Source organism: Silurus aristotelis, assembly GCF_946808225.1.
Source record: "Silurus aristotelis genome assembly, chromosome: 24".
Classification (NCBI taxonomy): domain Eukaryota; kingdom Metazoa; phylum Chordata; class Actinopteri; order Siluriformes; family Siluridae; genus Silurus; species Silurus aristotelis.
The window spans coordinates 4902241-5046419 of record NC_139597.1 but is presented as its reverse complement, the minus strand read 5'-3'; the positions used below and the strand labels follow the sequence as shown (position 1 = coordinate 5046419).

At 38.4% G+C, this 144179-nt stretch overlaps 7 protein-coding genes and 1 long non-coding RNA gene across 37 annotated transcripts in view; 1 reads left to right on the top strand and 7 right to left on the bottom strand.

Annotated features, from left to right (window-relative positions):
- gys2 (glycogen synthase 2) overlaps positions 1-17544 on the bottom strand; it is a 23147-nt gene extending 5603 nt beyond the window's left edge. Inside the window, exons 1-10 of the mRNA XM_083528948.1 lie at positions 17274-17544; positions 15619-15800; positions 14317-14508; positions 13665-13850; positions 11559-11703; positions 10832-10949; positions 6599-6719; positions 6337-6443; positions 2120-2179; positions 388-466 (exon numbers count right to left, since the gene is read on the bottom strand). Of these exons, the coding sequence (XP_083385074.1) occupies positions 388-466; positions 2120-2179; positions 6337-6443; positions 6599-6719; positions 10832-10949; positions 11559-11703; positions 13665-13850; positions 14317-14508; positions 15619-15800; positions 17274-17394 (1311 nt within the window). The 5' untranslated portion in view covers positions 17395-17544. The remainder of the gene's footprint in view (positions 1-387; positions 467-2119; positions 2180-6336; positions 6444-6598; positions 6720-10831; positions 10950-11558; positions 11704-13664; positions 13851-14316; positions 14509-15618; positions 15801-17273) is intronic.
- A 4710-nt stretch (positions 17545-22254) lies between these two features.
- On the bottom strand, positions 22255-30730 carry ldhba (lactate dehydrogenase Ba). The gene is made up of 8 exons (XM_083528033.1): positions 30357-30730; positions 27220-27351; positions 27003-27120; positions 26300-26473; positions 25372-25545; positions 25098-25215; positions 23395-23518; positions 22255-22715 (listed from the first exon to the last, which is right to left on the bottom strand). The coding sequence occupies exons 2-8, from the start codon at positions 27346-27348 to the stop codon at positions 22548-22550; spliced, it is 1005 nt and encodes a 334-aa protein (XP_083384159.1). The 5' UTR covers positions 27349-27351; positions 30357-30730; the 3' UTR covers positions 22255-22547.
- A 7857-nt stretch (positions 30731-38587) lies between these two features.
- Positions 38588-40443, bottom strand: slc25a3a (solute carrier family 25 member 3a; the record flags this gene model as incomplete). Its single annotated transcript, XM_083528899.1, is given in 10 exon segments — positions 38588-38712; positions 38891-39001; positions 39290-39419; positions 39421-39451; positions 39535-39686; positions 39692-39706; positions 39798-39905; positions 39908-39982; positions 40054-40103; positions 40434-40443. Coding segments are annotated over 10 exon segments (807 nt in total).
- Positions 40444-41847: 1404 nt separating this feature from the next.
- On the bottom strand, positions 41848-54282 carry tmpoa (thymopoietin a). Of its 3 annotated transcripts, none has more exons than XM_083527995.1 (13): positions 53891-54282; positions 50135-50252; positions 49629-49781; positions 49027-49154; positions 46864-46968; positions 46594-46644; positions 46385-46513; positions 46217-46297; positions 45305-45376; positions 44875-45084; positions 43993-44106; positions 43671-43774; positions 41848-43567 (listed from the first exon to the last, which is right to left on the bottom strand). In XM_083527995.1, exons 1-13 carry the CDS (start codon positions 54119-54121, stop codon positions 43192-43194), a joined length of 1872 nt encoding a protein of 623 aa, XP_083384121.1. In that variant the 5' UTR covers positions 54122-54282; the 3' UTR covers positions 41848-43191. The 3 variants fall into 3 exon arrangements, with proteins under 3 accessions (XP_083384121.1, XP_083384122.1, XP_083384123.1); XM_083527996.1 differs by having other exon boundaries at positions 46864-46965; positions 53891-54281; XM_083527997.1 differs by lacking the exon at positions 43993-44106.
- Positions 54283-55736: 1454 nt separating this feature from the next.
- Positions 55737-64062, bottom strand: strap (serine/threonine kinase receptor associated protein). Its single transcript, XM_083528034.1, has 10 exons — positions 63844-64062; positions 63439-63565; positions 61933-62068; positions 60908-60989; positions 60121-60193; positions 59522-59621; positions 59215-59352; positions 57995-58131; positions 57500-57649; positions 55737-56497 (listed from the first exon to the last, which is right to left on the bottom strand). Exons 2-10 carry the CDS (start codon positions 63548-63550, stop codon positions 56436-56438), a joined length of 990 nt encoding a protein of 329 aa, XP_083384160.1. The 5' UTR covers positions 63551-63565; positions 63844-64062; the 3' UTR covers positions 55737-56435.
- A 2819-nt stretch (positions 64063-66881) lies between these two features.
- etnk1 (ethanolamine kinase 1) lies at positions 66882-96678 on the top strand. Its single transcript, XM_083528027.1, has 8 exons — positions 66882-67244; positions 77139-77398; positions 78929-79069; positions 85324-85466; positions 88691-88774; positions 89915-90084; positions 94014-94087; positions 94183-96678. Exons 1-8 carry the CDS (start codon positions 67098-67100, stop codon positions 94253-94255), a joined length of 1092 nt encoding a protein of 363 aa, XP_083384153.1. The 5' UTR covers positions 66882-67097; the 3' UTR covers positions 94256-96678.
- LOC310718932 lies at positions 90247-94068 on the bottom strand. Its single transcript, XR_014531315.1, has 2 exons — positions 93918-94068; positions 90247-92298 (listed from the first exon to the last, which is right to left on the bottom strand). It is a non-coding gene; the product is annotated as an uncharacterized lncRNA (long non-coding RNA).
- A 44809-nt stretch (positions 96679-141487) lies between the features above and the next one.
- sox5 (SRY-box transcription factor 5) overlaps positions 141488-144179 on the bottom strand; it is a 244954-nt gene continuing 242262 nt past the window's right edge. For all 28 annotated transcript variants that reach the window (XM_083527975.1, XM_083527961.1, XM_083527977.1 and 25 more), the window contains one exon: positions 141488-144179. This exon is cut by the window's right edge and continues 636 nt beyond it. The gene's annotated coding sequence lies outside the window, so the exon portion shown is untranslated.

Sequence of the window (144179 nt, the reverse complement as noted above, 5' to 3'; positions counted from 1 at the left end):
GATAGATAGATAGATAGATAGATAGATAGATAGATAGATAGATAGATAGATAGATAGATAGATAGATAGATAGATAGATAGATAGATAGATAGATAGATAGATTTTCATACGGTTTACACATAACATACTTTACATATAAATCCAACAATATCTTTGTCTGTCTACATCGTATTGCTACTAAATGCATAAAAACTGATAACATGCTTGTTTAGCTCAATGATTCCACATTTTCTATCTGCTGATTTTGAAAAAGCAAGTATGCTTTGGATATGTGAAAAAACCTGTTATAAATTTGAAACCTGTGTGTTATTTGCGAGAAGAATTTCAGTGGGCTAATCATTGAAATATTAAGTTATTAAAGGAGGATGGAGTAAGTTGGGTCTGACCTGCGTTGCGTAAATGGCCCTTTTCATGATCGTGAAGTCATCTTTGTCTAAGATCTTGCTCATGTCTGGGATCTCACCCCTGAAAACACACAGACCCTGTGATTAACACACATACACACACACACACACACACACACACACACACACACAAACACACACACACTCCAGCGAGGTCACATAGCCTCGGGATGTGAGGGACTGACCCAGTGACATCACACTTTGCCACTGTAAATATCTTCACAATTAACGAATCATCACCCTTGAGTTAACACATCTCTGCAACGTCAACACGGTAAACCACGAGGTCAAAAAGTCACCATTCACTATTCTGGGTTTTTTTTCAAACAAACTAAACAATTTCATATTTTTTTTTTTTTCTGTTCCATTTTGCTGTTGAATGTTTCTCAGGGTTAGTAGTGAATTAGTATATATATGTTTCGGTGACAAGGTGAGGGAGGTGAGATTGAGATGGTTTGGACATGTGCAGAGGAGGGACATGGGGTATATCGGTAGGAGAATGCTGAGGATGGAGCCACCAGGAAGGAGGAAAAGAGGCAAAGAAGGAGGTTTATGGATGTGGTGAGGGAAGACATGCAGGTAGTTGGGTTGAAAGAGGCAGATGTAGAGGACAGGGGGGTATAGAGACGGATGATCCGCTGTGGCGCCCCCTAATGGGAGCAGCCAAAAGAAGAAGAAGAAAAAGAAGAAGAAGAAGCAGAAGAACAGTGAATAAGTATATACAAAAAAAAACCTAGACATTGCAAAAGAATATAATATTTTTTATATTTAATTAATAATTTCATTTTCAGATTATTTTAGTTGTAAAACATCACCAATGGCATTTTTTTATATCAGGCAGAATTAATCATCTGATTTCCTCTTTGGTCACTGGAAAAAAACTTATATTCACTTATATAAACTTATATTTCAAAATATTTCAAAAACTTATATTTCAAATGTATACGTCATATGTAAATTTGTTTGCGTTATCCCACAAAACTTCTTTCATTGTACTTCAAACAGGAGCGTAGGCTCACTAGAGGTTTCTTCAATTAGAACATTTAAAGGATGTTAGACTCATAAATCATATATATCATAAAACAAAATATAGAAAAGAGCGAGCAGCTTGTGAGTCTGCCATTTTTTTTTTCAGAAAATATGACTATTTAGGAAAAAGAGTGAACATCAATGGAGCATGATTTTTGCAGTGCATTGTGGGATGTTTTAAGTAGTAAATATTTCAGCACATTGAAAGGATTTCGGGATTTGAGACGCATAAAATGGGTCATCTTTCTGATCGACATCCTGACTACTGACATCAAGAGCTGATTGAGATGCACCGATAGGCTTTTTGGATGAAAACTGGATGATGCAACATCATGCTAAACACATACGATTATCATGGGATGTTCCAAATCATTTACAGGGGTGTATGTGTTCAAATGATGAATTATGAATTATGATGTTAATGTTAATGTTTCAAGCATGAGAGTCGCACTTGAAAAACCTCAAAAATCCTTTAATTCTAATTTAGCTTGGAAATTTGAAAGTGAGATGGGATAGATATCGTATTTGTTACTGAAGCATTCACTGATTATGATTGTGTGTTTACACTTTACCTGTGCGTAAGTTGCTTTTAACTTACAGATTTGCAAATAAAAAATAGTTGAAACACAATTGCAGCATGGATCAGTTGAGTCTTTTACTTTCAGGTCTTTCACTAACAGCTTACCTTAACAAGGCCTCATACATACGCTTGCCGAACTTCTCCTTCACTGTCTGTGCGGTGTCCCTGTAGGAGACAAGACATTTGTGACACCTCAGAATAAATGTATCTCAAATCATCTTCCCAAATTTATCTCATTGGAATTTTATTATATCAGTAAATGAATTACAATTCAAATCGAATATGTGTGATTTGATCATTATAAAACCAACAAAGCATGATTTAAAAAAAATTATTAAAAAGATAATGTTGTTTTCATATTGTTAGAAGCCAGAACAAAATACCACAGTGTTAAAGGAAAGTGATAATTCACCAGCAAATTACAGGTTTATATAAATATGAAAATTAATGCTTTCCTCTTAATATGGTAAAGTTTCTAAACTAACAGCTTGTTTACATGAAGCTCGTATTCTGCAAATTTTTACTCTTTTTTTAAGATATGCAGATTAGGTAAGGAGATGTTTTATGTGACATAAATGAAAGGAGTCTAAAGCTGTCTAAAGTTTTTACAACAGGTTCATGATGAGTAGTTTACAAGTTGGGGTTTTTCGTTTTCAGAAGTATGTTTGAGTATTTTAGCTCCTATAGCTTAAATAATAAGCTAAACAAGATAATTTAATGCATTTATAAATAGATAAAACGCGTATAGTCCTTAAATAAATAACACATTTTAATTGTTGCTATCGTATAAGATGAACAAAACTATTCAGGACATGTTACAGTATATTAGGAAAGTATCTTCTTCTTCTTCTTTTGGCTGCTCCCATTAGGGGTCGCCACAGCGGATCATCCGTCTCCATACCACCCTGTCCTCTACATCTGCCTCTTTTACACCAACTACCTGCATGTCTTCCCTCACCACATCCATGAACCTCCTCCTTGGACTTCCTCTTTTCCTCCTACCTGGTGGCTCCATCCTCAGCATTCTCCTACCAATATAATTCATGTCCCTCCTCTGCACATGTCCAAACCATCTCAATCTCGCCTCCCTCACCTTGTCACCAAAACATCCTACATGCGCTGTCCCTCTTATAAACTCATTTCTAATCTTATCCATCCTCGTCACTCCCAACAAAAACCTTAACATCTTCAGCTCTGCTACCTCCAGCTCCACCTCCTGTCTTTTACTCAATGCCACTGTCTCTAATCCATACAACATCGCAGGTCTCACCACAGTCCTATAAACTTTCCCTTTAATTTTTGCAGATACCCTACTATCACAAATCACTCCTGTCACTCTTCTCCACCCACTCCACCCTGCCTGCACTCTTTTCTTCACTTCTCTAACACACTCTCCATTACTTTGCACTGTTGACCCCAGGTACCTGAATTCCTCCACCTTCTCCAGCTCTTCTCCCTGCAACCGCACCACTCCACTTCCCTCCCTCTCATTCACACACATGTACTCTGCCTTACTCCTACTCCAGTTTCATTCCCCTTCTCTCCAGCGCATATCTCCACCTCTCCAGGTTTTTCTAAACCTGCTCCCTACTCTCACAACAAATCACAATATCATCCGCAAACATCATAGTCCAGGGAGAGTCCTGTCTGACCTCGTCCGTCAACCTGTCCATCACCACTGCAAACAGGAAAGGGCTCAGGGCCGATCCTTGATGCAGTCCAAACTTCACCCTGAACCAGTCTGTCGTACCTACTGCACACTTCACTGCCGTCACACTGTCCTCATACATGTCCTGCACCACCCTCACATACTTCTCTGAGACACCTGACTTCCTCATACAATACCACAACTCCTCTCTTGGAACCCTGTCGTACGCCTTCTCTAAATCCACAAATACACAATGCAATTCCTTCTGTCCTTCTCTATACTTCTCCATCAACATTCTCAAAGCAAATAAGGCATCTGTGGTGCTCTTCCTCGGCATGAAACCATACTGTTGCTCACAGATGGTCACCTCTTCTCTCAGCCTGGCTTCCACTACTCTTTCCCATAACTTCATGGTGTGACTGATCAACTTAATTCCCCTGTAGTTACTGCAGGTCTGCACATCTCCTTTATGCTTAAAGATCCGTACCAGCACACTTCTCCATTCCTTAGGCATCTTCTCACCTTCCAAAATCCTGTTAAACAATCTGGTCAAAAACTCCACTGCCATCTCTCCTAAACATCTCCACGCTTCTACCGGTATGTCATCTGGTCCAACCAACTTTCCACTCTTCATCCTCTTAATCGCTGCTCTTACTTCCTCCTTACTAATCCTATCTACATCCTGCTTCACCAACTCCACATCATCCAACCTTCTCTCTCTCTGATTTTCCTCATTCATCAGCTGCTCAAAATACTCCCTCCACCTTCTCAACACACTCTCCTCACTAGTCAACACATTTCCCTCTCCATCTAAAATCCTGAATTTATCTTAAATCCTGAGTTTATCTTAAATCCTCTACTGCTCTAACTTGCAGTACATCCTTCCCAGCTCGGTCCCTCTGCCTGGCCAATCGGTATAAATCCTTTTCTCCTTCCTTAGTGTCCAACCTCTCATACAGCTCCTCATATGCATTTTTCTTGGCTTTCGCCACATCCCTCTTAACCTGCTGCCGCATCTCCTTGTACTCCTGCCTACTTTTCTCATTACTCTGTCTATCCCACTTCTGTTTTGCCAACCTCTTTCCCCTAATGCTCTCCTGCACTTCCTCATTCCACCACCACGTCTCCTTGTCTTGCTTTCTATATCCAGATGTCACACCAAGTACTTTTCTAGCTGCCTCCCTCAACACTCCTGCAGTAGTTGCCCAATCATCCAACACCTCCTTAACAACACTGAGCCTCTGTCTGACCTCTTCCCTGAACCTCACACTACACTCTTCCTCCTTCAGTTTCCACCATCTTATTCTTCTTTCAGTCCTCACTCTCCTCCTCTTCTTCTTCTCCTCCAAAACCATCCTACAGACCACCATCCGATGCTGTCTAGCTACACTGTCCCCTGCCAACACCTTACAGTCTCCAATCTCCTTCAAGTTGCATCTCCTGCATAGCACATAGTCCACCTGTGTGCACCTTCCTCCACTCTTATACGTCACCCTATGATCCTCCTTCTTCTTAAAATAAGTGTTCACCACTGCCATTTTCATCCTTTTAGCAAAATCTACCATCATCTGCCCTTCCACATTCCTCTCCTTAAAACCATACCTACCCATCACCTCCTCATCACCTCTGTTCCCTTCACCTACATGCCCATTAAAGTCTGCCCCAATCACCAATCGTTCTTTCCTAGGTACACCATCTACCACTTCATCTAATTCAATCCAGAATCTTTCCTTCTCCCCCATCTCACAGCCAACTTGTGGAGCATAGGCACTGATGACATTTATCATCATCCCTTCAACTTCCACCTTCACGATCATCACCCTATCAGAAACTCTCTTCACCTCCACTACACTCTTACTGTACTCTTCCTTCAGAATCACCCTACACCATTTCTCTTCCCATCCACACCATGATAAAACAGTTTAAACCCATCTCCAATGTTCCTGGCCTTACTCCCTTTCCACTTGGTCTCCTGAACACACAGCATATCTACCTTTCTCCTCTCCATCATATCAGCTATCTCTCTCCCTTTACCCGTCATAGTACCAACATTTAAAGTACCAACCCGAACCTCCACTCTCCTGCACTGCTCCTTTCCCTGCCGTCTCTGTAGATGTCTTCCTCCTCTCCTTCTCCTCCTACGGCCAACAGTAGCCCAATTTCCACCGGTACCCTGTTGGCTAACGATACCTGTGGCGGTCGTTGTTAACCCGGGCCTCGACCGATCCGGTATCAAATTCTCATTTGTGATCCGCATATTTGATTTGGCACATGTTTTACGCTAGATGCCCTTCCTAACGCAACCCTCCCCATTTACCTGGGCTTGGGACCGGCACTAAGAGTGCACTGGCTTGTGCATTCATAATGGCTGGGTTCAAATTTAGTATATTAGGAAACTATAATATGTCAAAATAAAGCTTCATCACATCACCCTTGATTCTTTTTCCACACAATGACAAGACATGAGTCTATTTGATAAGTGATAAAAAACGTCTCATCTATTCCTGTTAAAGCAATGTGTATATTATTTGAGTATTTGAATTAAAAAATCCCACAGCACATTAATCCAGGATTATTTAATATCCAAGACTGGAAAAAACAAGCATGAGACGTAAATCCTCTTGGATATTCGGACACCTTGTACAGATCGCGTGAGCCACATGTGATGACGCACCACAGCTGCTTGCGCACGGCTTGCCCTTTCAGACTTTCCACGTTAAAGTTATTAGTCTTTGCTGGCATGATGAAGAAGACCACCACCGTTACATCACTCTTGTGGACCTGACACACAAGGTGGACATAAAATAGAAATTCACAAATCAAACATAAAATGATTCTTCTTCTTTTCATAAACCATTTTTAGTACAATTTTGAGTAACGCATGACTGCTATCTAAAGCTTTATAAACATACACTGAAACAAAAAACACAAAGTACCCGAAGCAGGTAATTTAATCTGGACAACGCCTCCAAGAAGATATCAGCTCCTTTGTTGGAAAACTCGTACCGGCCTGCGATGAAGAAGAAAAGCGCTTTCTCCAGATTGAAATCCAGATGTCTGCATATGAGAATAGATCATTTCAGATTTATCTCTTTAATGTCAGGACCAGCCAAATTCTAAAAATCCCCCTATTTTAATCCTTAATTTTCTTTTTTGATAATATAAATTAAAAAAATATTAAACAGATGTGTAACATTTCATACAGCATCAAAACATGATTGAAAGTCTAAAATATTTATTGACATTAATAACAAATATTTATATTTTATATATATATATATATATATATATATATATATATATATATATATATATATATATATATATATATATATATATATATATATCTATATCTATATATATATATATATATATATATATATATATATATATATATATATATATATATATATATATATATACATATATATATACATATATATATATAAAATATATTTATTTATTTATTTATTTATTTATTTCTTATTTATTCATTTTTCCATCCATCCATCCATCTTCTCCCGCTTATCCGATGCCGGGTCGCGGGGGCAGCAGTCTAAGCAAAGATGCCCAGACTTCCCTCTCCCTAGACACTTCTTCCAGCTCTTCCGGGGGGACACCAAGGCGTTCCCAGGCCAGCCAAGAGACATAGTCTCTCCAGCGTGTCCTAGGTCTTCCCCGGGGTCTCCTCCCAGTGGGACGCGCCTGGAACACCTTCCCAGGAAGGCGTCCAGGAGGCATCCGGAACAGATGCCCGAGCCACCTCAGCTGACCCCTCTCGATGTGGAGGAGCAGCGGATCTACTCTGAGCTCCTCCCGAGTGACTAAGCTTCTCACCCTATCTCTAAGGGATCGCCCAGCCACCCTGCGGAGGAAGCACATTTCGGCCGCCTGTATCCGGGATCTTGTCCTTTCGGTCATGACCCAGAGCTCATGACCATAGGTGAGAGTAGGAACGTAGATTGACCGGTAAATCGAAAGTTTCGCCTTGCGGCTCAGCTCCTTCTTCACCACGACAGACCGGTACATCGACCGCATTACTGCAGAAGCTGCACCGATCCGTCTGTCAATCTCCCGTTCCACCCTTCCCTCACTCGTGAACAAAACCCCAAGATACTTAAACTCCTCCACTTGCGGCAGGAACTCCCCACCAACCTGAAGTGGGCAAGCCACCCTTTTCCGACTGAGGACCATGGCCTCGGATTTGGAGGTGCTGATTCTCATCCCAGCCGCTTCACACTCGGCTGCAAACCGTCCCAGTGCATGCTGAAGGTCCTGGTCTGATGAAGCCAACACTACAACATCATCTGCAAAGAGCAAAGACGAAATCGTGTCGTCACCAAACCGGACACCCTCCGACCCCTGGCTGCGCCTAGAAATTCTGTCCATAAAAATTATGAACAGAACCGGTGACAAAGGGCAGCCCTGCCGGAGTCCAACATGCACCGGGAACAAGTCTGACTTACTGCCGGCAATGCGAACCAAGCTCCTGCTTCGGTCATACAGGGACCGGACAGCCCTTAGTAAAGGGCCCCCGACCCCATACTCCCGGATGTCCACAAAGCACATGTGGACTGGTTGGGCAAACTCCCATGAACCCTCCAGCACCCTGTAGAGGGTATAGAGCTGGTCCAGTGTTCCACGGCCTGGACGAAAACCACATTGTTCCTCCTGAATCCGAGGTTCTACTATCGGCCGTATTCTCCTCTCCAGTACCCTGGCATAGACTTTCCCAGGTAGGCTGAGAAGTGTGATCCCCCTATAGTTGGAACACACCCTCCGGTTCCCCTTCTTAAAAAGAGGGACCACCACCCCGGTCTGCCATTCCAGAGGCACTGTCCCCGACCGCCACGCGATGCTGCAGAGGCGTGTCAGCCAAGACAGCCCCACAACATCCAGAGACTTGAGGTACTCAGGGCGGATCTCATCCACCCCCGGTGCCCTGCCACCGAGGAGTTTCTTTACTACCTCGGTGACTTCAGCTTGGGTGATGGACGAGTCCGCCTCTGAGCCCTCAGCCTCTGCTTCCTCAATGGAAGACGTGACGGCGGGATTGAGGAGATCCTCGAAGTATTCCTTCCACCGTCCAACGACATCCCCAGTTGAGGTCAACAGCTCCCCACCTCTACTGTAAACAGCATTGGTGGGGCACTGCTTTCCCCTCCTGAGGCGCCGGACGGTTTGCCAGAATCTCTTCTAGGCCAGCCGATAGTCCTTCTCCATGGCCTCACCGAACTCCTCCCAGGCCCGAGTTTTTGCCTCGATAACCACCCGGGCTGCAGTTCGCTTGGCCTGCCGGTACCCGTCAGCTGCCTCAGGAGTCCCACAAGCCAACCAGGCCAGGTAGGACTCCTTCTTCAGCTTGACGGCATCCCTTACTTCCGGTTTCCACCACCGGGTTCGGGGATTGCCGCCTCGACAGGCACCGGAGACCTTACTGCCACAGCTCCGAGCGGCCGCTTCGACAATGGAGGTGGAGAACATGGTCCACTCGGACTCAATATCTCCGGCCTCCCTCGGGATCTGGTCAAAGCTCCGCCGGAGGTGGGAGTTGAAGATCTCTCTGACAGGAGGCTCGGCCAAACGTTCCCAGCAGACCCTCACAGTACGCTTGGGTCTGCCGAGTCTGTCCAGCTTCCTCCCCCGCCATCGGATCCAACTCACCACCAGGTGGTGATCAGTTGACAGCTCCGCCCCTCTCTTTACCCGAGTGTCCAAGACATACGGCCGCAGGTCAGATGAAACGACCACAAAGTCGATCATCGACCTACGGCCTAGGGTGTCCTGGTGCCACGTGTACTGATGGACACCCTTATGTTTGAACATGGTGTTCGTTATGGACAAACTGTAACTAGCACAGAAGTCCAATAACTGAACACCGCTCGGGTTCAGATCAGGGGGGCCGTTCCTCCCAATCACGCCCCTCCAGGTGTCACTGTCGCTGCCCATGTGTGCATTGAAGTCTCCTAGTAGAACGACGGAGTCCCCAGTCGGAGCACTGTCCAGCACCCCTCCCAGAGACCCCAAGAAGGCCGGGTACTCTATACTGCCGTTTGGCCCGTAGGCACACACGACAGTGAGAGACCTATCCCCGACCCGTAGGCGCAGGGAAACGACCCTCTCGTTCACCGGGGTAAACTCCAACACATGGCGGCTGAGCTGGGGGGCTATAAGCAAACCCACACCAGCCCGACGCCTTTCACCATGGGCAGCTCCAGAGTTGTAAAGAGTCCATCCTCTCTCGAGGAGTGTGGTTCCAGAGCCCAGGCCGTGCGTAGAGGTGATCCCGACTATCTCTAGTCGGAACCTCTCAACCTCACGCACAATCTCAGGCTCCTTCCCCGCCAGCGAGGTGACATTCCACGTCCCTAGAGCTAGCTTCCGTGTCCAGGGATCGGGTTGTCGAGGCCTCCACCTTCGACTGCTGCCCGATCCTCTTAGCACCGGCCCCTTATGGTCCCTCCTGCAGGTGGTGAGCCCACTGGAAGGCGGCCCCACGTCGCTCCTTCGGGCTGAGCCCGGCCGGACCCTGTGGGGGAAGGCCCGGCCACCAGGCGCTCGCATACGAGCCCCAACCCCGGGCCTGGCTCCAGGGTGGGGCCCCGGCTGCGCCATACTGGGCGACGTCACGGTCCCTGATGTAGTATCTCTCATAAGGGGTTTTGAACCGCTCTTAGTCTGACCCGTCGCCCAGGACCTGTTTGCCTTGGGAGACCCTACCAGGGGCATATAGCCCCGGACAACATAGCTCCTAGGGTCATTCGAGTACTCCACCACGTTAAGGTGGCAGTTCAAGGAGAGTTTTTATTCATTTTTATTAATGTCAATATTGAATTAATGTCAATATTTTTTACTTGTTTCATTATTTTTTATTAATGTCAATAAATAATATATATATAATTTTTTTGGCTCTAACAGAAGAACTTATCTAAGACAGAGAACAAAAGAGAACGCATCAAGGTGGAAGCTAAATGGTTTGAGGTTACTTAGGAGCAGGGAAGGTTGGAGACTTATTCTAAACCAGCATGGCTGCCATCCTATACTTTAACTGAATGCAAATCTGTCCTCACTGCGGCTAATGGGAACCGACTTCACCAAAGCACACGTCAAAGCAAAACATCCCTAAACAGTAGTAGCAGATAATTTTCATAAGTTCAAAAAGATCTTACCCATAGAAGTGTCCTCTCACAAACTCCTGAATCTTCAGTTTGTTCAGTGAATGCAGGTTCTGAAACTCATGCATGGCTGAAAACTTTTTGATGTTCAGTCCGTTTGGTGTAATCACATCTGCAGAGACAACAAACCTGACAATCACATCAACCCAGAAGCTTTCAATAATTTATTCATCTGATAACAGTAACAGCTCATTTACAGGTGCTTATCCACATAAACGTGCAATCGCTGATATGGTGTTTGTTTACAAAAGGAGTGTTTAGTTTTAGACATCTTCAGGACAGTAAAGTTTTATGCTTTGTTGTATAAAACATGAATGAGTACAGAAACCAGATGTTCCACAACATAAAATGTTAAAAAAAGAATGGGTAAAAAAAAAAAAAAAGTATGATGTCTCATTGTTGAAATTAAATGAAAATTGTAACTGTTGGAGAATAGCTCTGGTAAAAAAGGAATAAAACATGTGGCATGCAGTTATAGGAAAATTCATTCAAATTCATGGTGGTAACTCACGTGTGAGAAAGAGAAAGAAACAACAAAAAATGAAGTCTGCACAGACATTACACGTTTTTTACTTTTTTTTTTTGCACTTAAATGTATTATATGGTTTTAATAACTTAATGCTGTTCGATCGTGAACATTCAGTAATGTCACCAAAGTTCTATTTCTGATATAGCTCCATTTCTTGGTCTCAGTATTAGAAAATAGTAATTAGGGACCCACCGGGTTTCCTGTGAAGCATGTGGTCGGCCTCCACCGCTGTGATCTGGGAGACGGTGGTGAAAACGTGTGAGCAGTGCACTGCAGCTCGCTCCAGACAGTAGCGGTGGTAGATCTGCCTGTCTCCTGCCTCCCGGTCTATATCAAACTGACACACACTAACAAAGTTTCTTAACAAGATTCTGTTACAGAAAAATATTTATCCACATTTTTGTGGATAAATATGTTAACATTTAAAATGTTAACATTTTCTCTCTCTATGTTAAAAAAATCCATAGTCAAATAAACATCTCGATACTTTATTAAATAAAAATGGTTGAATCTGTGTATATGGTATATCCCTGTGAATCAGCTCTTGCTATGGAACCATAATCGATTAATCGTCTACTTCTGAATGCTGATTATTACATTCTCCAGCTAACAGAGAGAATGTGATTTTTAGGTTTTGATGGTAACATTCCAGGAACATATTCTATGTTAGAAACGTTAGTAAGATCCTACAACGAAAATTTTTTCCAAACAGTGTTATTATCACAAAATGTTCTTAGAACATCTAGGAAACATGACAGGTCTTGAAAAATACTGTTTCTAGACTTGCAACATTCATTTAACCAGTGGTAGCACTAATACTAACAAATATGGTTAATATTTTAAATTCTGTTGTCTCTATGATGACAGGTTTAGTGAGTAGGTCTGTGTCCTAATCATTTTTTGATGACAGATTCTCCAGCTTGTAGTCCCCATGATGAACCTTATTAATCCGCATGGTTCTTAAAGAAGCAAACTAAAAAGGCCCTTTTCAAAAAGGATATAAAATGGGCCTTTTTAGTTTGCTTCTTTGAGAACCATGCAGATAAATGAGGTTCCTCATGGGGACTACAAGCTGGAGAATCTGTTTCCCAATCATAAACACACTGTCAATTAGCCTTCAGCCAAATTGCATGGCCTTTAGCATCTGATGACCTTATACAGCCCAATTATCACTACACATAGAGAACATCTTCGCTTTTTACTGTGGAATAATAAGCGTTTAACTGAGCAGGTTTCACTACTGTTTGAGAGAGACAGACGAATAAATGTCAGAGTTTCTGCATGATCGATTTAGTTTTTTTTTTAATTGTGACGGCTTTGATATGTCCTGATATTCTTAAAGTGCATAATATAAACTTTATATTTATTGTGGACAGTCTGGTAATCACTGTAAAAGTTAACAAGTGAAACGCATGCTCAACAATTAATCGAAATAAAAATGACACAGAAAGTGGACAGAAATAATTATTTAGATTTCGCAGTCAGACTTCATAACGTCTAAGCTAACATAAAACAGGCGCACACAATCAGGTAGCACACCAACGACCAGACATGAACAGACCAGACGACAGGACAGAAACAGAAAAACATGTACACACTGATTGGAAATTGCTACATCAAGAAATTGATGGCGGTATTCAAGCCAATGTCCAAGCTATATACGATACCAGTTTTTATTTGAATGATTTCTGTAGTTATGCATTTACAGATTTCTGGAAAAATGTGTAAATTATTAAAATGAGTTTATTATTAATCACCCAGTATCTATTTTTAGTTTTTATTTGTGCTTCTGGTTTTACAGCTGTACATAATATAAAATCCTAAATCCTCCATCAATCCTCAGCCATTGCAACGCTTCACCTCCTCACACACTAATTTCTCCTGATTTTGTAGTGTACCATTAATTTTGTCATAGCTACTATCTACTTTGAATACCTAGTCTTAGCTTATAGGAATAAAATTTTAATATATTGTATGTAAATGAGTTTTACAGAATGCTCATTAAGTCAACTGCATAATCGTATAAAATCACTGTAACACATCATTGGTTATACAATTTAGGGCCTATTTATTAACATATCTCTATATGCATACATTTATTGATCAAAAGGAATAGGAATATTTAATAGGAATATTTTTTTCCAACTAACTAGATTCTCATGAGCACCACATTTTTTGGATAAACTGTTCTCTATCAAATGATTAACAAATACATTTCTTTATTTCAAGGAAAAAAAGAACATGCTCCTGACACCAGAAGAAAGTTTCTATTTATTTTGTGTGAAAAGGTGTTCTGACCTTATCCAGGTTGTTGTAGAAGTCTACATTTCCAGCACACAGGTAGCGACCCAGAAGAGTAGCGTGTGTCGTGAACATGGTGGCCATGGGAATCTTACGGGAGCGACTGAGTACCAGACCGGCTCCTGACTGCCACTCGTGGAAGTGAGCGATTACCCGGAGTTTGTCCACAAGTCGATCTGTTAGCTGCAGACAAAGTTAGAGACAAATATTAGGGTTTACACCTATAGCTGTTGTGTACACATTTAAAACCATGTTAAATTAGTATTCATAGATGATTTATAACGCAACATAGTTGAATACTTTTTATTAGAGCAGCACTGGCAGATCACAGGTTCATATAATTACAATAATTAGATCACATGATCATTTTTATGGTAACAAACTATAGTAAGCATATAGTTAGTATTTCACTGCATGATGTACAGGTGCATGGTTGTGTATGTGTAAAACAAAGTGAATGTGTTGATATGGTGAAATAAAGAGGTGCTTATTTTACATTTATGGAAGGAGTCTACAGTTTTAGTACTTTGTAATAATAGCTGCAACTTAAGGGGTGTATATTCTTGCTTCCCTACCAGTGTTACCAGGATAGAATCCGGATTCCACTAGAGCCCTGACTAAAAGTTGGTGGTTTGTAATATGTTTTCACCTCTTTGAAAAACCAGGTCACAAGAGAACCGAAGATGAGCGAGTCATTGGCTTCTCGGTCGTGGTATGGCAGCCCGATGCCAGAAGTGTCCCACAAGTCTCCCTTCCAGCGGTCCAGGTTCCAGGCAGCAGCTCCAATATCAAAAAGGATCACATAGGGGCTGCCTTCTATAAGCCACCGGCCAAAGTGCACCTACACAAGCACACACACACACACACACACACACACACACACACACACACACACACACACACACACACACACACACACACGTCAAGGGTAAGTTATCTATTTCTTTATCAAACTGTTGAGGGGTTAGTTTACATATACACATGATATACAGAAGAGGGTAATGATTCTAAGATTTGTATGTGTCTCTCTCTCTTTCCCTCTCTTTCTCTGTATCTATCTCTCTCTCCCTAGTGAGTGATCTGAATTCACTGTGTGGTCTCTCGGCGCTATCTGTGTGTAAATCGCACATTTCCCACTATAGTACAGTCGAAGCCAGTCGACCTTCACTCTTTTCGTTTGCAAAACAGTTATGTTTTATGCCAGAAGATGGCGCCAAAAGACCCGGAGAGAGACCCAGAGACAGAGGGAATGTAGAATTTACTGTATAATTTGACTTCCCAGTTAATTTGTTGTTAATAAAAAAATAGGCTTTTACATTTACTGAAATGACCAGATACTAAAATAAAATTATTGCATACTAACGTGAACTGATCGGATGTTGTCCTGAAAAGATCAGATGCAAAAATATAAAAATAGGATGCTGAACTGTAGATGCAACAGAAGTGACTGGATGCTAAACTTACCTGATCGTGTACTTAAATTATTGCATTCCAAACTGAAATGAGCGGCTGGTAGCTCAGGGGTTAAGAAGTTGGACTACAGATCAGAAGTTTGTAAATTTTAAAATCTTTGCACTACCAAGCAGCCACTACTGGGCCCTTAAAGCAAAGACCCTTCACCCTCAACTTCTCAGTTGTATAAAATTGGGATAGCTATAAGTCACTCTGGATGAGAGCATTTGTCAAATGCAGTAAATGTAAATAAGTAGACGATTTACCACATAAAAATATATATACCACATAAAAAATACTTACTAATAGCAACAATACTTGAGTATTGGGTACTTAAGTAGTAATTAAGTATTGGCCACCTCTGTATATACTGCATGTGATAGCTTAAGGACCCACTTGTTTGCCACTGCAAATGAGTTCACTTTTATTACACTAGGCCGTTTCTTTAGCCTTCCAAAGTACCCAAAGCCCCCCAACTCGGAAAAGTAGAGTGATCTACCTGACAGCCATTGTTGGTGATGGACTCCATGGCTTCCTTCACAGCAGTGTTTTGAGGTTCACACTTCTCCACCTGTGTTTTGAAATTGTGTTCATAGTAAGGGCCGATCATGAAGAAATTCTCACCCCATTCGTCCGCTGTGATCTTAGATTTGGTCTGGATGACGGTGTAAATTCCTCCCACTGGAGAAGAGAAACAGAAAAGAGTATGGAGCATACAGAATAAATCTGTGTTAAGGCAAAATCTTTCCAAAAGGTTTTGTTTTAAAAATATAGGGGCAGGTATAGGCTGCCTGAGGGGCAGGGAGAAAAATTAATAGAACGTCACTAATTGGACACCAAGTAGGACACCTATTTATGTCAATCAATTTACAGATAGCACCTACCCCTAGGGCTCTGCATCTCACATAGAGTGCATTTTATTCCATTATCTATTTTAAAGGTACCCTATAGGGCACCTTATTACATTATCTACAGTACGGGAACTCTAAAGGGCCTTTATCACATTATCTACTCTAGGGCACTTGAGAGTGCACTTTATCCCATTAACTACTGTAGGGGCCTCCTAGAGAGCATTTTATCAGATTATTATATTATATTGTAGCGCTACCCTTGTCATTACTTTATTTAATGCATCACTACTTGAGGCAGCCTAGAGGCCACTTTATCTCTTTACCTACTGTAGGGGCACACCGGAGGGCATTTTATCACATGATCTACTTAAGGAGCAGCCTAAACTATATTATAAAACATGTCTACTTAAGGGACACCCTAAAATACATTTGTTCACATTATCTACCATAAGAGCACCATAGAGGCACTTTATTACATTTTCTACTGTAGGGGCACCTTAGAGGGCACATTATCACATTACCTATTTCAGAGGCACCATAGAGGAAACTGCATCACATTAACAAACATTTAGGAACTTACCCAATAATCTTCTGTAAGGGCTCTCTAGAGGATATGTTATCATGTCATGTACCTTAGGGGCACCCTAGAGGGCACTTTATCTACTGTAGGGACACTCTAGAGGTCACTTTGTTACATTTTCTATTGTAGGGGAATCCTACATTTACTTATGTAATATATTTAATATATTGATATCATATTTAAATGATATTAAGTATAATAATTACAATATAATTAGCATATAATATTATTTATGTTATACATCTGAACTTGCTGATTAAAAAAAGCATGTTGGCCTGTTCCAACTCACCATTGCTACACATTTCCTTCAAATTTAATCAATAAAATACTCATACTTTTGCATTCATGTATGAATCTGTTTAGCATCTTATGTTCAAAATATTCCTTTCCAGAAGTCGTCTATTTCATTTAAACAAAAAAACATCTTAGTTTTTAGTTCAGCCCTGTTAGCCAACTCATTCACTTGTTTAGCAGGAAGTTGCACCATTCAAAATGGCGAAAAAGAAAAGAATGTTTTCTTATTTCCTTTTATTTTCTATATCACGAAAATAAAATTAATTATTAAAACTGATTAGATATGGCTTGCGTATGTGGAAAAACTAAATGCAGGAAAGAAATTAGACAGTTGCCTAGAATGAGGTATCCTGAATGGAAAATTGTTTCATATTAATATTATTTTTTAAGTCTAAAAGTTTAGATTTAAATTTTTACAGTGGATTTCACCTTTGTTGGTTACTTCCCAGGCGATCTCAAAGAGCAGCAGGTCCTCCACAGGTAACTCCTCTTCATCCCACAGAGGAAGGCCGCTCAGTGAGCTCATGGACAAAGACCTGGTCAGGGGCATGATGGAAAGAAATCCAGATGTTGTTTTAAGTGAAATCTGGAAGGAAGACTCAAGTGAAGCTGCTCAGAGAGCTGGAGCTTCGTCACTGCTCTCAATTCTAGAGAGTCACAGAGGAGTTTGGACTGAATTGCATTTTTGTTTTAACTCTCTTAAACAAACACTGATGCACTTTGGGCTCGAGGTCACCGACATCACGCTGAGAGCCGATATGGCACACTGGCAAAACCAGTTTTCCTTTTTTTGTACGTTGTTAGTGTAATACAATATGTATTTCAGTATAATAAAATAATTAGGATATTATAAAGGGGAATAAAACAGCTTCAGTGTGCACAGAGGGAAACGTTAAACACAAATTTATAAACATATACACAAACAAATAATAAATAGTATTAATATAATATGTAAATAAATGCTTAAAAGCACTTCAATGTTTGCTGTTTATAACATGATTGCATATTACATTGCAGTGTTTCTTTTCTCAACACAAGAGGGCGTCCTGAGGCTCGCTGAGGCGTAAATCTTTTTACAAAATGATAAAATGTAAGCAAATGGCGCCCTCTAGTGAAACATCACCTTGGATTATAAATTCTGTCGTCTTAAAAAACATGATGTGCCTCTACCAGGAGGTTAAAGGCCTCAGTGGTATAGTCACATGTCCTGCATGCACAAACCTAAGCATGATAAAGCAGCTTGATATTATTTTGCTTGTATTATTTTGGCACTGGCTTGACCTAAGATCCTTCACACATCTCTAAAACCCTGCTAGATATTACAGAAAGATAAATTAATCTAATTCTGAAACCCACGTTGGGTGGTAATTTTGTGTTTACCACTGAGTTGTCAATAACATTTGACTGCGTATTTGTATTGAAAACTATAAATCCTGCCTGCAGACAGCAGTAGAGTGTAATAGCACCATTTTATCCTGGTTTCAGCCTATTTCTCAGAAAAAAGACAGAGCGTGTCAGACGGGGCGCAAAAAGCTTTCCATTTATTCATTATTGTCTGTTCTGTGTTTCGTACTTTCTGCCCATGGTGATGGCGAGAAATCGGATCAATTTAAATAATCACCCTGCTTTCTGACATGACTGTGGGTAAATAAATAAGAATAACATTTCCAAGAAAACAAAAAATAGTCTAAACAGGAGAGAGAGCTGGTGTGCTGAGGTTAAAAAAATTCTCTCTCTCTCTCTCTCTCTCTCTCTCTCTCTCTCGCTCTCTCTTTCTCTCACACTCTCTCTCTCTGTGTCAAAGATGTCACTGCATGCTTATATATTGCAGGAACCTCTCACATAGACTCGTTTCTCTCAGCAGAGACGAGGATCTGCACAGGAATCGGCTTTATCAACCGACATCATGAAACTACAGGTTCTGCTCATCTTCACATCAGTCCTGGTGGCTCATTCTGCATCCTCACATGTCAGTATTCCAGGTAAAAGACTTCTGCAATGGATGGAATTGAAACACTTTATTTTAAGGGACATATAATTATAGTTGGAACTAATGATCAGGTGGGACATCGAGGTGATTTTAGTAGGGTTTTCAGACTTGAGGGGTCTGTTTGTAGACAGTCAGAAAGTTTGCATGAATGAATTTCTTAGTATTTATTGAACAACGTTGTTTTTTGTTTTTGTGTGAGGGCATTTTTATAATAGTAGTGTATAATTGGTCTATCATTTACTATATAGATTTACATTAACATTTATTTTTAATACATTTATTTACATATTTACAGTTGATTACAGCTCTGTTTTTACTGATATCTTCATCTGTCACTTCAAATTATGTCAAATTTTTTCAAACCATAACTCATTAAAAATTAAACTGGATTTAACAAGAGAGAAATAACAGAAATCAGAAACAGAAAACCAGCAAGTCAATATTTATTATTTTGTGTTTTTTAAAATACTCCTCTGCAAGAGATTTATAATGTTCATATCTAATATATGTATTCTTCTTTTTGGGCAATAAAGAGAGCACAAACAATAACAATATTCGTGATTCAAAATTTTTTTTACATGCATTTTATTTAGATTATCTTAAATTCAGGTTTGTTTTTATTTAGTTTTTTTTCTACAATCTAACAAGACAGTCTAACAGTATATAACACAGTATTCAAAGGGACACTATATTGGAAGTTATGCTCTCATGCTGTTTTTTTTGGGATCCTCAATGACCTGCCCATCATCTGAGAAACACTCGTGGGTTTTAACATGTTATATTACACAAACTTGTAGAGTTCATTCTGGCTTCATAACTTCATGCAAGTATTTCTTAATGTTCATCTTTTGCAATATTAACAACAACCAAAAGACTTGAATTGAACATTATTGCAATTATCTTTAAAATAGAAATGTTTTCATCAGAGCTCTCAGACTTTGGGACCGCAATCTAAAAGTTTGGTTATTTAAGGTAATAAGATGTGAATTTAGATGCTTCGTTGTGAGATATAATTATATATATTTTTTTAAACAGAGACGAAAAAATCAACTAGTGTGAAACTTAAACAGGCTGTACCTTATAAAGTGTTCAAGTGTAAAAGTATTTCAATCAATCCAGCTATTAAATTTTTTAATTAGTCTAAATGGCATCTAATTTGCAGTGTCAGTTACCGAGTCAAGTTACTGCAACACACTTACTAATTTTTAGACTGAAAATGAAGAAAAGCAATAGCAATCAAAAAGAAAAAGAAAAGAAAAGAATGTAACAGTATATAACACTGTATTCAAATGGGCACTGTACTGGAAGTTATGCTCCCATGCTGTTTAAAAAAAAATGAGTAATAAATCTATTTAAATTATACTGTAAATTGGGCTTTTTATGCAAACGACTAAACAAATGAATCATGGAAATTCACATTTTATTCTTTTATGATCAGCAACATATCAGACCTGCAGGTTCTACATGAAAATTCTAAATGAAAAAAATCCTTTTATGCAGTAGATTCTTACTGTGTCATTGTAGAAAAAAACGAAATGTAAATGAACCTGAATTTAAAATGTACGAAGAGAATCTTTAAAAAAATAATATTCAGGAGTCTGCATATAAAATAAATAAAATAAATTCCAAATTCCTTCAACTGAAGAGTCTGTGATGTTTCTGATATTTAGTTCAGTTTACTATTTACTGTTCTTTTAATAGCAGAAGTAATAAAATAGTTCAAATTTATTATCATCGCTGCTTTGTGGTGTTTGTCATTATTTATTCTTTACACTAAACATAGTTTGTTGTTCCCAGTGTGCAGTGTTAGAATTCATTTAACAAGATTTTAATCACCAGCCAATCATGAAGCAGGTCGAAATCTCAGTTAAAAGTTTATGACACAGGAAACCTAAGTAAAGACGTGATTTACTTAAGACTTATAACTGGTTTGAGTATTTCAGATAAAATGCTGAGATTATTCACACATGTTTACACAGGATGCTGCGAAAAACAAAAACATGTTTATATATGGGAATTTGTTAACACTGGTATTTACTTGTTAATATTTTGGTAGATTTTTAATTCTGCATCATTCTGCATAAACTCTAGACTATTGAGTATGAAGATCTCAGCAGATCAGCAGAAAAATGCTAGCTGGCTTGTGTGGTACCGAATACCACATGACGCATCACACTTTTATCCCCATTCTCATGTTTATTGTGAACATTAACAGAACTTCTTGATCTGCTGTTACATGATTTTTGGCATCATCAGAGAGGCTTTTTTCTTATTTACCTAAAATCTTTATCTATCGACCAATGCAATTATTTACAAGTAAAAAAAAACGAAAGCCTGGGGCAAATCTATATAATGTATATAAACCGAAATGTAAAAATAAACTTAAAAACATTTCTTGAAATGCATATTACACCGAGTTAATACCCGATTATACGAGCCAGACTATAGATTATGAGACAGAAACGGATTTATTTGATTTATTTTCCCCACTTGTGATAAAGTATCATTTCAAATACTTGAAATTTTGTAGGTTTTTTTTTTTTAATAAGTTTTTGTGTTAAAAAAAAGTAATATTCAGATAAATATATTACTAAAAATAATAAATAAATGACTTACTATTTCAGTGCTTAACGATATGGATGTTCATATATAATTTAATACTACATTATTTACAATGAAATTTTTTTTATTACTTTATAGATATTAGAATTTTTAATAGAAATTATTTTAGAATTCATTACAGGATTATATGTTTCTTAAGATATTTAAATGTTCTTAGAATTTTTATATTTAGATTTTTTATTTTACTTTTTTGTGTTGTACAGATATTTAGATGACTGACTAAAAGCAAAGAATGTATTTTTATCAATTGAATATAAATCCTCTAAGCAGTTTGTGTGTGTGTGTATCTATTGTAGATTTTGAAGCGCTTAGTGAACCGGATCGGGAAGGTCCGGACGAGCGCAGCACCTCGGAAGATGACAGGATTTGCTTCTTGTTAAAGGAGAAGGATTCGGAAAGTCACATTTCCTGCAAGCATCGTTTAACCCGCAGTAAATTCAACTACAACCCGTTCGGTCTGCGCTTTGGGAAAAGAGACGGACGCTTAAAAACAAACAGATTAGCAACGAGAAAGATGCTCCCGGTCCTGTTTTTTGTGAGAGAACTGGAGGAAGAATCATAAACACAAAATACACACAGGAATCTGCAAAAAGTCAATTTTGATAAAGCTGGATTAACTGAAGGTTTTGTTGTTCGGGACATTTGAGTCTGTTCCAATTAGAAGATGGTGTGTACCGTGTTATTGTGTGCAATTTATTTTTAATTTAATTTTAATAAAATTAAATATATTCATACTATATTATTCATAAGAGTTTGTTTCATTTTCAGCAAAGTAAAAAAAGACATTCATAAGCAAGATTTTAATCAATGATTTATTGAATTTTTTTTAATCATTTTAAACACACGGGTGTCTGGCGCCTGTTGACAAAAACTACAAAACTCCTTTGTTTGCACTACTCGTGTGAAAGTGATTTTACATTTTATTCACAATGCAGTAGAAAATGATGGATTGTGATGGAGGTTGAGCTTTTATAACTAAAGTGAACAAAAATGACCAACACAAGATTAATCCACATCCAACACAAGAAGTAGAACATGTGTGTGGGTGTTAAGTGGAGGGGTTAGAAGTGTGTGGCCACCAAATGACGACTTCACAGGTCCTTCAGGTCTTTCTGGATCTTCCACAGAGTTTCGGCGCTCTTTCGGAGTTGCCCCACCTCACCTTCAGTAAGGGTCATGTTGATCACGCTAGTCACGCCGCTGGAGTTCAGGACACAAGGCAGGCTGAGATACACCTCGTCATTGATCCCGTACATGCCCTACAAAAAAAAATAAAAAATCCAGCAAAAATTTCAGGAAACCTACAGCTAAAGATTTTAATAATCCAAAATCCAGAAGTGTTGATAAACAAGTCTACTGAAAACTAAACTATAAAAGAAACCTTTTCTTCATAACCTTTTCTAAAAATATTTTAAACAAAAACAAATAAATGAACAGTAGTTCTTAGTTTGAACACTAGGTGGCTCAACTATGGCTAACAATATATATATAACAAGGCCAATCGAATGCATAAAGTATATTTACTGCACAAACAAGATTTGTTTAGAAACAGGAACCCAAGAGATTAGTTATGAAGGTGTAATCCTTCATCATGTACAAGATAATTTCAATTTCAGAAATATGACTTAATGACAATGAATTGTTACGAAAAATATTTCCATTCTCATGTTTCTCTTTCCTTATGACACAGGGGACACACTGAACTGTTCACTTGATACAGTCTATCAGTCATCCTGTGACTCCCTCACAGTCTCTCTCATGCCATCCACCCGCCAGTCTTCTGTCTTACTACCGGTCTGAAAAAATGGATGCCATCCACCAGTCTCTCTGCTTCATGCTGCCCATTTGTCCGTCTCTCCTGTCTATGTTGTCATTCCATTTCACTCTGTGCATTTCTCCTTACATCCCTCCCTCTATTTGTGCGTGTTTGCTTGTCACCTTGATCATGGTGGAGACGGGATGAACTCTGCTCAGGTTCTTCACCAGGCTCTCAGTCAGATCGGCGACACTCATTCCAATGGCCCAGTTAGTGTAACCCTTCAGCTTAATCACCTCGTAGGCACTGTGGCAAAACACACACGTTTAATCACCTGTTTAATATAAAACACTTCACATACAACCACTGCTGTCCTTATTGCACTGCGCCACCATCTTTCATTATTTATCCTGGATAATAGAATAGTGCTTCTTGATGCTCAGCTAAATTAGAGAAAAAAAGTTAGACACTTGTTTCTGTAAAAAGTTTTATCTTGTGTCTATTACTCCATCTACTGATATTTACTGATTTAATAAGAAATGATTCAGTCTAAAAATCTAACTGAAATTCAGGACTTGCGTTTAAAAAAATAAATAAAAAAGGGCAAGTTTGAATCCGCTATAACTGCGATTTGGTCACACTCACAATAGTGCTTCTCCGCATCTACATCTTTATTCTTCAATCAAACATTTATGAATTAGATTAACCAGGAATTAAGCTCAAAGTATTTACATATTTAAAGGATGAAAATACGGCATAATAAATTTAACCTAATAAATAAATCGAATCACAAATCAAAACAGGTTTTCTTGCAGCAACACAGATTAAAAACCAGCCCTAATAATGTACTATAAGTAAAAAAAAATAAATAAATAAATAAAAAAAAGGGTTTTTTTTGCACGCACGCACGCACACACACGTAAAAGTATAAATTGCTTCTGTAAATGCGACAGTCTGATGTGGACTTTGAATCTGACATGGAAAGGAGGCTGAATTTGTTTTTGGGGCACATGTGCTAATTGCATATTATTGCCAGCTGGGACAGAGTGTATTTGCTCTAGAGAAATCAAATCAGACCCCGATCTCCTGTTTACCAACAAAAACAAAGTCCAAGGAGGTTCAAAGCAAAATGCGAGGCTATGACAGTGTGCGCGAGCGTGTCTGCACGCGGTGGAGGACCAGCTGGCATCCTGACCGAGTTTATCTTACTGTGCAGCAAAGTGTTACTTGCTTTTCTGACTTAAGCATGTAAACACATAAGGCAGTCTATGACGTCTCGCAACCGTCAGGTCGAACGTAGCACCAAAGTGCAAGGGTCGATGGCTCAGGGTCAGAGTTTTAAATCACTCAGTTTGGGCTGCCTACGTGTTCTACTGCAGAGAATTATATCATGCTTGGCATAAGACAGACGGAAAAATTCAATATATTCTTGGCATTTTGTGTCCCCTATGTATGTTGTGAAATATCAAAATTTTGCTTTATTAATCCACACTGTATTTAGATTCAGTATTAGTGTAATATTAAATCATTCTATTAAGAATAACATACTGAGCTGAGTCAAAGAATGAGATTTACTTTTATACATTGCAAGCTACAAGTTACAAAACTAGCTACACTAATGCTGTCAATAAAACATTTTGCATATAAAATCAGATTTTTTTTAATAATCGTGAATGAATGGCTGGGAATTGGCTGTAGTATTTGCATGAAAATGCTTTCCTAGATCAGACAAAACCAGCGTTTCTGTCTGTACAAATCAAACTAATAAAACTGATTTATACACTGAAAACAAAATGCACATGAAAAAAATCAAAGCAATAACACTAAAGTGTTTTTACAGTTGTGTTCACAGACATTAACATCTCTATATGTATTTAAATCCTACCTGTCCACCACCATCTTGTGAACATCCTTCCAGTTCTCATGGTCCTGATCAGTCCCGATGGCCGGGTTGAGCTTCTGCAGGTTCACCCCGGCAACATTTGCGCCGCTCCAGACAGGCACTGAGGAACACAGGAACCAGGAAGGTCTTGCATTTTAATCTGATATTTGTTGCTTATGTTTATAAATAGCTTTCCCTTTTTTACATGTGTGTTTAGGATACATAAACTAAAATACAATCTCCTCCAGCGTCTACTTTCTCCCTCTCAGAAGCTCACCGCTGGAGTCTCCATGCTCTCCAAGGATGTAGCCATTGAAGCTGGTTGCATGGATGCCCAGTTTCTCGGCCATGATGTAGCGGAATCGGGCAGAGTCCAGGTTGGTGCCGCTGCCGATGACACGGTGCTTAGGAAGACCGCTGAGCTTCCATGTCACGTAGGTCATGATGTCCACTGGGGTAAAAAAATAAAAATAAAAAAAATTTAAGTTTTAAACCAGAGATGCCCAAACTAGGGCGCAGGGGCCAAAGTTAGCAAGTGGTGACCATTAATATGAAAACATTAAACAAGTAGAAAAGAAGAAAAAAAAAAAGAAAGAAAATGGCAGACAGATTTCTAACAACACATTTCTTTGTTTGTTTTATATTGAAGCTGCAAAAATTTTTAATAAATTAAACGAAATGTGAACGAATGACTTATTGTGTATGCTCTGTACTGTGCAGGTACAGCAAGCTTTGAAATTTATAAACAGCTAATTATGGAGAGATCGAGGCAGTAGCACACAAATAAAAATGGCTGCTGTTTTAAAAGATTTTCATTTCATTTTCAACCAAGTTTGATTTTTGATCCTTGATATTAAAAAAAAAAAAAAAAAAAAAAAAAAAAAAGTATAGGCACCGCTGCTTCGAACAAAGTGCTAAATTTTTCGTCCTGAAATATCAGCACATTTTATTTTTCTTTAAATTAGAAAAAGAAAACAAACATTATAATTGAATGATGAAACAGTTCTAATGAACGGAGCTGACAGCACTGACTCCCAAAATATTAAACACATATCAATAGCGTTCAATAAATTTGACCAGATTTTTTAATAACTGTGTAAATGTATCATTTTATACAAAACATTTTAGTTTTCATAGAAAGTGTCAATAGTTATGATGTTAATCAACACGTGTGAAAGGAAAACCATGCCGAAGCTCAGTCTCACCTGGGTTGGAGACGACGACGAGGGTGCAGTTGGGACTGTATTTGATGATCTGAGGGATAATGTGCTTGAAGATGTTGACGTTCCTCTGCACCAGGTTGAGGCGGCTTTCGCCCTCCTGTTGACGAACGCCGGCCGTCACAACCACGATGCGCGAGTTTGCAGTCACTGCGTAGTCTGTCGATCAACCACATGCATAGAAGTGCAGTTATAAAGCAGCGAATATCATGTAAACCCTCATCCTCCAATCACTAATTAGAATTATTAGTAATAGGAAAAGCCAAACAAATAAGAAAATAAAATGTTAAAAGTAAAAAAAAAAGAAAAATGTTCATATTAGTTATCTTTATAAGCCAAATAAATGATCATCCTACGTATAACAAAGAATAACTGGATTGATGAATCGGATTAAGTAGAAAAGACTGGATGTACAAAAGAAAGTAAGAAGGATGGAAAGACATACTGAAGTAAGGAAAAAAAATAATCAAATCAAGTATCCAAGGAGTCTCCACAGAGGTCTTAAGTAATGACATGATTCAGTTTCAGTCATCATTCAGTTCCTAATAATCTGAATCTTTTACTGAGTGATTCAGTAAAGTCCAATATTTCTATCAGACTTTTTTCTTTTTATAAATAATACAAAAGTTTGTGAACCACAATAGTTTTGGAAAAAATTATTTAACAGGCCAGATGCTTCACATCTCACCCTTATCCGCAGTTATCTTGTGGGTCTTGAGGAACAGGCTACCATGCTGCAGGTCCATCATCTCTCCTTTCAGCTTGTCCTCAATCACATCAACCAGGGCCAACTCATCACACAAGTCCTAGCAAAACAGAAAAAGGAATCAGATCAAAATGCAGCATCCTGCGACCAACCACTGGAACTGCATGTGTGTGTGATTGGGTTTGTGTGGGTCTCTCACCTTCAGCAGGATGCTAACAGCACAGGCCATACCCACTTGCCCCACTCCCACCACAGTCACCTTGTTGGTGGGTGGTTGAGCAGGACCACTGCTCACAGAGGTGATGAGCTTCTCCAGGACTGAGGCCATGATCTGCACACACAGTTACAGCATTTAATAAAATACAGTCTCAGAAGCACTACTGTTCTGATGAATGCCTGAATGAAAAACTCATTAACCCTTTGTATCCTTCATTCACATTGTGTCACATGCAGTTTTTTTCTCATGGGTTTGGTCTAACCAGTGTTTCATGTTATGTTGCATGAGTCATGACAGTGTCTATTATCCGAGAACAGCAGGACATATTCCTGCGTTTTAGTCCTTCTCAGCTGTAACTGTATCCCGATGCAGAACACAGTTTGGAATGATTCTGAATCAGGTTCAATTGTGTTAAAGTTCAGGTAAATGGTTGACTTCAGAACATGTGAGCCAAGCGTGCAAGAGTACATGCTGCTTATTCTCATTGCCCTTCTAGCCCCCTGAGTGACTGATATGAGCTAAATGACGCCACCCAAAAAAAAAAAAAGGTCAAAGCGCTCACAGTTGAGAGAACACAGTATAGGATCAAAATATAGTATTACATTAAAAAAATAATCAGTTTTCTAAAATCCAAAAGGTTTAATACCTTTGGAAAAGATTGTGTCATATGGTCCAAAAAGCACAGCTGAGTGCAAATGTTTGTGCACTATCAGGACAAAATCAAAACGTGTACATAAGACGCTTGCAAACCTATTACTCAATTACTTTGCATACTACACTATAGCACAAATTATCGTAATTAGTAAATCTTTCCTAGGCTCTTTGGAAACAACAAATAATTTCCTTTTTTTTTTTTTTTTTTATAAAAATGTCTGCAACAGCCAGGGTTAATTTTCTTGTTTCCTCTTTCTTCAGTTTTGAAGACTCTGTGCTTTGGTTTAGAAAAACATAGCAACCAAAATAAATAAAAGAAAAGAAAAAAAAAAGCAAACAGATTTTGGTTTTAAACACTGCATGTGTCCTTAGTGCATCAGGTTACATTTACCCCCCCCCCCCTTTTACTAACTCTTCTCATCCCAAATTCTTTTCACACGACTTTTGCTGAGATTTTGTTAAAGAACACACCCTTTTATGCCTTTAACACACATTGAAGCCTCATAATTGGACCACAATTTAAAGCTGTATGAACTTTTCTGGGTGAAAGGCACAAGAGGTAAAATAAGCTGTACAGGAACCCAGTCTGCATTTACAAAGGAACAGTTTAAAAGCTTTTCATTTATTTTGCCTGCAGTCATTAATCGTCTGATGCCAGGGAACAAGTGCAATCTGTAAACACAAACCAGTAAAAGTGGGTGAAAGGACAACAAACAGTACTGGTATTCTTTCTTGATCAAATAGACCTATTATTTATATACACACAAATATAAATAGTGTTTGTGTAATATAACATACATACACACACACACACACACACACACTTTTACCCCTGTCTGGTCAAACCTCATCACAATCATTGAGACGAGTGCATTTCTTAATGCTAGATGTAAAACTTTTCAACTTGTCTCTCAGATTATAAGAACAAGTGTATAATATCCGACAACATACAGGATTTTACTGCTTTTCAAAAAAATAAAAAATACAAATACAAATATAGTGTTTTGTATACAGAACAAGTTGGCTGTATTTGATTGTAAATTTAGCAATTCTTAAGTTTGTTAGAAGCAGTAAAAAACGTATTAGCTGGTTACTAGCATTGTTAATTTTAATTAAGTGGTATTTTTTAGCAAACAATAGCAGATTAATAGCTCGCTGCTAACACGAGAGGCTCATTATCAGTTCGTTATATTGGTTAAAGCACCTGTAATCTGTTAGCTGCTAGTGTTTTTCTTTACCTCGATCGAAGCAGTAACAATTAGCAAAAGTAATTTGTTCGCTGAACAGTAATTAGCCTTAAAGATTAGCTTGTTAGCAATCTTTATCAATAGTAATGTGTTAGCTAGCATCAGTATGGTCTAAAGGCAGCAGTGATTTGTTAGCTTATTAATAGCTTTGTTTAGTTTGCTAACTTGTTTACTGTTAGCAACCTGTTAGCATTAGTAATTTGTTAGCTCATTACTATCGTTAGCGTTTTTTTTACTAGCTTAATTGAAACGGCAATTTGTTCTCATTAGCAGTAGTTTGTTATTAACACTTAAACGGTTTTGTTCTTCATTTGGCTCAATATGGAGATGTTTGTCAGGTTTATTTATTTATGTCAAACAAAATTTCTTAAGAAAATGGCTGACAATAATCAGTGGCTGCAATACTATAAATCCAATAACTATACATATTATAAACGGAAGTTTAATCAGACAATTAACCCGCAATTAAACCAATTAAAACCACTTCAGCTGCATGAACCCTACTTACACAATTAACCCCATTCACACCATGATCTCCATTCAGACCATTAATCACATTTATAACCATTCACACCATTAATCCCAAAAGCCCTATAAACTTTACTCACGCCATTAAAACATTTAACACTATTCACACACAATTTAAGAGTTTAACTGATGCCATGGCGGATTAGTTTCCCGGATGTAGCAGCCTTCAATAACTCTAAACACACAAACGCATAGATATAAACCGGTTTTCCCCCAAACCAGGTTTCAGATCCGAATTCATACTTTTATTCTTTCAATGTAGAACGTGACCTTAAAGTGTCCTTGAACTGGATCTGCACAGGTTTCCAAAACAATTCACTTCCACAAGTGCGCAGATTAATTCAGCTCAAGGTCAACATTATGTCATGTATCCTTACTTTTACACACACACACACACACACACATTCATTGAAACGGCCTCCATTTCTACACTACTTTCTTGCATCATGGAAATTTCCTACACCGAAAAAAGACAATCAAAAGCAAAACTAATCGAAAATTATGCACACAAAAAAAAATGCATGCACAAAAAAATTTAGAGAAGGAAATCAAACACAAGAAAAACCAAAAACATGAAACAATTAAACATTTTTTTTACTGAACTTGTAATGAGCCCACGTGCACGCGCATCGTGTACCAAACTATCACTATTAGACCTACACAACGGAAACAGCGCAACAGAATACCTACATCAGAGTGAGACAGAGGGACAATGTGCAATATCCTCGGAGACGCAGGAAGCAGTTTCCTTGTCCAAGTTTATCTGATGACAGGCGGTGATGTGCTGAAAGGGCGCGCGCACTCTCGGTAGTCAGCTTCCGCGAGACAGAGGGAGGAGGAGGAGAAAGTGGAGGAGGAGGTGGAGATGATGATCGCGAGCGCACGCTGTGCTACGTAAATTGCGCCAGTGCGTGAAAAGCGCGTGCGATGCGCGAATGGAGACGGAGTAAAGACAATGTGGAATGCGGCGAACCCAGTGCTGTGACTCTACCAACCTTGACTTTGACTTCTTTTTTTTTTTCTTTTTTTTTTTTCTCTCTCTTTTTTTTTAATCCCTCCCTGTTTTTTTTTAAACCCGGAAACAAACTGAAGAAAAAAAAAAGAGAACGAATTTCACATGCTTTTGTTATTTAATTAATTAATTGATTAACTAATTACACAAGTCACTGTGTTGCTTGATCTTCTTCATTGCATTGATGAAGGAAATCCTAACACTTCAAAATACAAACATCACTTACAAATTGTCTGTTTTCAAACTTTGTGCTAACAGTTTTAAGAAGAACCGCATAACTTTTGGCCATATAATGTTTGTTTATATTCTCATGCATATTGCACATTATGTAACTCGTAGTAAAATATGGTAATGATGATTAGCGTCTGTTCTGATATTTTGAAGCCGTGACCATTATTAGTAAAGTACCAGGTACTTAACTATAATAGTGTAGAGAAATCTGAATTATGTGTCACAAAAGGATTTTTCTTAAATTATATGATGATAGTCATATAAAAAGAAAGAAATTCACCACAATTAAAAACCCTAGTGTCCTGCATAGAGCTCAGAACATGCCTGTCCTGTCCTGTCCTCCTTAGCTAGAGTTTATTATATCAGCAAAATGAGGACCACACATACACACAAACAAACAAACAAACAATATATATATATATATATATATATATATATATATATATATATATATATATATATATATATATAAACCCATTTGTTGTCGAGAATAACTTTATTTCGGCTTCTCTCGTTAGGGGTCGCCACAGCGGATCCTCCGCATGTTAGATTTGGCACATGTTTTTACGCTGGATGCCCTTCCTAACGCAACCCTCCCCATTTATCCGCGCTTGGGACCGGCACTAAGAGTGGCTGGGGTTGGTTCCCTGACTACTGCCCAAGATGAAAGGAGAAAGAAACCTTGAGCAAAACAGACAGAATGTAACCCATACTTATCTGAGTGACACTGAATAGTGTAATTAAAGTCATTAGTCTTTATTAGTCCTCTCTAGTGAACCCATAGTGTAGTCTAGTGTACTCATAAAATCTTGCAGACTAGAAGAGGTTTTCTTCTTGGATTATGCCATGCTATATATTTGGCTCCATGTATTTTGCCCTCAATCCCACAATATGATGCTACCACCACCATGTTTCACAGTGAAAAAAATGTTGTTTTTGGCAAAGTTTTGCCACATTTGTGACATTTTGGTCTCCTCATATCAGAAAACCTTAGTTTACATGTTTCTGAATCTCTGTCTTCTGTTACTGAGTTGTTAGGGTTTACCCGTCCAAGTAAGCAGTGCACTATAATGTACCTAAAACACAAATTAACAAAGGGGTATTCAGTTCTCTGTACTTTTCACGTCTTTATTAAACAAACACCAGTCTGAACATGCATACCGAGGAATAAGTCCCAGCATTGTATGTTAAGAAATGGTACGAAACTCTGTTTGTTTTAGAACTTAACACTCTAATAATGCTATATATAACGACTATCCTTTCGAAGGTCACATCTAATGTGTAATGTAAAGCTTGTGGTTTTGGTTTTAAATCAAATGTAAATGACCTCCAACAATCATATCAGCTCAGTAAAACAGAAATAGAGTAAACAGAGAGAGATTTCTAAACTTTGTAACAGAAATATAAACAGGACAGCTGAGGAGAGGATAAAATCCTGTTTAAAACAAATCCAGGACACTCTGAAAATGAGCTGCGATGTTCTGAGGATTTGAGACGACCATAAGAAAATCCATCCAGGTGTCAATCTGCTGTTCTGGGTAGTGAAAAAAGAGCAATATTGTTTATTCAGTTAAACAGTTAAGTGAGTTCCTGTGTTTGTATAACACAAGCAGGTCATGAACAAGCTCAGCACACAGTTTCAACACACCACACAATGACATACATGCTCATAGCATCCAAGAGCTTTTTACTGATCCCCAGCTCCCACAAATGGAAGAACTTGCCACGTTACTTATGTCTGCCACTCCCAGACACAACCAGGGAGGAGGCATGACTCCACCTACTGCGTCCTCCAATGAGATCCAAGAGCAGGGATCCTAGAAGTGAATCAGACCAATGGAAGTTGGAGTAATGAAGGAATTCCAGTTTAGAGAGTAGTAGAAAATCTTAGAAGAGCTCTCTGATTCCAAAAGGTTTGATGCAGTCAGTAAAATGATCTAGTGATGTATTAAATGAAATGTTTTAAATGTTAAAAATGAATTTGGTAATATTCTGCAGTTAGACAACAATCCAAACCATAAAGCAAAATTTTACAAACACAGGACATGTATGGCATAAGCCTTAGTGTTACTAGGATTTTTACTCATGACCTTCTGAGCAGATGTCTAACATCTTAACCACTAAGCTACCATTTCCTACTACCAGGAACTCATGCCGTACATAATACATAATACATTTTCACTAATTTAATAACTGAAATGATCATAATTTTGTACTGAGTGTGATAACTTTTGCATGTGAATAAATCCTTTGTTACTACTACACTGGATGGTGTGTGGAAATGTAGGCTTGGAATAACACACTCTTCACAAGAACAATTTGACCTCTGCAGTTCAGTTTTTACATTCCAACCAATCAGTGACCTCGATTATGCAGGTCCAGCTGAATGCTGGCTTATCAGAGGCCTGTGTAAAATAAGCTTCTTTGTCCTGCCTGAGCGGGCCTGGATCAGTGTGCGAGCCACAATTCAGGACAAAAGGACACAAGCAAGGCTCTGAGCCAACATTGTTATCATTACTCAGTGTATTCTTGTACACTGAGATCCTGTGACTGAAAAACACCACATACACAAATGTGATTTTATTACTAGTGCTAAATAATCAGAAAGATTAATGTATTCGTGTAATATGCTTTCTACTACTGACAGAGACCGAGCAAATGTATTTTTTGTTGGAAATGAACATCTGTCACTAGACTGTAGTAGACTAGAAGGCTTTAAAATGAGAATAATAACGATGTGTTATTAGTCCACATGTTGAGGTGAATATTGAGAGTTGCATCACTTACAGTAAGTCATTTACAGTAAGAAAGCTGCAAAGAGCACATTACCTACAGTATCTCACAAAAGTGACTACCCCTCACATTTTAGCAACCATTTCAGTACATCATTTAATGGACAATACTATAAAAATGAAACGTAGATAAATTTTAGTCAATGTGCAGCTTGTATAGCGGTATAGATTTATAAAAAATAACTCAATGTACAGAAATTATTGTATTCCATCTGGGACGACGGCCATGTAAACCGACTTGTTGCAGTGTGTCGCGTATGGTCTGAGTCCTGACAAATGGACATTCTGCTTCTGCAATCTATAAAGTAATGCTGCAGCACTCATGTCTGTTTTTTAAAGCCAACTTCTGCACCTGACGCACAGCACGAGGACTCAACTTCTTTGATGGACCCTTGCGAGGCCTGTTCCGAGTGGAACCCATCTTGGAAAACCTCTGTATGACCCTGGCCACTTTACTGTAACTTTCAGGGTGTTACCGATCCTCTTACAGCCTCAGCCATTTTTGTGGAAAGCAACAATTCTAATTCTCAAATCCTCAGAAAGTCTTTACTATGACGTGCCATGTTAAACAGGAAGTGGTCAGAATGAGAGAATTGTACTCAAAGCACCAAATTTTAACTGCTCTACTACAAGATACACAAAATTGTATGGTCCTAGATGTATGGTCCATGATGAAGAGAACATGTGGCTTTGCATGATTAAATGATGTACAGCTTTTACTTAGGATGTACTCACTTTGGTTGCCAGTTATTCAAACAATAATGCCTGTATGTTGAGTTATTTTCAGAGGACAGTAAATCTGTACTGCTATACAAGTTGCACGTTGACTTCTCTAAAATACATTCAAGTTTCATTTCTATAGTATTGTCTCTCAAAAAGATGTACGGGAATGCTTGCTGAAATGTGAGGGGTGTACTCACTTTCATGAGACACTGTACAATTTTGAAAGAATGCAAGAATGCCACATATGATTGGTTTGTAGTCACATTCCAGTACAATAGACAAAGCGTTGTCGTTGCCCCCCGAACAATGCATCCATAATGCTGTTTTTCTTGCAGTGGAATTAAATGAAAATATGATTAGTGTGAACAGTGAGTTGTGTGTGTGTATGACTGTGTGTGAATCAGGCAGCATTTATCGGAGGTTATTTTACCATTTTACCATACATTTCTGGTTTGTTAATTATAAGGTAGAGTAAGATTTTAGAAAATTAAACATGACAAGGAATCACTTTGGAGTTGAATGATTTGGTGCTTGTTAATGATTTGCTCAAAAAGGAAGAACAGGATTTCAGTCAGTGGAACATTCCCATTAGCGTTGTATCAATATAAAACTTTTTATGCTTATTACAGGATCGTTTTCAAGTTAAAATGTGCACGTGGTTCAACAGAAGGCTTGGAATTTGTGAAATGAATAACAAGCTAATTTTTTTAGACTTTTTTAGACTTTAGTAAAATTCGTATGTTCCACAAGTTGATTTTTTTTTTCCAGGTTAAAAGAGTCACCTGCCTCCATTGTCATTACCAAATTCTATTTTTATTGTCAGTGGGAGAAAAACACAGGATTTAAAATGACATGCAAGTCTGATCCTGTTAGAGGTATTTTACACAAACAGAGATATTTAAAGGCTTTCTCACCCTGTGACATTTCTCCCTCCTTCAGGTTTTATTCTTGCTTAACACACTGGTCAAGGAACCTGGTAATTCAGACCTGTGAGCTGAATTAAGTGCACTTGAGTAGGAAATTCAACAAACTATCCATTGAGATCAGAATATTACTGTAATAATGTACATTTATTTTTATTTCAGAGACTGACCAAATCTACTTTTAATTGCAAATTATCATCTGTTACTAGATGGTATTGTCTCTTTTTATTTGTATAACACATGCATCCTCAACTGCAATGAATGGACATTCGGTCTTTCTTCCTTGCCACTGGCTTGTTTATCAGGTATCAACTTTAAATGATTATTTTAAATAACAAATGATATTAAAAGCACTATATAAATAAGACTGAATTGAATAACAAGGACAATCCTTGGGAGTCAAATGGTAAAAATGATTTAATATTGTTCATTAGAAGAGTGTGATTTTAGAAAACTCCAAAAACAAATCAGTGATCTAGTTGAATAGTCATGATCATTTTGACACACTGGACCTTCACTGGCAATCGTATTATTGTTGTTATTATTACAGTCCCATATTTTATTAAAATATCATTTTCTTACAGAAACAACTTTATTAAAATGTATTGTTAATTTATTGTTAATATTTTAAGATTTGGGCCTCAATTTAGGCCTAACATTCTTGGATGTGAAGGCTGTAATGAGGGTGTTGAGAAGTGGAAAGCAGGCGTCGTATAGTTTACACAGAGAGAGAGTTTATAGCTGGGGAAAGTGACGCAGTGACAATTCGAAAACATGCAACACAAATCAAAACACGGGGCATAACGAGGAATAAAGACACGTTATCTTTCACCCCATTACTTTCTCTTTTTCGGCGATAACTTTTCTGGAAAAACGTCACAGGAACAGCTTTGCTGCACATCCTTTAACCTTCAGGACTGAAGAGAGTGCTAACAAATTCCATTTCTCCGAATCGCCCTGAAAACCCTGAAACCAAATGGATTATAGATAACAGTCGGCTGTAACTGCGTGTAACCCATATTGCACATTCCTCCTCCATTAGTGCCTGGGGATTGTTCGAACTCAGGAACATGCGTGAGCACTCACACCCAGCTGGCCAAAAGCACCACACACTCTCGCTCTTACGTGCAGCAGGTGACCTGGTAGCTCGGAGTCTGTGATGAGCTCCATTTGTGTTCGGCGAGACGCCAGCATCAGGGTCAGCAGAGCTCGTACTCAGAACTGATGAGGGAAAGAAAACAGGATAGAGGGAATAAAGAGCACTCTGACACACACACATCAGATCCCATTTTCAAGTTTGTTCTACACTATGGAACAAAATGGTGATTCAAATAACTGGAAATAGTTTCCCGATAACCCTGGATGTGTCATTTTGTCAAAATTGTGATATGAGGACAGAAAATATTTTGCACCTGCATTTTTATTTATTTAACAATCGTTTTTTTTGTCTTGTATCAATTCACTAAACTGAAGCACTGCTAATAAATACTATTTAGTGTGCAACATTTTGTTTTACAGGTAATGGACAGTGGGGAGAAATGCTGTGGTATGATAAATGTCACTACATGTGAATATATTAACTAAAGGAAATAATCACATTCTTACCAGTATTTTTTGTGTTGGAAAAATCAGATTTTGTTAGAATTGATTATTAAACATTCAATCTTTTTTTTTTTTTTTTTTTTAAAGCCCTACTCCAAGCCCAGGACTAGTTGAGATTGAGTAGCAACTGGGTTTTAGTCAAAATTGAGAAAAAAAAAAACATTTAGCCAAGAATGTTGAAGAACAAGGCTTTACTTTAAATGCATTGGAATTGTGAAATTGGTGAAATTGAAAGTGAAAATGTCAGGGTTGCACATAATTTTGGCCATTTACATTTTCAACCCAAATGGGGTGAAAGTTGGACTTAGAGTTTTTGAGCTGAAAAAAAAAATAAATCTTTATTAATACTTCTAATCATGGATTAAAAAAATTAGCATTGTTTACAAAAAATTATAGAAATTCAATGAATAAATTTTTTTTAGATATTGAGAATTTTTGGTTCGAATAATTTTCAAGTAAAAGTAGAAAAAAACATATAATGTGGATTAATGCGACTTCACTCTGGTAATCTATTAGGAAACAAGCTTTTCCAGGGTATCTGACATGACAGGTTTATAAAGTGGGTGAGGCTTAAAATTGTGCAGCCAGGTATAATTTTCTTGAGTGCAAAAGTTTGTGCACCCTTAATAAAACAAAATACAAATAATGTAGTAGTAGTATAATAAAGCAACTGATTAAATCAAGACATTTAGTGTGTTCTGATGGGATTTTAGAAACCTTAGAAGTCTTTCTAATTGTGATAGATTCTCTAATTTTTGCTTAATTATTAACTTCATCATAAATATCAGACATCATACACTGCTTTTATCAGATCAGATCAGAAGACCAAGAGTTACATAGCAAAACAATTTCCAACTAATAAAAGAAATACAAGGGTGAGTGAAAGAAAACCATAGAACTTTTGTAAATAAGGTTTACCAGAGCAGTAAAATGGGCTATTGAGAACAACAGACCATAAACGGTCAGTTGTCGTTTTGAAAGAATACAATATTTGTTGTTAATATAAAACAAAACAATCACCAGCTTTTTTAAACATTCATCAGCTTTCTCAAACATTCATCAGCTTTCTCAAACATTCATCAGCTTTCATGCAACATTTACTTTCGGCCCTCGGCCTCAATAAACTTGAATCTTTCGCCCTTTATAGGAAAAAGTTTGGGCACTTCTGCTCGAGAGGGGGCATAGACTTTTGCACTCAAGCCCATTTTTCATAATTCATAGGCAAGATTCACTGAGAGTTGGTTGTTAACTACATGTTTCAACATGACAGGTGAGTTCAGACTGAACTTCACAGTCTTACTGTAATGAAACTTTACTAATATAGTAGGTCTTTAACTGTTTCTTTGGCTTATTTTCGTTTTAAGTTCTATTTAATCCAAAATATTAAGAAGAAAATCTCCAGTTAACAATTTTTTTGTTTCATTTACTTATCTGAGTTCACTTGTGCAGTATATATCTTGCTCTGGCACAGCTCAGTCTACTCTAATGGCACTAAAATGATAACAAACCGGACCACGAGGCATCTTGTGGAGTTGCGTTTTGAATATTATTAATAACTTTATTGGATTAATGTTACTCTCTTTCTATTCACGGTGACATTACACCCTTAAGGTGTATATGTATAAGCGTTTTTTTTCTCTATTGACCTGCCAAACTCATCTTCCTCTTCAGAGACTCGGGCATCTCCGGGTGATAAATAAACCACTGCAGGGCAGTTAGTGTGCCGATCATGACTATGCGAGCAAACAGCCCCTTCCACACACCTGCAGGACACAGAGTCAATGTTTAATATTTAGATTTGTTTTTTGCCACAGATCACAAGTCCTAATGCTTTTTCAGAGGTCTTATCATTAGAAGTTTAAGGGTGCCACCTGGTGGTGAATGACAGGAACTGAATCCTAAGAGAATCTCCAGGAAATGTGTGTGTAAAGAAAGACTTACCCTTAGGCCCCAGTCTCTTAAGCACCTGTACAGCTGAGCTTCCTTTCTCATTGTTCAGCAAGGACACCGCTGATTCGGGGGGGTGAGAAACCACAGCACAGAACACACAAGCTAAATAATGAGAGAAGAAGAAATGGTGATCAGATGACATCTCAAAACATCACACGATAATTGTAGCACTCCTCTAATTCGTTCTTCAACCATCCTTTTCATTCCTTAATCAATTCTTCTTATTATTATAATAATTATATGAACATAATGAAAGCTCCAAGCACTCAAATCTCCTGACCTTGGGCCAAGCAGCAATCATTTATGTTTAATTTAATACCTGACATTTATTCAGTAAAGACATACACACACATCCCCAAAGAACTCCAGTCCCCGCGAGGCCTCACTCACCGATGTACCCGACAATGAAGTAGACGAGGAGCTGTTTGGGTTTGGAGCAAGAGCTGCAAGGTTTGGGAATCACATACTTGTAGAGCGTCTCCTCAGTACGCTCGAAACACGTGAAACTTTGTAAAACCTTAAGAAATATATTTTACAGAAATGTCAATTTCTCTGTATTTCATTAGCTATATGAAAGATCTTCTCCAGCTCATCTGCTCATGCATTATTGCATCTAATCCTCACGCAGTACTCACGCCCATAGCCCCTCCTCTGCATGCACTTTCAGGATGCACTCCCTCAGGGTTCTGGTGTAACCCGGCTGTGTCTGGATGAGTACCTTACATGCCTCCAAAGGGGCCAGAGCAAAATCAGCAAAGAACTCAGCACTGGCAGATGCAGCCAAGTACTCCAGAGGTAAGCGTTCTCCTGTGGTTCCAGAGAGAAACAGTCTTGTCCAACATCACTGACGACACAAAACCCACCACCACCAAAATCTGCAGGTTTGAATGATACTCGCCTCTTCCAGCAAGTCATTATAAAGTGCTTTGAAGAGCTCATAGAAGCCGAACTTGCAATGACCTTGCATGGAGTAGCCAATAATCGTAGGAGCCCAGCCCAGCCTCGCCCCAGACCCTGGAGCACATCTTCTCTCAGGGTGACGGAAAAGGTGTTAAAGACGGGCTTGTATTTCCCAGGGTTTACCTGAAAGACACAATTAATAACACGTTCCTATGAATTTTGCTGACATTTTGGATCAGAATGAAAATACCCACCTGGATGCGACTTTTGACCAGGTCGAGAAGCACGACTGCCACGTCGAAATCTTAGAAAAGAAAACCAGGAGCGGAAAAAATCGAGCAATAACATGAAATAATTGTCTTCAACGTAATGATTTCTCCAAAGAATAGCTCCAAAAATAAGCAAAATGGCACAAATAGATGTTGTTTAGTATTTATTATTTAAGTTTCGACAGTTTTTACAACAGTAATTTAACATTTACTAGTTGGTCTAGCAGCTATAAACCGTAACTATAAACTGCACTAGTGTCAGAGTAGCTGTTACTATAGAAACCACAACTTCTGGACTGCACCACTCTCCAAGTACTTCTTACTACAGAAACTATGACTTAGAAACTGTACAAGTGTAAGAGTACCTGTTACCATAGAAACCACAAATCCTATTAGAGACTGCACTAATCAGAATAGCTGTTACTATTAAAACCATGACCTCTATTAGAAAATGCACTACTCTTACAATAGCTGTTGCTATAGAAACCATGACTTCTAAATAGAAACTGTATTAGTATCAGAATAGCTGTTACTATAGAAACTGTGCTAATCAGAGTAGCTGTTACTGTAGAAATTACTTGTGCCTGAGTGGCTGTTACTATAGATACTGTGCTAATCAGAGCAACTGTTACTATAGAAACCACAACTTCTATATAGAGACTGCACTAATCAGAATAGCCGTTACTATTAAAACCGTAACTGCTTATAAAACTGCACTGGTCAGAGAAACTGTTACTGTACTGTAGAAACTACTTGTGCCTGAGTAGCTTTTACTATAGAAACTGTGCTAATCAGAGCAACTGTTACTATAGTAACTGCACTAGTGTCAGAGTAGCTGTTCTAGTAAGTGAATCCGAAAATCATCTGACCACTCAGGATCCAGAAATCAGTGATAAAAGACATGCCAAATACATATAAATCTTTATTTAAACTTTCCCCCCTAAATTATATGCATTTATCCTCCATTTAGCTCCTAATGAAAAATCTTTTCATAATTTCTGATTGGCTGAAAAGAATTCCAACAATCAAATCTGTGCATGTTTGGCCTTCCCAAAGTATTCAGAAGATTTAAATATTTATGTGAACTTTGATGAATTACACTTCATATAAATATTTAAATCTTCTGAATACTTTGGGAAGGGCAAGCAAACAAAGATTTGATTGGCTTCTTTTCAGCCAATCAGAAATCAAGAAACGATTAGCCTGTTAATAGCTAATTACAAGCCATTGTAGAAAAAATTCTGTCGTTTTTTTTTTTTTTTTTACAATTTGACTTTTCTTCCATTATGTGAGGGGGAACCTCTGATTGTGTGTAGTACCTAGTGTCAGAGTAAATGAGAAAACTAATCTGAAATTCACTGCACATTTACTTTGTACGTCAAGTTAATTTCTATTGCGCTTTTCACAACGGACATTGTCAGATTTTACATCAGAATTGAATTTTAGTAAAAATTTGTGCGAAAAAATTTAAGATTCAACATTTAAGAAACAATGGAAAAAAAATTATTTTGTAAAAAAATAAAACCCCGGAACAAATATTATTCCTTAACAATATAAAATAAAATTTTAAGGGAAATACCCTGTAAACGATTAAACACTAAAATTATTTAAAAAATACAATAATTAAAAAAATGTTTTGAGCGTTTATATTACTGATTAGTGTGTAGTAAGAAGATTAGTTGTCTATCTGGCTATCGAACAGTCCCCAGTCCTGAGAATCAAAAGACCTGAACAACTGTGTGTGTGAATAAAATAAACGGCGTTCACGCAACAGAAACATTTGATATGAAGATAATTTTTTATTTCATTTCTACAAATCACACAATGCCGTCTATAGTATAAAAAAAATTCCCCACAGTTCCTGAATCAGAACCAGTCTCAATCTCAGTCGTGATTCACGCTCTGCTCTCCCAAATAAACATATCAATAAATATGATAAGGAGGAGTAAATATACTAATAAATGCGAGGAAACAATGAAGGCGAAACAAAACGCTGAGCTTTCGTCATGTCTGGTGGTTTTTGTGATAGAATATAATCCAATTTTTAATAAAGTTCTTAATAAAATGCATATTATTATTAAACCACATTTTTTTTTTAAGGATACATTGATTATAAATGTCAAAGTGGAAAAAAAGAGAGAATTTTTTGTGCTGTTTAGAATTTCTAAGGGTTCATACAAATATTATGCATATAATCAAAAGTGAGTGGCGACATACATCATCGTCCACATTATTAGAAAACACACCTGATCAGGTGTCAAACAGGCTGGTTAATGTTCAGATTAAACCAAACATGAAAGAAAATAAACCAAAAACAAGAATGATGAGTGGCATTTTAGAAAATCTGGGATTTTCACGTCTCAAATTTTTACATAACAGTGTGAAAATTATGAGAGGAGAGTCAGACAGGTCCGAACTGACAGGATAAGCAGAAAAGCATCTCAACATGACGCGATCTTGCCGACTATGCGCTTCACTGCTGTGACATACATGACATGAAAACGTGGCCGGCGACATCTTATTGAATTGCAAAAATAATTTATAAACATAAGACTCAAAACAATAATACCATGTGTAATTATGAGTTAGTGAAGAGACGAGTTCAGGTTTAGGAATGCACTAGGGACGGTACTAAAGTTTTTCAGAACAAGTATGAGCAAAGTGTTTAATCGGTACTTGAAGACACCAGAATGAGTATCCTAGTTAGCATCAACCAATCAGGAGTGCTACGGAATATGTTACTCAGCTCTGTTAACCTCTGCGTGGATTAAATACAGGTGTGCGTGTGTTCGTGCACTGCTACGCTCGTTCTTTATAACCTCAGCAAGGCGATTTTAATCAAAGCGCATCCCGAGTTCAGTTTAAGGCTATCATGTGACCTAATAAACACGGAAATCAGATTCATTATGACATTCGTACAACATGAAAATACATAGAGACGTTACTCCTTTGGCTTGTCCTTGATTCTAGCGTTCATTCAGAAGCTTCTTACAAACCTAGCACCACAAAGAGCCCCTCGAAAACACTCGATGGTTTATAGATGGTTCTGTGTACATGGGTGAGTTAGAAAAACGATGTACAGGAAAGAGAGAAGTCTTTAAACACCGGTGGTCTATATGCATGTTATTTCCTGGCCTTCCCGACAACGCCGCTGTCGCCCGGCTGCCCAAACGGATTTAACTGGTTGCTCTCCATGGTCTGGTAGACAAACAATAGAAAGCCGGAGACAGCTGCGAGGAGCATCAGCTGCACCCATACAGGCAGTCTACGCCTCCCTTTGGTCTGGACACTCAGGGGCGCTGTGGGTTTGGGGACGGACAGAGGGACGGCGCTGACACGGGGGACAGCGCTAACTGCTCTGACATGAGGGACGGATCGGGTCTCTGTGAAAGACGAAGAGGTGTATCTGTGTTCGGTGAGACGGGGACGCAGGCCTTCCTGCAAGGTGTCCCTGTAGGGTCGACCTGCTGCTCCTTTAATCGGTCTCCGACAAGTGGCGCTGAGAGATGACAGAAAAAAAGCAAATACTTAATTAATATTTTAATATTTTTAATAATATTACAAAAAAAATTATTCGACCGAGATGGTTCTAGAGTACTTACCTGATTCCTGTTGGCGTGTTGAGGACCTCGTTAGGGAACAATTCCTTCAGGACGTCCTTCTCTGCTGTTTTTGGGGTCTGCTCAATAGCTGATAACTTCTCAATCTGCAAACACAGAACATGTGATGAAATAACACAGTAAAAAAAAAAATATATATATAAATGCTTTTATAATGTGTTTTGTGCTGTTTTGACAAGACCACACCAACCAATAGGTGAATAAAAAAAGATTACAAGAAGCACCAGTGAGGAACAAAGTGAAAGTGTAACAACCCTTTTCACACGTGCAACACCCGTTTCTGATCATCCTCCACTACTATTACCCAATCTCCTGGTGTCTGATCTCTGAGGCTGCCATCCTGCCCCCTAATTGGGGTAACTGGACAGAAGAACCCATCAATTCTGTTATGCACTGCTGCAGAACCACCAGATTGCTCCTAATGCAGTGAAGCAGAAACAGTCAGAGACCTTCAACATCAGCATCACTGATTCAATTTTACAGTAACACCTGACAAATTGGATCCAAAACATAAAACCTAATCTTGATTTTAATCTGGATACTTAATCCTAATTGAATCCTGATCCTAATAAAGTCCTCAGTTCAAACACTTATTCTGAAACCTTTAATCCTATTCTGGAAAATGTTTAAATTTGAATGCAAATCCTAAAATCTAATTTTGTCTGGAAATCTTAATCTTGAAACCAAACCTCCTTCTTCTAATATTGAAACCTAAATTTAAAGACTCAAACTCTAATCTAAATCTTGAAAATTAATCAGCTTTAATCTTGAAACCCAATTATAGAATTTAAACTGTATTTTAGATCATAATCTGATAATCCGATTTTAAATCTCAATCTTAATTTTAAAAATAATTTTACAAGAAAGCCCAATCTTACTTTCCAAATCTAATAATCTTGAGCCCAACTTTGAAGACTAATCTTAGAAAATATTCTTTAATCTCAGAACCTAAACCTTAATCATAAAATGTAATCATTAAAAAATTAACTAAAACAAAAGAAAAACCAAGTCTGGCAAGTGTTGTTTTATTAACTATACTAGTGGGAAATCAAACGCAAATCTGGTCATATTCGATCCTTCAACCTTTTATTTTATTTCTTACTTCCTATTGTGCATGCTTAAAAAACTGGCACCCTCCACCACCGTGTCCAAACAAAACCACAACCATATCACAGCAGCTTCAAACCTTTAGATCGGACGAGCTCTCAGTGATGGGAAGATCATGAGTCAGACGTCGAGGTGAATCCCTTAGGTTGAGAGAACAGGGGGAATCTTTGCTTCGAGAAGGTGAAAGACGGCACATCATGTGGATCAGATCACTGGATGGATGAGCTGAAGCTAAACAAGGTGAACTTGGCTGCTTTGTGCGACTGTGCGGCGAGACGTATTTACGCTCCTTGACACAAGGATGATTCAAGAAAATAAATACAAGTAAAGAAGGACTCCCCCAATCTTATAATCCCGTGTCTCAGAATCTCAGCATATACTATAGAATCAGGTACAAACCTCAGAAACTCATGTGGACCAACCTGATGTACAGATACATTACAGAGAGCCTGTGAGCTTTGAGAAAGCTCCAATAAAACTCAAAAGAAGAAGAAGCATGAAGAAATCACCTCGAGGAGAGCGGTATTAAGGAGTATTTCCTCACCGGATGCTTTGGGTAAAGCAGAAGCTCTTGCACTAAACTTCAGAGGAACAAAATACAAGATATTTACTCCTATATGTACATTATAATATTACAAAAGACGACTAGGCTACATATCACCAGTTATAGCTGTTGAATTCTGGATTTTGACAGGTCAGAAGAAGATGGTGAAAGGTTCACTATAACAGCAGCAAGGTGAAGTTTTCTTAAAGTAAGGCGACATTTATTTTAATGTTTGAAGAAGAAAGCTTTCTAACAGTCAGAGGCGAAGTGTAAATCTTTAAGACAAGGAGTTTTCACTTTGTGGTTAAGAGTTGCACAATTACCTTGAAAAAAAACTGATTCACAATGAAATCCAAATGGCTTCCACTTAATCATAACCAGTAATATTCATTTATCATTATTAAACAAAATTTACTTTTATAGATAGATAGATAGATAGATAGATAGATACTACTATATAGTAATCCCTTGTCTATCCCGGATAATTGAAAAACTGCAAAAATGCTACTTTATGTATACAGTACAGTACCGTATTAACATTTCTCTCATATATTATTATATTTGTATTTATAAATTTCATTATTTCAACATAAAACTCCATAAAAACAATTCCTAAATGCATTTCCGCAATAAACCGGGGACTAGAGTAATTTTATTTTTGTGTTTTATAGCTGCTTTAGTGCAAGTGATAAGATGAACCATCTTGTTTTAAAGGTGACCGTTTTTTAGTAGTGCTTATGAGTGCCTTTCCACATATACAATTGCAGTGCTGAAGAATAAATTAACCATTAAATTCACTGTGGTAAAGGAGTAAAATATGTAAGATAATAGGGAAAATAATATAAAGAGTCATTGATAGAATTCTATCAGAAAGCACCTTTTTGTCTCGCTGCCAGGAAGGTGATTGTTTATGATGCGGTTCCACTGATTTCACAGGAAGGCAAGGCTTTTTAAAAAACTGAGGAATAGTTTATAAAACAGTAAGCTTTAGAATGCTCTCGTCGGTGTTAGGGGAAATATATATTAAAAGAACCTTAAACAGCACCTTGGCAGAGGGAAAAGCTTTGTCGTGATCATCCAAAGAGGTGTGGGCCGAAGCCATACACAGTTCAGGAGACTCTGGGAATACTGGCAGCTTGTCAGCGAGCAGCGGCTCTGGGTCTATAGGTAACGCCTTTAGTAAAAGAAAACAGTTTGTGATTGTAAGAGGGTTAAGTCTAACCAGAGGCGTCCCGATCTCTTTCATTTACATACCGATAATTTTTCTCTCTCTCGAGGAACTGGAAGCGTCTCGGATATCGAAACCTTCACAGGAGTGCGAAAAAGAAAGGTAAAAGTTAAAGAATAAATGTGTACAATGCAGACGTGAAAAGTCTACGGCTTGGATAAATTGTGGTCCAGGATATAAAGTCCCAGGAAAAGGTGCACAAGAACAAACAGAAAATCTGAGAGCCCAACGTGAGTCAATAAAAAAAAAGCCAAGAAATAAAGCAGAGGTGAAGAAAAACCAAGATGTGATGTTACAGGGTCAGGAACAGCATGATCCAGATGGCGACAAGACCTCCTCGACTTTCTCTCTACATTCACCACCTGAAAGTCTTCTTCCTCAGACTCATCGTCTTCTTCCTTCTACACACACAGGGAACGTTCTCCGAGGTCATTTTCTTCTCAGTTCACTTTTTACATTTTTTTTTTTTTAATATTTCTTACAATTTATTTTGATGATTTTGGCTCACAGCTAATGAAAATTCAGTATTTTAGATTAGAATATTGTGAAAAAAGTTCAATATTGGAGACTCGTGGTGTCACACACTAATCAGCTAATCAAATCCAAGACACCTGCAAAGGTTTCCTGAGCCTTTAAATGGTGTCTCAGTCTGGTTCAGGCTACACAATCATGGGAAAGACTGCTGACTTGACAGAAGACGATCATTGACACCCTGCACATGGAGGGTAAGACACAAAAGGTCATTGCTAAAGAAGCTGACTGTTCACAGAGTACTGCACATCAATGGAAAGTTCAATGGAAGGAAGAAATGTGGAAGAAAAATGTGAAACAAAGCCCATTCAAGAAGAGTGGACTGCAGCTGGAGTCAGTGCTTCAAAAGCCACCACACACAGACTGGGATACAACTGACTCATTACTTGCGTCAAGCCACTCCTGAACCAGAGACAACGTCAGGTGTCTGACCTGCACAAAAGACAAAAAGGACTGGACTGGACTGTTGCTCAGTGGGCCAAAGTCGTCTTTTTAGATGAAAGGAAAGAAAATTTAGCAGTTCATTTCGAAATCAAGGTTCCAGAGTCTGGAGGAAGAGAGGAGAAGCACAGAATCCAAGTTGCTTAAGGTCCAGTGTAAATTGTCCAGTTTGCACAATCAGTGCAGTGGTGGTTTGGGGAGTCATGTCATCTGCTGGTGTTGGTCTACTGTGTTTTATCAAGTCCAGGGTCAGCACAGACGTCTACCAGGAAGTTTTAGAGAACTTCATGCTTCCCTCTGCTTACCAGCTTTATGGAGATGCTGATTTTATTTTCCAGGAGGATTTGGCACCTGCCCACACTGCCAAAAGCACTAAAAGTTTGTTAAACCTTTACCTGAACCCCATAGAGAATCTATGTGGTATTGTCAAGAGAAAAATGTGAAACAAGAGACCAAAAAATGCAAATGAGCTTGAAGGTCACTGTCAAAGAAACCTGGGCTTCCATACCACCTCAGCAGTGCCACATACTGATCACCTCCATGCCGAGGCAGTAATTAAAGCTAAAGGAGCCTCTACCAAGTATTGAGTACAGTAAATAGACATACTTTCCAGAAGGCCAGCAATTCACTAAAATGTTTTTTTGATTGGTATTATGAAGTATTCCAGTTTTGAGGAGTGAATTGGTGGGTTTTTGTTAAATGTGAGCCAAAATCATCAAAATTAAAGAAAAATAAACACTGGAAATATATCAATCTGTGTATGATGAATGTACTTAATCAACTTTTTAATGATATTCTAATTTATTGAGATGCACCTGTATTAATAAAAAGAAAAATCATATATTCAATTAAAATATTAATATACCCATTAGATAATAAACAAAGGAAAAATAAATAAAGCATGTTGTAAAAAACTATATATACACTCATTGTGTATATATACACAGTATACACACAAAATCAACGAAAAAACAAGACAAGAGACAAAGCCCAAAATATTCCATCAATTTCTTTTTCTCTTGAGACAATTTAAAATCTTTTATATGAATTTGGTTATCAGTATTGATTATGTTTATATATAACTTTATATACGATGGTAAAAAGACAACACACCCAGCACACCCAGCACACCCAGCACACCCAGCACACCCAGCACACTTTAATGAGGTGTGCAGTGTTGCTTAGCCAAAGCTATCAAAATCCAGCCAAAACCTTTGTTCAGATGTTAGGTGTTCTGCATGTTTGATCTCCGTTGTGTACGATAAACTTCAGTCCAAATACACATGCAAATTTTGTGCTCAGAATGATAGAATAATTAAATAGATGCAATAATTAATGGCATGACATGCGAATCAGAAACACTGAAAGTAAAATACTGCATCCCCCCCCCTCCCTGTGTTTTATAATAGGATAAAAGCCGGATTAGGGTTTCATATTTTGCTTTGTTTGTCGTTTGGGTGCGCAGTATTTTTGCTTCTCTTCCTCACCTTGTTTTGGCTGCTTCGAGTTCTGGTGGTTACTGGAGTTTTTCCTCGACTCCTCAAAGGCCTTTCCACCACAGGTACAGGCTCCAGTTCCAGTTCCAGCTCTGGTTCCTGAACTGTTGCTGAAGTTTCTGCTCAACAAATCACCAAAATAATTTTAGTCAGCATGGATAAGAAATCATAGACAGTATAATTGCCTATTATCTCCATGCATGCAAAAGAGGGCAAATAGCAAGTGTGTGCATGTGAACATTTACAATGTAAAATAATTAAAAAGGTAATTTAGAGTGTCAAACATACACTAAATACTGTACTTAGGTCTGTACCTAAAAAATAAAAATGAATCAGTGTAAATTAAACTAAATGACAGTCTCCAGTCATGAAGTGTTTTATATAAAACTCCATGACAACGGTGTTCTTTCATGGTTGTAACTTCTAAAAATCTTGTTTTGTATTTAATTTTTATTTAAAACATGTAGACACACAAAGCAAACACCTGCCCCTCTATCCTGAGTGCATTTTGGTGTGAACAAGTTCTCCCTGTTTGTGGTAAAGAACAGGCTGCTGACAACAAATAAAGCACAGTTTGAAATGAGGGAGTTTACCTTCATCTTTGTCACTGTACTGATCAGAGTCTACGTTCCCATTACGGCTGTTGTGGGTCGAAACGGTTTCTGCGACGGAGATGACCGTGGTCTGAGGAGGACCCTGGTCCAGTAACTTCTGTAACTTCTTCTCGTACACTTTACGAGTGGATGCTAGAAATAATATTTTTTTTATAAAATTTAAAAAACCCATATAGATATTGTTGATTAAAATGAATGGTTTGTGTTAATAATTCTAATACAATATTGTTTCTATAGCAACTGCCCAGTCACATTTTAAAATCTCTCTGCAATTATCAAAACGGTGAAGTTTTCTTAAAGAGCCGTTTAACATTTATGAGTTAACACAAACTACGTTTTCAAAAATCTTTTAAAGAGAGGAATTGACCCCACTTCCTTTTAACTGCTCAAGGTGCAACAATAGGTTAATAATAAAGTGCAAAATGTAAACCTAACAACAACAATTTTCTTGATGATGATGCTCTATCTGGACCGAATCATCTCACCTACGATGGGTCCGGCATTGACTCCGTACTTCAGCAGCTGGTCCTTCAGATCCTCATTGGTCAGTTCGGTCACATCGATCTCCTCAGGACGAACTCTGTCTGTTTTCTTTGTGGCTTTCTACAGGAAAAGAAAGTGACAGGTTTTTTTAGAGAAAGAACAATGAGAATAATTTTTTTTGGAATAAACTGCAGAAACTCTTGCTTTGATTGGTTAAATCGATTGTGAGCTAACTGCTACATCGTCTGTAACTGAGAGACTTAAAGTTAGTAAACACCTCAATACATCACAGAGTTATTGGACCTATACTTCAGCTATGGAGAAGATTCATAACAATAGATGGGGAAAGAAAATTGAAAAAATTAATTAATAAACAAAAATAGGCACTTATCTCCGTTAGAGAGCAAATTTGGTTTCCTAGCAAAAAAAAAAAAAAAAATAAAAAAATAAATAAAAAAAAACCCTGTGCTTTATTTCTGACTATTTCAAAGCATTGACATCAAAAAGAACTTCTATAAAAGAGAAACCTCACCAGATAAAATAATTTTTCATACGTTTGTGCGGGAGCGAGCTGGTATGATAGAAACGATAGTGTTATTATATACGCGTGAGGTTTGTAAGATCGTAGTAGTATCGTGCCCCCTAACTCTCGATTGATGGCAGTATCTCCAGTGCCTTTGAGGGAGAAACAGGGCACAGCTAGATGTAGACAACACAGTGCACAAACGTTACAGTTTTAGAGCAGAAAAATCCCAGAAACTTGCTACAACTCAGATGTAACCGCTAGCTAAAAGGTTCAGTGACACTATTTTGAAAAACTATTCTAATCCACTAAAAACAAAGTAAATATTAGCTCTTTTTCCCCCTCAACGCAATCTCTCTCTTCTTTTACACACAGTCTGGGAGAGAGATAGTTCAGAGGAATTTGCAGGATGACAAAAGTCCCATTCTCATTCTACCTTAACATTTATCAGTCTTAAAAATCAGGGCATAGGATTTTCAAAAGTAAATAAAACACATGTTCTGACCCAAACAAAGTAAATTCCTCAGTAATAGAGTCATGTGCTCCAAGTTTCTCTGGAGCGCCGCCATGTCTCACTCTGCTTAAACAAAAGCATGTGATGGAAATGAAGTGGAATAGAAAGACAGTAAGGGAGTTTGAGGAGGAAGAGGAAATGGAGATGAACGAGTGTGTACGCATGCGTGTTTACATACACTCTTCAGGACTCTTCAGAGCAAAAGTTGTGAGGCCAAAGCGTGGTGATCAGAAGTGACGTGCATTTGAAAACAGCTTTTACAAACGCAATGCTGTGAAGGGGAAGGAAAACAGATGGGAGGGAAAATATTCTTTCCTCAATCCCCTCACCACACCCTCAAACTCAAGTGTGCTTGTGTGTTAGAGCCTAAACTGTAGTATGTAAAACATTATTTGATATATATATATATATATATATATATATATATATATATATATATATATATATATATATATATATATAGAAATTCCTACTATTATCATCTCGCTGTATTTTCCTTTAACAACTGAATCCATTCTTTTACTCTAATAGTCTTTCTTGATACTAAATCAGGTGGCAGAAATACCTTTGCCATACACATTAAGCTACTAAAAGAAAACCAGTTCAGAGGTCTGGCCTCGCTATGACCTTGAATTTGTTAGGATCAAGGTTTTGATGATGATGATAAAGAAATTCTACAAACAAATATTTGAGATATCAGCAAGAATAAATGCCAGAGTGTAGAAATCAAACGAATGATATTCAACCGTAGAATTTTTGAGATTTTATTTTCTACGGGAGAAACGACACACACACACACACACACACACACACACACACACACACACACACACACACACACACACACACACACACACACACACACACACACACACACACACACCTGGCAGCACTGAACCAGAAAATTCCTCCTTACAGGCAACTATTTCCTCAATAAAGAACCCAAATCCAGAAAAAAACAGCAGTGCTGAAGTTCCTGAAAACAGAGCAGGATAGAAGTTCCTTTGGAATGATGAAGTTCTAATCGTCAGAATAAAAATAAAAAATAAAAAAAGCAACAGATAAAAATAAAGAGGGATCTAGTCCTGGGATCTAGTCCCAGAAATAAAGTGTGTGTGTGTGTGTGTGTGTGTGTGTGTGTGCGCGCGCGTGTGAATGTATTATTTACAGCACCTCCATTCAACCTGTAATAAAAAATAAGTGCTATTAACACACCCTTAATAATGCTCATAATTACGAAGCCCCAAGATAACGTTACAACTGTTTCGAAAGAGTATAAGAAACAGGAACAGAAACTGAAATAGAAAAGAGCTACTGCATGTTGGCAAAAAGAAAAAAAAAAGATTCATATCAGATCATTTCGTTTATAAAACAAACGATTCCAGCACGTCCAGATGTGTTTTATCCCTCTGTGGTTAACACACAATTCCCATACGACTTAATCTTCTCCCTTAACTTTTTATCCACTTCTAGCTACATTATGTAATTTACATTATAGCAGCTATAACCATCCTTTCTATCTATTGAAGTGAAAGACAGAATGCCATACAAATGAGTAACTGCTTTGTTATATTTTGGAGAAATGGAAAACGGATATGATGCTTTTTACCTTAAACTTTTTTTATTAGGTGTTTCTCACATGCATGTAATATATATTTTTGTGGTATATAACCAAATCAGTAGATTTAAAGAAGTAATATGTGATAAGAACCAGCACACTTGTAGAAGTAACATATCTTGTTCTTAAGGTCTGAGTTGTCCAGAGTGTCAAAGAAATGAAATGGCCATAATCATGTTACTATTAAAAAAAAAAAAAAAAAAAAAATGATGGACTCTACCCTAGGCTTTCAAAGATAATAGTGCCAGACGAGGAGATGATTGGAAAACAAGATGGGCCTAGACAGAAGAAGGAAAATAAAAAAATGAACGTGTATTGATTGTCTTTTGGGGGGCTTCCGTAAAAATGCCTGGATTTACCATTGGATTGAATACATTAGGAAGTATCTATCTTTATTTCTGCTGAAAAAAAATCATCTTCGTGTGGTGTCAACATCATCTTTGACACCACAAACCAGGATCCTGAACTGTTTCGTTTAATTGCCCTTTTTTTCCTTTGTTATTGAATTTGTTACTATTAATAATTTAATTTACTTTAGAAACACCAGCATATAAAAAAAAGAGCAGTTGTAAATGAAGTTTCTTACTAAGGTCAAAAAAACTAATCGAGATCTTCAGGTCAATCAACAACGCCATGGTTATTGTTGTATAATTTTTTTTTTTTTACATTTGTTTTCACTACAGTACCGAGGCGGTACATTATCGCGTTGAGAATATCGTATCGAACTGAGTCGGGATCGATAATCATGACAACCCCAGGATCATAGACGCGGGAAAGCGAAGTTCATATCACAGCATGGCGGCGTGTTTTCCTCCTGAAAGTTCTACCAAAGCAAATAATTTTGATATCCAGGTTGTCTGCAGTCACATTTAGATATATCAAATAAAAAGTTTAATGCAGGTTAAAAACTTTCATTTGTCCGTCATGTCCATATTTACTGCTGCTCTACAGAGTCAGCCATATTAGAGACACTTGGATAAAAATGAAAAACGTTTTCCCTCCTGTCAGATTATTGAATACTTTTTGGTGTGAAAAAAACCAAAAAAATAAATATATGCATTAATGCATCATTTTGTTGAGGGGAAATAAGAGGTGACCCTCACCCTGCCGGAGCGAGCTGTAATGGAGGCGGCGGGGACTGGAGGCTCTTCGTCGCTGGAGAAAGCCTCCCCGGAGCCGCTCTTCTTGTTCTGTGAAGTCAGGTTTTTCAGATACAGCTCCACATACACTCCTTTCCGCTGGTCTCCGTTCGGTAACGCCACGTTGTTGGCCACGAGTACGCTTTTCAGCTTGTCTTTAGTCAGAACAGACGGATCGCTAAGGAATTCCGCCATGACCGCTGCTGCTACTGCTGCTTCTTCTCGCTCTCTCCTTCACTCAGTAGCGCTGTTCCTCACACGCGCGTGCACGCGCTCGTCTCCACCATTACCCGTTATAGCCCAGTCCCATGTTCAGCGTCTCGAGAGAGCCAGGCTCAGAGCTCCGATTCGATTGGTCAGCCGGAATGAGAAAGAACGCTCCTGATTGGTCAAGAGCTGTCACGCGCTTAACAGTAAGGGCCAATGTGATAGTGTAACAGGTCAACGGGACAAACATCAGGCGGTGATTTCTTACAAATTCTATATACATTTTGATTGGATAAAATAAATAATAAACACCACTACTACTAGACACATAGACAAAGACCGAAAGTCAGACATACAGACAGATAAATAGGCTAAAGATAAACAGACAAAAATAGAGATGGATAGACATAGATAAATTGATAAAGATAAACAGACAGACAGATAAATTAATAGATAAATAAAAATAAACAGACAGACAGACATAGAGACAGATCGATAAACAGACAAAAATAGAGATGGACAGACAGACAGATAAAGATAAACAGACAAAAATAGAGATGGACAGACAGACAAACAGAGATAGATACATTGATAGATAAACAGACAAAAATAGAGATGGACAGACAGATAAACAGACAAAAATTGAGATGGATAGACAGATAGATAAAGATAAACAGACAAAAATAGAGATAGACAGACAGACAGACAGCTAGATAAAGAGACAGCAATAGAGATGGACAGACAAACATATATTCAGTAAATAATTAATAAACTAAATAAACAAGTTAATCAAATAGATAGATAGATAGATATAAAGCGATAGATAAATTGATAGAGACAGAAAAAAAAGTTCCATGTTCGACAACAGATTTTGATGGAATTTTCAGCGAGACTTACATTTAACCAAACAGAAGATCAAATTGATTTTTAAAGTGCTGTAAAAAAAAAAAAAAAAAAAAAAAAAAACGCTTCAGAAATAATTTTAATTACTGCATTAATAACAATTGCCTATAATGTGTATAGTCTTTGCTTTCATGGATTGACCCTTTAGTGAGACATTTATTTTTACACTCAGATAGGTAGATCATAAACATGGATAAAAACTTATGCTTATTACAAAATGTAAAAGGAATCAAAGGAACTGCTGACACAAATAACTGCTGGTCATGAAAACAAGTTTTTCAGTTCTTACCGGAATCAAATTCTTGGCTCTGATTGGTTGAAAGAGCAGCAGGTTGAAGTTACTATACTAATAGATACTGTTATACATATTTCTATTAATGTATTAAAGCTGATACATTTCTTATGGAAGAAGTCTGAGCTATGGGTATAACTAAGTTTCCAGGAAAAAAAAAGGTTTACTCTTTTTGCGCTTACTCTGTAACGTGACAAACTTCAAAAGGCGAGAGGGAAAAAAAAAAAAAAAAAAAAAAAAGAAAGATAGATGAGCATTTATAGCTGCTATAATGTAATGACTGCTTGGGTGTAAAAGCAAAAAAAGTGTCATGATATTTATTTCAGGATCATCACAACTACATAGCTGATTGGTGCACTGTATCTTTAATAAGAAATGAAATAAAAAAGTGCTAACAAACACTTTAACTAGTATTTCATTAACGTTTTTATTGACCACGCATTAAAGCTGGCATGTTGCAAAAAACAAAAAAACAGAAAAAAAACACAGCTAAGAACTTAAGTATTTTTTGTTTCAGTTTTACATTACATTTCAGAAAAACACCCCAAAACTGACATCCTCGACGGGTGAATATTAATACACCAAGACACCATTGTGAATTACGTTTGACGTTAACACTTGTTTATCAGGATCACCTTCACTGAGAGCAATAAACTGAATAAGAATCACTGTGGATCCCTTTTTTGTTTTAAAAGCACAAATCTTACACGTTCAGGAAAGGAAAAAAAAAAAACTAAACAAAACAAAACGATAGAAGGATGAAAGTAAAGTAAGCACGATGGCGATGGTGGAGCTGGATGGTGTTGAACAGCATCAGAGAGAAAGCAGGCAGCTGGGAGTCGGAACGTGAGCACTCCCATCTCTACTACTGCCTCCTGGTGCTTGGTCTGGGGCGTGTGGCGTAACATGCTGCAGGATTCCCCTCATCCCGCTCCCCGTGTAACACTCAGCTCCACGGTCTTGGTATTTCTCTTTTATTTTATTTTACTGGGTGATGGAGATTGAGGTGGCACAGCACTCTGCAGGGGATCTGATCTGGGGCCCGTCTGGGACCTCTCCTTTTCTCCTTGCCGCTTGCTCGCTCGCGCGCTCGTCCTGGTCCACACCTCAAGCCTTGATCTCAGCTGGAGGGCAGTACAGAGTGTCCGAGTTTTCTGAAGAGAGCTCTTCTGTTGGACGAGAGATCAAAGATCAGATATTAAAGCTGGGCGATACAACCAAAAACATCACACCACGATTTCCAAGTGCAAAGTCAGTTAAGCAACCAAATTGCCAGCAAATACACATCTGCATTTAAAAATAACCATTATAAATAATTATTGCACTGATTATAATAAAAGAAAGAGATAGAGAGAGAAAAAAAAAAAAAAAAAAAAAAAAAAAAAAAAAGCTAAATATCGACTGGCGCCACCATGTGGCTGCATGTAGAGTTGAAATTTGGCAATTAAAAAAAGAAAGAAAAAAAAGAAAAAATCTAAATCACAGCAAGATGATGGTGCTCTTTTTTTTCAAAGCGACATTGTTTCCTCTGAACAGACTGTTGATCAGAGATTTGCCTTTGAAGGTCTTAGGCCTTTAACTGGAAAGCATCAAGTGGGGGGAAATAAACGCCTGCTGAGATTCCTTTTTGCTTCAGTTTCAGGAAAAAACAGACTGAAGGAGCACAATCTGTCGAATACTGTACAGGGTATGGGATACGGAAGCGTAAAGCACATCATGTTTAGGGTGTGTGTGTGTGCAGGTGCATTGTTACAGTACAAGATCCACTCCTGACTGCATCACTTCTCACTTCTTCCTTTTTTCTTTAGTTTTGGAGATGCTTTTGGCAGGACATGATTATTTAAATCAAGAAAAATCTGCCATGGTGATTTTAGAACAAAAATGTCCAAATTCATGTGCAGGACCCACTAAGCAAGACGCCGCTTGGTAGAGTATCCATACACTGTGTCTACTACAGCGTATTCAGCATGTTACACTACAGAAAAACCTTCAACAATGGTACATTTGAAATAGAAACCCTTTGTGCTTCGCCAGTTAGCTAACAATCTGTTATAACTAGCGAGGTAGCATCTAAGACGTGCACACTATATGAAGACGTTTGATGCGGTTGTCAGCGTTAGACAGGACTGAAAGGGATTATAGTGCACAGGTGACGTGAGACGAGGACTCACCGGGCAGCACACACTTCCACAGTCCGTATGTTTTCCCTACGGCGGTCTGCCACAGGCGCAGCGTCCCGTCCTCAGAGCCGCTGGCGTACAGCTCTCCGTCAGGACTGAAGCGCACACAGTGCACAGGCCCAAAGTGACCCTTATACGACTCTGTGAAGAAGAGATTAAAGCTTAACCGACAGTGGATTTCTAGCTGAACTTTCAATAAAATACATGAAAGTAAAAGAATGTATTTAAAGAAAAAGAAAAAAAAGGAGGAAAATACACGTCATCCCCACACTCCGTTTTATCTGTTCTGCATATGCAAATCCGGCAATGACGTCACAATTCTCAAAACAATCATTATTACAGTCTGTTATGTAGAGTTTTCAACATTTATTTTAATACCGATTTGTTAATAATTGAATACAATTAATTTAGTTGACAATAACAGTTTTATTATATTATATAATATTTATATAAATGTTTTTAAGTGATATTTCTTTAAGTTCCTACCCATTTCCTCATTAGTGGTGTAGTCATATTTGTAGAGCTTGAAGTCATCTCCTCCTGCGACAAAGAAGTCTTTGTCAGGATGCAGCGAGGCCGAGTGAATGGAGGCCGGAGCGTCCACGCTCTTGATCAGGTCCAGGCTAAGAGCATAAGAGACATCGTTGACGACTAGTTGAATAAAATATATATATAATATTTATAAAAATGTGAAGTGATATACTGAACGTGAAATACTGAAAATTCATGCAAACTCTGGGAAAAACCAGAGGTGGAATTAGACAATCTTATATTCCTCTGTTTTTTCCACACAACTCATCATGCTGTAAATTCATAGGTGGCTTCTTGAACAAAAGTCTCTCAATCTTATCATCAACTGGCTTGCAGCATGACGTTGTTCGACTCCACGTTCGGATTGGTCAGCAGTTTATATATGAACACTTGTTTTATTTTTCTCGTTTCTACAGTATCCGATCGTTCAGGGACATGCTGAATATTTCTGTGAGTTATAAAAAAAAGAATCTCCAATATCAGAAGTATGTTGGACATCTTCAGGTCACAGGAATTCGTTTCTATTTTTAACTTCGTGTTTTCTTTCATAGGGGGGAAAAAAAGGAAGACTAGCAAAAAGATGACTTTATAGCTGCTATAATGTGAGAAAACAAACTGATGGCATAAGATTAAAAATACAAAATCGCTGGATAATATGAAATATACAGCTTCAAATATACAGATTTTTTTTTCTCATCAAAGCGGTGTAAATGAGCTATGCTGCTGCAGAGCAGATCCAATCAGTAGAAATGATTCCACAGTTCGATCTGACTGCCACGACAGACACGTCACTTGCTAATGCGAACACAAGATTAGCTTTTTTAGTCTGGGGAAAAAAAAAGCAAAACAAAATAAAAATAGCTATTTTAATTAGTTTTTACGAACTTTTAAGTATTCTGGCTTTTGACTACAAATGAAACGGATGAATTGATTTTTCTACTTAAAAAAAAAAAAAACAAAAAAAAAAACGGTGAAACAACCAATATACACAAAAAATACAATATTAGCATTATTGATGGCTCAAGGTACACGTGTGCGCACACAACCCCCCCCCCCCCACACACACACACACACCTAGCTTCCATGGAAACTCGTGACTGACGAGTTTGCGAGCATGCGCTTTATTATGGCCTCTCGTCCAGTGCATATTGGGAGCGGGAGAGAGATGTATTTACGTTTGTGCGTTGTAAAAGGCGATGGTCCTTCCGTAGGTGATGACGAGGACCTCGCCGTCGGGGACGTACTCCATGCTGCCGACAGATGCCTCGAACGGCAGCGTCTTTACCACCTCTCCCGTGTTTCTGTCCCAGAGCCTGTATAGTAAGATAGAAGCAAATATTGACTCTCCGGGTGAGAAGGAGGAGGAATCGCTACTTTATGTACTACACACATACAAAAGTGAGTCAGATGACTCAAGCACTGCACTGTGTGTGTGTGTGTGTGTATTATATATGTGTAAATGCACAATGTACAGGATGTTACCGTATGGTTTTATCCTCCGATGCAGACAAGATCTGCTGGTCGTTGTTACACCACAGTGCTTTCCTAATGGCTGAGGTGTGACCCGAGATCTCTTGTGGCTCTACAGAACAAACACAGTGATCATGTTCACTACACACACTGCTTATAAACACAAATACGGTTTAAGGGGGGTTTTACACCACACTTTCAGCATGCAAAGATACTTTGGAGAACCTGTTGCAAATATATATGGGCCACTATATACACGCGATGACATCACACTTCAATGCTATAATTGGCGTTTCTTCTTAATTTGGGATTTACAGGCCACGACATCTCGCTATCCATTGCGCGATAAAAATTGGCAGTTCGAACAGAAAAGTGGTCTCGAATCAATTCAATACACTGCATGTTATTTTTCGGAAAAGTATCCATCAAAAAGTACTCGATATAGATGAAAATAATAGAAATATTAAAGAAAATAAATACATAAATAAAATAAAAAAACCACACCTAATCAAATGTATTAAATAAATCTATTATATATATATTTTGTATATAATTTATATTACTATTTATCAATTTATTGTCTGTCTGAAAACTGCTTATGGGTGTCGTACCTGCTTCAGGTTTGCTGAGGTCATAAATACGCAGCACTTTATCATTTCCTCCGGTCAAAAGGCAGCTACTGTCCTGTTTTTAAATAATACATGTGAACAGAAAAGAAAAAAAAAAAAAAACGAGTTATATAGAATTACAGCACTTATGTTATATACACCATAAAACGCTCATGCTGTTATAGTTAACTACAGTCAATCGATCAGAAAACCAAAATAAGTTCTCTTATTGGAAAGCATTTATTTTTCATCTAAAATTTCTCACTGTTATATATAAATTGCTTGATTTGGTAGAGCTACTATGGGTAATATTCTTAAAAAAATAAAAATACAGCAAATAAATGAATGCAATTAAACATTTTGCACACCCTGTCAACATAATGCAGACAATAAATCTATGATTATTATTTCTTTATCCTTTTCTGTAATAACAGCTCTGAGAGCATTGCAGCTTTACATTCATTCATTAACGTCATTTTAACACCATCATGTAGTCTAAACGCTGTCGAAATAAAAATGCTGTACACAGGACGTGCGTGTATAGGAAATTAACCCATATCGCTGTATTATCTGCACCTTATATAATGTGTGTTCCTTTGGGCCAGATGTTTCTTTATCACCCCCCCATCAACAAACCCTCCCCCCATTAAGGGCTATATACACACACACACACACACACACACACACACACACACACACACACACACACACACACACACACACACACACACACACACACACACGCCATTTTGCACAGATAACAACAAAATGTAAGAAAAGATGTTCTTACCTGCGTGAAGTTTACAGATTTGACGATGTGCTTGTGGGCCAGGGTGAGGACCTCGTCTCCGGTCACTGCGTCCCACACCTTTCTGCAAAACGATAACAAAATCACTGTTATAGAACACATATATACGCTAACGATGCGTTTAACTTCCTGTTCGTCGAAAATATGCCTCGTTTATTCATCTGGGAACATTTCGGCATTACTAACTTTTGATTAACAGTGTGTTTACCTTCACTAGAAGATGATTAACTGGTATGAAGCTCACCTTGTTTCACTCATCAGATCTACAGGAGTTACTTCACTATTGTATACATTGTGTACATACTGTGATACGTGTCCAGAGTTTATCAGAGACTACAAGTACCAGTGTGGTAAAGACCCCTATATCATTTATATTAAAGGGGGAATATTTTATACACATTTAATCCTTTGTATTTAATAACTTTAATGGTAAATTACTTCTCAATCCTGTTTCTCCCCCCAAACTTTACCTTGATTGTTCATGTCCAAATGACCTTTTATAAAAGTTTTGTGGGCGTCACTATATGCAAATGAGCTTTTACACGAGATCGGCATAAAGCATGCAAATCAGAAGAAAATCAGTGTTTCTGCTGAAATGCTCAAAAAGATCAGGGTAATAAATTACCCACAATTCTGTTCCTCTTATAGTGCTGCGGTGGAAATTCAACTGTCGCGTCCTCCCTTACTAGTAATGCAGCAGCGCTTTAGTGTTTCATCTGTTCAAACTGACCGACTTCTATACTTTTAGGCTTACATTGCTGACTAGCAGGGAAGGTACACATACACATAGCTGAACTGTTTTTTAGACGTTTTTTTTACAAAGTCTACGCAGGGTTTCTAATTTGTACTGGCGCTAGAAAAAAAAAGAATCTTGAGCAAAGTGAAGAAAACGTTTGCATTTTTTTTTCGTCTATTAAATGTAACTGCAGCTGCATTAGATTTATCGAAGGAAGTGTCTCACGCAAAAAAATTAAACAAAAAGTGTACAAATGCTTAGTTTTCCTTACGCAGAGAAATCGGCAGCAGCGGTAGCCGCCTTCGTGGCTTCTTTGTTTAAGGTGGCGCCCCAAACAGCACCTTTGTGACCCAGGAACGTCCCGATCCAGTCCCCTGTGTCTCCCTGGCGCAACATTGGTTTACCATCTGCTCATTTAAAAAAAAAAAAAAAAAAAAAAAAGACAAAAGGATGTTACATCAGGATACAGACATGGGTACAGCAGCACACTCACAGCTGCATCATTATGATTTATACAAATGTATGTACAGGGGTCAGGGTTATAAGTACTCATTTTCTAGACATCTTGCAAGTTTGCAGTTCTCCAACAGCTAGATTTTAGGTTAACGGCAAAACTGTTCTAAACATGAATTTCTCCGACCAAAGAAACCAAGTTGGTCGTCAGCCATTTTAATTTCGCTACAGCAATAATCTCAGTCCAAATTTTTGTTTGGTGCAAAAAGATTTGCCGTAGAAAAAAAAGAGAGACAAAAATTATCTTATAAAAAATTCTTCTTCATCATAAATGTAAATTCTGGTCTGGGGTCTACAGCAGAATTGGTAACTCTGCGTGTTCGTTATGAACATCCATCTTCGTGAATGTTATTTGGTGGTCATAGATTATGAGTATTCTGATCGTCAGGGAAATCTGGTTGAGCAGATTCTGAGGCAGAGATTCATCACACTGAGGGAACGAAGCCAAACTGACAGACGTCGTAGGTCAAGATGGAAACCACAAGATGACACGTTATGAATCTGATCATGATTTTTGTGTTTTTACGCAAATGCCATGAGGTTCTTTTTTAAAGGGTTTCTTTCATTGTCTTTCCAGCTTTATATACACTTTCATTACAACACAGTTAAAAAATTTATTCACCCTGATAAGGGCCCTGAATCAGAGAAGGGCTGAACAGTGGAGCATCATGGTGCTGCTGCTAAACCTCCTACCCTCCGTATCTTCCAATCCGTAACCCAAAGCCTAACAATTGAGCTTAAACTGCCCCAGGTTTTTGTCCTGACTTGAGCCTACCCAAACCTGGGCTTGAACCCCTAACCGTCTGACCAGTAACCACTTCTCCAGGTTTTCCAGAAGGCAGGGATCAGCATCCCTGGATCAGAGAGAGGGGCTTTCTTACAGGCTGAAAGAAACAGCGTGGAAGTGCTGGAGCGTGATCCTCCAACCTTACGACCCGTAACCCAGAGTGCAGCACACCTGGATCAGAGAAGGTTGAGGGCGTAACAGCCCAATAGCAGAAGCTTGGCAATGTTGGTGCTTAAACGTCTGACTGTAACCCAGAGTCTTAACCAGTGAGCTATAATTATCCCAGGTTTTCATCAGGGGTTAGAGCGCCCCCTGGATCAGAAAGAGCTAAAGAAACCAACAGTGGCAGCCTGGCATTGCTGGAGCTTCACCTTCCAAACAATCTATAAAAATAAAACCAGTATAACTGTCTCCTGTAAAACCAGTGATGGTTGATCCTTTCACATTAAGGAGGATTGGGAGCTCAGTCAGACCCACCTTTACAAGCACTGATGAGGAAATAACCGTAAGGAGTGATCCCACTGAAGGCCAGATCCACAACAGGCCTGGTGTGACCGGAGCATGTGAGAGGAGTCTGCCTCATAGCCATTTCTCCAAAGCAGACCTTAAAAAAAAAGAACCCGGAAATGAGAGGAAGAAGAAGAAATAGTTAGATAGCTGAAAAACATAGAGACCTGGGCCTGAAAAAGATGCGCCTGTTCTATAATATCAGGAATATTTTTTAAAAACAAACATCTCAAATGTGTCCAAATCATTCACAAAACATCTGTATACATGTACACGTGCATATTTTCTTCTTTTGAAGAAGATTGACACACGAAATCAGAGCTTCGATAGCTAACCAGCGACGCTAGCGAGGCACTTAGCTTAGCATCAAGTCACCTGTACACGCGGACAGACAAAGCGGCACTGCGGTGTCTTTTCTCCGGGCAGTTACAGAGCGCTGAAAGGGTTGGACCCCGAGACGCGGAGAGCTTCGCGAAGAGCCGCGCACCCAGAAGTGCCGTGCCACCGGCTGCAGCTCCACCGGAACAGCGCCGCTTGTTTCCACGGGGAAATATTTTTTGCTAATGCTAACGCCAATGCTAATACGGTCACTAGGGGGCGCCGTGGGCTCATTTGAATATTCATTAAGGCGTCGTGTGAGTATTTGCATATCACAATTTTTTTTCTTTATATTTCATATATCTTTTTTAATGTGTTCAATTATCATGTATTCATTTTAGTATTAAATCTTTTCACAATAATTACAGTCTCATAATTTTCTTATTACAGTAGAAAGCAACAAAATGAAACGGGAAAATCTTTGAATGGGCGGAACAAAAAAGGTTTTGGACAGTGATTGGTTGTCGGTACAGATTAATTGTGATTGGTCATTTCAAACAATAAGGCTCCGTGATTAGTTGGTGAGCTGAGTGATTCTGGTTTATCGTATAAAGTTTAATGTTCGCTCAGAATCGCGTCAAATGTGCGTATTTGGTTATCTTCATCAACACAGCCTTAAAACTCAATAAAAAATACATCGTTTAGCGCCACCAAAAGGTTGCTTAGAGAAATTATAGGTTGAATTCCAATCCGCCGCGTTTTCCCTGTAAATGTGCACTTCTACATAACGCACATAGCGAGTTCTGCACCCTACATAGTGATCTTAGTGAGTAACAGGAAGTCGAATTGGATAGAGCCACAGACCAGAACACGGAGGAGGCACCTAACATAAGAACATGGTTCATAAAATAATGTCCGGGTTGAAAACAAAACCCTGGAAGAATGGTGCCTTCAGTGTACGTTAAATACGTACAAAACCTATAACTTGGTAACGTGTTTATATTTATCTTTACATTTTTTTTCACGGATGTCATGTCTAAAAGTAAAAAAAATATATATTTTTTGTGTGTGTAAATGTATAATAATAAAGTTAACAAATGAATGGGGATGGGGATGAATTTTAGTGTAACATGCTGCACCAAACAAAAGAATAAATAAATACCTCATTTATTACAAAGATTTTTGTTTGTGTCAGTAATAGTAGTCCCCCAGAGAGAGAAAAAAAACCCAGCAAATCTATTTATTTGTATATTTAAAAAAACGTCGACGTTTTTCATCGAAGTGAAAAATAGCATTACTAAGTTTCTAAAACAGTGTTTGTGATCACGCAGGAAAGTCTGTCCCAAAACACATAGATTTACATAAAATGAATATCTATCTATCTATCTATCTATCTATCTATCTATCTATCTATCTATCTATCTATCTATCTATCTATCTATCCATCCATCCATCCATCCATCCATCCATCCATCCATCCATCCATCCATCCATCCATCCATCCATCTATCTAAATGGAAAGTTGAATAGAGGGAATAATGTAGAGAGCCACCATGCACAGATGTATCCAGAACATTGGCTACAACTGTCGCATTTCTTGTGTCAAGCCACCCTTGAACCAAAGACAATGCCAGAGGCGTCTTACCTAAACTAAGGATAAATAGGACTGGACTGCTGAAAAGTCCTCTTTTCAGATGAAAATACATTTTATTTTTCATTTGGAAATCAATGTCCCAGAGTCTGGAAAAAGAGGCACATAATCCAAGTTGCTTGAGGTCCAGTGTAAAGTTTGCACAGTCAGTGGTGGTTTGGGGAGTCATGTCATCTGAGAGTGTTGGTCCACCGTGTTTTATCAGGTCCAAGGTCAGCACAACCGTCTACCAGGAAGTTTTAGAGAACTTCATGCGTCCATCTGCTGACCAGCTTTATGGAGACGCTGATTACATTTTCCAGCAGGACTTGGCTGCTCACACTGGCAAAAGTACTAATACCTGGTTTAAGGACCATGGTATCCCTGTGCTTGATTGGAACTCGCCCAACCTAAACCCCATTAAGAATCTATTGGGGTATTGTTAGAAGGAAGATGCCAGACACCAGACCCAGCGAAAGAGCTGAAGACACGCTATCAGAGCATCCTGGGCTTTAATAACAGCAGTGGCACAGACTGATTGCCTCCATGCCACGCCACATTGCTGCATTAATTCATGCAAAGGGAGCCTCGAGCATGTATTGAGTGCTGTACATGTTCATACTTTTTAGTAGTCCAACATTTCTGTGTAAATAATTTTTTACATTTGTTTTAAATAATATTCAAATTTCCTGAGATAATGAATTCGGGGTTTTTGTTAGCTGTAAGCCATAATCATCCAAATAAAAATAAAGATACACTTAAAATATATCAGTCTGTGTGTAATGAATCAATGAAAACAATGTGAGTTTCACTTTCTGAATTGAATTACTAAAATAAATCAACTTTTTGATGATATTCAAATTTATTGAATAATTCTATCTACTATACTCATATATAAGTATAAGATTTATTATATACAAATCCTATACCATACTTTATCGATTTAATAAACCAATATTGTTTGTTCGTCTTTCTTTTTTTTTTTTATAAATACTAGCTCATAGTAAAAACACAATCATCATATCAACACAGTAGACATTCCCAAAACAATCATAAAACACATCCCTGTTATTTTATTCATTTCTTTATAAATATTTATTGTCAATGTTAATGTTACAGATACATTTACAATGGAAAGCATTTGACCATGCTGCATTAATAACTGCATTAATCTTGGCACATAGAACAGTAATGATTCATTCATTACTCAGCACTTGGTCATGGTGGAAGTATCACGTGCAGATGTACTGATAGTAAATTATAAAATGTAGGAAATGTGTTTTTTTTTTTCTTTGAGATTTGAGAGTCTTAGTATCGGATATTGGTATCGATTGGTACTGTATCGCCGTATCGGTTTATCGGCCAAGACTGAATGAATAAGTGGATTGAGAGAGGGTTCTGCCCATGCTTTACCAATTGAACTGATGTAACGATGATGAGTCACACATGGCCCAGCATGCACTGCGCGGTTCTTCTTCTATAGGGGCGGAGGGGAGTGGAAGAGAAGGCGTAGCCCGAGCTGCTTTACCACCAGCACATTGACCAGCTTTATAAATTCCGCTCCCGGGGAACGACGCAGTTCATTTTTGCGCAACCCGTTGCAGCAGAGCTTTAGCGATTTTCCAAGAGCGCGTTTTTTCTCTCTCTCTTCTTCTCCTTCTCCCGACTCCATTCCAAGCCCATGGCGAACTACATCCACGTCCCCGATGGTGCGCCAGTCGTGCAAAAACTGGACGTGACCGTGGACGAGAACGACTACAGACCAGTAGCTCTGCAGCTCATTAAGGCGCTCAGACCTCACTGGAAACCGTCCGAGGTCAAAATGAAGGTAATGATCTGCTCGATTGGGTTCTCCCGCCCGTCTTTCATGCACTCTCTATTCTCTTAATAACGCATAAGGAGCAATAAACCCCCTATGAATGCCCCCAATCCCCCCTCCCCATCCCCCGAGCGCGCACTGTAGAAGCTGCGTCACTGCGCCAATGCGCGCTCCCCGACTTTCAAGAAATTCAGGATATTTCAGGATATACGGGATATATGAGCTAAATTTTCGGTGTGTCATATTGTAGCAAGCTCCAGGAAGCTGGCTGAGTGATGATTGGAGGGATGTGTGTGGGTGGGGGAGCTACAGAGTGAGGTTTGTCTGCCTTCACGTGTCATCCGATAAAAAAAAAAAAGAAGAAAGAAATCCGTTTGAATTCCCGACATTTAATTCTAAGGTGTATTTCTACTCTTATAAATTATTAATCGCCCCCGAAAGAATGTTAGAATGATCTCAGGACCTTCAGCCTTCATCACACGCACGCAGTTGAAGCTCGATGATGCGGATTTCCTTAAGCGGATCGAACATTCGGTGGTGCGACTGCGACCGACTTCCGCGAATTCCGAATAAAACCATTCAAATCAATTGAAACAAAACGCGACACTTTAAGAAACACCTGACCCGCAGGTTCATGTTCTTCACATGTTGCCGATTGCGTCTTTTTTTAAAAAAATGGATACATTTGCAGGAAATGTGCATTTTCAAAAATGCGCAATAAAACGTGTAAATGTAGAAATTGTGATATCTAGAGCTCTGACCACAATGGTTGCTCCCCAGTTTGGTTGTCTATACTGATCAGAAGGTTGTAAGTTTGAATCAGACACTCAGCTGCCACTCTTGGACTGAGTATAAACCATAGTCCTCACCCCAGTGGATAAAAGTGACTAAAATATAAAAATATATATTATTTTGATAATGTTCTTCAGTCATTTTGGTGACATCCCACACTCAATAATCGACATTTTGCAAAATACCCGTGACGGTGATCAGCGATTGAGCGCTGAACATGATTGCGATCAGTTACTAGACGTTGGGAGGAATGGTGGTCTGTGATTGGACGTTGAGAGCGATCAGCGATCACTTTGTTGGAAACGATGGCGATCCATGATTGAATGTTGCGAACGTTTGTAAACACTGATTGTTCTCTGGTGATCAGTGACTGGATTTTAAGATCAGTGATTGGTTGTTGGAAATAATGGTGAGCTGGTGATTTGTGATTGGACATTGAGAACGATGGTGTTCAGCGATCATGTGTTTGACATAATGGTGATGCGCGATTGGACATTGCGAACGATCGCGATGAGTCATTGAACATTGGTTTTACACAGGAGATGAATTAAGTGAACCTGTTCTTTCATCTCTTACAACCAGCAGCAGTTACATAAGCCGGGAAACGTTGCTAATGTCATTTACTTATGTAAAGACAGCAAAAGATTCCTAAATGTCAATAAATCTAGCTACAAAGTTTGTCATTGTCTCTCTATGACCCCTATGCACATAGCACTTAAATACTTGTTAGGTATAAAGGTTTAAACGTTAACAAACGCGGGTGCTAAACAGACTTTATGTGTCCAATGATTAACTTTCATGCACAGTTGTTTCTCCATATGTCCAATTTTAGCGCACAAAACATCTGGTATGACCATTTTTTTGGTATGTTTTTATTTAAAGAATTAATAGATATGTCAATATTTCCACCAACACAAACGTTGTGATGTACGTGTGTGACATTCCGCTCAAAAAGTTGGAGCTGCTTTGGCGGTATGACGACAGACGGCAGGCCGGTTTCTCTTCAAAAAGTGCTAAATCACAGGACCTAATCATCACCTCTCCACTGGTAGGACAAACAGGTTGGATGGTACATTAATGTATATAGATTACAAAAAAAAATTATGTCTGTCATTTTTATTTTTAGCCATGTCACATTGGACTCGGAAGAGGACAAGAATGTGGAGTCGCGTGCTAAAATCACGTGACGCTGCTTTGAAAAGCTACATGGGTTAATGTAAGACCTAAGGCTAATGTTTTAGATGGCACAGATGTCTCTGTTTCTGACATTAATAACAATCAGAATCAGTAACTGGATGTTAAGAACAATTTTGCTCAGTCACTGGACACTAAGAATGATTGTGGTCAGTGATTGGTTCCTGGGAATAAAAGTGAACTGTGACTGGACTCAAGAAAAAAAAAAATTGATCAGTCAATGGAAAGTTAAGAACAATCACTATCTATCTATCTATCTATCTATCTATCTATCTATCTATCTATCTATCTATCTATCTATCTATCTATCTATCTATCTATCTATCTATCTATCTAATGTAGACTTCATTATACTGCATATAATTTTCAGGAAAGTACTACAGTAGATATAGAAGCAACATGAAATGCACAGAAAACATAAGATATTTGCTTAAATAATTCAGAAATATAAACATACATGTAATAAAACATCTGTTATATAAGTTTTACTATATCAATTATATTCTACTATTTTTAAGTTTATTGTCTTATTTTTGTGCTTTTTGTTCTGAAAAATAAAACATGAAAATCCCAGAAATACAAATTATATATCATATAATGATTATATAATATATTATATATATATATTTTTAAAAGAATTTCAAAGCAACCCAAAATGAGCATAAATAATTTTTATATATTTGCTTGAACATACTAAAAAGCAAACAATAAAAGAAAAACATATCATGACAATGTTTAGGAAAAACAGGCACTTAATGCAGCCAGAATGAAGAGATGGAGAGATTATACATATATGTATTTATTGGAATTAGTTTATTTTTGTGTGGTTACTTGTTTTCGGTCGAATAATGTCACATGAACACAGCTGAATTACTTCTCTTTTTTTTTGGTCTGCATGGTGATGAGCTGGTACTTTAATTCCCACAACTTTGGTCCAACCTTTTTTAATTCCCTATTTCTTTGTCGCTTTGGTAAAATGTGTTAACCATGACGGAGACGTTCACGTGATGCTTATTTCCCTGTTATTTGGAAGACAAACGCGGGTCAGGTCGAGGCGAGAGCGTTAAGTTGCGTTTTGTGTGTGTGTGTGTGTGTTTGTTAAAAGACAGGGAAACTTAAACCAGTCGCTTGAGTTCAGGTTGTGCTGTTCAGCGCCTGAACTTTTTACGGCTCAGGTTCCTGCTGGTTTTATTGTCCTGGCTTCTCAAGCACTATGGAGACCAGACACTTCTCACTGCTTTTTAGTTAAACAGGTTCAACTCTAGGTTTCGCCCTGGTTTTTTTCCTTTCGTATGGAATATGCTCCAGGTTCTCAGATCTATGACTTGAAATGACACTGAGTGCATGTTTAAAGCTTTACCTGCTCGTCACACAACCACAGAAAGGTGTTTATATTCAGCAAGAACATATAAAAAGTACTAAATAAATAAATAAATCGGGCCCACACTCAATCCTTTTCCGTAATAAAGCAGTGTTTTGTTCTCAAACACCAGGGAACGTCCTGCTTCCCTGTGGAAGTTAAGAAGGCGGCGTCATCAAACTTCCGTGTGTCCAATGTGCACAGGGGGCGTAGCGCACGCATGTCAGGTTGTTTTAGTCTTTATTTCCTTCTATGCACACCGCTCTGTCAGCACATGCCAAACCATGGTACGAAAATAAAATTCCTGTCGTTCCACTTCGGCATCGCAGGATCTCCTGATAGTGCACATGATTAGGGATGGGAATTTTCCAGATTCAGTTTAGAAAAGCAGACAATGAGGATCAGTGTGTATGACTAAATGACTAAAAGAACACGCCTCTTTTATTTTTAGTTGATGTGAATTTAGGAGAAAATACACAAGCGAGGGTGGAGAGACATCACAAGCGACACAAATAGATAATTAGGTAACTTTTATCTCCTTGTTAATGCCGGTGCTGTTATACAGAACTACTTGTACAGTGTTGCTTTTTTGTCAGCAAGGTCAAGTTGTAAGGGAAACAAAATGCTCACAGACACACACACACACACACACGCACACACACGCACATGTGTCAGTCAGCTTGGTTTGGTAGTGTGAAACCGCAGCGCAGTTCAAACCAAACTATGCATAATAACTATACACACACAAACTAATAAACTACATTTCTTTTTTTAAAACCCTAACGCTCAATCACATATACTCAGATGCCAAAACTCAAAACATCAGTTTATGACAACTAAACAGTGACTGAATATATATATATATATATATATATATATATATATATATATATATATATATATATATATATATATATATATATATATCTCACATTATAACAATTTCTTTTTTTTTTTTCTTTTTTTGACCTTCAGCACTTCACTTCCTGGAACACATTCAAATATTTCTTCCTGCAACGAAATTACATCGTTAGAGATTAACCCAAAAAAAAAAAAAAAAAATTAGTTCATGAATCTGGCGGTTATTAAAGAAAACGGAATGTGTGCATGTTGGTTACTTTTAGACGGCGAAAAAAGAGAAAAAGGAGAAGTGGTTGTGGTGAGACCGAAAGTAGCAGTGCAGAATCAGTGAAACGTTAAAATACTAATAGTTAAATTATTACAATCCAATCTAACTTTTATTATTATTGGAAGTTCACTGATCACGTGACGCCTGTGTACAATTTACTGGAACGGAAATAAAGGTTGCAGTACCAGCTGTAAATACAGCTTTTATATTTCTTTTTATTTGAAACAAACTCCTGATATGTAATTCCAGTTGTTTAATCGTGAACAGGGAATAATCCGAATCATTTGATTAGTTCCAGTAGATAAACGAAGTGCTAATGTTACATTATTCCTCCAATGTTAAGCTAACATTGTGGAACTAGCACAAATGCTACACGACATCTGTTATAGCTAGGTTTTTTTTTTTTTTTTTTAAAGCCACGTTAAAGCTGTTAATTTCTTAAATAATTTACATAAATGTGAATGTTTGACTACTAAAATATGTGACTTAACAAAATAATATTCAGCTTCTAAAAACAACATTTATTTGATTTATTAAAAAACTAAACAAAAACTAGTTGTGGTGACCCTGACCAGGTGGGTACTAAGGATGTGTCAGTGAACCAAATTAGCAAATGTTAGCATGGTGTGTGAATATTTTTTAATATAATGAACCATGGACATGCGATAATCGTTTCAGAACACGTTAATAATTCATTACCGACATTGTTACAGCTGGCTTTATTATGCATTGTGTATCGCTAGCATAATGTATTATAAGCAATTTTTATATAGCGTTGCATCAAAAGTAGGGCTGTAGCTATTGATTATTTTAGTAATCAAGTATTTTAATGATCGTTCCTGCGTTTAATCAAGTAATCGGATAAGAAACTTTTTTCTTTATTAAAGAGCAATACGAAATATCCAAGGGATAAAAAAACTGGTCTTTTCAAATGAACAAGTAATTAGTTTCTTTTTTTTTTATGTAAATTTTATAGCTGAAATTTCTATATCTATAAAAACTAAACCCATTTAGTGCATTTAAATGGCATTTTTAAGAAGTAAACGCACTGTACGGTGTTTTTTTAATGTTTTAGTTTGAAATTATCGCAAACTTTGTCGTTTTATTTGGCCGGAAACCTGTGGAAGCACGTTCCTACCACAAAAAAAAAAAAGGTTTGTCCAGTTCTGACTTCCAATGTTTTCTTGACTTTATTTATCGTAAACATCCGACATTTCTGGTGCTTCCACCGGTAACCATGTTGTCGGACTGAAGTTTGAAGCTGTTGGTGTATAAACGAGGCTCCTCTGCTTCATGTCTTGTTCCGTCTCCTCCAGAGCTGATTGTTAGACAGAGTTCTCTTCAGGGATCAGAAGCTCAGTTTGATACCATGCGATTCTATTGATTGTAGCCCATTTCATTTTCAATGTGTAAGAGGGGGTGAAGCTGCCAGATTGGCTAAAAAAAAGTCAGAATTCTGAGAAAAAAGTCAAAATTAGGCAAACTTTTTTCTTCTATATGATTCGAATTTGCAGAGATTATTTTTTTGTATTCGAATTACTCGAGACAATGCTCAACAACTGCTGAACTGCTGGTGGTATTGGTGTTTTAAGAGGTTATAAATAACACGATTTCTTAAAAATTTAAGAAATGCATTATAAGCACTTCTTTAAACTGTAATGCATTTTCTCTTATAATGTATATAATGGTTCATTTATGATTTATAACTATATATAAGTAAATATAAATGTTTTTGCGCTAGCCTGCATTGTAACTAATACCTAGTTGGTTCATTTTAATAGATAAAGTGAATAGCTAGTGAACTCTAATGCTCTAACAGATTCACACATTCATGTTAGCGTTAATGATTGTGGTCTTTCTTCGAATTTCTCTTTTTCTCACTTTTTTTTTTCTCGCTTAAACACATGGAAGTAAAAACTGACTGTATGCGACCTTTTTGTTGTGTCTTTGCAGTGTCCTTGACCTAAAGCACACATTTCTAGTCTCCAAAACGCCAAAAAAAAAACCCACACTTGTGCTGCACGATTCGGGGAAAATGTCATGTTGCGATTATTGGGGTCAATATTACAATATGCGATTGCAATATAATAAATAGTATCATGAGTCCATGGGGTTGATTGGTTATCAAGAAAATTGCACACAGATTAGTGATAATGCTGAAAAGTGTATTTGTAAAACTGTAAAGGTTTTCAAAAAGAATCATTTTAACATTTGCATTAATCTTTTCTCAAAGGTACAGCTGAATTTAATAATAACATACATTTTTATCATAAATAAAATATTTCAAACATTTTATCGAAACATACAAAGAATGCCCTGCCGCTGCGCATTTCAGTTCCACTGGTTTTCTGCTGAGGTTTAAGATACAGTTTAAGTTTACATACTTGAATTCAGGCAATTTTGCAATCATTAATAAATGTGTTTAAACTTTTTTTAATGGAATGTTGCCCAGGGTTCCAAACAGCCATGTTTACACAGGATGTAACAGACACCCGGAAAGAGAGAGAGATATTGGGCAGAGCTGACGATGTGTGTGGGAATGCGGAGGATGCCAGGTGAAGGCACGCTGAGTTTGGCGTAGAGGAAAGATGTGTGTTACCGCGAGTGGGTGTGTCTCGTCATGAGTTCGAGGAAAAGGAAAACGCAAAATAGAAATGAAAAGTAAAAGAAAGCTCTGTTTCTTTCTTCCAACCAAAGTTGGCAAATAAGCAACTTTAATTAAGCAAATCTTGCACAGTTTCTCTCTCTGCTCAGTGTTGGTGATCTTAAAGCTAAAATATCGCCATATAAAGGAGGTAGCTATTTTTTGGCTAACAGTTCAGTGTTCGAAAAAACCGGGAAGTCACGTGACCAGACCCCACACGTGCACTGCCTAAACGGAGACTATCTGGTTATTTTTTTGTTTTGTCAGGAAAATCTGCAAACACTTTTCAGAAAGTATTTGTTTTAACACATGCACTTAATTATTTCAATAAATCGCAACATTTGCCGTCATATAATCGCACAAGCTGACAAGCGATTGCGATACGATTAATCGTGCAGAACTAAAACAAACTAATAAAATGAACCCCCCCAAAAATAACCCAAAACACTTCTCATATCTGTATTCTGCATGTATCAACTCAAGCCAAGTGGCATTTTTTTGTCATTTCAACCATATACAGTACAGTACACAGTGAAACGAAACGACGTTTCTACAGGGCCAAGGGACTACACAAACAATATAAATTAATACAAGATAACACAAAAGTAACTCGAACAAACAGCCCTATAAACCAGACATTACATAAAGTGCACATCTGCAAACGTGTGCAAACAACACATTAACACATTGACAATGCACCGATGACCGGTACGTGCCACTACAAAAAAAAAAGCAAAAAACTAAACAAAACAATAATAAAACTATGTTGAAAATGCAACAAAATAAAAATAAAGTAATCTTTGGACAATTAAGTCAGAGCAATAGAGATTAAATTATTACATTATATCATGATACATTTTTTCATTTCCTAAGTAAAATTTTTAGAACAGAAGTGTAAAAGCCCAGGGGTGAATATACTTTTTTTTTTTTTGGCAACATGGAAGAAGGAATTAAAAAAAAAGAAAAATAATTTGCTTGCATGTTGTTTCATGTTGGGGGATTATTTGTAGCTCACGCTTTCTCTTTGCTGCAGAAACAGCAGCTGTATGAGGGCTGTATATTAGCGGTTAGAAATCAAAGGTGCTCAACTAGTGTAGTAGGCATTTTTTATTTCTGGGCTGTTTTATGACACTAATAACTTTGAAACTAGAGATCTGTGCAGGAGGGGAAAGAGGTTTCTGCACAGGCTCCATGGAAATGGCTGTAAAATGTTTCGTATTAGCACGCTAATGGAATTAAAAGGATGTCTGTTTGAATAAAAAAACAAAGACATAGATATAAAAAATTGCTTCTTGTATTTCAGTCCCTGACTCATGTTGATTTTGTCCACTAATTTGTATTTAGCCTTCTGACAAAAATATGTAATAGTTATAGAAATAGATTGCTAGTTTAAATCTAGAATTAGCTGACAGAAAACTACAGCTGAACTCTATTAGTTACAAAAAAAATTGTTTTAGTCTTTAAAAGTTCTAAAAAATAAAAACAAAATAGATTGTTAAAGGAAATGCACAAATATCATTTGCTAAATTGTTTCAGTGAGATGTGTTTGACTAATGCCAATTCATGGCTAATATTATACAACTCTCAAAAATGTTCCAAGTGGATTAATATTTTATAGCATAATAACAACACTGCATTGTAAAAAGTGATTAATGTTACCAAACACATAATCTGTAACATCATATGTTTCTACATCTGCAAAGTTAGCATACACACGTGTGTGTATATATATATATATATATATATATATATATATATATATATATATATATATATATATATATATATATATATATATATATATATACATACACACCACCTCCCCCCTCCCACTGTCAGTTTTGCCATATTGGTTCTTGGCTACAGTTTTATCTTCAAGATCGGCGACATAAACTGTTGTTCTGTTTCTAGCAAAACTTGATTGATTTTAAAAACAATTATTATTGAAATATGGCTAAACGACATTTTTCTTAACATTAGACAGAATTCCGATTCTGTATTTAGTTCAATTAATACCACATGAAATCATTTTTTTTCTTTTGAAAAATGAAACAAGTAAGAAACAGAATTAGTTGCTGATAATTATGGTACTCAGGAACTTGTTAGCATATTATTATCATCCAGGTCTTTGTCAAATATAGAAAAAAAAACTGTAAGCTTTTGGGCACTTAAAAGAATTAAGATATGACATGACATGGGAGGAGTTGTTATACAGTAAGACCGTACATGAGCATGTTGGAAAAGAAAATGGTGCCTGCAGCGATTTGGGTGGAGAAGCATATTTGTGGTGTTAGGTATGATCACAGATTGTGACAGAATTTCAGAAAGGTGCATTCTGGATTTTCAGGCTAACACAGATTTGGAAATTTACTATTAGCGTATTCTTAAAAATACATAACAGGGTAAAAAAATATCATCAAAATTATACTCCCGGCTGTTTCTTGTTTACACTATAAAAAGCTAATTTTTAAATTGAATGTGCACAGTGTAGACTTTATAGTTTGTAATGAATAAAAACTATTTAAGGTGTTATGATCTCTTATTAAAAGTATACTAAAATACTTTACTTTATCGTTATATAATTTGATACTAATATACACACAATGGCCAGATGTTTGTCGTTATGCATTACATGATCTTTTTTGCCTCATTCCTCTTATATGTACATGCTGAAACAGGGAATACGCATAGAGGATTGACAGTAAAAACAAACCCCACCGAAAACTAAATGCTTGCTTTAGTGTCACATGAATCATCATTTTATTCTTCTCCCTGTTTTTGCAGAGTTTTACAGATGGCATCACCAACAAACTGATTGGCTGCTACGTGGGTGGGGCGCTGCAGGACGTAGTGTTGGTGCGCATCTACGGCAACAAAACGGAGCTTTTTGTAGACCGTGACAACGAAGTGAAAAGCTTTCGCGTGCTGCAGGCGCACCGCTGTGCCCCTCGTCTCTACTGCACCTTCAACAATGGCCTCTGCTATGAGTTCCTTCAGGGCGTGGCTCTGGAACCTGAGCATATCCGCAACCCCACTATTTTCAGGTGAGGATCCATGGATGACTTGCGACAGTTTTGCATGTTTGCCACTCAGTTTTTCGGCCTGGCACAAGCCCTGACCTTGTTTCCTCTCTGCGATAAAGCTGTGGCCTTTGTAACATGATTCTTCTGCCTCGTGACCTTGCCAAGCCCCTCCAGCCTTCCCGTTCTAGGCCTCATACACACGAGGAAATGCCTTATGTCTTGCCAAAGTTGTCTGTGGCATCATTCCATCTCATGTCTATTAACAGCCTGCCCTTAAAAAAATCTTGCACACGTTAGCTGTACATGTGTAACGTCCACCATGGTAGCACGCACATGCAAGAAACATGGTTGTGTGCCTACTCCCACAGCCAATCACAGCCAATCAGATGGAAATGTTTAGAATTGCGAATTAAAAAATATCAATTTTTTAATTCGCAGTAAAAAAAAAATAATAATAATAATTTTTTATATATATATATATATATATATATATATATATATATATATATATATATATATATATATATATATATGATATCTCAATTATAGCTTGTATAATGTGAAAAAAAGTAATTCTTATTCGAAACAGTCTGTCAGGATGAGCATGCAGAAGTTTTGAAAATTGGTTTCTACTAACGTTGAATGGCAGAACAAATAAAAAAATTAAAAATGAAGCATGGAAAAAGTTGGTCTGGGTAAATCATGCTTTACTATCCTGCTTTACCTCCTGCTTGCATGTATCTCCAAATGGGACCGTTCTCCGATATTGTGTAGCTTGTTGGCAAGGATTAGCTGTGATGAGCACTATAGACTATTTATGAATAGGGCTTAAATTTCCTCTCAGAAAAGACCTGTCAGGTTAGCTATTGTTAGCTAGATTGCCACCCATAGTCGAGTCAAGTCATGTCAAGTCGGATTTATTGTCATTTCAACCATATACAGTACTGTACACAGTACACATTCCCATCAGGGCCAAGCTGCTCCATACGACAACCTGAATAAACAGAAAGTAACTAAGCAAATCTGGGGCACGACAGAAAATACACGTGACATTTAGTGCAAAGAACAATGTGAGACAGTGAGACAGTGAACACAGTGACATTGCAGTCTGTATAATAATAAATACTGTACATGTAATCACAGTTACTGTTTGTGTTCATTTGTGTGTGTATTTGTGTTTTTTTGTGGCAGTACATTCATTTTAATGGCATTTTGATGGCATTGGCAGTCCAATCATTTTGATTTGAGTAGTAGGTGGTAGTAAAAGTATATTTATTCAATTAAGTTCGCACTAAATATGACAAACGTTAATATAAACTACAAATCCTCTCAGAAATTCTGTCATTCTGGTAAACTTAATAGCTTATTCGCTGATGGTAAAACTAACAAACATTTTTAATGTCAAATGCAAATCCTCTCAGAAATCCTCTCAGGTTAACTAATAAACTTGATGAACGAGTAGCCTTTAGTTATAAATACCACTCAATATCCTGTTTGATTATGTAATTAGCTGGAAAAAAAAATTATGTGCTTTTTTTATTTAATTTTTAGGCTCATTGCAAGGCAGATGGCAAAATACCATGCCATCCACGCACACAACGGCTGGGTTCCCCAGTCTGATCTTTGGCATAAGATGGGCAAGTACTTCTCTCTCGCCCCCACCTACTTCGAGGATCCAGAAAAGAACCAGAGGTGAGCCTTTAGATGATGTCACGAGTGAAAAATATATGTCCATGCGCACACAGGAATGGCTTTAAATTTATAGGTATTTAAGTCAACAACACTGATCGACAAGACAGCTACAGGAAGGAATCTTGTCATGCTTCATACTTACGGGTAAACATGAGGAAGAAGAAAATAAAGTGCTTTTATCAGATGTCTGACAAGAATGCTTGCAGATTGAATTCCAACAGATAGTTTTGATCTGTTACATATCATTAAAGGTGAACGTTTACCTTTAAATTTTGTTTGGTAATTACGCATTGTACTGTATGTCGTGTGAAAGGTTTTAATTCCTCACAGCTGCATCAAAGGATTCTAATTATCATGTATGCACTTTTTATCCATTTACAGTTGTGTTTCAGAACATGGAGAAACAAGATTGTTCCTGTCATTACTTATTTTATACCATGGTGTGTCCGAATAGACGTTTGATTAGTTTAAACTACACAAGTAGAAGTTTAAGATACACAGGTTTTGTACAGCATTCGAAATTAAAGCATTACATTACATTCTATAACCGTAGAGTTACAGTTGCACAGAGAGTGAGAGGTATTTCTGAACATTTTCTAATTACCCTGCTGAGCTAAACAAGGTATTTTTACACAGTGTCAACTTTTAACGTTTAATTTCTATAGTGAATATGGTAATTGTGACAACTTGTAGAAATATAACAAACCAAAAACAAACCAAAAAAAACACAAGCTGTTACACAGCTTCATTATGAGTAAAAATTCAACTGGTCGAAAGGTTTTACAAAATATATGTTAAAGCTTTAGCCCTGACACTGGAGACTCAGTCTTTAAATGTTACATTTGTTTACAAAAAAAAAAATGACCATATTAACAATGAATTTTTTCATTTTTTTTTTTTCGATTTTTACAATTATTTCTATGTTACATGTAACGTAAAGTTGCTCCTATATAAACAATAATGAATTATTCACTTTCATAACATATTATGATAATATCTAGAATCATTTTGAGAAAGTTAGAGTTCACTGCAGAAAGCTGTAAATAAATATAGAGATGCAGGTCTTATTTGTTTAGCTGGTAATCGTTAATAATCTTGACAGCTACACATAACACCCTGATGTGACTAATAACCACTAGGTAAACACTAGACCATAACTGGATATGCCTGCCTTATTCTTGGATGCCTGTAGGATATTAAATAAGTCATTATGATGGTTTAATCATGACGTGGATTAGAAGGTGTGTATAGCATTTCTTAGTCACAGTAAAACAGTTTCTAGTAAAAAGCTGAGTAGGTAAAAACCTTTAGGGCTTATTAAAAACACATCAACAAGCTGATAGTTGTGATTTACTGATTAATAAGAAACAGTAGTTATTGAATTAGGTCAGTTATGATGTCTGGTTAATTGGATAACATTTTAAGGTGTTAATAAGCTGCAGTGTCAGTAATGATAGACTTATTACCATATCCAGTTAGCAGATTTATCCTGACATTCTTTGTGTATAGTTTTAAGTGGTGTACTGGAGTTTTAATCCACTTACGGTAGTCCAAAGTGTCAAATATATGGCTATAATTGTATTTCTACTCAGATTTAAACCTGAAGTGGATGTGGCCTAAAACAGAAGAATTTATTTATTTATTTTACTGAACAGCTTCACATTTTAACATTGGAATACTGTACTATAAGCTATCGCAAAAAAAAAAAAAAAAAAAGCATACATTTGAACACTAGTAAAGTGTGAAAATGTATGTAGTATCTAGTGCTTTTACAATTTTCCAAAATAGTAAAAAGATTTTACCTAAAATGTAGTTAAAATCTTATGTGAAGTTAGTTGTGTAAATAATAACTGATGACTATTTAAAAAATTACATTTGTGTGAAAAAGTTATGCAAAAACGAATTAATTATAATAGAGGCTGTCAAGCTAAAAGGGGACTATTACATGATCAGACTTCCACCTGTTCATGCAAACTGAATTTTGATCCACGTAAGCAAATGTGACGTGACTGTAATCACATGGGACCAGCCTGGTTTTCATTTGTATAAGGACTTCATTTGTATGCAAATGATATCAGGCTATGTCTTGATGCTGATAAAGTGGTTTTGTCATTGCCTGGATGAAAATGTAATCCAAATCTATTCTAGGTGAATTCAAGGTCAACTACAAGTATACATTGTTAGGCAGCTTTAAAGTTTTTGAGGATTTATAACCTTTAAATTTTGGAGAGAAATCGAATTTTCTAAATGATGAAGCTGTGGCGCTGCTCAGACTAACACTATAGACTCATACAATAAAAAGCTAGCTAGCTAATTGTATGCATTTCATGTGATTAAGTAATAAATAACTTAACTTTAAGATTAGAATAGCTAGTTAGTTAATTTTATGGTGCATATCTTAGCTGAACTTTATATGTTTGTTAAAGCAAAAACAAGCTAACTATGAAGGCTAGCATGACTGGTTTAGTTTTATGATACTTAGCTATTTGAAAAGATGTAAAAGCTTGATCGTCCATAGTAAACAAATAATTTTCGACAAACAAGCCGGGGTTTTGAAATAATATTGTCTCCTGATTTAGTGATTTATTTCTTCTATCATGGCACATTGTTTTATACCACACTGACTGTTCATTAACATATTATTTTTAGAGTAACAGCTCATGCACGCACAGGGAATGTGCTTAGTAAAAATTATAATAAAAAGGATTTTGTTTGTTTGTTTAAATAAAAAAACTTTAAACTATATAAAAGTGTGCGGAAATTCATATGATGTGCAATATTACAGGAAGTAAAAAAATAAAACCCCAAATCTAAAGATTTTATTTACATCCAATTTTTAATTATGAACATTTAATTCTTTTTTGCTGTGGGTAGATGCCTTTATAATTTCAGCACTAACACGTGTTCACTCATGCATAATCAGATTATTAAACATGACTTTTTCAAGATTCTTGAATTGTTTACCGCATCATTATGAAAAAGGTTTGCGTTTTATTAGGTTTTTGTAAAGTGAGCTATTATGATTTTTATTATGATATTCTGACTTCATTGTTTTCTTTTTAGGTATTTAAACTATTTTAAACGCTCTTCACATTCATGCAAATTTCAGGAGGCTTGTTTTAAGGCTCTGTGTAAAGAAATCCATGTGACCTGCACATCTCCAGATCCAAACTCGCATGATTCGTATCGCAAAAGCATTTCATATGTAATGAGATCAGATCAAGGCCTGGGTGAGATGATGATAAAGACATTTAGACATGTCACGCTATGGGTTTCTGTAATTACGTGATGTTTGTGGAGGAGTTGTTTATCAAATCCTCTTAGATCCTGTCTAGTTTAGTCAAGTTTATTTCTATAGCGCCTGATGAGCAGCCTTGGCGACTGTGGCAAGGAAAAACTCCCTTAGATGTTATGAGGAAGAAACCTTGAGAGGAAACAGACTCAAAAGGGGAACCCATCCTCATTTGGGTGACATCAAGAGTTTGATTATGGTCTTTAAACAATACAGAACACTGGAGAGTGAGAACTAACATGAGCATTGGAATGTAGGATTATGAGTAATGTTCTTTCTACAGTCTTACACAGTCCTGTACCTAAGATACAGTGTGGATTGTGTATCAGAGGAAAATATTTGTCCAATTTTGTAAGGAATTAGATTTGGAAAAGTAACTGGACTTTTGTTTCAAATTTATATTTATTACATATATATATATATATATATATATATATATATATATATATATATATATATATATATATATATATATACAGTGAGGAAAATAAGTATTTGAACACCCTGCTATTTTGCAAGTTCTCCCACTTAGAAATCATGGAGGGGTTTGAAATTGTCATCGTAGGTGCATGTCCACTGTGAGAGACATAATCTAAAAAAAAATCCAGAAATCACAATGTATGATTTTTTAACTATTTATTTGTATTATACAGCTGCAAATAAGTATTTGAACACCTGAGAAAGTCAATGTTAATATTTGGTACAGGAGCCTTTGTTTGCAATTACAGAGGTCAAACGTTTCCTGTAGCTTTTCACCAGGTTTGCACACACTGCAGGAGGGATTTTGGCCCACTCCTCCACACAGATCTTCTCTAGATCAGTCAGGTTTCTGGCCTGTCGCTGAGAAACACGGAGTTTGAGCTCCCTCGAAAAGATTCTCTATTGGGTTTAGGTCTGGAGACTGGCTAGGCCATGCCAGAACCTTGATATGCTTCTTACAGAGCCACTCCTTGGTTATCCTGGCTGTGTGCTTCGGGTCATTGTCATGTTGGAAGACCCAGCCTCGACCCATCTTCAATGCTCTAACTGAGGGAAGGAGGTTGTTCCCCAAAATCTCGCAATAAATGGCCCTGGTCATCCTTTCCTTAATACAGTGCAGTCGCCCTGTCCCATGTGCAGAAAAACACCCCCAAAGCATGATGCTACCACCCCCATGCTTCACAGTAGGGATGGTGTTCTTGGGATGGTACTCATCATTCTTCTTCCTCCAAACACGTTTAGTGGAATTATGACCCAAAAGTTCTATTTTGGTCTTATCTGACCACATGACTTTCTCCCATGACTCCTCTGGATCATCCAAATGGTCATTGGCAAACTTAAGACTTGCCTGGACATGTGCTGGTTTAAGCAGGGGAACCTTCCGTGCCATGCATGATTTTAAACTATGACGTCTTAGTGTATTACCAACAGTAACCTTGGAAACGGTGGTCCCAGCTCTTTTCAGGTCATTGACCAGCTCCTCCCATGTAGTTCTGAGCTGATTTCTCACCTTCCTTAGGACCATTGAGACCCCACGAGGTAAGATCTTGCATGGAGCCCCAGTCCGAGGGAGATTGACAGTCATGTTTAGCTTCTTCCATTTTCTAATGATTGCTCCAACAGTGGACCTTTTTTCACCAAGCTGCTTGGCAATTTCCCCGTAGCCCTTTCCAGCCTTGTGGAGGTGTACAATTTTGTCTCTAGTGTCTTTGGACAGCTCTTTGGTCTTGGCCATGTTAGTAGTTGGGTTCTTACTGATTGTATGGGGTGGACAGGTGTCTTTATGCAGCTAACGACCTCAAACTGGTGCATCTAATTTAGGATAATAAATGTAGTGAAGGTGGACATTTTAAAGGCAGACTAACAAGTCTATGAGGGTCAGAATTCTAGCTGATAGGCAGGTGTTCAAATACTTATTTGCAGCTGTATCATACAAATAAATAGTTTAAAAATCATACATTGTGATTTCTGGATTTTTTTTATTTTTATTATGTCTCTCACAGTGGACATGCACCTACGATGACCATTTTAGACCCCTCCATGATTTGTAAGTGGGAGAACTTGCAAAATAGCAGGGTGTTCAAATACTTATTTTCCTCACTGTATGTATATATATATATATATATATATATATATATATATATATATATATATATATATATATATATATATGTTTACACTCACTTCTGGTATATAGTTTTTAGTTTGTATAGTTTTTACAGTTTTCTTGTACAGTACTGTATAATCAAGTATACAGTAGGTTTACTGGTCGGCGCTATATTAGGTTTTGTGTCTTGTGTCGTCTGTCTGCACTGTCTGTCTGCACTGTTTGCACCAGGTTGCACTCGATGCACTTTATGTAACTTGTGTTGTAGCTCTATGTTGTTTTGTTTGTTGTTGTTTAGTGTAGCACCAGGGTTCTGGAGAAACGTTGTCTCGTTTTTACTGTGTACTGTGTACCACTGTGTATAGTAGAAATGACAATAAAAGCCACTTGACTTGACTTGATATATAAGACAGTGTCAGTGCTGTGACTTATTAATCTCCTGCCTGTCTTCACGTGATATGAAGTCCTTTGGCGCTCAGCCTACTGCGTATTTGCACTGAGCTTACATTTCCGATCTCCAGGTCGTTTGCATGAGTATAAAAAGCAAGTCAGTGGGACGATAAGTGTAGCATGAGCACAACCTCGCCCCGCTGCTGTCTCACAGTGTTCTTATTACCTCATTACAAAGCACCACAATCTCAGTGATTCATTTTAAACGTGTTTTACATCTGATAATTTGCTTGTGCTGTCAGTGTGTGAATCTTAACCTCGTCACAAGCGATACAGTACCTAGCGATGGCGAATAAACATTTCGACTCGTCGTATGACGCGTTTTTGTTGTACCACACCCCCACTGTAATTCCGGCTTTCAGACTTTCATTAACTAATAAAAGAAAAGCGTGTCATTCTTGAGTAACTATTGACTTGTGTGTGCAGGTTGAGAAGCCAGGTGCCTGATGCGATGTGTTTGAGTGAGGAGCTGCTGTGGCTCCAGCAGAACCTCTCCAAGCTCAACTCGCCTGTTGTTCTCTGTCACAACGACCTGCTGTGTAATAACATCATCTACCAACAGAAAGGAGGTGAGCACCTTTACCTCACCGTGATTTCACTAATAAACCTACTGGCTTCCCCACAACACAATGTCCTGCCTGAGGTAGGCCCGGTTTTTACACTTTTCTGCACTTAAAAAAGAGAGAAAATTAATAGAAAGAGAATAAGAAAGGGAGAAAGAAAGAAAGCAAGCAAGCAAAGCCCCCCTTCAAGGCTTTCCTCGAGCTATTTCAAATTATGAACCATAGAAGAAAGTTTTTTTTTCCTCTATTGTGTGTGATTTATACAGCAAAAAAAAACTGTATGCTCGTGGAAATTAATGTATGCTTATTGGGTATTTAATTCCCCATGTTGTGTGATGCTGTGAATGCTTTTGTGTTCCCTATGAATAACCGAAAGAGAGTGCAAGTAGCGTGTTGTGGCTCGACGTGAAAGTCGCTCAGTGGCTGGCATGCGCTTCAAACGTGCATAGCTGCAACATTTGCGAGTGTTTTGTACGGAAGCTCCCGACAACAAAGGGCCCAAAAAAAAAAAAAAAAAAGCCACTTCCTTCAGCTAAAATTAACCACATGGTGTTAACACTGTAAAGCTTAATTCTCTCTTGTAGTACTTTTTAAAAACCTGCATAGAGACAGACAGAATTTCAGTCTCCCTTCACCTTTTGTGCTATTTCTTATTCAGAATAAGTACCACTGGGTCCACCTGTGCAGAAAAAACGTACCGTTTGTATGAAAAAATAAAGCCTAGGCACTCAAAGCCGAGGTCTGATTGGTGCTCTTGGTGGCGTGGCCAGGTGGGCGGGGTTTCAAAAGGGGGAAGTTCCTCGGTGAATCGAATCATTTTTTTTTAAAGAAAAGAGAAAGAAAGCAGGAAGGGGGAGGGACGCAGAGGCCGCTCTGCAGTGAAGCTGTGTGTGTTCTGTGACAGATGTGAGTTTGCCCCAAATCTCTTCATCTGCTACACAGGCCTATAGCCACTGACTGGAGCTGTTCTGTGTGTCCGGCTAGGATGCCAACGGGCCCGGTAACCACCTCACGTGTCTCTTTTTGTAGACCAACACTTCTGTCTACTCTTAAATCAGAACCTTGTTTGTTTTTTTTTTATTGAAAACAACACACACAATACATATACACATAGACTATAAGTATAGGAAAGCAAGGTATCATTTAGATTGCTTGCACACATGCACACACACACAAACCTTATGCACACTTTACACACTTCTTATTCTAGTTTAGAGAAACATAACTCTGTGTGTGTACTGTCATGGAGGAGGAGTAAGGCTCAGTGTTCTGAAACGTCTTCGGTCGCCTGACAGTCGCTTCTCCGAGCCACTAGAGGGCGACACTATTCCTGTTCTCCTCTTATCAATTCTTTATATCTTTGTTTATTTCTACTCTTAAAGCATGATGTACGGACATGAAGGGGGAAAAGGTCTCCCGATTTTCATGCTAACCCGTCCTCTTTTTTTGTTGTTATTGCCGCTCCGAAACATTCCAAACAAGGGTGAAAAAATTATCCAAAGGATTGTACTTTAATGTGATACTCAGACTCTGGTGCTGTGACTCACTGTACTAAACCCCCCCTAATTATTATTATTATTATTATTATTATTATTATTATTATTTAAAATCTAATCCAATAATTAGATTTTCCTCTGTGACTAATAATTGATGTAGCTTGGCCACATTATGCCTTTTCATTCCTGTATATATTCTTAATATAAAATAATATCTGACACAATCCACACAAATACGATCTGGATTGTTTTAAGAATCTATACATGAAATAAGATAAATAATGTATATATTTAGGCCAAGCAACATCATTAACTATGTGTCCTCAAATCCAAATTTCAGGACAGAAAATTGGAAATCTTTTCACAATTCACTGCCTGTGCCATCATGTTGTTTTTACATCAGGTATGTTTATGTCCTCATTTGGAGGCTGCCCGAGTTTAATGTCGGAGGACATGTTTTTTTATTAAGTTATTAGTACAGCGGATTGCAGTGTCACTCAAGTAGATCTCCAAGAGAAAGAAATACATTTTGTTATAACCAGAGACGGCACTGATCCATTCACCAGGCCCGGTATCTGTCCAGAAATCAATGTTTGATTGGATAGTTGGGGGGTGGGAAGAATTTAAGTCAATCCTGGAACAAATTGAAAACTAGTTTTATTTAAAAAATAAATACAAAATTATATATATATAATTTAATTCTAATACATTTTTATTTATTTATATAATTTTTTTTTATAAACCTGAAATGGATATAAAGTGTTTTAATAGAGTTTTAGAAAGAGAAATAGTTGATTGTGTTTTTTTTAATTAATGTTATATTATGATTCATATTTAGATAATATTTTTCAGTTGGAAACAAATCCAAAAATCTTAGTAGTTTTTGAAGAAAGCAAACATCGGGGATGAATCTAACTTTCAGCTGATATTGGAAAAGATAGTGGTGGTAGTGGTATCATGCCATCTCTGATTTCTTTTAAAAAAAAAAAAAAAAATTATGATTTTTATTTTATATCAATTTTAATTATTTTTTTTTAATAAATATAACATCCAATTAAACACACATAAAAGTCAAATGAAACCTTACATGACTGACTTACCAGAAAATATAAAAATCAAAAATACATAAATTTGCTTTTTGAATAAAAATAGATCCTTCAGATCCTTTGTACATTTTCCACCCCTGTTCCTCGAGTTTCTGTGATCATGTGAGAATCACATCGCTGCCTGCTTCTCTTGGCTCTGAAATGTTTTAAACACACATACACGTGCACATACACGCACACACACACACACACACGAATACACAATCTAAGCAGAAATCATGCGAACGCAGCTTCCTCACTTCCTCGGCTCACGGCATTCTCTTTAACCCCGATGCATTTGATGCATTATAAGCATGTCTTATAAGAGCATGTGTGTGAGTGAGTGTGTGCGTGCGTGCGTGTGAGAGAAAGAGAGATAGAGCTCGTATGTGCTCTATGCTCAAACCGCATGTCCTTATCCGCCAAAGCGCCTCGTTAACGTGTAACCGTCTTTTTTTTTCCTTTCTTCTTTTTGCTCTTTCCCAGCACAAAGCCTCACTCCGACTCCACAGTCACGTCACAGCTCAGATACAACAGTGTTGATTTGGTTTGTGTATAGATTTGTAATATTCGAGGATTAGGGAGGGTTTTGGACACCCTCTTTCAATGTTCTCTTCTAAACAAACCTTCCTTTGTTTGCCCTCCTCAGGACATGTCAAATTTATTGACTACGAATATGCAGGGTACAATTACCAAGCCTATGACATTGGGAACCACTTCAATGAATTTGCAGGTAAATTACATGTAAATAATAATAATAACAATAATAATACTAGTAAAATGAACATGAGTATAAATGTTTTAATGAAAGAATTTTTGCATTTTTTTCTTCCAGATGTTTTTATATACTTTTCATACATTAGATTATATATTATGGCAAATAAATTTTGAATAAAATGTTTTCAATATTTACATTATATCTAAAAAATAAGCCTGGAATATTTATTTATTTACTGTAGGTTAAAACATTTATATATATATTAAGGCTGTCAATCGATGAAAAATATTTAAGCGTAATTAATCACACGATTGTCGTGAGTTCACTCGTGAATAATCGTAATTTAATCCCACATTATTATCAGTTCTAAATGCACCTTGAATGAATACTTTTCAAGTTTTGAATACTCTAATCAACATGGGCATGAAGAAATATGGATGCTTTATGCAAATGTCTCTTATTTGTGAAATCAAACTCAACATAGTGCATGAAGACAAAATAATACTTGCAAATGTTTCAAAGTAATTATGGTGTTTTAAATTACGTAAATCATCAGAACACCAAAAGAAACTTTCGCTTTGTTTCCACACAGACAGGTTTGATTGCCGGATGTGGGCGTCATGACTGATTTGAGATTTGGCACATTAATAAAACAAATGTTTAGTGATTAAAAAACAATTTTCGGTGGAGTTTATTTATTATAATCTTTTATCTGAGTAAAGTTTATCTGAGAAAGTGAATAAATGTGTGTTGTGTTGAAGGTTTTAATTTCCCCTCATATTTATTAAATTTTTTATAAAAAAATAGTCACAGAAATGCGCGCTGCATTAATAAAATTAGTGGCGTTAAAATGGATTTGTGTTAAAAAAATGTGTGTGTGTGTGTGTGTGTGTGTGTATATATATATATATAGTTTCAGTTCAATTTGTTGATTACTGTGAAATTAATTATTTATTCATAATTAATAATAATAAATTGAAACTGTTCTATAATTAAATCTGTTAATAAAGCTTTTCTTTTGTTGAGTCGCCAATAAAAAGTTCTAGCCAGGTCACCCGAAAATGTGGATATAATAGCAGTAATAAACAGCTATTTGTGACTTAATTTTATTGTTAATTTAAATGTAAACGGGCGGGACCTGGTTGTGATTGACAGGTCTGAATGAGGTGGATTACAGTCTGTATCCTGAGCGTAGCTTCCAGCTGCAGTGGCTGCGAGCGTACCTGGAGGCCTATAAGGAATATAAAGATCTGGGCACTGAGGTCTCCGAGGTCTCGGAGGCAGAGGTGGAGGTCCTGTATGTCCAGGTGAACCGCTTCGCCCTGGTGAGTGTTTCAGCCACTTTTCCTCCCATGTTAAAAAGAAATGATAATTTATTATAAATGAATGTCATAATTTATGTATAAAACATACAGTGGTATGAATAACATCATTACAGTTATATATGTAACCGTAGCTAATTACGGTAAAGGCTGTAAACGGAACTGTATTGAAATACAGTTCAGACGTTTCTGCTCTCTACTCTTTTGAAACCATGTTATTATTTTCTTCCTCCAAAAAAACATGATTTCTCTCCAGTTTGTGGTGCATGAAAGCTCTGTAAAATAGAAATAAAAAACTCTCGACCACAATAAATTTCCATTAAGCGGGGCTGCTGCTTTATTGTCGATAACGCCTTGACGTGATGGACCTTGAAAAAACTGTGAAAAGAAACACTGCTCAGCTTTAATTAATGACGCTCGTTGCTTTGTTACGGTATTAAATAAATACATTTCGATATTTTGTGATTTGAGAGAAAAGACAGATGACCAAAAAAAGACGTAAGGGTAAACTAAAACAGATGCCGTGCCTATTAGAGTGAAAGGCGTAGCTGTAAAATATGGTTAATAAACCTTTTGAAGGCTGTGGTGAACTCGGGGCCTTGCACCACTGAATCATTGTTCCCATGATAGATAAATAATGGCGAATTCAAATCTTATCATGAGACGCTTTTTTTTTTGTCTCGCCTTTAACCTGCATGTCAATGAGCCAACTCAAACACAACTGGCATATCGGGTTTTTAAAATGTCATCACTCACAGGAAATCAAGCTGGGATAGTTCCCTGTATGAACAATAGCACTTATTTGTAGCAGAGGTGTAGGTTTTAATACTTCTAACACTTCTAATCCTAATTAATGATTCTAATGCATCAAAGTCTTTAAATCGACAGTGTTTTACACCTGGATTGTGCTACGTGATGAATTTTTGACCTGAAAATCTGTCATTTTTAAGTGTCAGCTCCCCCTTTTCAACACACTTGATAAAAACTTGCTTTCTTTGCCATCGGTTCCAATAAAGACTTCTTTTAACGAGGCTTTCGCAATCCTTCCAAAACAATTTTCCATCCAATCAATGCAAACTATTTAATGCCGCATTAATATTTCGAAAACAATGAGCTCTTTCTCTCCGTTGGAGCTCGTGAACAACTCGGGCAGGAATCCGAGCCGTGAAAATAAGCAGTACACTGAAATAATTCTCAGAAAAGTACAGGCTATGGATACTTGTTTAAAGTCGTAAGAAAGCAAGAAAGAAATGCTCTCGGTTTCTGTTAGCGATATAACATTGCATTACTTCTAAGGAACTTTCAACCCAAAAAACATTGTGGTCTGTGCCGTTTTTTTTGTTTTAGGTTTTAGTACTGTATCGAGTGACCTCTTGTAATGCAGGTGGTTCGGAAAAAAAGGATTTTTTTCAACAATAGTTTTGAGCAAAAACGTGTTCACGCAGAAAACGCTCTAGCTTTGTTCTATGAAACATTAGATCTCCACTAATGTGTTCACATACGCGGTGTTTAGTGTGTTTGAACAGAACCCTGGGGTGTTCTCCACCTCGCGGCAGTTCTATAGGAAGTCATGTTTAAAAGAGGTTTGATAATTTACAAAAGTTTCCCCAACAGTAATTTATATATACATATATACGTATGTTGAATCACTTACAAAGCACCTTCTGGGCACAGCTGATTTATATTTAACCACACCAACAAATCTCCTTATAAGGCTTAAACTTATATAGAGACAAAAATATATACATGTAAAAAAAATATATAATAAATGAGGAAACTGTTGTTTCCAGTTGCCATAGACATCCACTAACACTTTCCACAAGATGCCATTAACTTTGTCTTAGTTTTTATTTGCTATAATTAATAAATTCACAACATTTTAAGTAAATCAAATGGAAATTATTACGTGATTTAAACGCAATTATTATCCCTACTAACCCCTATTATAATTATTATTTAACGAGTATTAAAAAGTGATTTAACTCAAATCAAAACAGTTTTCTGGAGACCTGAGCAGCTGCCCTGAGCACAGAGCTGTAGCACAGAAGAACATTTTGAGACGTACACTGCATGTGGTGCACAATGTTATAACTAGTTAAAGTTATAATATTTTAAATGATCTCATTGATTAATGAAAGATGCTGCCTCCATAAACCAACATGGCAACCTGGGTGAAGGGTGTTGAAAGAAGTCTGATAGTGAAGTTAAGAGGGTGAACTTGTATATACAGTGGGTACGGAAAGTATTCAGACCCCCTTAAATTTTTCACTCTTTTTTATTTTGCAGCCATTTGCTAAAATCATTTAAGTTCATTTCTTTTCCTCATTAATGTACACATAGCACCCTATATTGACAGAAAAACACAGAATTGTTGACACTGTTGCAGATTTATTAAAAAAGAAAAACTAAAATATCACATGGTCCTAAGTATTCAGACCCTTTGCTCAGTATTTAGTAGAAGCCCCCTTTTGATCTAATACAGCCATGAGTCTTTTTGGGAAAGATGCAACAAGTCTTTCACACCTGGATTCAGGGATCCTCTGCCATTCCTCCTTGCAGGTCCTCTCCAGTTCTGTCAGGTTGGACGGTAAACGTTGGTGGACAGCTATTTTTAGGTCTCTCCAGAGATGCTCAATTGGGTTTAAGTCATTGCTCTGGCTGGGCCATTCAAGAACAGTCACAGAGTTGTTGTGAAGCCACTCCATCGTTATTTTAGCTGTGTGCTTAGGGTCATTGTCTTGTTGGAAGGTAAACCTTCAGCCCAGTCTGAGGTCCAAAGCACTCTGGAGAAGGTTTTCGTTCAGGATATCCCTGTGCTTGGCCGCATTCATCTTTCCCTTTATTGCAACCAGTCGTCCTGTCCCTGCAGCTGAAAAACACCCCCACAGCATGATGCTGCCACCACCATGCTTCATTGTTGAGACTGTACTGGACAGGTGATGAGCAGTGCCTGGTTTTCTCCACACATACCGCTTAGAATTAAGGCCAAAAAGATCTATCTTGGTCTCATTAGACCAGAGAATCTTATTTCTCACCATCTTGGAGAACTCCATGCGGGTTTTCATGTGTCCTGCACTGAGGAGAGGCTTCCGTCGGGCCACTCTGCTATAAAGCCCCACTGGTGAAGGGCTGCAGTGATGGTTGACTGTGACAACTTTCTCCCATCTTCCGACTGCATCTCTGGAGCTCAGCCACAGTGATCTTTGGGTTCTTCTTTACCTCTCTCACCAAGGCTCTTCTCCCCCGATAGCTCAGTTTGGCCGGTCGGCCAGCTCTAGGAATGGTTCTGGTCGTCCCAAACGTCTTCCATTTGAGGATTATGGAGGCCACTGTGCTCTTAGGAACCTTAAGCGCAGCAAAAAAATTTTTGGAACCTTGGCCAGATCTGTGCCTTGCCACAATTCTGTCTCTGAGCTCTTCAGGCAGTTCCTTTTACCTTAATGATTCTCATTTGCTCTGACATGCATTGTGATTTGTAAGGTCTTATATAAACAGGTGTGTGGCTTTCCTAATCAAGTCCAATCAGTATAATAAAAAATTTCTGGACTCAAATGAAGGTGTAGAACCATTTTAAGGATGATCAGAAGAAATGGAGAGCACCTGAGTTAAATATATGAGTGTCACAGCAAAGGGTCTGAAAACTTAGGACCATGTGATATTTCAGTTTTTCTTTTTTAATAAATCTGCAAAAAGGTCAACAATTCTGTGTTTTTCTGTCAGTATGGGGTGCTATGTGTACATTCATGAGGAAAAGAAATGAACTTAAATGATTTTAGCAAATGGCTGCAATATAACAAAAAGTGAAAAATTTAAGGGGGTCTGAATACTTTCCGTACCCACTGTATATTTGTAGGACATTAAAAGATATACATTTAAATATATACGATTTTAAATTACAAATTTCACACTATATTCTCATACTCTCTTTCTAGGCATCTCATTTCTTCTGGGGCCTGTGGGCATTGATCCAGGCTCAGTACTCCACCATTGACTTTGACTTCTTGGGGTAAATTTGCGACTCCTGACTAATCATGTCACCTTTCTGATTAAAATCTGTAATGTTACAAACGTGTTTTCTTTTTCTTTTTTTTTTCTGCACAGATACGCGGTTCTTCGCTTTAACCAGTACTTTAAGATGAAACCTGAAGTCACGGCACTGAACTTTCCAGAATAGTGCCTCTAACTGGGTGGTTGTGCTCCCCCTGGTGGATGTGGGCAACACTAGCAGAGCTCTTCGTTCTGTAGGTTTAAAGCTGAACCTACCAGGTTGAATGCTAGAAAACAAAACAAAACAAAACAAAAACCATGAGGAAAAAAAAAACATCTTTCTCTGTTCAGCACCTCCTTTTTAGTTTGTTTGTTATGTCAAGAGCCATCTCAAAGTGTCGTCGATGTTCTCATAAAAACCTGGGATGGTGTCCCTAGATGTTCTGCACACCCTGGTTGAACCATTGCAGTGAAAGGGGATTAGGACCAAGAAAACAAAACGAAACAAATAAACAAAGATGTATATATAATCTATATATCTATATCAAGGCCTCTATTCTTCATCACTGATAGAGTGGTTCAAATTGTGTATATTTGCTGTATATGTGGTAACCTCCCAGACTCAGTAGTGCATTTGTCATTCCTGGTTGTTTACAGTGAAAACGAGTGAATACAGGTTTACTGGTTCCATCTGCTAGCCGTTAGAGTTTTCAAATTCAGGCTGGAGATTTTCTAGCTGCTTTATGATCTGCAATTGGGGGACCAAAGGAACCTCACGTTGAGCTCATGCTTGCTATGTTTTTTTGTTTTTTTTTTCTCCTCTTGTCACTGTGAGACACTTTACTGCATTTTCATTATATGGTTAAAAAAGGTGCTTAGTGATAGTTTATCACTAAGGTATACTATCAGTACTACTATATTAGAGTAGTATATTAGTATATTTTTTAAATATGAGAGCAAGTAGCGGTCACCCTACACCAAAGTGCTGAGGTTCTTCCTTTTGTACAGAGTGCACAACCTTAAAAAAAAAAAAGAGATTTCTTTTTATATAAATAAGAAAAGGTTTGTTTGGATGGTTGTTGTCGTGGCCTTGAAGTGATGCCTTAAATAAGGACTGCTGATGGACAGACCATGATGCTAATCCAGCTCTCTTCAATTGGTCTTAAGTGTATTAACACTGAGTTTTAACTTGGACTTGTGAGACCAGAGTTGCACTAAAAAAAAAGCATCTTCATTTTCATCTAAACCTCTATAAATCACATGATCCAATATTGAAGAAAAAAAGTCACTAAACTCTATATAATCTCAATTTCCTGCAGTGCAAGTTTCAGTGTCCAGATTTTCTTTAAAAAGAAATCAGTTTCACGTCTAATTCACTCACGTAAAAAAAAACAAAAAACGGTGAGCTTCCAACAGCTCCACACCCATGAATTGTATAAAAAAAATTACAAAATATTACAATTGTGGTATTGTGCCAAGTGTACATTAATCAATGTTGTGTTTCGCAGTTTTTTTTTCCCTGCTAATCTGCATCCTGTTAAAAAAAGTGTGTAAAAGCTGTGTGTAAATGTTTTCACAGGACAGAGATTGAACACTAATTTCATACATGTGCATATGTTGAAACATTTCCAAGCTAATTGACATTTAACCATGGCCACAAAACTCCATGAAAGGTAAAGCTCACAAACATATATATATATATATATATATATATATATATATATATATATATATATATATATATATATATATATATATATATATATATATGGTGACTAAACTGTGGAGTACGTTTAATCTTCTTGTAATGCAGCTCAGCCACTGCAGTGCTTCCACTTGCCAAAGATATACACTAATTGTCCCTGCTGTTGTAAACATGATGGGTCACAAAATTTTTAATTAATAAATATGGAGTAAATAAGTCATTTAAACGCAACCATGTAATGTTATAGACAACTAACCTTGACTGAATAGGGCTTTAAAAACCTCAGTTGCGTCTCACATCTGTCTCTTTCATATTTATCAGCTTGTTTGAAACTGTAACAAACTGGCCGTGTTGTACATAATAGATACTGTGAAAAACCAGGTCTCTAGATTTGATGCTGTTAATAATTTATCCTTTCTCCTCTTCTCGCTCACCCAGTATAACATTTCTGAGTAGTCCAGACACCGGGATGTGTGTCGTGATTCACCAAATCACTGCTGAACCTTACGCTTCGAAAAGAAAATCAAAAATTACATTGTTTTGAAACAGTTCGTTTTCTGTCTGCCTTCGTTAGCAGGGCTGTTTCTTTTCAAACTGATGAAGTTTTTACTCTTGGACGTGTGATTGTACAGAAAATAATTCAGCGCAAGTGTCCAGTAGCACTTGAAAAATTGTATGTGAATATTTGTACATCTTTAAAACAGTTGCAATATCTTTACTTTGTGAGTTACTGTACATAAGCGAGATTTACTTTTCTTTATTTCCGGTTTGTTTTCTAAAAATGAACTGAATTAAACTGTTATGTTTTGGGGGGGAAGGGGAAAATAAAAAGATGGGATGTAGAGAGAACGTTTAGAATCTGTATTACTTTATTTGAATGCTAATAAAACTATCAAAACATCCTAGCATCATGTGCTGTGTTTTCTTTAAACAACGCTCAGCTCGTCGCTGCACTGCTAGCGGGATCTCTGAAAGCATTTTTTACACTGTGTACACAAATACCCAGAGTATAATTAAATACATTGTGTGCATAATTTCAATCAGTGAGCTACTCATGTTAAAGAAGCTAAATTGTTTGTCTTGGCACAACTTGGGGTAATTATTTAGTTAGCTTGGAGGTTAGCATGTTGAGTTATTTGACACTGTGTCATAAATAAGTACTATTAATTATTTTGGAAAAGAAAATGCTAACAAATCATTATTTTGAAACATATATAATACATAAACATGCTAAAATGAGCTTTAGAGCAATCATCTGCTTTTTTTCTTTTCCTGAGGCAAAAAGTAGTGGTGTTAGCAAAAAATCAACAGACAATTGGCTGGTGTTAAAGATAAAGTGGTTGGTCCAAATGGGCATTTTTTAAAAAGTATTTTTTTAAATAAAATTATCTTGACCTATTTCATGAAAGGGGATCAAGGAAAAAATATATATTTAAACTATTTATTGACTAAATCTCTACCATAATAGAGCAAATAAAGAAATCTCTGTTCTTGGAGGAAAATTATGCTTGAAGATATTGTTAAATATGCGAAAAATACAACAATAATTGAAGCATTGCACAGTTTGATTGCATATAACAGGTCTACATTTCATTTTACATCAATTAAATTTTTGTTGTATTTCAGACTATAGGTCTTCCTAATGATTTAAGTTTCGCTTGTACTTGTCGCAGTGTATGTCATTTTGCCTCTATGAACTTTAAGAAATGTGTGCCAATAAATAAATGTTAATAAATGATTACATTGTATATATACAGTATATATACAAATATATATATATATATATATATATATATATATATATATATATATATATATATATATATATATATATATATATACACACACACACACACACACACACACACAGTGTTGGGCAGTAACGCGTTACTTTTGACAGTAACTAATACTGTAACGTGTTACTTTTAAAAATAAAGTAACTTCGTTATTGTTACCGTGTGGTGCGTTACCCGTTACTTTTTTCAAAGAATGAATTTGGGCTGAAGTGTAGACTACAGTCTAAATTGCTTACAGCAGCGTCGCATTGTAGGATTGGTAGATTACCGGATTACCCTCTGTAAACACGAAGAAGACGCACTATGGGCGTGTCTCCGCTTATTCAGGTCTGTGCGGCAGTAATGGCGAGTCTCAAAGTGGAAATATGCTCATTATTTCACTTTAGTTGAGTATAAAGACAAAAACTTTTTAGTCAAATGTAAGCTGTGTCTTTCTGGTTCGAAGCTCGTATCTACTGCGATAAACAGCAACTCCAATCTGTTGAAGCTCCTCCAGGAACTCCATGCTAGAAGCTAGAAGCTAACCCGGTGTTCTGTTCTACATTGTGGATAGTTTTCATACTTCAGCTGTGAAAGGAACATTTTTAAGAGCTCAACACAACAGCAGAAGCCACTTAAGTTTTTGATTGTGAATATATTATTTAGCTTGTTTTGTTATTTATTTCAGAAATCCTTGTGATATATTCAGTTTGTGTTGGTCTGACTGAAATAAAATAGTGTTTAAAAAAAATTACATTGTTTGTATAGACCATAATGCATAAAAGGGCATTAATGTGAACATTAAAGAACTTTCTTTAAAAAAGTAACTAAAAAGGTACTAAAAAGTTACTTTTAACAGTAACACATTACTTTTTGGTGTAAATAATCAACAAAGTAACTAAGTTACTTTTTGAATGAAGTAATGAGTAACTGTAACTAGTTACTATTTTTTAGTAACGAGCACAACACTGTATATATATATATATATATATATATATATATATATATATATATATATATATATATATACACACACACACACACACACACACACACACACACACACACACACACACACACACACACACACACACACACACACACTCCTGAAGATGTGATCACTTCAGAATCAAACTGAAGTGTATCTCTCCAGCTTGTTTTATTGTATCTACTATATTATTAAATGTTTTAAACACTGAAAACAAGATATCCACACAAGGACAAGGGAATGTCCAAAATGTTGGTCTTTGGACATCTGGTTGGTACCCATGGGGAACATTGCTTTTTTAAACTTTTTTAAACATAATACAAAAACACTGTTGCTTTTATAACAAAAATACACAGGTTAGGATTAAGTTAGTATTATGTTTTGGTGTAGGGGAGTGGTGGCTCCAGCGGTTAAGGTGCTGGGTTGCCGATTGGAAGGTCTGGGGTTCAAGCCAAGCTGCCACTCTTGGGCCCTTGAGCAAGGCCCTTAACCCTCTATGCTCCGGGGGTCCCTTACGAGGGAAATATCAAGGTCCCTGACGTCGGGCCGCCTTCCCGTGGGCTCACCACCTGCAGGAGGGACCGTAAGGGAAGGTGCTGTGAGGATTGGGCAGCAGTCGAAGGCGGGGGCCTGCTTAGACTGCTGCCCCCGCGACCCGAATTACGGATAAGCGGGAGAAAATGAATGAATGTTTTGGTGTAGCACAGCATTATTTTGCTGTATTAATATTTGCTTCAATTGAAGGTCATAGCAAGGATAGTAACAAACGTGTGTGTGTGTGTGTGTGTGTGTGTGTGTATATGTGTGTGTGTGTTTGTGTTTAAATGAATGTATGAATGTGTAGCTCTCAAAATATGAAAATATTTGCACTTTCCAACCTTCAAGATGATAACATTTTGTGTAGGTGTGAAAGAGTTTTACAGGATGGTGTACACACAGCGTCACAAAGCATAGATTATATACACAAAAACGTCTCTAGGTTACGTATGTAACCCTAGTTCCCTGAGGGAACGAGACGCTGCGTTGAAACACTTTGGGAACGCTTTGGGAACGCGCCTGAGTGTTCATGCTCTGAATAACGTGTGTAATCAGTCAAAAATTGGACGCTGGGGTGCCGTCACGACCAGGAGTATAAAATGCATATGAGAGAAGCCAGCGGCAGCTTCTGTAAGGGAGAAGGAAGCGCTGCAGGGATGCCAGAGGTGTGGCACAGAGACGCAGTGTCTCGTTCCCTCAGGGAACTAGGGTTATATACGTAACCTAGAGACGTTCCCTTTCAGGAACTCGAGTTGCGTCAAAACACTTTGGGAACAAGTGTCCAATCACGCCAGACTGACCAGTCCCTGCCCAGTGTGTATGTGACCACAGCTAGAGGAGGACCGAGGGGCCAGGAGTGGCACTGCGGTCCAGGTTATAGAACCGCACAAAGGTCAGTGGGGCGGACCAACCTGCAGCGTCACATATGTCTTGGAGGGGGGAGGATAGAATGCCTGTAGCCTAACGGGCCGTGGGACGACCGAGGGCACCTTGGGGATGTAACCCGTACGGGGGTAAAGGAGGGCACCAGCCATACCTGGGGTAAATTCCAGGAAGCAGGGGGCCACAAAGAGGGCCTGCAGGTCCCCCACTCTTTTTATAGAGCAGATGGCCAACAAGAACGCGGTTTTGATAGAAAGGTGCCTCCAAGATTCCTCGGCTAGAGGCTCGAAGGGGGCTCAGAAAGAGCCCCCAAAAGGTCCCACCCCGGCACTCTAGGCCATACCGGGGGCCTCAGCCTCCGGGTGGCGCGGAGAAAACGCGTCACAAAGGGGTCTCTACCCAGAGATTGCCCGGCCATAGGGGCATGATTGGCCGAAATGGCAGACGCGTAGACTTTTAGGGTGGACGGAGCCAACCCCTTGGCGAACTGTCCCTGGAGAAAACAGACGCCACCTGGCGGCATACAACCTCCTAGTGGAGGGAGCTCTGGAGTGGAGAATGGTCTCTACCACCTCGGTGGAGAGACCAGAACCTCGGAGCCGTGCCCCCTCAGGGGCCACAGCCACAGCCTCCACAGCTGTGGAGGGTGAAATATGGCACCCCCTAGCTGAGAAAGGAGGTCCCACCTCAGAGGAATCTCCCACGGAGGGTGCTCGAGGAGAGCCACCAAGTCCGCGAACCATGGTTTGCGCGGCCACCCTGGAGCTACCAGGAGGAGACTGACTCCAGAACTCCCAGAAGCAGCGCGACGGGGGGAAAAGCGTACAGACGTAGCCTCGGCCATGCCTGAGACATAGCATCCGGAGGCGTAAGGGAGAACCAGAGGGGACAGTGCGACGTCTCTCGAGACGCGAACAGATCCACCTGGGCTCTTCTCAACCCCTGCCTCGACAGGGCGTCTGCTGCCTCGTTCAACCGGCCTGGGATGTAAACCGCCCTCACAGAGAGGAGTTTCTTCTCGGCCCAAAGGAGGACCTGGTGCGCCAGCCTGCACAGGGGGCATGAGCGCAGACCTCCTTGATGGTTGATGTCTCGAAGTGTTGTCCGTACGGACCAACACGTGGTGACCTCTGAGGTCTGAGAGGAAATGCTTTAAAGCTAGAAGCACGGTCAGCATCTCTAGGCAATTGATGTGCCACAGTAGATGGGGCCCCTCCCACAGACCTCTGGTGGAGCGACCACTCATGACCGCTCCCCACCCCGCATCCATCGTTAGCATTAAGCGACGACCGGGGACTCCAAGCACAGGGCCTAGAGATAAGAACTGGGGATCTCTCCAAACATCTAAGGCACATAGGCATCGCCGCGTGACCTTGATGGTACGGAGCGGATTGCCCCTCGGTGAGAACCCGTGGGTCCTGAGCCACCACTGAAGGGGCCTCATGTACAGCAGGCCAAGTGGAATCACACTGGACGCAACTGCCATAAGCCCTAGCAGTTTCTGGAACTGCTTGACAGTGAGAGGCTGCCCTTCTCTGACCTTCCCGACGGCCGCAAGGATGGCCACAACGCGGGCAGGAGAAAGCTGCGCACGCAAAGTAGTCGAATCCCATATGACACCAAGATAGGTGGTTCTCTGTAAAGGAGAAAGCACACTCTTCCCGGCGTTCAGCCGAAACCCCAAAGCCTTCATGTGGGCGAGAACGACATCTCAATGCCGGACCGCCAGCTGCTCTGACTGAGCTAGGATCAACCAATCGTCGATGTAGTTGAGGATGCGGATGCCACACATTTCATGAAGGTACGGGGTGAAAGGGCAAGGCCAAATGGAAGAACCCGAAATTGGTAAGCTTCGGACCCAAAAGCGAACCTCAGGAACCTCCTGTGAGAAGGTAGGACGGACACATGAAAGTATGCGTCTCTTAGATCCACCGTGACAAACCAGTCCTCGGATCTGATTTTTTAGCACGACCTGCTTGAGGGTCAGCATCTTGAACCTGAGTCGCATGAGAGAGCGGTTCAGCTGACGTAGATCTAAAATAGGACGCAACCCACCGTCCTTCTTGGGAACTATGAAGTACCGGCTGTAGAACCCGGACTCCCATTCTGATGGAGGGACCACCTCGATGGCCCACCTCGATGGCCCCCTTCCTCAGGAGAGTATCTACTTCCTGTTCCATGACCAGAGCCTGCTGTCGTCCCACCAGAGTGGGAAGAACCCCATGAAAACGGGGCGGAGGAGACCCGAACTGAATCGAGTAACCCCGCTCTACAGTACGCAGGACCCATCGAGACACATCTGGGAGAGCTTTCCAAGCTCCCAGAAAATGCCTCAAGGGTATCAGCCTCTCGAGACTGACCTCCGGAACGCCCAGAGCCAGTGCCCCGCACCCTGAGACGGTTTTAGGGGAGGCGAGATCTCCCGGACCACAGCGATGCCGGGTGGAGACCAAGGAGAGAGCTTGCCATGCCCTGAAGCACCGAGGGTGGCAGGGTTAACGGACCAGGTCCCTGAGGGGGCTGGGACAGGGCGGGCACCGGGAAAAAGTGGTGTGACACGCCCCCCCACAGCCAGATCCCCAGAAAGTTCTGTGTCAGGAGCTTTTTGCCGAAGCCTCTTTGTTGGAGATGACAGTCCTCAGATCTGTCACCTCACGAGGCTTCGACGCCGAGCGCCGCGCAGGATTCCTCACAGGGGGAGAGCGAGTCACGACACTGCGTTTCTGAACCTCCCGATGGGAGACGGAGGGCTGAGCCCGCTGAGCAGCCCCCTGTGAGCGGTGTGGGAGGTAACGCTGGAACGCCGCCGCTTGTTTCCTATTTTCCTAAAACCTCTCAACCACCGAATGTACGGAATCACCGAAAAGGCCAGAAGGAGTTAGCGGAGCGTCCAGTAATACAGCCCTGTCCCTATCAGACATGTCTGACAGTGTGAGCCACAGGTGCCTTTCTGTAGACACCAGGGCAGCCATAGACCGGCCAATGGCCCTAGCGGTCTCCTTAGTGGCTCTGAGAGCCAGATCTGCCGTACGGCGCAGCTCATCAAACTGGCCATCCACGGCACCCCCCACATCCAATTCACGCAGCAGGTCAGCCTGATTTGCCTGCAACACCGCCATGGTGTGCAGGGAAGAAGCAGCTCGACCTGCTGAAGCATAGGCTTTACCCACGAGCGCAGAAGTGCTGCGTAGGGGCTTTGTGGTTAACGTCGGGGTCTTAAGGGAAGACACGACTCCGGGAGATAGATAGGTGGCAAGTGTCTCTTCAACCTGAGGCATAGCCTCATAACCATATTCTTTCCGCCCAAATATGTGGGAATACACAGTAGAAGTGGGGGTGAAGGGGCGGGCCGAGTAAGGTTTAACCCACGACCTAGACACCTCGGTGTGTAGATCGGAAAAAAAATGGAAGACCCCTGCGCGGAGGTTGCGACACGGGTGTCAGAAAGCGCTCATCTAATTTACTGGATGAAAGCACTTCCTGCTCATGAGCCGGCCAAGTTATATCGAGCTTGGCAACGGCACGCGTTACAACCTCCGTAAGCTCCTCGGTTCCGTATCGCAGCGTGCGCCCCCCCCCCCCCCCCCCCCTCTCTTTGGAGGAAGAAAGGCAGAGCCGCATGCGCTCGCGGCAGGGGGAAGAATCCGCCGAAAGGCGTGCTTCCGAATCCTGCGAGCGAGCGCTAGACAGAGCAGGTGAGGCTGGAGATAGGGAAAAACCCGTCTCGAAACCCTCTTCAAGGTCCATCTGCGAAGCCCAGGATCTGGCACGCCGCTCTGCCTTAGCGAGAGTGGGACCAGACCCGGAAGGAGTTAGAGCACCCATTTCATTGAAAAGAGCCGAGCGAGCGCGGAGCGAGCGCAAATGCGAGCACAGTGAACACACTCAGCTCCCTCTTCGAGAACCGATCTCGCATGCTCCGCACCCAAGCAAGCAACACACAAGCTGTGCGAATCCCCCCTCCGTAATATAGCGGGGGCAGGGAGGAACGCACGGCCGAAAACTGCTCGAGTTCCTGAAAGGTAACATCATTTACAGGCTGATGAATAATGAATAATGGTAAGGGGAAACTCAACCTTGGTCCTGGTTAAAATGCATCGTTCTTAACTTTGACCCTGGAAACACTTTTGTATGTATCTATCTATTGAATGAGATCTTAAATCAAATCCAAATCAAATTTTATTTGTCACATACACATACATACAGAGTACGTCATGCAGTGAAATGCTTTATATGACTGTCCGGCATGAGGGAATAGGATGGGAAGAAAAATAAAACAAAGGAAAAAGAAGGCAGATAAATAAAGATAAGAAACTATGTAAAATATAAAATATATAAATATATAAAGATATACATATATAAGGAAAAAGTGTATTTGCAAGGTATGCTTATGGATACAAGGTATGCTTATGTACAGTAAACAGTAATCACATAAGGTGGTTGATGTGATTGTCCTTAAAGTGACCGTGTCCGGTGTGGTATAAAGTGACCGTCTGCGGTGGGGTGTGGTATAAAGTGCACTGTGCTGTGCAAGTCCACAGTTAAAGTGACAGTCCAGAGTTTAAAGTTTTGTAGTGCGAAAATAAAAATATTTGCAGAAGTGTGATATGAAGAGAGTGACCAGCTTTTAGATCCTAGGTGTTTCCTAGTTTTAACTCCGAATGGCCTGCGGGAAGAAGCTCCTCCTCATTCTCTCTGTGTTTGCTTTCAGGGAGTGGAATCGTTTCCCTGAACGCAACAAAGAAAAAAGTGCAATGTTGGGATGGCTGAGGTCCTGCATAATCTTCCTGGCTCTGGTCCGCTGAACACACCACCCTCTGGAGGGCTTGCTTGTCCTGTATGGTGCTGTTCCCGAACCAGGAAGTGATGCTACCCGTCAGAACGCTCTCAATGGTACAAGTGTAAAAAGTCTTTAGCACCTGAGAGGGAAGTTTAAAGTCCCTTAAGCGTCTCAGATGGTACAGACGCTGTTGGGCCCTTTTCACCAGGGTGTTGGTGTGACAGGACCAAGACAGGTCCTGTGTGATGTGAACACCTAGGTACCGGAAACTGTCCACTCTCTCCACTGGGGTCCCGTCGATGTTTAGCGGTTGGTATGACCGCTCCTGCTTCGTGCTGAAGTCCACTATCAACTCCTTAATTTTGCTGACGTTCAGGAGAAGATTGTTTTCCTGGCACCATCTCTCCAGGTTTTTAACCTCCTGTAAATAGGCCGTCTCGTTGTTGTTGGAGATCAGGCCCAACACAACAGTGTCATCAGCAAACTTGACGATGGTGGTGGAGTTGGAAGTGGCCACTCTTGAATTTTAGTGGATCTGTTGAATTTTAAAGACCTCATGTCTTTAATACACTTATAAGCAAAATAAGATCTAAAATTGCAAAAAAAATTAAGCTTTGAATAACAATTAAACAAGGCCACACCTGAGACTCTCCTGTGAGTCATTTGCTCTTGTACTTTTGCTACACTGAACTGATTTGGAAGGGGGAAAACATGAAACAAAGGAACATTTATTTCAATAATCTTCCAGTTAAACATTTGGTTTATTTTATTTCTTCTTAAACTAATCGCAATCCATCTTTTCTAACACTACCAAACAAGAACCTTTGTCTAATCTTTGAAAATCAGCGAATGGAAGAATCGAATCAGAATCAAATACTTGCACATGTGCACCACAAGGGGTCGACAAAAGACCACATTTTTCCTCTTCACTACTTTTTCAGTCCTATAAATAAAAGCTTGAGTGACCCCAAACGAGGTGTTTAAGTGCATTTTATTTAATATAATAATACACAGCTTCATATTATCACCAGCGAGTGTTTTACAGAGACAAGGTTAGGTTAATGTAGTTTGTGAAATGAGGACTGTAACAGCCTCTGGAACAACGGCCAAATCCCAAACTGCACGTCTAGGGCACTAGATAGTGATTACGAGGCCTTCTTGTTAAACAGATAGGTAGTATAGTTGGACAAGAAGTAGGGAGAGCGTTTGGGATAGAGCCAGTACGAAGACGCGGGGAGCTAGAAAACAGGCCAGGGTGTTCATTCATCTTGATTAGACGTGCCAACCTAATTACAAGCAGAGGAAACAGTAATTAGCGCACGTCTCACCTCGTTAATCACAAAAGATTCCTCTGCTCTATTTTTATCTGATTAATGGCTCTTTGTGTGTGTGGGGTGGGTGTATTTATATTTGGGCCTAGTCTAATTGTACACAGCTTGTACACCATGGATTCATTTCGCCGTAACCTCATTAGGTTCCTCATTGTTGAGCAGAAAGTCTTGTTAGTGCTAATTTGCGCACCTTATCAGCCGAACAGTCAACTTCTCATTTTTTAAAGTGATTTGGGTGAAGCGAAGTCGATGTAAATCGAAGATTGTGAGTTAAAAGCGTGTAATAAGTTGTAGGTAAACACAAGCTGGGTTATTACTTTGGAAACCGGAGATCACTTCGGGCGCCATTTAGTTACGCACGGAAAGGTGCTGGATGTAATATTTCGCTCCCGATAACAGATTTTCGGCTTGTGGATGGTCAGGATAATGAAATACGAATAGCCTAAAGAGTTACGCATCCCAAAACAAGTTTACATCCAAGTCTCTGAATTGCTACAGAGCTGCTGTGGTAATCAGAAAGAACTCTTAACAGGTAATAAAGGTAATCTTTGTGCTGTTTGTAGTTTGCCTCTTGGAAGCCGGGGCTGTAGATAGCTTCAAAAACCAACTCAAAAACAAAAATTTTATGTACATAATACGACTGCTAGTGTACCTTAGATTGGCTAAGTATGCTAGCTGAACTAGCTTCATGCATGCTACAAAGGCACCAACAATCTCGATCTTCCAGGCTTTACTTTTAACTTCGTCTAACTAACAATATAATGTATGTGAGTATGTGAGAGAACACGATAACACCAGGGTTATAATAAAACAGCGCAGAAAAGTTCTGATTGCTTAAATATTTACCCTCATTATAGCAAAAAATAGCATCATTCTACATCAACATCATTTCAAACTGGAAAAAATCGTCATCTTCTTTCTGCTTCTCCCATTAGGGGTCGCCACAGCGGATCATCCGTCTCCATACCCCCCCTGTCCTCTACATCTGCCTCTTTTAACCCAACCACCTGCATGTCTTTCCTCACCACATACATAAACCTCCTCCTTGGTCTTCCTCTTTTCCTTCTTCCTGGTAGCCCCATCCTTAGCATTCTCCTATCGATATACCCCATGTCCCTCCTCTGAACATGTCCAAACCGTCTGAATTGGGCCTCTCTCACTTGCTGAACTCAGGCCTAAAGAGACCACCCCGAGTCCACAAACAATTTCTGTATGTGCTCGGGGTGGTCTCTTCACACCTGAGTTCAGCAAGTGAGGTCGAAACGACGAAATCTTTTAACTGGAAACACAGGATCACTCCTTTATTGTGAATGAGTTGTGCAAGTATTTCTCTCCGATCGGTCAACACACAGATAATATACCGTACAGTCATTTGTTAAATCTATAATACTGACATGAAGGACGAAACGCAGAGGATGAAAATGATGTAATTATGAGCTTTGACTTTCCGAGTTCATTATTAGATCTGGTGTAAGAAGCTATCCAAAAAGTTGAACCTGTGTGTGATAAAGTGTCCATGGACCCTAATGTAAAAATTAATGTAAAGTAATTCAAGGTAAGCAAATAAATGTGGGACAAAATTCTGGAAACAATTCAGCAGTTCTGTTTCCATCCAAGCTGCAAGTTTAATGTATGTGAAAAATTGGAACACCATGTAAAAAAAACAAAAAACAAAAAAAACTATATATATATATATATATATATATATATATATATATATATATATATATATATATATATATATATATATATATATATATATATATATCCCAAATTCTGCATATACATATGTGAATTGGAATATAGCTAGTTAGGGATTGTTAAGCAATAATGCAGGATTTCAAGGGGTAAGTATACAAAAGTATTGGGACACTTTTCAAGTCATATGTGATTCTTCTTCCAACTGTTAAAGGCACATAATTGTACTGGATGTCTTAGAATCTGGTAGCATTTTTGCTATAGAGCTCTGACTTCAACCTAATTGAACACCTTTGGGATGAATGACTGCACCCCAGGCCTCCTCACCTCACCTATATGAATACCTGATTTTACTAATATATTGTGAGACTTTATATTCTTTTTGATTTTATGCAAACTTCCTGGAAAAATGTTCTGTGAAAAGATGAGTCAGTTTTAGTGATTTTGTTTTCTAACAAAAGAATCTATGTAAGACAGAGACCATGTGAGATGTTAGCAGACTGAATCACCCCCACAGTCAAAGATGGAGGTGAAAGCTGAATGGTTTGGGGTTGTTGTTTTTTTTTTTACCAAGGAATGTTCAAAACCATACACTTCCATCTGGACTGCGGCTCATTGGAACCGACATCACCACACAACAAGGCAATTACCTGAAGCATACTTCCGATCGCTGCAAGTGTTATATAAAGAGCAAATAGTCATCTGGAGTGATGTCTATCATGGAATGGCATGTCCAGTCACCACACCTAAATCCTATCGAACTGCTCTGGGATGAACTTGATCACAAGGTTTAGAAAGAAATCTATTTTAGCTGAATATTTGGAGAAATGTCCAGATGCCAAGAGTGTGTAAAGCTGTTATTGATGCTAAGTGGATTTTCCAATGAAAATGATGTGAAACATTAGGACATTTATATATTTATTTACTCAAAGTAAATAGTTAGCAAACGCAAATACAAAAATATAATGAGGATATCAGTAATGCATTGATAAACAATAGTCAGGATCTAGTAAAAATGTTCCTGCATCTGTCTCTAGTCCACTTTCATGGGATTGCTCCAAAAAAATAAAAAATAAATAATAAAAAACTGAAATGCGACAACTTTGTTTTAACTTGCAGGCACTCGGCTACTTTTTCCGCGAAGAGAGCCGAACAGCTTTTGCGCTCAGCTGGTCTGCATTTGGTGCAAGCTCCTCGAGCAGGTGTGCTTATAGTCTTTTTTACCTCACACCCACACCAGCCTAAAATCAAATATGGCGGACGATGAGAAACATCTGGCGGGCAGCTGCGTCGCAGTGGGACGTTTTACTGTGTACAGATGTGGATGGGTTCTGGCACAGATTTACGCTGGAGAATAATAGGCGTCGTAATGACCGAGGATTCAAAGGCCTCGGATAGAGGAGGTAAGTTATCAGAATAGGATGAGTGATCGTGTGTACGACGCGAACAGCTGCGTCATAACGTGTCGACTAAAAGATATACCCCTTTAGTAAAAGCCAGTGCTGTAGTACACACAGCTGCTGAAGCAGAGGAGAATACAATAGGTGGTGGAGAGAGAGGTGTGTGTGTGTGTGTGATGGGTAAGTACATTGAGCAAAAACGTGCTATCTCCACAAAAGGGCCTGTCAGCTTTGAAGGTCTTACATCCTTCAATCCTCCAGGATCAAACAGGCTTTGTATTTGAGCGCTGCTCGACACTCTTGCTAATCTCGACGCTCTTTAAGGCTTTTCCCGCCGCTCGGAGTGCCGAGTCAGACGGAACACTGGAAAAAAAAACAGGCAAAAAAATAATAAAACCCGCTCGACAGAATAAATCTTATCATCGGAGGGCCGATCGGAAGCCGATTTGTCGCTGCTTCAGATCCATTAGCGCAAATCCTGAAACAGAGTGCAAAGCTCTGTGAAGGCCAACAAAGCATAATGATCTGAGAGCTCAAAATGTTGGTTTCTGATTGGAGAGGTGGTGTTGATTCATTTTCTGTAAGAACGGTTCCATTAGATTTTATAGCTGCTATAAGGTAAGTGAAAACTGGAAGCAAACTATTCCTGGATGCATCATTACATTAAATGCAGCTGTTAAATATATTCAAAGGTACTATATGGCGTTCTTGAAAAAATACATAATGACAATGAATAATATATTTTAAATAAACAAATTATAACACTTGACAAGATTGCTGTGGTTTTATATGAGGAATCAAACATTTCTGGACACATTGGATTAAAAAAAAAAAACTAAACAAAAAAACATTTAGAGGCTTTATCATAAAAACCATAACTAAATATAAGCTTTCCAAATGACACTTCAGTTCTGATAGAAGGGATGGATATTTGGATAAATAAAACACTCAGTGAAGTGATTGGTGAAAAGGAGCACGGTTACTGTTTTAACACCAATGCTGATTCTTCTTTAAAACCCTCTCCTTTAGAAAAAAAAACTTTTTCATTAAAGACATTGTAGTTTGTATAATTTATAGTTCTACTGATAAATGGAGAATGCAGGAGAATTTATCTGATTACGTCAATCATCGCTTCGTCCTCAATTCACGCGTCACTTCACAGAACGGCCAACAGATGGCAGCAGCGTGTCGCATCACATCACACAGAAACCTCTTCCCATCGATGTGATGCTGAGAAGTCGACCGTGCACCAGAGAGTCTGGAGACCAGAGAACAGAAAGTTCAGAAATTCTAGAGTGTCCAGAAAGTCCATAGAATGAGTTGATTCTTTATCTAATGGACCCCGAATTACATTTGGCCAGATTTTCACAATTAAACTAGCATTTTATTTATAAAATGAAGAAGAATGCGTAATATACACGCATAGATAGATATTACCATTTTACTAAAATAATATTTTATGTATTCCTTATAATGCTCTTTTGTGTGTGTTGTGTATATGTGTGTAGTTTGACTCGATTCTGGTCCAACACTGCACACTTGGTTTTATATACAAGCCAAATCCTTCATCTTCATCATCATAATCATCTTCCTCCTTCTCATTATCAACAACAACATCATCATCATCATCATCATCATCATCATCATCATCATCATCATCATCATAAGTCAGGTTGTTTGATTTAGTTTTGTGTTATCTTTGTTAATTTATGTTTTATGACGCACCCTGGTCCTGGAGGAGAATTCTTTCCTTTCACTGTGTGCTCTACTGTATATGGCAAAAATGACAAAAAGCCACTTGATTAGACTTTGTTTTATCATCACGGGATTATTGTTAAAGAAAATAGAATGAAATTCTCAAATATGTAGTGAGTTCATATTTTTATGAGTCTAAACGTCCCTGCTCTTCCAGTGCGAAGAATTTGAATACAAACCCACAATCAAGTGGACTACGGCAGTAACGCAGAGGTCATCCAATTGTGTAATGAAAAAGTACGTCTCTGGTTAATCTCCTTTTTATTTGTGAGCATCACACGAGAAGAACCAACATCAACATCCTGCTGGTTTAAAAGGTCATGCAAAGAAAATGTATTTAAAAACCCCAAACAACAACAAAGACAAAATTCCTGGAAATAAATTCAGGAAATTAATGCCATGATGTCTGGTTGTAAATGATGTTTTGTAATGATCTTATAAATTAGGACTGGGATTGTATTCTGGGTTGTGATGTTTATATATATATATATATATATATATATATATATATATATATATATATATATATATATATATATATATACTGTTTTTTTTAAAGAAAAATAAACGTTTTATTTCTTTATATATACATACATTGTAGACAGTGAATGAAAAATGAGCCATTGTGCTGAATCTGATGTAATAAACAAACAAACATACATACAAACAAAGAAATAAAAAACTGAAGTAAATGAAAGGCCTTTTAAATCTGAGGTCTGCTCACAGTTTGTGTGTGTGTTCTCTTTATTCTCAGTAGAAGCAAACACACAAGACCATTTTGAGTGCAGAGTAAAAAAGTAGCATTACCAATAATAACTATTAAGTCAAAATAATTATTCCCATTGGCCTTGGACGTTCGGTTGCCATGGTGAGCACTGAACACTATAATAAAAAAAAAAAAAAGAGAATATATATATATATATATATATATATATATATATATATATATATATATATATATATATATAAAATGTATTTATTTGTATTAATTTTTTTATGTTTTTTGCATGATGCACTGTAAAAAAAAAAAGTCTTTGCCTTGTTTTGTGGTTTGAAGGACAGGTGTTTAACTGCATAAAAACCTGATTGTGACTTAAAAAGGAAAAAAAAAACCCCAGTGGATTCAAAAACAAATAAAGCCGACGTTGTTAACGAACCTGCATCGGGAGAACAAATGTGCATTTTCTTTTCTTTCTTTTAGATGCACACCGGAAGCATTGAATCTAACGGAGCACATTTATTTATTTATTTATTTGACACATTAACAAAAAACACATAAGACCTACAGCCTCGTGTACGATAATTAATACGTCCTTGAGCAAAACAGAAGGGCCTTTTTCTCCCCACAAAAGCGAGAGACGTGATGATGATGATGGAAGGAAGATGATAATTGTTTTAAGTCCTGGACCGCTCTGTTGCATTGTGCCGAAAAACAGCGTTTCCTGTCTTTCAGTTTCTCGCCCTTTCTCTCTCACTCTGTGTGTATGTGTGTGTAAGTGTGTGTGTGTGTGTGTGTGTTTTTTCATCATCCGTTTCTTGCCATCCTGACTCCTAACACCTGACGGGCTTTCACGCGGCTCGTCCTTTTGTGTTGGAGGCTTTTAACATGTCAGTGCGTCTGTTCGGTCTTCTCGTCTTCTCCTCGAGCTCCGGCGTGGACTTGAACCCGCTACAATGCCACACATTTTAGCCTGTTCTTTCGTCCGTAATCACACAAGGTTCAAGTAAACACGCACAACGTAGCCCAAGCAGGAAAGGAAAAAAATAAATATATATATTTTATATATATAATATATATATATATATAAAATATAGATGGTTTGTGGAAAAAATTCCATACTCTAACCATTCCATTCACACACAGGGTTTAATTTATTTTTATGGAAAAATTATTGTTATTGCATTAAGTACAAGATGGTGGTGTAGGTTTTGTCTTTAGTTGTATCTCCTATATGAATTTTTTTTTTTACAATATAATTAAAAATGGCACGCATAAAATCATGCGTTAAATTGTACCAGGAAGTGGGCGTGGCTTAAACCAGACAGAATTAAAAAAAAAATCTATTTGTTTGTTTTAAATATGAACCGGACCACTTTGCCTCAAAGTGTCATCAAAGCGTGTGGTTTAAACCTGTCTGCAATATTTTCTAATAAATTTGTTTTACAATATTAATGAGTAGCCTGGTTTCAACCACTCAGACCCTGACCAGGCCGTCACTAAGGATGAATAGATAAATGAATGAATGAATGAATGCTGAATATGTTGACAAATGTGGTCTTTTCTTCATCTTGCACGCTTTATATTTAACTGCTAATTGTGTGTTGCATGAAGAGCGTGTATTGTACAGACATTGTGTAACGTACCTACATGTTGTGTTGCGCATATTGTGTATTGTAGTGCTATTGTGCTTAGTGTGTATTGTAAATATATTTTGTATTGCACAGAGTGAGTAAATTCTGTCTATTGTATATTATACAGATATTGTTTAAATTGTGTATATTGTGTATTGTAGAGATATTGTGTAGACTGTATATATTATATAATGTAGAGATATTGTGTAGATTGTATTATTTTGTATATTGTAGAGATATTGTGTGTATTGTGTAATGTAGAGATATTGTGTAATTTGTGTACATTGTGCAATTATCTGAATATTAGGAAGATTGTGTTTACTGTGTGGTGTATATTGTAGAAATATTGTGTAGATTGTATATATTTTGTAATGTAGCGCATATTGTGCATATTGTGTCTTGCAGTGAGCTTGTGTACATTTTGCATTTTGTGTATTGCAGCAATATTGTGGAGATTGTGTATTATAGAGATATTGTGTAAATTGTGTATTGTAGAGATCGTATGTAGATTGTATAAATGTGTAGATCGTATATTGTGTATATACGCAATATATATTGTTATACATTGTGTCTTTTGTGTATTGTAGGAAGGTTGTGCAGGTTGTGTACATTATATAGATAATGTGTATATTGTGTATATTTTTTTGTGTTTATATTATATACTGCAGATTATGCATTTTGTGTAGCTATATTGTGCAGATATAATGTGTAGATTGTGTATTGTAGTCCTGAATGGTAATGTGTGTATTTTTCTCGTTCCACACACACACACACACACACACACACACACACACACACACACACACACACACACACACACACACACACACACACACACACACACACAGCACTAATCTTGGATGGAGGACTTTGTGCCAGGAAATAAAAGACCTTTGGCTCTGCTGCACTTTTCCCAAAGGAAAGATATGAAGAGAAAAACCATGATGGCCTCCTGCTCTAATTATATATATACACTAACACTCAAAAACAAAAAGAAAGAGATCCAAGCACAACTTTCAGAAAGACGGATATCATTATTTTTTATACGAGCTGATTGATAGATATTTAGGCGAGCTGATGAGAACTGATCGGCGTACGTCGTTTACCCAAATGCCTGAACGCCAAGCACGGTGAGGTCACGTGACCCCTCACGTGACCCGTTCCCTTACCATTTCTCCTCAGCACTTCCCTCTCGTCCTTGTATCTGCGAATGCGGATGACGCGGTGACGGGTGGACCCGGGGGACCGAGGTTTCCCAGACGCGTCTCGCTCGCCGTTTCGAACTGCGCTCGTGTGCCATCAGATAAATGGCAGTTATACATAGCCCTATTTGCATAGCAAGTTTCCATTAAAATCCACGTGTGTCATTACAGTTCAAATTCTTAATTATGCCACAATTTTCCCTGAGGGAAAATACATGGAGGCCACTTCTCTCCACAATCTGTCCATATGGCGTTTAATTAAAAGTTTTCTTAAGCAGTAAATTGTGTTCAATTCAATTAAAAAAAAACTGTAATGTCATAGCAAAATAATAGGCATAGCATTCTACAGGGAAAAAAAAACATTTTCTGCAGCTTTTGCACTGGAATATGTGTCTTATATCTTTTGCGAGGAAAAAGAAAGCCAGAAAGAAAGAATGAAGCCCAGAACAAAAATATGCAAGAAACAAAATATCACCAAAGCCTCCTACATGATATCAGGCCTTAGGCATTGCAAATGAACGTCGCAGGAGCTATTTGTAGATTCCACTCTCGGGAAAAAAAATTCAGGCCATGACAAATGAAGCATTGGAGTTCGGGATTCCTATTTATCTGCGCCGTACAGAGGCGCCTCTTAGGGGGCGAGGAAACAGAGGATTTAAGAGCAAGACAAAAAAAAAATTCTGGCAAAAAAAAAAAAAAAAAAGATCGATTGTATAGCATTGGAAAGTAAACCGGTGAAAATGTGGTCCTTTGAGAGGGAGGAAGAATGACATTGTAGAAAACAAAATCTGGCCAGTGAAATAAAATGAAGTGGCCTTCAACAAGTCCTGTAGGCAGAGGATATTATTATAATGATGATGATGATGATGATGGTGATGATGGTGATTATTAGTGTTCTACAAAATGCCAAACAGTCACATGGCTGTGATGAGGAGTGTGTTTCTTGCTTCTGATACCACACAAGTAAGGTGCGAGGAAAACGCAAACTAATTGATTATTCATGTAACATTAATTAATATGCGCAAAATGATCATGGATGTTTATGAATTGTATTTTCTCTGGTATGAGATAAACTTTATTGTTTTTGCATCAATACATTGATATGGTAAAGCTTTCGCCCAATAAAAATATGTTCATTTAGCATTTACAGAAGCTATTATGCAGTATGTTTTCCATCTTCAGAACGGAGGAGTTTTTACGCTGCTATCAGATAATAATCATAATACCGTGATCAGTCTGAATTCTGGATTGTGATTGGCTGGAAGTGCAGGTGTAAGTTTAGAGCATTGAACACACAGGTAGTTTGGGATATATAACAAACAATGGCACTAGGAGTTAATTCCAACATTTTTTTTTAATAACTATTTATTAAAGCTAATTTAGATAAATGTAATCTTATGGCATTATTATTTCTGTGTATGATTTACAACAGCACAATTATGGCTGTACCATACTCAGTAGTAAAAACAAAACGTTATTTTTCATCCATTCAGTCAGATTTACACTACAAACTCCAATGACAGCTTTAACTTGGAAAGTGACCATGTTATAAGGTGACAATCCATGGATAGGTGTGAGGCCTTACACTATTTTAATGCACACCGCTTCACATTGGGCCGTTATTTGCCTCCGCATCATGCTATGAAATCCTATAACACCTCACACCTAGGACCAAGATTATCATCAGATTTCCTACAAGACCTTTTGATCAATTACAAAAACATTTTGCTAAGCATTGACACATCTTTGCGTAAAGAATTAAAAAAAGCTACATATCAAAAACCAACAGTATCCATTAAGGCTTCTTCATGGTATTGCATATCAATAACACAATCTTCTTGACTTCTATTTATGCGTAAAATTCAGCGTCTATTTTGTGCCTCCTGAATCCTCTTCATAACTTCTTCACGGAGACTGTGCATGTCTCGGAGAATTAGCTTAGCTTAAGGCTCTTAAACAGCCTCAGACGCATCACTGTCAAGCTGAAAAAGACAGTCAGAAAGCCTGCAAGGTCTCCCTGTATCCCTGTATAAGACATACGGGGTTCGGAACGAGGCAGCGGCGACAGACAGAACAAAAAGAAAAAGGAAAAAAAGCCTAGCTCCAGAACGGAGTGAGCTTGTTGGAGGAGTACTGAGGAGCTGCACTGTATTCTTCACTTTTAATTGAGTGTCAAGAGCAGGCCGGAGATTAACTGCGCTCAAATCGCGCAGATAAAGCCATGCCTCATTACAGATGCTTTATTTGTTATTGATATTTACGGGCTGTCATATTCTCCCTTGGGGATTAAAGCTTAGAGCGAGTGGCTTAGCAAGAGAGCAGGCTGGAAAATCTACTACTGCTGCTGCTGACCCAACCCCCCCCCCCCCCCCCCAAAAAAATAAATAAATAAATAAATAAAAAAAAAAAAAGAACCCCCCTCCTTCTCCATTGTCTCCATTAATTAACATCCCTGCATCTAACATCCGATGTCTCCTTCCACAGAGCTACTGCAAAATTATTATTTGAAACAAAGGATTTTTATTACAACAGCAGTGGAAGTTTGCTTTTTTTTTTTTTTACCTCTATAAGACGTAAAAGTTACAGTTTTGTGTTTGTCTGTGATTTTTTTTTCTTACTTTACAGTAGCTGGGATATACGAATAATTTTACTGTGCTGCAATGTATATGACAAAAGAAATTAACTTCTAGTAATAATAAAAAACAGTAATTGAAAAAAAAATACAAAAAAAGAGACTTGTAAACAATTATTAAAAATTTTGATTTGATTTGATTATTATTATTATTTTTTATCCTAGAAATTAGAATACTACAGAATGTAGATCCAACACTTTGGGAGTTAAAAAAAAATTGCAGACCTTTATTTAGAAAAACAAAAACAAAAACAAAAAAACACTGGGGCTAATGCTAGGAAAAAGCTAAGCGAGGCTAGAAAACTTAAACAAGAAAAAAAGTCAAAGGGATTTTCACTTCAATTCACTTGGTTTACTTACATAACGCTTCAACAAAGAAAAATAGATAGCATATGGTTTATATAGCAGAGCTCATGAGTTAAAACAAAACAGGTGTTCGGATTAGCTCGAAAAATGGAAATGACAAAAAAAAGAATGGAAATGGAAATGACAACAAAAGAAAAAAGTAAAAATCAGAGACGGACATGACAAGCAATGTCCTGGTAGTCTGTCAGGGTTTCCATGACACACTCGTCTGTGATAAAATTGACAACTAAAAGAGCAAAAGGTCATTTTTAGGATTTTAAAGACTTGATTTGATGAAAAAAAAAAAAGGTCCCAGGAAGTGCTAAAGCAGACAAAGAAAATCTGAGGAAAACTAACTAGGTATGTGATTTTTGCTCTAGTAATCACCACCTCCACTATAAACTGTAGCCCACAGAAAGAAATGTATGCTTGTTCGATGCTAAAGCTGCATTTATTTTACCTCAGAAGTGAAGCATAATGCTGCATTGGTTGAGTCTTATAAGCTATAATTTGTAAGCTGTATTGACGACATATCTCATCATTTTCTCTGAGAAGTGAAAACAGAAAACATGGCTGCCTTCCAGTCAGAATAGTAAAGCTCATACGGAAGTGAAAAGAGTTTTCACAGTTACCGGTCTGAGAGACAAATTTCCAGGTAGAGAAGAGGAACTTTAGACTCTTACAGCTTAAGTTGGCATTTTGATGGAACATCACTCTCTAAACAAAGATACAAAAATCCGAAATTGTTAAGTTGAAATTGCAAGTTAAGGGGTGTTTTTGTGATTTTTACTGGTTGTACATAGAAAATTACAAGTAGTACCTTCACCTTGAGCAAAATATTTAACCTTGACCTCTTGCTAGCTTGTATGCTGGAATTTTTTTTATTCATGGGTGGGTGTGGGTGAAGGATGTTGAGGATTGAGATGGTTGTGTGGATTGAGAGGAATAAGAAGGTTAAGATAGTTGTCAGGACTAAGAAGGTTGAAAGGATAGAGAAGATTGAGAAACCTGTCAGGATTGAGGGGGTTGAAAAGATTGTGAGGGTTCTGATAGTTGAAAATGTTGTGTTGAGGAGGTTGTGGTCATTGAGAAAGTTGTGAGGGTTAAGAAGATTATGGTAGGTGAAATTGTTGACAGAGCAAAGAAGGTTGTAAAGATTAAAGAGGTTGTGAGAATTGACAGGGTTGTAAGGATTGAAAAGAAGGCGAAGCTGAACGTAATTGAGAAGCTTGAGAGGACAAGGAAGGTTGATAAAGTTGTTAGGATTGAGGAGGTTGTGAGGGTTGAGAGGGCTGTGATAGTTAAGAAGGTTGTAAATGTTGTGAGGGTTCTGAGTGTTGTGAAGGATATGAGAATTGGGAAGGGTGTAAAGATTGAGAAACTTGTTAGGGTTCAGAAGATTGTGATAATTGAGGGGGTTGTAAAGGTTCAGAAGATTGTGATAGTTGAGAGGGTTGTAAAGGTTCAGAAGGTTGTAAATGTTGTGAGGGTTGTGAAGATTGTGAGGGTTGTGGTAATCGAGAAGTTTGTGAGAAGTAGAGGGTTGTGAGGATTGAGAGGGTTGTGATGATTGAGAAGGTTGTGGTGGTTCAGAAGGTTGTGAGGATTAAAAGGGTTGTGAGGACTGAGAGGTTTGTGAGGATTGAGAGGGTTGTGAGGATTAAGAAGGTTGTGAGGATTGCTGGGAATTGATTTCCCAGATGGAGAAAAGTTTGATGAAAGAGAGCGGTCTGATCCTGCACTCGTACACTACACAAGTTAATAATTCATTGTGTATCCATCCACAGTTACAGACAGAAAAGCAGAGAACATGTGCATGTTTCTTTCTCCATCTCTCTCTCTCTCTCTCTCTCTCTCTCTCTCTCTCTCTCTCTCTCTCTCTCTCTCTCTCTCTCTCTCTCTCTCACACACGCTTTCTCTTTCTCTCCGTGTTCTTTCTGCCTGTTCGTCTGACAGACAGCTCGTGCTCTGGTGGCATCTGCCTGCTGCTCCGCAGCTTGCCTGTGTGATCAGCTCTCTTCAGCTCCTCAACACTTCGTCTTCCCTTCTTAGCCCTGCTCTCCCTTCAGAACGCGCAGCTTGCGTGCCAACTCACTGCCTCTATTAACTCGCATACCATCTTATGTACTGCCAAAGCAGATTGTGTTTGGAGGGCAGGCAATTAAGGGGGAGAAAAAAAAAATAATCGCAATGTAATTTTGGCTGCAATATTTACGAAAAACGCCCAAGCTTAAGCGAACGAACATGACAAAGTCAACACCGTGGAGAATAATGATTTAGTGCTGAGATTTAGTGGGAAGGGAAAGCTGGCACATTCCTAATTACGCAAGGCCAAATGTCAAGCCTGCTCGTATCGTCAGCGCTATTTTTTTTTCCCTTCTCCTCTTCCTTTCGTTCTTTTTTTTTCAGCAAGTTTAGCCTGTTTTATGAATCTAATTATAAGTCATTAAACTGCGTCGTCTCCTCCACGAGTTGTGGAGCGAGTGCCTGTGAGCGTCGTCGCGAAAAAAAAAGGGACCCGGCGTACAGGAAGAAGCGGTGAAAATGACCGCCGTTAATTTGCCACTCTGCCGTGCGATGTCTGAGCGGCAAACCTAAGCGGCGTAAAGTGAATTACGATGTCCAAATTAGTTCAGGGTAACACCGCTGTGTAATTCGCCGTGTAATATTACTATGCCCTGACTACTTCTCTCTCAACCTCCCCTCCCCTCCACCCCACCCGAGAGAGTGATCACCTAGAGCCTCGTAATTACTGTGAGATGCTCTGATGAGATCCGCGGCTCGCTGCCGGTTCTGTGGTTCTGACGCTAATCAGAAGCGAGAGGACATGGGAACTTGCTGGGGTTGGGGGTTAAACCCCTGTCTCATTACCAGCAGAGGGTCTAGCAATACATAAAGCTTTGTGGAGGTGTGTGTATGGTTTATGTATATGTGTGTGTGTGTGTGTGTGTGTGTGTGTGTGTGTGTGTGTGTGTGTGTGTGTGTGTGTGTGTACGTGTGTGTGGTGGAGGCTGTGCGGGGGCTTGTGCTTTGGCAGCAGCCAGGCGTTGCGGTTGCGTTAGCAGTGCTGCAGATGGTGAGCACTCTGAGCTGAAGGTGATAGAAGTGTGTCTGCATTTGTGTGTGTGTGTGTGAGAGAGCTTGGCGGGCCATGCTGTGCCAGCGAGAGCAGGCAGGCGTCGGCGGCGTGATATTGATACCGCGTCGCCGCTTTGCTCCGAGCCCCGCCGGCACCCTGCGACTTGGCGAGGGGAGAAACGAGGCCTGCGTGGGCACCAGATCCACACCGATCCACACATTGTGTGTCTGTGTGTGTGTGTGTGTATGTGGCATATTTTGCGTGACATATACGATCCTTCTCACCTGTCACCTGCTTGTGATGTAGCTGACGGGCAAAATAAAATATATAAAAAAGCTAAAAGCGTAGATTTGCACCAAACACCAATCTGGAGCTCTAAGGCCGATCTTGAGGATCTTGCAATTTTTGGATGGCAAGGTCTCGCTTTTTTTTTTAAAGCTGCAGGTCTAATCAAAAGTGAAACTTTCTAAGCATGACTTCAAAGTTGTGACGAAGTGCGTAGCATGCCGTTCCGCGTGCGAATTTGGCGCACGTCGATGACCTCAGCGAAGTGGGTGGGTTGTGAAAGTCGAAAGTCTGTTTGATCTTGGCTCGAAACAAAGCCAACACATTTTATTGTATATCTGCAAATAAAGAGGAGAAACGCGCAATATATTCGGAAACAGTGTTTCGATGTCGCTCAACGCACAATGATTAATGATTGATTTCGGGGGAGAAAATGTACTAAAAAATAACTGGATAGAGACAAAAATGAGGCTGAAAAATTAACAGTATTCTACACTGTAATTAATTACAAAAATTCAATAGGGTATTTACTTTAAGTTACTTTAAGTACTTAAAGTTAAGGTATAGTACAGTGTATTTTACATTGTATTAAGTGCATGACTTCACTGTACCTTCATTATATATTAAGAGCTGACAAATGAGGTGATGAGGAAAGCCCCAGACCATGATGCTACCACCACCATGCTTGACTGTAGGCAAGACACCATTTTTCTTGGTTCTTCACTTACTTGGTAAGTGTATTTTAGTTTCATCAGACCATGGACCAGGACATGGTTTCAGTAATTCATGCTCTTGGACAGGTTGTCTTCAGCAAACCGTTTGCACGCTTTTTTGTGTGCCAGGTTCAGAAGATGCTTCCTTCTGGGCCGACGGCCATGCAAACCAGTATAGCGATGTACGGCGTATGGTCTGAGCACTGACAAGCGGACCTTCCGCTTCTGCAACCTCTAAAGCAATGCTGGCAGGACTTCTGACGCACAGCACAAGGACTGAACTTCTTTGACAAACTGAAGTGCAGCTTCTTTCCCAAAGCTGTAGCTGCAATCACACACACCTTCCCATCACCCTTTAATTCACTAATCCTTCAAAGCTGTTAACGACTAAGGACCATTTTACACCAAGCTTCCCCTTTGCTCCTATATGCACTACAGTGCACTTGATCACTTGTAACCTCCAGTTAAAGGTGTAGAAAAATCTCAGCAACCATTAAGAGAAATGGGAGCCACTTCGCTTATTGTGTTATTGCAAAGGGTCTGATTACTTATGTACATGTGAAATTTTTTATAAAAAGAAAATCCAGACAAATTTTTAGAATTTTATTTTCACTTTGTTCTTATGAGGTGAACGATCGTACAGTAGTATCAGACCGCCAAGTAACAACATTTAAAAATGTGAAGGGGTCTGAATATTTTCTGAATCAATTGTATGTACAATCTTGGAAAGATTTGACAGTGTATTTGGTTTATTTATTTATTAAATATTATTATTATTATTATTTTTTTTACTTTTTAATAAAAATTCCTGCAGAGTTTTATGTTTAATTGCCCTTGTAGCCTTCTCTAAGTTGGAAAACTAGATTTTGTTGTATTGTATGCAATGACAATAAAGTAGCTTACCTTTACTTTACATTACTGGAAAGTGGTAGTTCAGTGGTTAAGGCTCTGGGTTGCTGATCAGAAGGTCATCAGAAGGGATTTCAAGCCCCAGTATTGCCAAGCTGCCGCTCTTGGGTCCTTGAGAAAGACCCTTAACTGTCTGTGCTTCAGGGGTGCTGTATCATAGCTGACATATCGACCCCTCTGACCCCTGTTTCCTAACATTGCTGAGCTATGCGAAGATAGAATTTCACTATGCCATGATGTACATGTATGCAAGGTTGTAGCTCAGTGGTTAAGGTTTTGGACTCTGGATCAGAAGGTCATAGTCTGCTAAATGCCATAAATGTAAATGTAAGTAAAAGCATACCTTACATCTATTGTTTAAAGCGCAATACAGTACAAATCTAACTGATTTGAATTCACTATTCTAATGTTCACAATTATAAATGTATTTGTTAAGAAAACTATAATGTTGGCCAAACTGGAACGCTCTGATTCAGTATTTGTTTATGTACACGGTAAAATTGATGAGCAGAAAAAAATCAAACACAAGGGAAAGAAAGTTTCTTAGATTGTTTATTACATCATGAGAGGTTCCCCATGTTAGTGCCAGAGAAAGAGAAGCTAATATTAAATCTATCTCAGGTCACTGAGCTCAGGTGTGGCCACAACTCGCAACACGAATGCCAGCACTCTTTACAAAATGTGATGGGAATTTGTTTTCCCTTCGACATTTGTAATTTAGTTTTGGACGGTACCAGCGCAAGCATGTTGATTTTGTAATGCGAAACAGTGCAGGTTGGAGTTGGCACAGGAAAAGAGTGAGAGTGTGAAAGTAGGAAAAAAAAAAAAGGGAGCGAGGGATAGAGTCCCTGTAGGAAGATGGAGGAGAATGGAGAGAAGTGAGTGCCAAATGGAGAATGCATGCCCCTGAGGTTAGGGGCTGATGGGAGTGGGCGTCAGGTATGTGTCTTTAACGCCATCTTCCTCACACACACTTACACACTGAAGGGCTGGATAACAAATCGCTGCCGGAAGCAGCTTTGTAAACCTCCTCGGCTTGTCTAATAACATTTGGAAATGCTAAGCTTGTAAATTAGCGAATCTGGACCGCTGAGATATTATTTATGCTTGTCTCGAGAACTGAAAGAGGGCGCGTGATGGGCAAATTGTGTTCAATTCTTGGAAGAGATACTTTTTTCTCCACCGCGGCTTTATGCGAGATTAATCCCTTGACAACCTTTGGCTGAGAATGTCAGTGCTGCAAGACTTTGAGTTGAAATGAAGAGGGAAACAAAATAAAGCGCACAGTCTCAGCAACACACAAACGCTTGTCGTCTTACTTACACACACTGACACAATCTGCTTTTACGCACACACTCAATATGTTTCAGATATCCAGAGATCATAATCACACACACACACACACACACACACACACACACACACACACACACACACACACACACACGTCTTATTGAACAACACTTAACCTAGCTGCTTTCTCTTGAGCTACCTTTTCCAGGCCTGCGTTTTTAAGAACTGGGGAAAAAAAACCCCAATACTTTTAGAACAACTTCCTTCAAGATTGCCTTTGCCAGTGCTGCCATTTTCCAGAGCGCATACACAAAAGCTGCCTTTTTAAGGCTTACTTTTTTCCTGAATTGTCTTACCAAATCTGTCATTTCAATATCAGTATCAGTTTCATGATTTTCCTGGCTTTATTCAGAGCTGCATTTTCTAGAGCTCATATACCACAGCTGTCTTGGCAGGCTTACTCTCTTAAGAACTGTCTTGTCTAAAACTATCATTTCCAGAGCACCTTTTTCAGGATTGACTTTTGTCAGAGGTACAGTATCTGGAGCCTAATTGCCTTATTCAGATGCCATATTAAAGTTACTTTACCAGGAGTGCTTTTTTTTCTAGAACAGTCTTGACCAAAACAAAGTTTCAGAGTTTCTCTAGGGCTGCCTTCATTAAAGGTGCCTTTGTCAATGCTGCCTTCTCTAGAGCTAATTTACCAGGACTGCCTTTTCAAGGCTGTCATCAAAAGATCTGCTTTATTCAGGGATGTTATTTCAGGGCTGGCTTCTCTAGAGTGACCTAATTCAGAGCAGCATAACCCAGAGTTGCATTCTCTTCAGATGTCTTCTGCATAGATAAGTTCATTATGGCTACATCAAGCTACCTATTTCTTGCCCTGCCTACTTCTCGATTGTCTTCTTAGGGCCTGGATTGCCTTCTCTAGCACTGTGCTGAGATTTTTTCTCTGAAGCTGCCTTGCCTATACCAGCCTCCTCCTTTTTCATTCTTCTCCAGAGCTGCTTTCTTCTGGTTGTTCTACTTTAGCCCTTTGATGCATGAATCATAACCTGAGTCATGGTTGTCCACTGTTGTGACATTCATGTGTCATAGGGGTAATGCTGTTATATTTAGGGCTTTCTTCTCTAGAACTGCCTTCTTCTGGCTTTCTTCTCTAGAGCTGCCTTTTTCTGGCTTCCATCTAAAAAGCTGCCTTCTCCTGAAGATTTTCTATGGTTGCCTTCTACAGGGCTGTCTTCTAAACAACTATGTTCCTTGCTTGCGTTCTGCCCCCTTGGTATTCTGTAGCACTGCCTGCTAACGTACAGCCTTTGCTACAGCTGCCTTCTCGATGACTTTCCATCTTCAGGACTGCTTACAACTTGGGTTAAGACTTATTTTGTCCAAACCTCCCTTCCCTATGGCTGTTTTTTCCCCCTTCTTCATCACTGTAGTACAAGCTTAAGAGATTACTTTACTCCGAAGCTGTCATCGCTATTGTTGTCTTTTTCAGAGCTATCTGCTCTATTGCACTGCTGATAATAATACGTTAAAGAAATACATAATTGGTAATACCTCAAAGTAGCTTTAATGTCTTCAGCCCTTTAAGGCAACACTGTCCAGACAAAAAGGAAAATTGTCACCGATGGCGTAGGTGTTACTTTCGATTGAAGAAATTCTTTCCGAAGCTGGTTTGAGTTTGACGACTCTTGATCTCAGATCAGAGCCCTGAGGCGCCTGGATCACTTTCAGGGGGTACCGGATCTCTGTATGACCCTCAGGACTAGGACTGTCGACACGTATTTACCTTCTGTGGGATTTCTTTGTCTTGTGCTTTCTGCTTTTTTTTCCTCCTGTGTGATTTTCATCCAAAAAAAAAAATCTACAGGTGGGAGGGATGGAGACAAGTAGAGTGGAGTGCAGACAGTAATTAGATTGTAAATGCTTGCTGATATCAGGGAACCTCAGAGGGTAAAATCATACACACACACACACACACACACACACTAACACATACGCAAAGAAAGAAATGCTTTATGCATCATCGTTAACAAGAAGGCCACCGACTCCGACTGCCCCCGCTTTCTTTTTTAACAAGCTGAAAATGACAAAACGTTGTTCAGCATTTCACATCTCAGTACGCAAGTTCAATCTGCCAACAAATCAACTCAAAACAGAGATGCTCTAATAGACGGGTGGAGACAAAAAAAGACAGCATGTGGCAGAAAGTTTTTGCAAACATCTGACCGCGGCAATCCAAATAGAAAATGACACGTCGCTGTTTTCATGGAACAAGTCATTTAATGATAATTACTGTTATTTGCAATATTTCAAACACACCAATTATGCATGGCTAAAGCATTTTAATGTATTTCTCCACTCAAAACAGGGGTGAGAGAGGAAGAGAGAATGAGACGAGAGAGAGAGAGAGGGAGAGAGAGAGAGAGAGAGAGAGAGGGCGAGGAAGGGAAAATACATTTGTCAGTGAAAGAATGAATAATTTGTCGACATTAAAAAAAAAAAACCTTCCTTCGATAATGACAGTCTGAAGAACGTCTCGCGTGACACTGTTTATCGTTTCAATATGCAGGAACGAAGCTTGTACGTTCTTTTAGTCGGTCGTACCATGCAAAAAAAAACAAAAAACTTTTCGTCAACCCAGATTACACGCTTGTGCACAAATTTCCGAGCTGGAGAAAACAGGAGAAAGCTAAATGTCATCTTGTCGTAGATAACGTGACAAGAGACAGCGCCGCTAATCCGCTCCGAGTTCCTCAAGTTCATTCAAGTTCGTTTTGGCCCACGATCTCTAACCATCGGTCACATAGTCCGTCCAAACATTTCTCTGATTTATCTAACGTGCACTTTGACTCCCAGCCCCATTCTCTTGCAAAATGCCTCAAAATGGAAGCATTTCTCTGTGAAAAAACTCGGCTTTCAGTGTTTTTCTTTTCAGCATCAAAGTGTTTTTTTTTTTTTTTCATTAAGAACAGAATAATCCATAGAGCTGCTGGAACGAGGAGGAACGTTCTCTGCCTCCGCACCGAGCGCAAGCTGTCGGTGACCCTGTCGGCCATCACGGTGTACGGAGAAGAAAACCCGCGTGAGTGAGAAAGAAAGTGAGAGGCACACAAACAAAAAACACCAGTAAAATGTTCAATTTCACGACCCGCTTTATTGATGCATCAGTTCAGTCACCCTTTTTCTTTTTCCGTCAGTCTCTCACTTTGTAACCATTACATTTCACAAAAATCATTTTTCGAGGCCTGTTCTATTTTTTCTGCATATCTGATATCTTATAAACACACAAATGTGACTATTATTCCAGGCAACTAAATTGAAATTGTAAAACTAAACTAATGTCTTGCAGGATGTTAAGGTTAAGGTGGCAAAAGAAAAACCAAAAATAAACATAAATAAAAAAAAGAAATATAACAGCTTTATTATTGAATCAGTTTCTAGTGTTTCATAAATAATGCTCCTTTTGCGGTCTTTTGGTCGGTAGACAAAAGGTGATCATACATACTCCATACAACTATACAATTTCTATATGTCAGATCATAGTTGTATAAAAAACATATGAATATAAAACCATATAAAAACCAGTTAAATACTTTAATAAAAGAAAAACACCCAAAATAAATATACAAAACAAAGCACAAAAAAAGAGGTAATGAAAGAACATAAGAGGAACATGGAAAAAGAAGCATGAACAACAAATGAAAGAGAGACATCAACAAATAAAAACACAAGAGTGTTTAATTATTAATACGAATTAAATGTGTTAATTACATACGAATTAAGCGACTAAACAAATGTGTGATATACGTAGTGCGTAGAGATGCAATGTGTCTGGGTGACACTTTATTCTGTTCGTAATTCTGAGAGTAAAAAAGGGTTTGAAAGCAAACATTACAAAAAACATTCGGTGTGCATCTGATACGTGGTGATGTAGAAACTGTAAAGACCGGAACGCTCAGGCCGTGTCGTGCCAAAAACAGGAACGTGATCAAGAACGGCTCGAGAACAACATGAAATCAATGATTTTTCTCTAACTGTGCATCCTGAAATGCTTTATGTCTCATACAGCAGTTTTGTGGTTATGGGAATCAAAATTAGTTTTTTCTTGTTAGCATGTCTTGAAAAACTAATATTTTTTATTTATATATATATATAAACACCCAGGTTGCCATTGTTACCTTAAAAATCCAAATCTATGAATATGCATATATATATATATATATATATACAGTCAGACCCCGACTTATGAACACTGGACTTACAACATCATAAAGTGGTCTGATGAGAGAGATAAGCTCTTCTCGACTTACGACCTGATGGACTAGCGAATGGTTTTCGGTCCCTATCTACGTCATAAGTTGGGGTCTACATGTATATATATATATACACACACACACACACACTATGGAAAAACGTCTGTGGACACTGGACCATAAGATTTTTATGTGCTTTCTAAACATCTCAATCCACATTTAGTTCCCTTTTGCTGTTATTATATCCGCCACTCTTCTGGGAAGATGTTCCACTAGAATTTGGAGTGTATTTGTGTAGATTTGGTGCTCATTCAGCCACGAGGGTGTTAATAAAGTCACGTACTGCTGTAGGTGAGGTGAGGAAGCCTGGGGTGCAGTAGGATTGAGGTCAGAGATTTCTATACAAACCATATCTTAATGGAGCTGACTTTGTGCACAGCAACTATCTAAGTCAAATATCTCAGAGACACATTTGGACATTTATATCTTTTATGTGATGAAATTTTTTTTATCATTTTTAAAATAAGAATTATTATTATTCTTTTATATAAAAATTCAGCATTCTGTTCCCCCCTCGATCGTACTGACTTCTACAGCTGTGCGGTCACTAACAGTCCCCTGTTCCCTATAAAAGCGCACTAACCGCAGGGCCACGTGGATGTGGTGCTGCACATCGCCTCCACATCTGTCCTCAAGGTCCAGAACAGACAGCACACATCATTTAACAATCCCACAATCCCTCGGCTTTACTACGCTTCAGTCTGGCCTCAAAAATCCCCGACAAATCGAACCCATGTGTGCCCTCCGAGCGGCGTAATCCCGAGATGTCTGTGTCAAAACGAACAGCACGGTGACACGGCACGCCGGCGAAACCCCACCCTCTGTGCCACAGGCCACTAATGCACCCTTTATAGATGCGACATTAGCTCCAGTCATAAGAACACACACACACACACACACACACACACACACACACACACACACACACACACACACACACACACACACACACACACAAAGAGAGACACTTTAGCCAACATGGAATTATTCTCCGCACCAGATGTACAAACTTTTTAGCAATATGAAATATTTATCTGCCTGACACTGGCACTCGTGTGTGTGTGTGTGTGTGTGTGTGTGTGTGTGTGTGTGTGTGTGTGTGTGTGTGTGTGTGTGTGTGTGTGAGCAAGAGAGAGAGAGAGAGAGAGAGAGAGAGAGAGAAGGGAGAGAGAGCTGATAGAGCGTTTGACATTTCATCTGGTATAAAGTTGTCAGGGTTCAGAGAGAGAGAGTGAGAGATCGGAATACTAATGCGAGCTCAGTGTTAATGAACAGAAATCACAAACGCTGTTTCGGCTGGCCTTTGCATTGTGTCCACTTTATTAGGAACACTTACACACCTGCTCCTTTTTTCCATTCATGCAAGAGACGGCTGAGCAACGCAATAAAATCAGGCTTCTGTGTAAGGTTTTGCATGAAAACATCTAAATGTGGGGTGGAGTGGGGTGGGGGGGGGGGTGTTGGGGGGTGGGGGTCACAGTGATCTTAGGGACTGTGGAATAGTTCGAGTTTTTTAGAAAGTTTAGTTAGTTATTGACTTTTTTAAGATAAAATATTTTATATAAAGCAGCAAGAGACTTGGCAATAAAGACATAATGTGACAATAGACATGCCTAATAATATCTATCTATCTATCTATCTATCTATCTATCTATCTATCTATCTATCTATCTATCTATCTATCTATCTATCTATCTATCTATCTATCTATCTATCTATCTATCTATCTATCTATCTATCTATCTGTCTGTCAATTTATGTTTTTGTCCATCTATCTATCTATTTACCTGTCTATCCCTCCTTTTCTCCCACCCTCTGTCTGTCCGTCCGTCTGTCTATGTTGAGCTACACATGTCTTGAGGTAACCCTCTTCTGATTTCTGGACCTGCCTGGTCCATCCTGATGCCCTGATGAACTTCTCGTCATTTGGAAACCACTCACTTCTGCTTCTGAGGATGTTGAACACATGCCCAGCTCTGAAGATATGTTCGATATCTGTGAACGGTAGACACTAAGAAACCATGAAGATGGCTTTGGACTGTAATTCATGTGAACAGATCTCTTCCAGTGGCTTAGGACTACAAATGACATGAGCACATTTGCCATTAAGGGTCCATTAGAGAGCAGATGATAACCTCAGCAATGATAAAACGATAATGAATGACCATACGGTAATGAGGATGAGTCTGGATTCTCTCAAGGTGTCTTCACATGGTTTCAGGGAGTTTTCCCTCACAATAGGCAAAAGTCGCCTCTGGCTTGCTCATTATGGAGTTTAGAATGTATAGTTTATTGTATTTATTTCTATAAAGCATAACTGGACATGTTGTTAAATGTTTTCTTAGAAGGAAAATTAAATAACATTGCAAGAATGTTTCTTGTGACCTCGATATCTAACGTGTCACCTCAGCGGCTGCATAGAAACCACACTCGGCTCTGCGTTTTTATTTTGTTCACTGAACGAAAATGAACATGCTCCACACATTAAGGAAGGAATAACCTATGATCAGCGCAAAGTCAGACTTTAACAGCTGGCAGTGAGAGAAGAAAAACAATCGGAGACATCTTGGAGCATTGAGCTAAAGGGGCGATAGGGGCAAATTCAAAGTTTTTGGATCTAAAAGAAGAAAAAAGAAAAATGGTGGTGTCGTTTACACAGGAGCTTTCGGCTCATATGAGGACGTCGTCTCTCGTCCTGAAGAGGTCAGCAGTGGGCTTTGGGTCTAAAGAAGTCTAAAATTTGGGTTGTCGATTGGTGTGTATGATGGAGACTAGATCATATGACTAACTTGTACCTTTTAGAGAACAAATCCTCCCTGGATGATTTATATTAATGTTCATAATTACAAATTTTATGAAGACTAGAGAAGATTCATTTTTGGAAGTTCGTTTGCATTGATTTTCACTCAACAAGTTCCTAAATGACGCACAATGGTCTACCTGCTGATAGTCATGCAGTGATACTTAATCCCTGTACTTCATAAAGCGATGCAGCAGTGCTTTAGTCCTCTGACCTGTCCAGATCTTTCTGCTGAAACAGCTTCGACTTTCATCATGCAGAACACTAACTAGTCCTTTTCGCATTGATTATGGGACATCTTTGTGTACATCTAATGTAGTGACTCTGAGGTCCCCGCTATTTCTACTCACAATTTTATTTAAGTGATCGGAAAAACGTCGAGCGAGAAGTACAAATGTTAAACGAATATACAACAGCACAAAAACAGTTTTCAGAATGATTTTAGATTCCTATTCAAAATTCAGAGTTCAGAGTCAATAAATCCTGCTTAATATGCATGTTTTACATTCAAATTATTTTTCTGTAATTCCATTTTTCCCTATTTTTCTAATTGGATTTCTTTTTATATAATTCCACTTTGTGTTTTTTGTTTATTTTATTTCCACTTTTATCATTTCATTTCTATTGTTTGGTAAATAAAATTTCAGTTTTTCATTTTAAATTCAGTTTTTCATTTTATTTGATTGGGTTTTTTAATATTGTAATTTTTTTTTCCTTTTTGCCATTTCATTAATATTTTTTATTGTAAATTCTACTTCTATTGTTATAATTCTTTCTAATTCGGAAAATTCCATTTTTATTTTCATTCTGAATTTTCAATTTGGTTGTAATTGTAATTGAATTAAGTACATTCTTTTGTTAATGTAAACTATTTCTATTTTCATACACTTGCAATGATATATTGTAAAATCTATTTCTACTTTTAAAATTCCACAGTTAAGTTCAGTTGCAATTTTATTTGATGTAATTTGATTCCTTAAACGCATTTTTTGCTCTTTAACTCATCCTTTGTTTTTTAAAATGTAACTTTTTAAATCATTAGCCAGTTGTTAAAAACATTTTGCTCTATGATGATCTGTGTATGGCTGCATATGTGACAAATAAAAACTAGAACTTAAAAATATTGTACGTCTTTCTTTTTCTTGTTTCCTTTTGCATCCATTTCGAATCAGTGAGCACCCTGAGAACTCCACGACCTCTGTTAGACCCTGAATGTTGACGCATGCCATGTGCACTGCACTGCACTCTCACATCAGCCTTATCTACAGACATTAGCGAGGACGAGGCATGCTATAAATCATGTGTGTGTTTAATTCGTTGGCTTGCTCACTCGCTGGCCGGTTCTGGCCTCCACTGCGGCACATTATCATTCAGCGATGCTCCCTGCAAGCTCTTAGGGTTTTTATTTATTTGTGTTTCGTCTGCGTTTACAGCTTGCGAGTGACCCCGCCCAATTTTTTTTTTCACAAGTGCTCCCGACAGCAGGCTCGCTTAGCGACACCGCTCCGCAATTAACATACCATTAGCATAATATTTGCATGTGAGGACCCAGGTGTTAATAGCTGCCGAAAAATGCGGCAATCAGGGCCGCGGCGAACATGAGCCTCCTCTCAAGATCACCACTCAGAGACGCTGTAAATGCACGAACGCTCCCCACTGAACGTTTTTACACCGACCTTTGAGCAACTGTTACCAGGTACAAGTCAACTTCGTAATTATTGGCACCCTTTATGAAAATGAGGAAAGTATGGATGTGTAAAATGAACAACATGCAACTGGTGTATAATATCTGCAGTGTATCAGCAGCACATCAGCAGTGTATCAGCTATCTATCTGTCTGTCTGTCTGTCTGTCTATCTGTCTATCTATCTATCTATCTATCTATCTATCTATCTATCTATCTATCTATCTATCTATCTATCTATCTATCTATCTTATCTATAAAAACACCTGGCAATTTAGAAGGAATGAATTCTGAAGTCTTTTTGCATAATCTGAGTGAAATCTGTTCTGAATGCGTGTTCGCCGATTCTAAACACCAGGAACTTCCCTGCATAAATATTTACCAGTTATTTTAATGAAACTATGATATAATTATTCCAGGTTTTGGAGTCAGTGACTTTAAATACAGCCTGAAATATATATTTTGTAAGGACACTGACACTGTTTTGGGATGAGAGGCTTTTACTTGTCACAAATATATTACAGAACAGTGAAAATCTTTCTTTACTTTTCTCAGCTTGTTAGGAAACTGGGGTCAGAGCAAAGGGTCACTCATAATACAGTGCCCCTGGAGCAGAGAAGGTTAAGGACTTTGCTCAAGGGCCCAAAAGTGGCAGCTTGGTGGTACTGGGGCTTGAACCCCGGACCTTCTTACCAGGCTTGTGGTATGAATTGTTGTACATTCTATTGGACAACTGCAAACCTTTAAATACATTCAAAGAGAACAATATATATTTTTGTTTTGTTTGTCGGGGTTTGATTAAAATCATGATATCGAGCAAAATGTAAAGCATCAAACCAAATTCTAAAAGGCTGAAATCTACACTGGACCCTGTTGCTGATTAGGTAATTTAAGTATTAAATTAATGGAAACCACAATAAACAAACAAACAAACAAACAAACAAACAAACATATGATTTTGTACTGTTGTGTAATTGAAGAAATTCAGGATTGACACCAGAAAGACTAACTAACTAACTAACTAACTAACTAACTAACTAACTAACTAACTAACTAACTAGCAAACAAACAATGTAAAAATGTTTTAATGTAGTACAATTATTTTTACATATACTTTAAAAATAAATAGAATTATTACTTTGCAAAACAAGACATTAAATGACCCCTTTGTTTAATTGTAAGAACAAATAATATCAAACATATAAATAAACAAACCGAACAAATTTTTTTGGAGAAAAAAAGTAGAAATGCTGAAAGACCCCCGATAATAATAAGAAAGGAAAAGAAAAAAGAAAGATATTTAAGCATAAAAAAAGAACGAATTACTATTATAAAAACAAACAAAACAAAACAAACACTTAGCAAGAGATATTAATATTTCTATAAAAACCTTTTTAGAGAAGTAACATTACTAACTTTCAAACGGATCAATACACTCGACAACATTTAAATGAAAAACAATTTCTATATTAAAAACAAACACCAATCAAATATGTACTAACCAATGAATATGTGTTACTTTAAGAGTGTTCGTTTTTTACTGTATTTGAGAGAATAGAGAATTATTATTATGTAAACAAACAAACAAACAAACAAACAAACAAACAAACAAACAAACAAACAGATCAATATATATGACAACATTTAAGAGAAAGTAAAACTATTATGTAAACAATCAAACAAATGAATAAATAATTTCTGGAATGGAAGTTTTTTTTACACGAAGAAATTTTTCAGTCAGTCAATTTTTTTTAAAGAAGAAAGAATCACACTTGTGTAACAAACAAAAAAGTTTTTTCGCTCATTGTTGTTTTTTAAACAGGTGCTAATAATCGCGCATCTGTTGTATTTTGTTCTTTCTGCTCATGAGTATTTGATGTGGAGGAGATCTGCAGAGACGTTGTGAGGATGTGGAGAGTGTTGTGGATCTGGAGAAAGTTCAGTGTAGAGCAGAGCGATGAGGAGCACTGAGGAGGAGCGAGCGGTGTGGAGTGGAGCAGCTGCTGCTGTTGACGTCTTTGAATGTTTTATGGCTGCTGCATGACTAATGTTTCGTCAGGAAGAGGAAATACATGTCAGCACTGACTGCATATCGGCCCCGGGGCGTTTCTCTCTCTCTCTCTCTCTCTCTCTCTCTCTCTCTCTCTCTCTCTCTCTCTCTCTCTCTCTCTCTCTCTCTCTCTCTCTCTCTCTCTCTTCACTGTTTCTCTCTTTTTCTCTTACTCCACATTCGTGTCTGTAAACCGCTCGTGGCTATTGCCCAGAGCAAAAGTTTATGTCCCCTTGGATTACTGAGTGATGAAATAAAAACTGTATTTCTGTGTTTTACAGTTTCAGAAAATTCCTGAAATAAACTCGAGCTGCACTTTTCTAATCAATATTTGTACTGCGCTTTAAAGCGCTACAGATAAACGCTTTGCTCATGAACATCAGCTTTACACCATAATATTAAAACTTGAATTGATTCCGAAATGATTTAATTAAATTACTGAGAAAAATTCAGATCTGTCAGGTATTAGAAGGTTGGGAGGCCATGCTTTTTTACATGGAAAAAAGTGTGTGGACACCTCAGCATAACTTCCTTTTCTTTCGGCTTCTCCCATTAGGGGTCGCCACAGAGGATCATCCGCATGTTTGATTTGGCACATGTTTTTACGCTGGATGCCCTTCCAAACTCAACCCTCCCCATTTATCCGGGCTTGGGACCAGTACTAAGAGTGGCTGGGGTTGGTTTCCTGACCGGGGAATGGAACCCAGGCCGCAGCGGTGAGAGCGCTGCATCCTAACCACTAGACCACCAGGACCTCAGCATAAGATTTGTATATCCCTTTGAACCTTTCCACATTTAGTCCCCATTTCATAATAACCTCCGCTCTTCTGGAAAGATGTTCCAGTAGATTTTATAGAGCTTTGTGCTCATACAGCTACAAGTGTGTAGTACTGTGAGTCAGGTGGTGATGTAGATGAGGTGAGGAGGTCTGGGGTGCTGTCACTGTTCACATTAATCCCAAAGATGTTCAATAGATTTGGAGCTCTATAGCAGGAGATCTTCCACACCTACCCATGTAAAGTATATCTTCATGGAGCTGGCTTTGTGCACAGGGACATTGTAATGGAACAGGTTTGGGTCTCCAAATTTCATGCTCCCGGCATTCCAAAGACTCCACTGTGGGAACATTTTGGAAAAGAACAACATACGTCTGGATAAATCTGTTGTCCCAAAACTTTTGTGAGTTTGGTTTTGCTAGCCAATAGGGTTGTATGCAATTTCTTCAATATAATGAGATTTCTGTGAGATTTGTAACTTTCCAGTTACAATAACATTTGAGTGAAAAGGTATTGTTACCACCTTCACGTTGATTATTTTTCAATAACGCCACGTCCTAAAGTGTGCTGTTTCTGCCATATCACAGCAATTGCATTTTTATTTTTTACCATTAAGGAACATTACATTTTCTATCTGTTTAGAGTTACATTTAATGTTTATACAATAAGTTTTATGTTCTGACATACGTTATAGCAGTGATGAATATTCTCTCTCTCTGGTTCACTCTGATTATAATTATATAATCATATAATCATTATGATTATGCAGGCTTGTACCTGTGAACAGTGCTGCCGTTGCTAAAGAAACGATAACGTACAGTATAAGACTAAGTGCAGATGTGCAACACTTCATCAGAATCTGGAATTTAACATTAGGTATGTATGCATGTATGTATGAGTGTGTGTGTGTGTGTGTGTGTGTGTGTGTTTGTGTATGTGTATGTGTATGTGTATGTGTGTATGTGTGTGTACGTGTGATACCGAACATTCTCCCTAATCCCTCGTCTTCATGAATACATTACAGGAGCATCTTAGCGTCAGCTCAGCCGTCAGCTCGGCACTGCATCACATCCTATTACCTACTTTACATCATTAACGTGACATCGTTTTCACTCCATTTCCAAACACCCACAGTGCACACCCACAGTGCACACACACACACACACACACACACACACACACACACACACACACACACATACACACACACACACACACACACTTAGCTGTTGTTAAAAAAATGAAATATTTACAGTACTCAACATGCCACCACTTTATTACTTAAAGACTCTGGCATCTGTGTTTAGTCTCTACTGAGCTCACACACACACACACACACACACACACACACACACACACACACACACACACACTGTTCTGAGTTCAACATACAGGTACAAATACTCTCTCTCTCGCTCTCTCTCTCTCTCTCTCTCTCGCTCTCTCTCTCTCTCTCTCTCTCTCTCTCTCGCTCTCACACACACACACACACACACACACACACACACACACACACTGTTCTGAGCTAAACATACAGTACAAATACTCTCTCTTAAACACACACACACACACACACACACACACACACACACACACACACACAGCACTGAACTTTCACATTAATAAAATGACAGCTTTAGAGTGCTAACAATAACTTAGCTTAATCACACCTCCCTGTCGTTGATGATTTCCTCCAACAGCACAAATTCCTACTAGCTTCCAACTTTTTACCAACCAATTCCAACTTCTTACCAGTTTCCAACTTTTTTACCAACCAACTTCTAACTTCTTACTAACCTCCCACTTCTTACTAACTTTCAGTCTCTCAGCAACTTTCAATTTTCCACCAGATTTCAACTTCTCTCTAGTTTCCAACTTTTTTACCAATTAGCTTTCAACTTCTTACCAACCTCCAACTTTTTACTAGTTACCAGTTTCCAACTTCTCACCAACATTTAATTTCTCACCAGATTCCAATTCCTCAACAGCTTCTAATTTCTCACCAACTAACATACTTCTTACCAACTTCCACCTTCTTGACAACTTTCAACTTCTCACCAGCTTCAAACATGTTCCACTTCAGGAACTTGAGCTGCATCAACACCGCTTTGGGAAAGCTTCCACGTTGTCCACGCTCTGAATCACATGTGTAATCAGTCCAATGGAAGGGTCTGCATCACTAGCGGGGTGATGTCACAACCAGGAAGCTGTATAAAGCACAGGAAGTGCTTAGCTCTGCTTCTCTTCCTCTGAGGAGGAGGGGGTTGGTAGTTTTGCGAGCCCTCCTTTTTCAAGGTGCTAATAGAGGTAGTGACCCATGCTGTAGCTAAGCTTAAGATAGCTTGGCCAGGAGATCAGCAGAAATTTTGCCCATCCAGTAAGCTCGATGAGCACTTTTCGCAACCTGCATTACCTTCCATGCCAGGGTGTGCCCTTTTTCCTGGACCTGCACACCAATGTATCTAGGTCATGGGCCAAGCAATATTCGGATTGCCTTTTCTGTCCTAGAGTGTCGCTATATTCCAATATAGTTAGACTAAAAGAGTGCGGTTATGGGACAATGCTCCAGGTTGAAAAGATCCCTCCCTGGGTGCTGCGTCGTCCCTAAAACCCCCGGCGTTGCCTACCAAGCCCCTTAGAACTACCTCATTGCTGGTGGGTAAGGCTTATGCCTCAGCAGGTTAAGCCGCAGGTTGTCTGCACACCGTGACATTGTCGCAGGCCTATCAACCTGGCCTGCTTAGTTAGATGTGGGGGATATTTCGACCAAGAAGTCTGTGAGCTCCGTCGTGTGACAGATTTAGCTCTCGGGGCCACAAAAGATACCGCTGGGGATCTTGGCCGGTCCATTGCCACCCTGGTGTCTACAGAAAGGTACCTATAGCTTTCATGTCAGGTCATGTCCCAAATCAGGTCTGAGGACTGGTTTGTCATGGTAGATCTGAAAAATGCGTACTTTCATGTATCCATCCTTCCAGCTCATAGGAAGTTCCCGAGGTTTGCTTTAGGGGCGGAAGCTTACCAATACCGGGTCCTTCTGTTTGGTCTTGCCCTCTCACTCACATCCTTCACAAAGTGTGTGGATGCAGCAGTGACCCCGTGGAGACTTTGGGGTGTCCGCATACTAAATTATATAGATGATTGGTTAATACTGGCTTAATTGTTGCATGAAGGAGTTTTCTCCATTACAGAGAACCACCTATCTAGGCATAGTATGGGATTCGACTATTATGCGGGCACAGTTGTCCCGTTTGTGTCGAATTCATCCTTACGGCCGTCAAGAGAGTGAGAGAAGGCCAGTCACTCACTGTGAAGTCTGATGGCGGCAGTGTCCAATGTGATTCCACTACCCCACCTGCACATGAGACCCCTCCGTTGGAGGCTCATGGCTCGAGGGTTTTTCTCAGAGGGGCAATCCACGCTGTATAATCAAGGTAATGCAGTAAGCTCTAAGTACCTTAGATGTATGGAGAGATCCCGGGTTCCTGTCTCAGGGCCACGTGCTGGGAGTTCCTGGTCGCCGTGTTACGCTCACAACAGATGATTCTCTCACGGGCTGGAGAGCTCCGCCCAAGATCTCTGGGGAAAGCCCCATCAGACATGGCACATTAATTGCCTAGAGATGCTGGCTGCTGGCCGTGCTTTAAGCATTGCTGCACCTGTATGCCTTTCCCACACTGCTCCTGGGAGTTCTGGAGAGAGTTCGATGGGGTCCGTCTGCTTCTGGTGGCCCCACGGTGGCCGGGCAGGCCATTGTTTGCGGACCTGGTAGCCCTTCTCAAACACACTCTCTGGGAGATACCTTTTAAGAAGGGATCTTCTCTCTTCTCTCACCCCTGCCCAGAGCTGTGGAAGGGGGCCATTGCAGCTTATCATGCCCCCCTCTAGGGGCAGTCATTGGGTAAGAACTCGTTAGTGACACGTTTCCTCCGCGGTACCCAGAGGCTGAGGCCTCTGGTAATGATCTAGAGTGCCTGCATGGGGCTTGCCAATTGTTTTCCTCCCTTTGAGCCATTGAATGAGATGCCTTTGAGGTTCCTCACAGTCAAGACTGTGTTACTCTTGGCCATCTCCTTTCTCAAGAGAGTAGAAGACCTTCAGGCCTTCTTTGTGGGCCCTTCTTCTCTGGAGTTCACTCCAGGTATAGCCAGTGCCTACCTTCTAGACCAGGGTATGGTAGTCAAGTCAAGTCAAGTTTATTTCTATAGTGCTTTTCACAAGAGACATTATCTCAAAGCAGCTTTACAGAATTTTAAGAGTTAAGGTGAATAGTGTGCATTTATCCCTGATGAGCAGCCATGGTGACTGTGGCAAGGAAAAACTCCTTTAGATGTTATGAGGAACAAAAGTAATTTCAATAGAAACAATAAAAAATGTAAATAAAACCAAAAAAAAAGAGGCAAAGAGGCAGAAAAACCCACCTGTAATCAGGTGTGTGATCAGTAGCACATGATCAAGATGGACTTGCAGTGGCTGTTTTTGTCAATAATCCTGATATTAAGAGAAATACTTCAGCATAGATTCTTTCTTTTTTTTTTGCACATAAATCATTCAATATTAATCAATAATATACAAATCAATAAATCAAATAATAAGTATTTCTTAACAAATGTTTCTTGTTTTTTTTTTTATGTTTCTGAGAGGATCTGTAGGTAAACACTTTATAACTTCACTTGAAGCCCAACTTCTGAAATACATTAAAATGCAGCAATGACATGTTTAATTCAATGTTACAATGTTATATGTTTCGCTGTAATTTTATATTTTGTCAAAATAAATGATCAAATAGCTCACTGCAGGGCTCATTTATTTATCTCAAACAGTTTTTGTAGCCCAAAGACATAGCAACAGTGCACATATATTGAATTCAGGCATAGGTTTCATGTAGGTTTCATAAAGCTTCTTAAGGCTTTTATAAGTTACAGGTGTTTTAAAGCTCCCATTGGCGTCTCTTTGTGTTTATCTGCTTCTATAGTTTATTACAGGATTCTTTAAGCTACTGCTATATAACTCATGTTAGCTTCTTATAGACTTTTAGAGTTTTTAGAGACTTCTAAAGTTTCCTGTTTGTTTTGAGCTTCACCCATGACTTTGATTGTCTTATTTATTATTATTCATAGCAAAAATGTCATGCTTTAACTATTATAAATGATTAGGCTTCTATAGTTTGCTGAAGAGTTTTGTAGTTTGTATAGACTCCTATAGGTTTTTTTATACGCTTCTATAGTTTTCCATACACTTCTATATTATTCTATATGCATCTATATTTTTCTATACACTACTACAATTTTCTAAAAGCTTCTATTGTTTTCCATAGGCTTCAATAGTTTTCCATACACATTTATATTTTTCTATACGCCTCTATAGTTTTCCATACACTTCTATAGTTTTCTATACACTTTTATAATTTTCCATATGTTTCTATATTTTTCCATACGCTTTTAGTTTTTTTATACACTTTTCTAGTTTTCTATACACTTCTATAGTTTTCCATACGCTTCTCTAGTTTTCTATACACTTCTATATTTGTATACGGTTCTATATTTTTCTATAAGCTACTAAATCCCTTATCAGCTTCTATAGTTTTCTACAAGTTTCTACATTTAATTTTCATAAGCTTCCATAGTTGTTTTACAGGCTTCTATTATTTCCTATAGGTTTCTATAATTTTTATAAATAAATTTTTTTTTTTATATATACTCAGTGTTTTATAGGCTTCTATAGTTTTTATTGGTTGTCCTTAGTTTATTTCTAAGCGTCTGTAGTTTTCTATATGTGTCTTTAGTTTTTTAAAAAGCGTCTATCGTTTTCTATCGGCATTTATAGTTGTTATAAGCATCTATAGTTTTATAGGGATTTTATAAAAAGCTTCTGTAGTTTTTATAGGCCTCTTAAATCTTCCATGGGTTTTCTATAGGCGTCTCTATTTTTTCCAAAAGCTTCAATACTTTTTGTTTTTAGCTTTTGATGCTTTTACTAAAACAGATGAAACGGGACACACAGATAAACTGTAGCACATACTTGTGCTTCCCCGATTTTAAAAACCACCAGCTGCCATTCCTCTCTGAATTTTTTGGGGATTTTGTTTCACTAGAATTAAAGAGATGGTCAAAAAGAAAGCAGACGCAGTACAGAACACATTGCTGTCTTTATTAGAGCCTAAACCGGCAATAATACTGAAAAACGTCAACTCAGAACAGATGGTGTGGCAACCCACAGCTTTTTTTTGTTTGTTTTGTTTTTTTTAAGAAGAGTATATTAACTCTCTTTTTTAAATGTGGCATGAATAACATCAATAAAAGGGGAAAAAGAAATATACAACTTATATTACACTGTGTTATGAACAAAATATAAATCTATACCTCTATGTTATATTTACATAATTATCTTTTAGCGATTTTTCAAGTTGAGATGGTAGGAATTGTTTAAGAATTCGTGGTGTGTGTGTGTGTGTGTGTGTGTGTATGTGTGTGTGTTTTACATTTAATTTTTATGTTTGTTTTGAGCTCCACCCATGACTTTGATTGTCTTATTTATTATTATTCATAGCAAAAATGTCATGCTTTAAATATAATAAATGATTGACAGCTTTAGACCCTGTCCTTCATTTTATGGATGATTGTAAAGGGCCCTGATTGTGATCGAAAAAAAAAAAAAAAAAAAAAAAAACACAGCAGGATGGAAATATTTCAAACACAATGTGGAGCGTAAACAAAATCCATCATGGTGTCCTGAACCGAGCTTCTTCAAAATGTTCGATATTTTTTGTTTAGAATTGCAGAAACAACAAACGTCATATTTTTAGCAAAAGATTTTTTTTTCCAACATGTCCGAATGTCGTCTTCACTGATATCAGGGTTGAATAAAATCGTCTTGATAAAACAAAAAGGAATAAAAGAGATAGAAAACTTCACATTGTACATAAAACCATTAGAATTAATAATAATATTAATAAAAAAAAAAAAAAAACAACGACAAAAAGTGATGTTCTCTTTTTTTTTTTTTTTTTTTATCCTTTCTCTGATTATCCAGAGTCCTAGTGCTTTCAGAACCCGGTTTCAGGAGTTCATGAATGATGGGGGAAAAAAAGAAAACGAATATTCCTTCATTTCAGCAGTTCGTTTGTGATCATTTCTGAGAGAAACCTGCGATTAATCAACTGGACATTAATCAAATCAAAAATCGAAATAAAAAGATAAAGCACAGAGTAATTAGATCTAAACACCTACAAGCTAAATATAATAACGCTTTATAAAGCATTCTTATCAGGGAAATTATAATAATAAAAAAAAAAGTATAAGACGAGGTGAAAAATAAATTATACTGTACAAAACTTAAAAAAAAAACAAAAAAAAAAACAAGCTGACCATCATAATTATTGTTAATAATATTATAATTTTTTTACACTAGAGGCAGTCTGAATATATTTATATAGGTTTATATATAAAAAATTAAAATACAGTATTCAAATACAAAATAAAACTATTCGACAGACATGCAGAGTGTGAAAAACTCCGAGCCGCTCGTCCTCCAGGACGGCCCAGATCTCGACAGCAGGGTGACGAAATAAAATACAAAATCAGCAGAGAGAGAAAAAAACATGCGTGAAACATGATACGAGAACTCGAACCTTTCTGCGTTAGTACCTTGCTTTCAAAAATGATTTAAAAAAGGGGGCGGAGCTAGGCGTAACAGGAAAACTGCGAGATCGGATTTCAGAACCATGGAGAGGGGAGAGGAGAGGAGAGGAGCAGAGGAAATGATGGGAAGCGAGTGGGCGGGGCGTTTTGCGTATGGGCTAGCTGTCGATCAAAGCGTTGCCATGGCAACACGGCCCCTGTAAGGAGCAACAGGAGGTGAAGTGATGAGAGGAGTATTGTGGGTAAGGGCGGTGAATGGATAATTGAATGGACATTGATGACACACACACACACCCTCACTTACTTACACACTCACATACACACAGAGTTCCTCATTGCTCTGGAGGTTTCCTACATTAAGCATAGTGTGGGTGGCTATAAAACCCCTCCACTCTCTCTCTCTCTCTCTCTCTCTTTGTTTAGCGCCAAACTCTAGTCTACAGAGATTTTTCCTCTCGCATGTTCTCTATCTCTGTTTCTCTTGGAACCGTGAGGCCCGAGTTCTCCTTAATGGCAAAAACAGTCTGTTTAGAAAGAGAACCGAGGGGCCGAGACGGAGCAGGGAGGCTGGATCTCAATTTTGCAGCTTTTTTTTTTGCGTTCTTACAGGAACATGCTGCTTTCATTCCCATCCTGCTGCCTTGGATTAGGCCTGTTTTCTGGATGGAAATGTGTGTATGAGTGTTGGTGTGTGTGTGTGTGAAATCCAAACAGTACATCCGGGTCACTGGATTTCATAAGTGCCAAAAAAAAAAAAAAAAAGCGTATGGGAGCGAAATACAGGTCCCCCCCCCCCCCCCACCCCCTGGACGAAAGTGTGTTATTTGTATATTGATGTGTGTGTGTGATACAGGATTCAGCGAAACACCTAACACAAGCAGGAAAAAAAAAAAAATTAAAATTAGGAAACTGTCTGGTGCATTTTTTTTTACGTCAAAACCAAGAAAATAAAAATCTTTTTTTTTTTCTCCTTTTTTTTTTTATCTCTATTAAAACTGTAGCACGAAAAAAAAACATCAAATCACATTCACAAGCCACTTGTTGGCACCGTGTACCTGAGTGAGAATATTAAAGAACCCAGAAAAAAAAGGAAAGAAGTCTCTTCTTAGACGAGCAGGTCCGGTTTTTAAAGTGACAGGACCATTAATAGGTCCTGCTTTTGTTGTAATTAGAATGTTTTT

Bases quoted from the DNA above. Each gene is read 5' to 3' on its own strand.
- tmpoa (XM_083527995.1), bottom strand. From the start codon at position 54,121: ATGGCGGAATTCCTTAGCGATCCGTCTGTTCTGACTAAAGACAAGCTG. The intron at 46,514-46,593 runs GTATGTAAATGA...CTTTTACTAAAG, and splicing joins GAGAGAGAGAAAAATTATCG to GCGTTACCTATAGACCCAGA. The intron at 45,377-46,216 runs GTGCTTTCTGAT...GTTCCTCTGAAG, and splicing joins CCTGGCAGCGAGACAAAAAG to TTTAGTGCAAGAGCTTCTGC.
- etnk1 (XM_083528027.1), top strand. From the start codon at position 67,098: ATGGCGAACTACATCCACGTCCCCGATGGTGCGCCAGTCGTGCAAAAA. The intron at 79,070-85,323 runs GTGAGCCTTTAG...TTGTGTGTGCAG, and splicing joins GATCCAGAAAAGAACCAGAG to GTTGAGAAGCCAGGTGCCTG. The intron at 88,775-89,914 runs GTAAATTACATG...TGTGATTGACAG, and splicing joins CCACTTCAATGAATTTGCAG to GTCTGAATGAGGTGGATTAC.
- ldhba (XM_083528033.1), bottom strand. From the start codon at position 27,348: ATGGCCTCAGTCCTGGAGAAGCTCATCACCTCTGTGAGCAGTGGTCCT. The intron at 26,474-27,002 runs GTGAGATGTGAA...GTTGATCGACAG, and splicing joins CAAGATAACTGCGGATAAGG to ACTACGCAGTGACTGCAAAC. The intron at 23,519-25,097 runs GTAGGATTTAAA...GTTTTGCCACAG, and splicing joins CACAAGATGGTGGTGGACAG to TGCCTACGAGGTGATTAAGC.
- strap (XM_083528034.1), bottom strand. From the start codon at position 63,550: ATGGCTATGAGGCAGACTCCTCTCACATGCTCCGGTCACACCAGGCCT. The intron at 62,069-63,438 runs GTGGGTCTGACT...TTAAATGAGCAG, and splicing joins CCTCATCAGTGCTTGTAAAG to ATGGTAAACCAATGTTGCGC. The intron at 59,622-60,120 runs GTACGACACCCA...TTTGTTCTGTAG, and splicing joins CCTCAGCAAACCTGAAGCAG to AGCCACAAGAGATCTCGGGT.